The sequence below is a fragment of the Phyllobates terribilis genome, unplaced genomic scaffold, assembly GCF_046119375.1.
Source record: "Phyllobates terribilis strain yellow unplaced genomic scaffold, ASM4611937v1 Scaffold_14__1_contigs__length_39327217, whole genome shotgun sequence".
Classification (NCBI taxonomy): Eukaryota; Metazoa; Chordata; class Amphibia; order Anura; family Dendrobatidae; genus Phyllobates; species Phyllobates terribilis.
The window spans coordinates 7,280,803-7,424,981 of record NW_027362774.1 but is presented as its reverse complement, the minus strand read 5'-3'; the positions used below and the strand labels follow the sequence as shown (position 1 = coordinate 7,424,981).

Here is a 144,179-nt window from a genome sequence, read left to right as displayed (position 1 = left end):
CCCTTTAATTTTTTTTTTTTTTAAGACCGTTATGTATGATAAATAAAACAATAGAGAGAAAACAGAAAGATTTCTCATCAATGTCTTGTGAAAAAAGGCTCCGGATAAATGAGCCTGAGAATCAAAGGAAGATTACATGGCTGACCATGTATCATCCACTATGTATTGAACAAAGATGAAACCGCCATAAAAATGGCATTGTGCGCCGACGACGGCTCCGCGCTCCGTGCATGACTAATCTGCCTTTTTGCATTTATTTTATTCAATCTCCTTTGACTTTCTGCTTGTGACATTTTTGCTACACTCAGTAAATTTGAATGAATAGGCAATTTTAAAGAATTTCTTTCTGGGGGTTTTCGCAGGAGTCGTGAGCGCGGCTGGATCTTTGTTCTGACTTAACAGTTTAACCGTTCGCCATTGTCTGCGGTGTCGTCGGCGCCGGGGCAGAGGACGGGCGCCGCTCACCTGGTATTTCAGCAAACAATGTTTCTGAACTGTTTGCATTTTCAAAACTGCGGGAAAAGACAAAAGGCTCATTGTGGGCTGGTGGCACTCGCCTGCAGCAGCAAATCCTCCCTTGTGTTTGTAGGTGGCGCTAACGTGGTCTGTGGAGATGTACGGAAAGTGCATTCGGCCGACCAGTGGTGCAATGTATGAGAGGCCTGGGACCGGGGGGTTTCTGTAGGGGTGATCAGTCAGACAGTGGGCTCTCTAGTGTGTATGACCGGATCACAATCCCGACCTCTGATCACTTGTGGGCACTTTCTAGTAGGAGCAGCACTCTATCAACAGGACACTTTGGGGACTGACACTGAATATGGGGTTATCCTAGGACTTTATAGACACTGTTTATTAGGCTGGTGGTGCCTCCCGGACTGGACACTGTATATGGGGGCACTCTTTGGGCTCTGGTTATGGGGGCAATCTCTAACTGGGCACTGTATATCGGGGCGCTCTCTGACTAGGCACTGTTTATGGGGGCACTCTAACTGGACACTGTATATGGGGGTGCTCTCTGAGCACTGTATATGGGGGCACTCTCTGACTGGGCACTGTACATAGAGGTGCTCTCTGACTGGGCACTGTATACAGGGGTGATCTCTGACTGGGCACTGTATGTAGAGGTGCTCTCTGACTGGGCACTGTATACAGAGGTGCTCTCTGACTGGGCACTGTATACAGGTGTGCTCTCTGACTGGGCACTGTATACGGGGGCGCTCTCTGACTGGGCACTGTATATAAAGGTGCTGTCTAACTGGGCACTGAATACAGGGGTGCTCTCTGACTGGGCACTGTATATGGGGGTGCTCTATGACTGAGCACTGTTTATGGGGGCACTCCAACTGGGCACTGTATACAGGGGTGCTCTCTGACTGGGCACTGTATATAGGGGCACTCTCTGACTGGGCACTGTATATAGAGGTGCTCTCTGACAGGGCACTGTATACAGAGGTGCTCTCTGACTGGGCACTGTATACGGGGGCGCTCTCTGACTGGGCACTGTATATAGAGGTGCTCTCTAACTGGGCACTGTATACAGGGGTGCTCTCTGACTGGGCACTGTATATGGGGGTGCTCTCTGACTGGGCACTGTATATAGGGGCACTCTCTGACTGGTCACTGTATATGGGGGCACTTTCTTACTGGGCAATGTATATGGGGGCACTCTCCGACTGGGCACTGTATATAGGGGTGCTCTTTGACTGGGCACTATATAGAGGTGCTCTCTGACTGGGCACTGTATATGGGGATACTCTCTGACTGGGCACTGTATACAACGGTGCTCTCTGACTGAGCACTGTTTATGGGGGCACTCTAAGTGGGCACTGTATACAGGTGTGCTCTCTGACTGGGCACTGTATTTGGGGGCACTCTCTGACTGGGCACTGTATATAGGGGCACTCTCTAACTGGGCACTTTCTGACTGGGCAATGTATATGGGGGCACTCTCCGACTGGGCAATGTATATGGGGGTGCTCTTTGACTGGGCACTGTATACAGGGGTGGTCTCAGACTAGATCCTGTAAATAGAAGTGTTCTTTGACTAGGCACTGTATATAGTTGTGCTCTCTCACTAGACACTGTATATAGGGACATTCTGTGACTACACACTGTATATAGGGTGCACTCACTGACTAGGGACTGTATATTGATATTTCGTCTGATTGGGCACCGTATCTGACTAGAGACTGAGATGAGAGCACTTACTGACCGAGTACTGTATATAGGGGTACACTCTGACTAGACACTCTATATGAGTGCACTTTCAGATGGTAATGTATATAGAGGTGCTCTCTGACTGTGCACTGTATATAGTGGTGATCTTTCACTAGACACTGTATATAGGAGCATTCTCTGACAAAGCACTGTATATACGGGAATTCTGTGAATAAGCACTGTATATAGGGGCATTGTGACTAAGCACTGTATATAGGGACATTCTGTGACAACGCATTGTATATAGGGACATTCTGTGACTACGCACTGTATATAGGGTGCTCTCTGGCTGGGCACTGTATCTGACTAGAGCCTATATATGAGAGCACTTTCAGACTGGACACTGTATATAGGGGCACACACTAGCCACTGTATATTGGATTGATCAATGACTGGCCACTGTATATAGGGCCAATCTCTAACTGGGCAATGTATATGGGGGTGACCTATGACTAAGCGCTATATATAGGGGGCTCACAGACAAGGGACCCTATATAAGGGTGATCTATGACCAGCACTATACTAGGTAAACAGTAGGCATTACATGCTATATGTTGGAGTGCTCATTTTCTGCACTGTATATTGGGTTACTTTCTACATGGACACTGTACTTAGTGGCACTCTCTGATTAGACACTGCTTATGAGAGAACTTGGTGACAGGGAACTGTATATAGGTGTAATCCCTGACTGCACATCATTTAGGGGCACTCTGACTAGGCACAGTATATAGCAGTTCTCTCTGACTAGGCACAGTATATAAGGGCCGCCTCTGACTAGACACTGTATATAAGAGCACTCTCTGACTTGGCACTGTATATGCATTTTCTGAATAGAACAATTTATGAGAGCTCTTGCTGACTGTGCACTCTTTATAGGTGCGCTCTGACTGGGCACTATATATTGGAGTGCTAAATGGTTGGGCACTGTATATAGGGGCAAATTTTGACTTAGCATGATATAGTATATAACATTATATAGTATATAACGGCACACTTTGATTGGGCACTGTATCTAGGGGCACTCCCTGACAGGGCACAATATATTGGAGCGCTGAATGGTTGGGCACTGTTTATAAGGGCAAATTTTGACTCCGCATGATGTAGTATAACGCATGACGTTATATAATATATCGTATATAATGGCGCACTTTCATTGGGCACTGTATATAGGGGCGCTCCCTGACCTGGCACAATATATTGGAGTGCTGAATGGTTGTGCACTGTATATAGGGGTGAATTTTGACTTGCCATGATATATAGGGGCATACTCTTACTGAGCACTGTATATGGGGGTGCTCTCTGACTGTTCTGTATATAGAAGTGTAGCACCCTGAGGATTCGGCTGCTACAGGGGTATTACACCTCAAGCCAGAGGTGTGGTATTCCACTCCCGGGTAAGGATGGAGTGTGGAACTGAGCTCAGTAGGCTGCATGCACTACATACATCCCATTTCCGGGGGACAGAACTACGGTACTCCCACCAAGTATATGTGCAGGTACGACAGCGTCTGTCCCTGGCTGGAGTGGGAGGGGGGTGGAACATCCCAGTAGTGTAGGGGCAGATAGGGGGAGTACTCTGGGTAAAGCTAGGAGCTCATTGGGTGCTAGTCACCTGGGCTCACACATAGAGGGAGTATATATGGTGGGCACCATCTTAGGACAGGGTCTTTAGTCAGTCTGAGGAGGAGCAGAGCAGAGGAGCTCAGCCAGGAGGGCTGACTGGGAGCTGTGGCTCCGGCTGGGCCCAGCTCCAGAGCAAGGCCTGCAGAGAGAGGAGAAAGAAAGGCCCAGAGTGGAAGACCAGAGGGAACCCTAAGAACCCAGAATCAGACCAAAAAGGGTGAAGGGTTGGCGGACACGGGTACCGGAACCCGAACTGGTGGAGGCCACTTATCCTCAGCCAGGAACCGGAGGTCGTGGTCAAGATTTGCCACGACCCTCACCAAATCCACCAGAAAGGCACACCAAGCATAGGGTCAGGGAACCCAGAGGAGGTTTGACCACTAAGAGACCCGAGGGAGCCAGCCAAAGGTGGATCCCTGGTGGGAATGGCCAGAGACAGAGAGGGAGAAGGGAGCTCAGGACCACGCTCCAGAACTGCCTGGGGGTTAGCCGAGTCCAGGACCTGGTGGACGCAGCACGGCTCGGGTGGTCACTCAAGGCCAGAGTGACTGAGAGAACACCCGTGAGTAAAAACCCTGAAACTGCATCTCCTGACTCTGACTCTTCTTACTGCACCGTCACAACCCCCATCATCTTCACCTGCTGCCCTGAGGCCATACCCCTCCCGTTGGGGGTTATACCATCATCGCTGCACCCATACCACCGGCCTCAGCGGACTGTTCTGCAGCGGCGGTTGCAAAGCCGCACTCAACGGGTGGCGTAGTCGACATCCAAGTTAACATCTACTGCCATAGACTGCCACTTAGTTTGACACCCTGGGCACGGACCGGGTCACCGCCACAAGGACTACTACCCCTATCCAGATCCGGCTCCGGGTATCCCCTGAACATGGCCCAGGGGGTGCGTCAACTTTGGCGTAGTCGGCAGGATTACGTGCCCGCAACCACCGGGTACTGCGTGCCTGAAGAAAAGTTCGCATTTACCTCAAAAAGAAGTCTCCCGCCGGTTCCGGAGGGTCCCCGCCATCGGACGCCATCTCGGATCGGTTCCCGCCATTTGCCCGTCATCTGCAGTCTTTTCCCGCCATCTGCAGTGTTTCCCGCCACTGGGAAGCGATTCCCGCCATCTAAGAAGATTTCCCGCCCTGGCAGAGCGGACGCCATTATGGGCGTGCCAGAGGGTGGCAAGAGGCCACCTCCCATTGTGGGCCAGGACCAAGAATGGCGCCAAAAACGAAGACCGCCCCCACCAGCAGAGACTGCAATGATTGAGATGTCCATCAGCGTGGGGGGTCTGCCCCTGGAACTGACAATCACCAAGTTGCCCCAGGACCGCCCTCAATGGGGGCGGATACAGAACAAAACAGAGAAGATGGGTGCAGCCTGGAGGAGTCTAGAGAGAACACACCCGGAGATGGAGGGAGAGTCAGGCAGCACCGACCCTGTGGTCAGGAGCCTGTTGCAGGCCGCCACTCCAGAAGGCCTGCTGGAGATTCTGGCGCAGCTCCCCGGAGATCGGGAGCGTGCACAGACCGCGCTGGAGGGCCTCGCACGGAAGATGGCCCGGGTACAGCAGGAAGCACTGGCGGAGTGGAGCAAGGAGATGGCCCAGCAGGCTGGAACCCGCCAGCGAAGCACGCCACCCACGACAAGGAGCATGTCCGCCTCTGAGGAAGGTGCAGGAGGGACGACGGCCGGAGACGACGCCGCGGAGGGAGTTGAAGGAAAGGGAGCAGGTAATGGGGACGACAACACCCCGTGCCCGAGGGTCGCAAGCCTGCCCCAGCTCCCCGTCGCAGAGCCCGAGACCCCACTCACCACTCACGTTGCTGCATCGTCACCGCTCCGAGCTAGGCCTCAAGCGGCAGGAGCCGCGGCCACGCCCCCTGCTACGTCATGCGCCTTGACTCAGAGCACGGCCAAGCAAGAAGCGCCCCTGGCCTGGTCGCAAGGCCAAGTACCCCCGGGCGCCGCCGTCTTCACAGCGCCCTCTACCTCCATCATGCCACCGGTCTGGTCGCAAGGCCTGGTAGACCCGGGCGCCGCAGCCTTTAAAGCGCCCTTTGTATTCAGACTACCTTCGGCCTGGACGCAAGGCCAGGAGCCCCTGGGCGCCGCAAACACCACAGCGCCCTCTGCCTCCACAGCACCCCGTCTGGGCGAAGACCGCTCCGCACAAAACACCACCCAGGACGGGCTGCTCTTCGTGTGGCCACCTGAATATATTCATCCTCGATTCCGGAGGGAACGGCCTCTGGATGAGCCTCTAATTCCGGCTCCTGCGCCCGCCAAACTCGATCCGCTTCCGTTGGAGGACGCCCAATTTGAGTGGGACCCTACCGGTGAGGACCTGATGGGATTCACCGAGGAGACCCGGGCAGCCGCAGCCCAGCGTACGGAGTGCTGCCGGCAACAATTGGAGGTTTTTGCTAAGGAGCGACGAGAGAGGCGGGTCCGCGAGGAGCGGCTCCAAGTCCAGAGCGCCGAGCAAAAGCACCGGGCCCGCAGAAACCCCCGTACTGCCCACGGTCCCCGTGCCAGCGGGACTGTAATAAAATTCCAAATGGAGCACGGGTGGGGTTTTATACGGGACCACAGAACCCCCGGCGACGTCTTTGTCACCCGCAGAGACGTAGAAAGCCATCTGCCGGAGGGACACAGAGGTCGTGACCTTTACCTGGGAGATGAGGTCACCTTCACCCGGCACCAGTGTGCCAAAGGACCCTATGCCCTTCATGTACATCGCCTGACTGAGGAGGAGCTGCGGTGTGAGGAGGAACAAGAGGACCCGGACGGGTCTGAAGATTACCCTCAGGCAGGAGCAGGAGGACGTCGCCACTGATGTACAGTAGGAGCACTGTAAATAGTTACCCGTGAAGGTACAATAACTGTTGCCAGTAAGATATAGTCCCCGTTGGGACCAGTGAACTGTTCCAGTGTGTCCCATCTCCCCACAGGCTGAGGACTGTGAGCAGCCATCCCTTTTCCCCACTGGCCGAGGACTGAGAGCGGCCATATCCCTTGTAAATAGTTGCGCTTCTTAAAGCGCCCCCTACTGGTTTTATAGGAAACTGTTTTTTCTACCAGAGACTGTGGCACTTACCTGGTCACAATTTGCACAAGTGGCCAGAGGTCAAAAATGTTTTATATGAAAAGTTTTATTATGATGAAAGAGTTAATATTATTTTATGATGTGTCCGTAACATTTTAAAAGAGAAGTACCTCCCATAAAGGGATGATTGAAGGTTACTGTTTATATATTTTATATGTAGTGCACTTTAAAAAGCTTGTATGTTTTGTGTTTTTGCTCTTTTACAGCCCGAGGACGTGCTGTGATTTACCAGGGGGGAATGTAGCACCCTGAGGATTCGGCTGCTACAGGGGTATTACACCTCAAGCCAGAGGTGTGGTATTCCACTCCCGGGTAAGGATGGAGTGTGGAACTGAGCTCAGTAGGCTGCATGCACTACATACATCCCATTTCCGGGGGACAGAACTACGGTACTCCCACCAAGTATATGTGCAGGTACGACAGCGTCTGTCCCTGGCTGGAGTGGGAGGGGGGTGGAACATCCCAGTAGTGTAGGGGCAGATAGGGGGAGTACTCTGGGTAAAGCTAGGAGCTCATTGGGTGCTAGTCACCTGGGCTCACACATAGAGGGAGTATATATGGTGGGCACCATCTTAGGACAGGGTCTTTAGTCAGTCTGAGGAGGAGCAGAGCAGAGGAGCTCAGCCAGGAGGGCTGACTGGAAGCTGTGGCTCCGGCTGGGCCCAGCTCCAGAGCAAGGCCTGCAGAGAGAGGAGAAAGAAAGGCCCAGAGTGGAAGACCAGAGGGAACCCTAAGAACCCAGAATCAGACCAAAAAGGGTGAAGGGTTGGCGGACACGGGTACCGGAACCCGAACTGGTGGAGGCCACTTATCCTCAGCCAGGAACCGGAGGTCGTGGTCAAGATTTGCCACGACCCTCACCAAATCCACCAGAAAGGCACACCAAGCATAGGGTCAGGGAACCCAGAGGAGGTTTGACCACTAAGAGACCCGAGGGAGCCAGCCAAAGGTGGATCCCTGGTGGGAATGGCCAGAGACAGAGAGGGAGAAGGGAGCTCAGGACCACGCTCCAGAACTGCCTGGGGGTTAGCCGAGTCCAGGACCTGGTGGACGCAGCACGGCTCGGGTGGTCACTCAAGGCCAGAGTGACTGAGAGAACACCCGTAAGTAAAAACCCTGAAACTGCATCTCCTGACTCTGACTCTTCTTACTGCACCGTCACAACCCCCATCATCTTCACCTGCTGCCCTGAGGCCATACCCCTCCCGTTGGGGGTTATACCATCATCGCTGCACCCATACCACCGGCCTCAGCGGACTGTTCTGCAGCGGCGGCTGCAAAGCCGCACTCAACGGGTGGCGTAGTCGACATCCAAGTTAACATCTACTGCCATAGACTGCCACTTAGTTTGACACCCTGGGCACGGACCGGGTCACCGCCACAAGCACTACTACCCCTATCCAGATCCGGCTCCGGGTATCCCCTGAACATGGCCCAGGGGGTGCGTCAGAAGCACTCAGTAACTAAACACAGTATATGCGGATGCTCCCTATCTTGACACTATATATGAGCGCACTCTATTATATACTGTATATAGTGGCATTCTCTGTCTGGCACTGTATATGTGGGCTTTCTCTAACCGGGGCAATCTCTGGCAGCACGTGTGGGGTATATATAAAGCACTGATCATTTTGAAATGCTCATACTTAATGTAGTATAGTGTATATGTCGGAGAAGTTCTGTTATTCAGCTCTGCTTGCACTGATGAGGACTAACAAGTCAGAAACATGTGTTTGTATCAAAGCTTCCATTCTTCAAGCATGGCTTCTCTTCTTGATCTTGACCTCATTTTCTTCTTGTGGTAGGGTCGAGGAAGTTATAGAAGCCATTTTTTCACAACTGTGGAGCCATCATTTAGTCACAGTCTCCCAGGCTTCATAAACCCGCATAGCCTCTGCTTTCTCCTCCCTTTTCCTCTGCTTTTAATGACACATTTCTTAACATGCCTAATGTATGGAAAACTGAATGTGGAAAGCTAAAGAATCAGTAAAGACATTTATTTTGCTTCCAAAGAGATGAAACCAAATCTCCTGTGTGACATTCATCTTTTTAGCTTTTTAGCAGAGGCCTGAAGAATTTGTTGCAAAATTGACTAATATTTGGAGTGTTCAGAATTCCTTCCACCTTGACTAAAGATCCAGTTCCACCTGCGGTAAACAGCCATAAAGCACAATGCTGCCTCCACCATGCCTCACTGTGGGGATGGTGATTTTCCAATGATGCATAGTGCACCTTTTGAAATTATTGACAAAAAGTTCCACCTTGGTCTCATCAGTCATAACAAGTACCCTACATGCTTTTGGCAGACTTGATGTAAGTTTTGGGAAAACAGATCTTAGATGTTTTTCTTTGTGAGAAAAGGCTTCCGTCTTGCCACCCTACCCCAATTGCAAAGATTGAAAGAGTCCAGCGTGGCTCCAGCGAGGAAGGACAGGAAGGCTGAGGGGTTTTTTTAGCTCACCCTATCCTAGGAGGGGGTCGGTCTGAGGGACCTTTTGCCACCTGATGATCTTGGCACACCGTGCCGCAGGTACGGGGATTCCATCTTTCTACGTAGCATCACTTGAAAACCTCCCAAACTGCAGAGAAGTTTCCTTAATAACAGATTTCTTGTCAATGTTGTCACTGCTTCACCCGGGGCTGAAGTAGAAAGTAACCTTCATTACTGCCCGTAATCCTTTCGGTGGATGGAGGGGCGTTGTAGATGCCTCCGGATGTAAGGAGAACGAATTACTATTCTAAATTATAACAATACAATTAATCTACGGATTAAAAAACAAAGGCCAGGCGGGGGAGCAAAGAGTCTGAGAAAAGAGTCCTGGCAGAGGGGGTAATTATGGCCTCGGAATCCACTTGAGGTAGAAATATGAGTGTGCTACAACCTAAGCACACGTACGGCCAGCCGCTACGACATGAGCGCTTTCATTCATCCATTGCTTTATTACTACTGCAATTTTAATACTGAATTTTCCCGTTATTACTGGACTGAGTTTTTGGAAATTTTAGTGTTTTTTTTTTTTATCATTCAGACCCCCGGATTTGTGAACGGGCGGGAAAAAAATACAATGCTAGAAAAATAATAATGTGTCTCAGAATAAAATCGTCACTGTCCTTGCTACAGAAGTAGTATAATAGTATAAATCATTAGTACATGTGAAGATCAGAAACTGTGTAATGTATCATAGCAAAGACATCTGCTTCTTTCTCCACTTATGAGCCACTTCTTCTCTTCTCTCTGCCTCTTGAATTCATCATCACTCTGAAAAATGCCTGAAATCTGTCCTGATCAAAGAAATACAAACTGTTATCTCACTGAGGGATCTGATTACAGCTGCCTACTTGAATCCATAGAAGGAGGAAAGTGAGAGTCACAAACAGAAAGTACTGATTTGTAAGTGTTTTCTCTCATTTTAGAGCTGGATTTGCAGCCACACAGCTCAGTACAGCTGTGTAACATCCTCCATGGTGTTTCAGCTTGTGGAAATGTGCGGCATAGAGACAGGAAAGCAGGAATCTTTCTCGTATGTGTGTGATGTATATGGAAGACTTAATAGATGCTTGTCTCCATCCACTAGCTCAGAGATGACTGCATATTAAAGATACAGGATTAGCATTGCAATCTATGCACACAATTACTCCACTGGCAGAATAGTGAGTGCAGCTCTGGAGGATAATACAGGATGTTACTCAGGATCAGTACAGGATCAGTAATGTAATGTATGTACACAGGGGCTGCACCAGCAGAATAGTGAGTGCAGCTCTGGAGTATAATACAGGATGTAACTCAGGACCAGTTATGTAATGTATGTACACAGTGACTGCACCAGCAGAATAGTGAGTGCAGCTCTGGAGTATAATACAGGATGTAACTCAGTATCAGTAATGTAATGTATGTACACAGTGACTGCACCAGCAGAATAGTGAGTGCAGCTCTGGAGTATAATACAGGATGTAACTCAGGATCAGTAATGTAATGTATGTACACAGTGACTGCACCAGCAGAATAGTGAGTGCAGCTCTGGAGTATAATACAGGATGTAACTCAGGATCAGTAATGTAATGTATGTATACAGTGACTGCACCAGCAGAATAGTGAGTGCAGCTCTGGAGTATAATACAGGATGTAACTCAGGATCAGTAATGTAATGTATGTACACAGTGACTGCACCAGCAGAATAGTGAGTGCAGCTCTGGAGTATAATACAGGATGTAACTCAGGATCAGTAATGTAATGTATGTACACAGTGACTGCACCAGCAGAATAGTGAGTGCAGCTCTGGAGTATAATACAGGATGTAACTCAGGATCAGTAATGTAATGTATGTACACAGTGACTGCACCAGCAGAATAGTGAGTGCAGCTCTGGAGTATAATACAGGATGTAACTCAGGATCAGTAATGTAATGTATGTACACAGTGACTGCACCAGCAGAATAGTGAGTGCAGCTCTGGAGTATAATACAGGATGTAACTCAGGATCAGTAATGTATGTACACAGTGACTGCACCAGCAGAATAGTGAGTGCAGCCCTGGAGTATAATACAGGATCTAACTCAGGATCAGTAATGTAATGTATGTACACAGTGACTGCACCAGCAGAATAGTGAGTGCAGCTCTGGAGTATAATACAGGAGGTAACTCAGGATCAGTAATGTAATGTATGTACACAGTGACTGCACCAGCAGAATAGTGAGTGCAGCTCTGGAGTATAATACAGGATCTAACTCAGGATCAGTAATGTAATGTATGTACACAGTGACTGCACCAGCAGAATAGTGAGTGCAGCTCTGGGGTATAATACAGGATGTAACTCAGGATCAGTAATGTAATGCATGTACTCAGTGACTGCACCAGCAGAATAGTGAGTGCAGCTCTGGAGTATAATACAGGATGTAACTCAGGATCAGTAATGTAATGTATGTACACAGTGACTGCACCAGCAGAATAGCGAGTGCAGCTCTGGAGTATAATACAGGAGGTAACTCAGGATCAGTATTGTAATGTATGTACACAGTGACTGCACCAGCAGAATAGTGAGTGCAGCTCTGGAGTATAATACAGGATGTAACTCAGGATCAGTAATGTAATGTATGTACACAGTGACTGCACCAGCAGAATAGCGAGTGCAGCTCTGGAGTATAATGCATGAGGTAACTCAGGATCAGTATTGTAATGTATGTACACAGTGACTGCACCAGCGGAATACTGAGTGCAGCTCTGGAGTATAATACAGGATGTAACTCAGGATCAGTAATGTAATGTATGTACACAGTGACTGCACCAGCAGAATAGTGAGTGCAGCTCTGGAGTATAATACAGGATGTAACTCAGGATCAGTAATGTAATGTATGTACACAGTGACTACACCAGCAGAATAGTGATTGCAGCTCTGGAGTATAATACAGGATGTAACTCAGGATCAGTAATGTAATGTATGTACACAGTGACTGCACCAGCAGAATAGTGAGTGCAGCTCTGGAGTATAATACAGGGTGTAACTCAGGATCACTAATGTAATGTATGTACACAGTGACTGCACCAGCAGAATAGTGAGTGCTGCTCTGGAGTATAATACAGGATGTAACTCAGGATCAGTAATGTAATGTATGTACACAGTGACTGCACCAGCAGAATAGCGAGTGCAGCTCTGGAGTATAATACAGGAGGTAACTCAGGATCAGTATTGTAATGTATGTACACAGTGACTGCACCAGCAGAATAGTGAGTGCAGCTCTGGAGTATAATACAGGATGCAACTCAGGATCAGTAATGTAATGCATGTACACAGTGACTGCACCAGCAGAATAGCGAGTGCAGCTCTGGAGTATAATACAGGAGGTAACTCAGGATCAGTATTGTAATGTATGTACACAGTGACTGCACCAGCAGAATAGTGAGTGCAGCTCTGGAGTATAATACAGGATGTAACTCAGGATCAGTAATGTAATGTATGTACACAGTGACTGCACCAGCAGAATAGTGAGTGCAGCTCTGGAGTATAATACAGGGTGTAACTCAGGATCACTAATGTAATGTATGTACACAGTGACTGCACCAGCAGAATAGTGAGTGCTGCTCTGGAGTATAATACAGGATGTAACTCAGGATCAGTAATGTAATGTATGTACACAGTGACTGCACCAGCAGAATAGTGAGTGCAGCTCTGGAGTATAATACAGGAGGTAACTCAGGATCAGTATTGTAATGTATGTACACAGTGACTGCACCAGCAGAATAGTGAGTGCAGCTCTGGAGTATAATACAGGATGTAACTCAGGATCAGTAATGTAATGTATGTACACAGTGACTGCACCAGCAGAATAGCGAGTGCAGCTCTGGAGTATAATGCATGAGGTAACTCAGGATCAGTATTGTAATGTATGTACACAGTGACTGCACCAGCGGAATACTGAGTGCAGCTCTGGAGTATAATACAGGATGTAACTCAGGATCAGTAATGTAATGTATGTACACAGTGACTGCACCAGCAGAATAGTGAGTGCAGCTCTGGAGTATAATACAGGATGTAACTCAGGATCAGTAATGTAATGTATGTACACAGTGACTACACCAGCAGAATAGTGATTGCAGCTCTGGAGTATAATACAGGATGTAACTCAGGATCAGTAATGTAATGTATGTACAGAGTGACTGCACCAGCAGAATAGTGAGTGCAGCTCTGGAGTATAATACAGGGTGTAACTCAGGATCACTAATGTAATGTATGTACACAGTGACTGCACCAGCAGAATAGTGAGTGCTGCTCTGGAGTATAATACAGGATGTAACTCAGGATCAGTAATGTAATGTATGTACACAGTGACTGCACCAGCAGAATAGCGAGTGCAGCTCTGGAGTATAATACAGGAGGTAACTCAGGATCAGTATTGTAATGTATGTACACAGTGACTGCACCAGCAGAATAGTGAGTGCAGCTCTGGAGTATAATACAGGATGCAACTCAGGATCAGTAATGTAATGCATGTACACAGTGACTGCACCAGCAGAATAGCGAGTGCAGCTCTGGAGTATAATACAGGAGGTAACTCAGGATCAGTATTGTAATGTATGTACACAGTGACTGCACCAGCAGAATAGTGAGTGCAGCTCTGGAGTATAATACAGGATGTAACTCAGGATCAGTAATGTAATGTATGTACACAGTGACTGCACCAGCAGAATAGTGAGTGCAGCTCTGGAGTATAATACAGGGTGTAACTCAGGATCACTAATGTAATGTATGTACACAGTGACTGCACCAGCAGAATAGTGAGTGCTGCTCTGGAGTATAATACAGGATGTAACTCAGGATCAGTAATGTAATGTATGTACACAGTGACTGCACCAGCAGAATAGCGAGTGCAGCTCTGGAGTATAATACAGGAGGTAACTCAGGATCAGTATTGTAATGTACGTACACAGTGACTGCACCAGCAGAATAGTGAGTGCTGCTCTGGAGTATAATACAGGATGTAACTCAGGATCAGTAATGTAATGTATGTACACAGTGACTGCACCAGCAGAATAGTGAGTGCAGCTCTGGAGTATAATACAGGATGTAACTCAGGATCAGTAATGTAATGTATGTACACAGTGACTGCACCAGCAGAATAGTGAGTGCAGCTCTGGAGTATAATACAGGATGTAACTCAGGATCAGTAATGTAATGTATGTACACAGTGACTGCACCAGCAGAATAGCGAGTGCAGCTCTGGAGTATAATGCATGAGGTAACTCAGGATCAGTATTGTAATGTATGTACACAGTGACTGCACCAGCAGAAAAGTGAGTGCAGCTCTGGAGTATAATACAGGATGTAACTCAGGATCAGTAATGTAATGCATGTACACAGTGACTGCACCAGCAGAATAGCGAGTGCAGCTCTGGAGTATAATACAGGATGTAACTCAGGATCAGTAATGTAATGCATGTACACAGTGACTGCACCAGCAGAATAGCGAGTGCAGCTCTGGAGTATAATACAGGAGGTAACTCAGGATCAGTAATGTAATGTATGTACACAGTGACTGCACCAGCAGAATAGTGAGTGCAGCTCTGGAGTATAATGCATGAGGTAACTCAGGATCAGTATTGTAATGTATGTACACAGTGACTGCACCAGCAGAATAGTGAGTGCAGCTCTGGAGTATAATACAGGATGTAACTCAGGATCAGTAATGTAATGTATGTACACAGTGACTGCACCAGCAGAATAGTGAGTGCAGCTCTGGAGTATAATACAGGATGTAACTCAGGATCAGTAATGTAATGTATGTACACAGTGACTGCACCAGCAGAATAGCGAGTGCAGCTCTGGAGTATAATGCATGAGGTAACTCAGGATCAGTATTGTAATGTATGTACACAGTGACTGCACCAGCAGAATAGCGAGTGCAGCTCTGGAGTATAATACAGGAGGTAACTCAGGATCAGTAATGTAATGCATGTACACAGTGACTGCACCAGCAGAATAGCGAGTGCAGCTCTGGAGTATAATACAGGAGGTAACTCAGGATCAGTAATGTAATGCATGTACACAGTGACTGCACCAGTAGAATAGCGAGTGCAGCTCTGGAGTATAATACAGGAGGTAACTCAGGATCAGTGCAGGATGAGTATGTATATTGTAGATTAATTCTATATGTAATTATTGACTGTCTATTCGCCTTCAGCATGTCTCCATCATACAGTGGATAAAAAAAGTCTACAGACTCCTAATAAAATACCAGGTTATTGTCATGTAAAAAAAATCATAATTTAAGAACTTTTTCCAGCTTTAATGTCACATATAATCTGTACAAATCTATTGAGAAACAAACTGAAATAATTTTGAGGGGAAAAATAAAAATAACAAAATTAAAATAATGTAGTTCCATCAGAGTGAACACCCTCTTATAATTGGGGATGTGGTTGTGTTCAGAATTAGCCAGTTATATTTAGTCTCATGTTATATAGTAGTCAGTGCACAGCCGCCATCATTTACAGGGATTCTGATTAACCCCATAGAAAGTTTCTCTGTTCTTGGGTGTAAGGGGTAACGTTTCTCCTTGTGGAGAGTGACATACCGGCTCTGGCATGCCAAGGTAAGGAGACTTATTCGCCGTGCAATGCTTCTTTGGGAAGGATTTTCCTCATATTTTCGTAGTTGTATTTTACAGCAAAAACCATGGTCTGTAAACAGCTGACAACACAGCAAAGGGATTTTGTTGTTGAAAGTTATCAGTCAGGAGAAAGGTAAAAAAAAAAAAATGTCGAAGGCATTAGATCTACCACAGAGCACTTGGAAGACGTTATCAAGAAATGGTTTCAATTTGGCACAATAGTGACATTGCCTAGAACTAAACATCCCTCAAACATTGATGAAAAATTGATCAGAGAGGCTGTCAAAAAGCTTATAGCTACATTAAAGGAGCTGCAGGAATTTCTGGCAAGTCCTGGTTGTGTACTGCATGTGACAACAACCTCCTGTATTTTTCATACGTCTAGCTTTTTTGGGGTAGGGTGGCAAGACTGAAGCCTTTTTTCACAAAGTTTACCAAAACTTACACCAAGTCTGCCAAAATCATGTAGGACCCGTATTATGACTGATGAGACCAAGGTGGAACTTTTTGTCCATAATTTTAAAAGGTGCAAATCCAACACTGCTCATCACCAAATAAACAACATACCCACCGTGAGGCACAGTGGAGACAGCATTGTGCTTTAGGGCTGTTTTCAGCAGCTGGAACTGGGGCTTTAGTCAAGGTGGAATGAATTATCAACAGTCCAAATATTAATCAATTTTGCAACAAAACCTTCAGGTTTCTGCTAAAAAGCTGAAGATGAATTTCACACAGGAAATGCCCTGAAAATCTGACAAATGGGGAGCTTCTGCAAGGAAGATCGGGCAAAGATCGCCAATTCTAGATGTGCCCCGCTGATGAGACTCGGACCCAAAAATACTGAATGCTACCATAAATTCAAAGGGAATTTTAAAAAGTATTAGTATAAGGGTGTGCAGATTTACGCAACCACATTTTTTTTTTTTACTTCTGAAAAGATTTCAGCTTGTTTCTCAATGGTATTAAAGGAGGAAAAACTTTCAAACAAAAATCATCCCAAAGATGAATCATTTCAATGACCAAAACATGGCATTTTAGCAGGGGTGTGTAGACTTTTTTTTTATATCCACTGTAGGTAAATTTGTAAAACTGATCCCGGAGACGGTCAGATTTCCTCTTTTCTTTCCTATTTGGAGAATTCGGAGTGATAATGTGCCATTAAATAAGGGATTAACCCGATGCTGTAAATGCAATTATAATAGTTCTTCCACCGCAGAGTTTAACAAGGGGCCCTGGAACGAGAGCTGCGTTCAGAGACGATAAGGGTTTAGATCCCCAGTTGGATGTTTTTGACTTCAGGCAGGTAGTCCTATTAACGCGCACGCTGAATTTACGGCAGATTAACAGACAATCGAGCGGCATTACGCCACATGTCACCTCCGCCTCGGCACCTCGGCACTGTAATGGCCCCAAATACGGCATCTCTCAGGGAGATTATATCACTGGCATAGTAATAGCCCGGCCCCATCATGGATCATGGAAAACCACAGGCGGCTTCAAAGGGGAATTAGCCGAATATTCTCTCGAAGGGGAAGATGGTGCTGCAGGTAAATTCGTTCACCCTCCACCATGTTCATACAAAGGGGACGTTTTTATAAAAATGTCATAAAAGAACCATGATGCCTTTGCAGCAGATTGGGGAGGGGTGGTCTGCAAACATTTCACCCCATTTATGACCCAGGAGTATAGTTTGCTACAACTGTATTCAATCTGTAGACAGGTGCACAAATTTCTCTCTTGTAGTTTGCAACAACGTAGCAGTGCAGATTACTCCACATAGTTTTTTTTTTACCAAAAAAGAAAAGGCATGAGGGATTCCTGCTCTCCTATCTCCATTTAGTACATATTCAGATGTAGCAGTAACACGGAGGGCATAAAAAGAGCAGTGTAGCTGAGAATCCAGCTCTAAAATGAGACAAAACACTTACTAGAAAGCAGCAGCACATTCTGTGCGTCTCTTTGACTGTTTTGCTCCTTACTTCTCCCCTCTCTATAAAGTTTACTTAGGCAACTGTAATCTGATTCCTTAGTAACTGAGAAGGATGGATTTTAGCAGTTTTTTCAGAGTCAATGATGTGTTTAGCAAGCAAGGGGCGGAGAAGAAGTGGCTCATAAGTGGAGAAGAAGCAGATTTTTCCGATAGCAGCAGCACATTCTGTGCGTCTCTTTGACCGTGTTGTTCTGTTCCTCACTTATCCCTTCTCTATGAACTTCCTTAGGCAACTGTAATCTGATCCCTCAGTAACTGAGAAGGATGGATTTTAGCATTTTTTCAGAGTGAATGAGTTGTTTAGGAAGCAGGAGGAGAAGTGGCTCATAAGTGGAGAAGCAGATTTCTCTCATACGACATATTCCAAGTCTCATATTGTTTTGTAAAATTGATTTTCGCAAAGTTCGTCTTAACAATAGTGACCATTTAAGACAAAATTATTGGATTGGGGTCCTGGCTGCCCCAGGTGTATTGCTATAACTTAAAAATGTGCCATTCATCATCACTTTCTGATCGGACAGCTCCTTAAAAACTCTTTCCCTGCACCACTGGACCTACCAAACCATCAGTGCCATTCCTTCTTTCTCTGGATCTGAGGGGATTCCTGCAGTAGGACCCCAACTGATGAGTCTTTCCAGCATTCTGTCATCAGTTTCTGGCTCACAGAGGATTCACTAAATTGGATACAATTGTAACAAACCCTCAGCCGTTAGAAGAATTGGGGCACTAAAAGTTTTAAGATTCTGGATGTAAACTAGAATGCATGTGTGGCGCCCTGCTGCGCACTGGTGCCACAGATCCCAGAGGGGTGCATGATTGGAATTCTCCCCAGTGGCCTCAATACATGCAGACACCTCCACCCAAGTCCACTAGATGGAGCCCTGTCAGGTATATAAATACTGGAGGGTGGAGTTCAGGAAGTCAGTCAGTGGGAAGCAGACAGTGTGACACCATGCTGCAGCTCCAGACAAGCTGAAGTCTGTGTGGCTGAAGGCCAGGCTAGGCCCAAGCTGCGGGCTAGTCTGGCCAGTGAGAGCCTGGAGCGGGCTAGAAGGCAAGTGAGAGTTCCTGTCAGGCACAGACAGGGACAGAACTCAGAGAGTCAGCTCAGGGAGTCTGCATGAGAGAGTCTGCAGACTGAGGAGAGAAGGAGAAACGCATAGGGGGCAGAGGAGCATAACAGGCTCACCCCGAACCATATACCGGACACCGGGTCCGCGCCTACAGGGATCTTTATGACCAGTAGGAACAACCGGAATCCCTGGAGAACTACAAGTCCCAGGTTAACCAACCGCTGACCACAGCAACAGGGTTAGGTACCACTAAGGCTCCAACGACCAGGAATAGTGGGAACCAGGAGAAAACCCTACCGCCAGGTCAGTAGGTACAAGAAGGAAGCAGTAAGCAAGCCAGGCCTAGCTCCAGACAGGCCCAAAGCTTAGAGAGTAAAAGACACAGATCAGGAGGCCTTACACCCCCTCACTGGGGAGAGTCCAGAAATGTACCCTTCGCCCTGAGTGCCCTGGACCATACCTGCATCACCACCAGTAAAGGTATTGAGTGCCCTGGACCGTCCTGCCATCTCCCTCCTGCTTCCACCATCTTTCTACACCTCTACACTGCCCTGAGGCCCGCTCCACCTGTGGGGAGCTGTCCCATCATAGCTGCCCCTAACATCAGCCTTAGTGGACTGTCGCAGCGCTGGTAACCTCTTACCAGAATCCACAGGTGGCGTCACGAATTATTCTAAAACCCCTATAAATATAATTCTCCCCCATTTCACTGACCGCCCTGGGTCACGGACCGGGCCAGCCACCGTGATATCCCCCGGCAACCAGAGGCCCGGCTGCCGAGTACTCCCACGGCCCAGGGGGCGCGTCACATACATTCTCCAAAAGCAAATGGCAATCTTGAAAATGGAGACGAATGGACGAAAAGTCTATAAGAAAGTTGCAGAACTTCATTGATCATTAGAGTTGAGCAATTGTGACAAGTTTCCCCAAAATATTGGACTCGAATCCGAAATTTTCAGGACTTGATTCACGCAAATTCTTCAAAACGGTGATGTCACAATGCAGTTAATTGTGTAAGACATAGTCTACATCTGAAGACTGGAGGGAGTGAGTGGAGGACCGGGCGGGGGCTACGGTAGACGCACAGGGATGAGCAAAATGTATTTAGTATTTTTAACTCCTTCCCTTCCGTTTATTATGCTTTGAGGTCTGGATATAAAGAAGTCCACATTTCTTGCTACCAGTGGGATACAAACCCCACAACCACCACTTCAGGTGTCGGACATAGTTGTCTTAGTCGCATCTTCCGCTTCATCAGTGAACGAGCAAAAAGATATAATTTATTGCCTGGGATGCTCATAAATAAATCACATTGTGTCTCTAAATCGGTGACCTCTGCAAGTGTTTTTCTGACTCCCTGGGACAATATATCTCCTCTGTCTTCTGCTGACTGAATTTTATATCAGGGCAGAAAGAAAAATACTCCAATTACACAAGGGGGTTAACCTGCAACACCCAGGGGGGTTTCAGAGGGTGCTGAAGGCTGTCTAATGTGTATGGAGCCTGAGACAGCGCCACAATGTGAATACTCTGCAAACAGCTCCTCACATCTCATCATCCTGGAACCCCGGTGAATGTGACAAAGTTACAAGTTTATTACTAATATATTTAGTTTTTTGGGGTCAAAGTCAAAAACTTCAATCAATGATGGCAAAAAGTTATGTTCATGCACCTGGGTAAGGGGACTACACTTATATTGTGGACATACATTGGCAGCGCCAGATGTAAGGCATCCTCGGTGGTCATAGACCATTCAGTTTGGTGGTCCTATCGTGGTGATATATATTGGTATGGGTCCATACTATGCAATGTCTGAGCAGAGTGCCAGGTTTGCTCCATTTGCCGCATGCATCATAGTATGGTGAAAAGGAAACAAACCTGTAAGTAACTTTGGGTGGGGGGAAGTAATGGGGAGAAATATGTATGTCAGGATGAAGCAAAGGGCCAAATCAGACCTGCAAGTCTGGGCGGAAGAAGGAGACTTAAGTATTGCCAAGCATAAAAGAATGGGTGGAGAAGGGCAAGAGGAGATAATTTAAGCATGGGTGGAGACAGGGTTGGGAAAAGACATTTAATTTTGGGTGGAGACAGAAGTGGGAGAAGGAGGTTGGGGGAGAAAAGTGGGAAACCTGTAAGTGTGAGTAAAGGTACAGACAGGAGGCAATCTGTTAATGTGGGTAGAGGAAATGGGAGATTTGTACACGTGGGTGGAGTAAGGGCTAGAAGGAGATTTGCAAGGGTGGGTGGAGTAAGGATTGGGCGGAGATTTGAATGTTTGAGCAAAGGTAAAGACCGTGAAACTTGTAAGATTGGGCGGAAGGAGGAATGGGAGGAGACAAAAGCCCGGGCAGAGGGAGGAATGGGAGGAGGCACAGGAGGGAGGAATAGGAGGAGGCACAGGAAGGAGGAATGGGAGGGAACACAAGCCTGGGCAGAGGGAGGAATGGGAGGGAACACAAGCCCAGGCAGAGGGAGGAATGGGAGGGAACACAAGCCCGGGCAGAGGGAGGAATGGGAGGGAACACAAGCCCGGGCAGAGGGAGGAATGGGAGGGAACACAAGCCCGGGCAGAGGGAGGAATGGGAGGGAACACAAACCCAGGCAGAGGGAGGAATGGGAGGGAACACAAGCCCGGGCAGAGGGAGGAATGGGAGGGAACACAAGCCCGGGCAGAGGGAGGAATGGGAGGGAACACAAGCCCAGGCAGAGGGAGGAATGGGAGGGAACACAAACCCAGGCAGAGGGAGGAATGGGAGGGAACACAAGCCCGGGCAGAGGGAGGAATGGGAGGGAACACAAGCCCGGGCAGAGGGAGGAATGGGAGGGAACACAAGCCCGGGCAGAGGGAGGAGTGGGAGGGAACACAAGCCCAGGCAGAGGGAGGAATGGGAGGGAACACAAGCCCAGGCAGAGGGTGGAATGGGAGGGAACACAAGCCCAGGCAGAGGGAGGAATGGGAGGGAACACAAGCCCAGGCAGAGGGAGGAATGGGAGGGAACACAAGCCTGGGAGGGGGGGATAAAGGGAGGAGACAGAAGCCTGGTAGGGGGGATAAAGGGAGGAGACAGAAGCCTGGTAGGGGGGGATAAAGGGAGGAGACAGAAGCCTGGGAGGGGGGATAAAGGGAGGAGACAAGTCTGGGAAGAGGAAGAAGTGGGAGGAGACACAAGCCTGGGTGGAATGGGAGGAGACACAAGCCCGGGTGGAGGAATGCAGTTGAGGAAACAAGTCCCGGCGGAGGGAGAAGGCACAAGCCCGGGAGCAGGGAGGAACGGGAGGAGACACGAGCCCGTGAGGAGGGAGGAACGGGAGGAGACACGAGCCTGGGTGGAGGAATTAAGTTGAGGAGACACAAGCCCGGGCGGCGGGAGGAATAAGAGGAGACACAAGCCCATGGCGGAGGGAGGAATGGGAAGAAATCCAAGCACGGGTGCAGGGAGGAATGGGAGGAAACACAAGTCTGGGAGGAGGGAGGAATGGGAGGAGACATAAGCCTGCGAGGAATGGAAGGAGATACAAGCCCAAGTGGAGGAATGCAGTTGAAGAGACAAGTCCAGGCGGAGGGAGGAATGGGAGGAGAAACAAGCCCAGCAGAAGGGAGGAATGGGAGGAAACACAAGCCTGGGAGGAATGGAAGGAGGCACAAGCCTGGGTGGAGGAATCTAGTCCAGGAGACAAGGGTAGGCGGAGGGAAGAATGAGATGAAACATAAGCCCGAGAGGAGGGAGGAATCGGAGGAGACAGAAGGCCAGTCACAGGGAGGAAAGGGAGGAATGGGAGACACAAGCCTGGGAGGGAAGAATGGGAGGAGACACAAGTATGGGCGGAGGGAGGAATGGGAGGAGACACGAGCCCGGGCGGAGGGAGGAATGGGAGGAGACACGAGCCCGGGCGGAGGGAGGAATGGGAGGAGACACGAGCCCGGGCGGAGGGAGGAATGGGAGGAGACACTAGCCTGGGCGGAGGGAGGAATGGGAAGAGACACGAGCTCGGGCGCAGGGAGGAATGGGAAGAGACACGAGCCCGGGAGCAGGGAGGAATGGGAAGAGACACGAGCTCGGGCGCAGGGAGGAATGGGAAGAGACACGAGCCCGGGAGCAGGGAGGAATGGGAAGAGACACGAGCCTGGGAGCAGGGAGGAATGGGAGGAGACACGAGCCCGGGAGCAGGGAGGAATGGGAGGAGACACGAGCCCGGGAGCAGGGAGGAATGGGAGGAGACACGAGCCCGGGAGCAGGGAGGAATGGGAGGAGACACGAGCCCGGGCGCAGGGAGGAATGGGAGGAGACACGAGCCTGGGCAGAGGGAGGAATGGGAGGAGACACGAGCCTGGGAGGAATGGAAGGAGACAGAAGCCCAAGTAGAGGAATGCAGTTGAGGAGACAAGTCTGGGCGGAGACACAAGCCCGGACGGAATGGGAGGAGACAGAAGTCCGGGTGCAGGGAGGAATGGGAGGAGAAACAAGCCCAGCAGAAGGGAGGAATGGGAGGAAACACAAGCCTGGGAGGAATGGAAGGAGGCACAAGCCTGGGTGGAGGAATCTAGTTCAGGAGACAAGGGTAGGCGGAGGGAAGAATGAGATGAAACATAAGCCCGAGAGGAGGGAGGAATGGGAGGAGACAGAAGGCCAGTCACAGGGAGGAAAGGGAGGAATGGGAGACACAAGCCTGGGAGGGAAGAATGGGAGGAGACACAAGTATGGGCGGAGGGAGGAATGGGAGGAGACACGAGCCCGGGCGGAGGGAGGAATGGGAGGAGACACGAGCCCGGGCGGAGGGAGGAATGGGAGGAGACACGAGCCCGGGCGGAGGGAGGAATGGGAGGAGACACGAGCCCGGGCGCAGGGAGGAATGGGAAGAGACACGAGCTCGGGCGCAGGGAGGAATGGGAAGAGACACGAGCCCGGGAGCAGGGAGGAATGGGAAGAGACACGAGCCCGGGCGCAGGGAGGAATGGGAAGAGACACGAGCCCGGGAGCAGGGAGGAATGGGAGGAGACACGAGCCCGGGAGCAGGGAGGAATGGGAGGAGACACGAGCCCGGGCGCAGGGAGGAATGGGAGGAGACAAGAGCCCGGGCGCAGGGAGGAATGGGAGGAGACACGAGCCCGGGAGCAGGGAGGAATGGGAGGAGACACGAGCCCGGGCGCAGGGAGGAATGGGAGGAGACACGAGCCCGGGAGCAGGGAGGAATGGGAGGAGACACGAGCCCGGGCGCAGGGAGGAATGGGAGGAGACACGAGCCCGGGCGCAGGGAGGAATGGGAGGAGACACGAGCCCGGGCGGAGGGAGGAATGGGAGGAGACACGAGCCTGGGCAGAGGGAGGAATGGGAGGAGACACGAGCCTGGGAGGAATGGAAGGAGACAGAAGCCCAAGTAGAGGAATGCAGTTGAGGAGACAAGTCTGGGCGGAGACACAAGCCCGGACGGAATGGGAGGAGACAGAAGTCCGGGTGCAGGGAGGAATGGGAGGAAACACAAGCCTGGGTGGAGGAATGCAGTTGAGGAGACATGTGCAGGCAGAGGGAAGAATGGGATGAAACACAAGCCCAGGAGGAGGGAAGAATGGGAGGAGACACAAGCCTGGTCTGAGGGAGGAATGGGAGGAGACACAAGCCTGGTCTGAGGGAGGAATGGGAGGAGACACAAGCCTGGGAGGGAAGAATGGGAAGAGACCTAAGCCCGGGAGGAATGGGAGGAGACAGAAGCCCGGATGCAAGGAGGAATGGGAGGAAACACAAGCCTGGGAGGAGGGAAGAATGGGAGGAGAAACAAGTCGGGGCGGAGGGAGAAATGGGAGGAGACACAAGCCTGGGTGGAGGAATGCAGTTGAGACAAGTCCGGGTGGAGAAATGCAGTTGAGATGTATGCACATGGTTGATAACTTCTTTGTGAGTGTATATGATTTACTGATCACAGATTACTTTCTGCACTGAATCATTCCCTCAAGTAACTTTGTGTAGACGATGCTAAGACAGTTGACACTTGTAAGGTCGCTCGCTGTATAATTTCCTCCACTGCAGTTAAGGGCTTATTTAAATAATGTTATCACCGGAATATTATAACTAATTGGGATCTGACTACACAGCTCATAATATTATACAAAAAATAGATAAATACACTTTAAAAAGTTTTCGGGGGCCATTTAAATAATCACATCACCTGGCTGTCTGCTGAGCGCTCAAACTTCCAAGGAGCAGCTTTAAAAATATGTATATTTCATGTAAGTGCGGGAGGATCAATTAAAGAATTAAAGTTAATGCGCTTCATTTTCATCTCACATAATGAATATATTATCCAAACGAACCAATCTGTTTTCCAGAGAAAGGCATTCATTATATTAGCAATCAAAGTGTATACACACAAAATTCAAATTTATGAGTTTTAACATCCAAGCAATAACCGAAGAACTGGATTTGGAGGGCATTACCCGTCTCCCAAATGATTCACCGCTCAAATGGAGGAAGGAGGGTGTTTTTTTTAATTTTTTTTCAGGACTATCATAGCCACCAGAAAAAAAAAATAGTTAATATCAATAGTATGTTAAAAAGAGTCGGGAAAAATATAATTATTAGTGGAGGCGTATGGATGGAGTCTATCAATACATAGATGTGTAACAGGCTGATCTTTGTTACTTTTTCTGTTTTTTTTATAATATATATATTTAGTTTTAGAACTTTTTCTTTAGCAATTCATTTTGTGTTGCTTTTATAGTTTGGAATAAGTCTTGTAGCCAATCCTTGCTTGTCTTTTAGTTTTCAGGCATCTTCAAAACTTCTCTGGTTGTCCCCATCCGTCGCGTCGTTTCATTCGTGCCATATACTATGAATGCAGAGCTCCATTCAGTTTCTCCTAGCAGAGGGTCTTGTGGCTGGGGGGGGGGGGGGGGAGATGAGGATTTAGGACCGGTGTTGTCTCCTAGGACCCCCACATGACAGCCATAGTCTGTTGATCACTGCTGTATCCACATATTCATGGTACTTTGACTGGGTCTCCTGACCCAAACTAACAGCCGGATAGCTGTACATGAAGCTGGGAGTTTGGGTGGGTAATGGGGCATGAAACATGGGTGTGAATGCAGCCTAAGGGATGAGTGGCTGCAACCTTATATATGGGGTTGAGCAAAATGATTCAGAAGGCCGAACAAAGGTGAACAGTCCATGGGCACCAGACTGAAGCCCTGCGAACCACCTGCGGTAGCCCCGATGCTTCTTCTCATTCGTAGGCCCTACGCGATGTCGTGGGTGCACTTACTTATCAGAAGAGACGCAGGTTGTTTGCAGTTTTTCTTTGCTGTGAATGAAGAATGGCTTAAATGTCCATCTTGTGTGCTGATCAATTCCATTATGTATCTTTCTACCGGCGGAGCCTCAGTTTTTCTTCTTCTCCCCCTGCAGCCACCACTAGGGGGAGCTCACCAGTTAAGGTTCAGCTTCTCTGACACCACTAGGGGGAGGTCACTAATGGAGGCCCAGCTTTTCTTCCACCACTAGGGGGAGCTCACCAGTTAAGGTTCAGCTTCTCTGCCACCACTAGGGGGAGCTCATTAGTGCAGGCTCAGCTTCTCTGCCACCACTAGGGGGAGCTCACCAGTGCAGGCTCAACTTCTCTGCCACCACTAGGGGGAGCTCACCAGTTAAGGTTCAGCTTCTCTGACACCACTAGGGGGAGGTCACCAATGGAGGCCCAGCTTTTCTACCACCACTAGGGGGAGCTCACCAGTGGAGGCTCATATTCTGTGACACCACTAGGGGGAGCTCAGCTTCTCTTACACCACTAGGGGGAGCTCACCAGTGGAGGCTCATTTTCTCTGACACCACTAGGGGGAGCTCAGCTTCTCTGCCACCACTAGGGGGAGCTCACCAGTGCAGGCTCAGCTTCTCTGCCACCACTAGGGGGAGCTCATTAGCGCAGGCTCAGCTTCTCTGCCACCACTAGGGGGAGCTCACCAGTGCAGGCTCAGCTTCTCTGCCGCCACTAGGGGGAGCTCTCTTCAGACAGGTTACACATTGAGCTCAATGATAAATCTGTATACAATAAACTTTCTCCCCGATGGCGGCAACTAGAGAAATCATTTTAAGCTTTATATTTTAAGAGACAAAATACAGGTAGATTAAAAAAAAAATGAGTAATATTCTGATTATCTGTAACTGCTGATCATTGGTGCTGGACTACCAGGTAACTTTCTATGAATCCAGTCTGAGAGAAAAGAAAGTTTCAGATTTACTCAGGTGAAAAGTAATCTTGTAAGTTCTGGAACTTTCTTTGTGTTTTATTTTATTTATTTTTTTTCAAACTATTTTAAAAGATCTCTGCTTACCGTCAGTGAATTCGACCCAGAAGGCTTCAGCCCTGCCGCTTCGGTACAGCTGAGGGTTTGCAACAATTGCCTCCAGTTCAATCATTGGGTTTTCATTCACTGACTGTATGCAGAGATATTGAAAATGTACAAAAGCGATCTCTCCGCTTGCTGTCAGTGAATGGAAAGTATTAGAAAGCGGCTGAACTTCTCATTGTACAATCAGCGTGACTGTGAAGAAGAGAATAAAACAACGGAAAAGTTTTTTTAGTTTTGTTTTTAAAACTTTTCCAGGCAGTCGTCTGGGACATACGTGCAACATAAAACCCTTTATTGCTTCTTAGTAAACCCGGACTAATATTTTGGGTTCTATTTAAAAAAAAAAAAAAAAAAAAAATCGCTCCATAAAATGTTTTATTCCTCGTCGTGATCGCACTTGGTGGCGCCGTCCGGGAAGTAGATTTTGTATCTTTATAACCAGGTTTTGGTGGCAGGGAAAGCCCCGCGTCGGAGCTCGCTGGGTCCTTTAATCGCAGTCGGGGCTTTTTTTATGCCTGATAGCACCTTATGATGCTGTAACTAACCTCAAACCCCGAGCAGCGGGAGGCGAGCAGACCTCCAAATCCAGCAATGTCATGCTTTACAGGCTCACACTCTGCAACAGCATGAATGAAGCAAAAAAAAAAAAAGAAAGTGGTTGCCTTGGAAACACTGGAATCTTGGTAATTATTACTGTAACTGTGTCTGCACACCCCACCTATAAGAGAAATGAATAATAAATTCTAATCACTGAATGGCAGCGTTCCGCTCTCTCACTGTGCTCGCTGCTGCACCCTACTGGCCACAGCCCGGAACTGCAGCCTAGAAGTCACTCAAGGTGTGAAGGGCTGCTATCCAAGCTGTGGGTCACTACAAGTCCCAAGCGTGCCCTGCAGGGATTGGAGATGACTAATACAGAATCTACATTCTCTTGCCATGTGAGAAGTTTTCAGAACTTGATGTGACCGGACTCTCTTTTTGCAATTGGGTTCCATTAAAAAGTTTTGCATACTCTTGTTTTGTTGGATATTTTTGGCTGCAGAATGAGTTAACTGAGAATCTGTCAGTGAGCTCTTTTTTTTTTTTTTTTTTTTTTCTCCTCTGAGCTCCTCTCCGCTCATTTATGACTGTCTTCGTTTTTTCATGGCTAGAGTAAGTGCCCATTGCAGTCTATGGAGCTGTTCACATGTCAGTGTTTTTTTTTTTATGGTAAAAGCAGACACAGAGCAAAGATTGATGAAAATCTGATCCTTCTGATTCAGCAACGTGTGAATGACGCCTTGAAGTTCATTCTTCTTTTTGCTGCCAAAACTATGAGTGGATTGAACAGAGAGAAGCAGAATCCTATCGCCGTCCCCCCTTTCCTTTTCCTTCCTGACGCCGCCGTGACTGCGCCTCTTAGATAATCTGCCTGGTTAAAAATGAAACAGGAACTCGTTTGCACTAATTGCAGCTCACCTTGATGGCGAGTCGCCGGTGACGGGTGCGAGAGATCCCCGGTGCACCCCTCACCGGCTGCTAGATTGATGCAGCCTCCTATTAATGTGCTGGCGGAGAGTGAACAATTAGCCCCGGCGGGCGCTCCATCCATCTCCCCGCGGACGCGCGCTCACATCCCGCGCAGTTTATTTAGAAACTTCGGACAGTCGCAATGATTTAGCGTCTGCGACAGAGACTGCTCTGCAGGAACGGCCATCGCTCACGCATCAAGGGTTAATGCGGGGTGACCGGGCAGCCATTTGTAAGGCACAAAAAAAATGGCTTCACACCTCATCAGTTACACAGCAGAGCGTCCCCATTAATTACCCAGGCGCCTGCGCACCGACACTGCGCTCCTGTAAGTGCATCGGTCTCCTGTCTCCCTAGTGCGTAAAATAAAAAAGTTCTGCAACTTTTGCGTTTCAGTTTCACCATGATCTTTGCTTGCTCCGGACTGCATACTTCCCACAGCTGAGGGTTTGCTGCAGTTGTGTCCAGCTCACAGAGGGCTGGCCATGGATGCACACTCGGTGGCATGCTGGGGGTTGTGTAGTTTATTGCTGTAAGGACATTGCATGCAGGTGGATTACTGTTTTCCGTCCCTTTGGCAAAAGTCCGGTAGGGAAGGAGTTAACTCGGGAACACAATTATTATAACAGAAACCCCCCCAAAAAATTATCGATCATCAATCATCCATACATCACCCGCCGTCCGTCCGTCCCGCCTGGCATTTTGTTTCTCGCTCAATTTCTCCAAAATATTCAAAATGTACCTGCACGTAAAATCCGCTAAGTGCTGGAGCCGAGATTATCGAAGTGTTAAAGGTCGTCGTTTCCTCCAAGAAGGAGTCAGCGCTCGGCCACGAGAATCCTGACGAGGGCTAATTGGTCTCATTGTATCCAAAGCAAAAAACGCTCTCTGCAGCCGCCCGGGTCCGAGTGACGGGAGGTGACAAGCAGGCACCCCGCGGCTTGTTTACTGCCGGCACCCACCACCGTGCACCGATTATTTAACCCCATAAGACACTTTTACAATCTGTGGTTCATAAAACTTCTATTTTTGAGGGTTTTTGGACACTATTCCTCTTCTTGCCTTTTCTTTTTTACAATTCGGACTTAAAGGCAGGATGGAAACGCGTCGGTCGAAGCTCAGGTCATGGCGGCAATATTAATTACATAATGCTCCAATCCAGGTCTCAAAGGGAAATTAAGAAGTTTTACAGTTCCTCCCCCACCCCCCAAGATCACGGCTTGCGGTCATCTAATAGGAACCTACATTGAGCAGCTCGACACAAGATCATTGCACTGGAAAGAGCCCCCCCGTACCTTTGTGTCGTCGTTTGTCTTTCTCAAAGATCTCTGCTTGCTGTCAATGAACGGGTACATTCTTGATTATATCCAGCGGCTGAAAACTCTCACAGCTGAGGATTTGCTACAATTATATCCAGTGAACTAAACCAACAGCCATTTTGCCTGCACTGATACATTGTAACAAACTGTCATGAGCAAAGCGAGGATTCTGCTGCATTTAGCTCCCATTCACTGACAACAACCGTATTCAATCTAAACAGCCGGGACTCCGTATTCTGATACATTGTAACAAACCATCAGTGTTTAAGGCAGGTTTCATGGTCTGAATATGGACGGACGAGACTGATACCTTTCACAGCTGAAAGTTTGTGACAGTTGTATCAGGTTCTGTCTGGGGTTCTGTGAAACGTATCAGTTTCTGGCCAGAGTTTTGTGCGTCTACCTGTAAATAATGATTACTATTTCAGCTCTGAAAGATATCCAGTTCTGTCTGGGGTTTTGGGTCTCTGGTGGTGAAAGGTATCCGGTTCTGTCTGGGGTTCTGTGCCTAGGGCGGTGAAGGGTATACGGTTCTGTCTGGGGTTTTGTGCCTCTAGCTGTGAAAGGTATCAGGTTCTGGCCAGAGATTTGTGCCTCTACCTGCAAATATTGATTACTACTTCAGCTGTGAAAGGTATCAGGTTCTGGCCAGAGTTTTGTGCCTCTAGCTGTGAAAGGTATCCGGTTCTGTCTGGGGTTTTGTGCCTCTAGCTGTGAAAGGTATCAGGTTCTGGCCAGAGATTTGTGCCTCTACCTGCAAATATCGATTACTACTTCAGCTGTTGAAAGGTATCCAGTTCTGTCTGGGGTTTTGTGCCTCTAGCTGTTGAAAGGTATCCGGTTCTGTCTGGGGTTTTGTGCCTCTAGCTGTGAAAGGTATCCGGTTCTGTCTGCGGTTTTGTGCCTCTAGTTGTGAAAGGTATCCGGTTCTGTCTGCGGTTTTGTGCCTCTAGCTGTGAAAGGTATCCGGTTCTGTCTGCGGTTTTGTGCCTCTAGCTGTGAAAGGTATCCGGTTCTGTCTGCGGTTTTGTGCCTCTAGCTGTGAAAGGTATCCGGTTCTGTCTGCGGTTTTGTGCCTCTAGCTGTGAAAGGTATCCGGTTCTGTCTGCGGTTTTGTGCCTCTAGCTGTGAAAGGTATCCGGTTCTGTCTGCGGTTTTGTGCCTCTAGCTGTGAAAGGTATCCGGTTCTGTCTGGGGTTTTGTGCCTCTAGCTGTGAAAGGTATCCGGTTCTGTCTGGGGTTTTGTGCCTCTAGCTGTGAAAGGTATCAGGTTCTGGCCAGAGTTTTGTGCCTCTAGCTGTGAAAGGCATCAGGTTCTGTCTGGGGTTTTGTGCCTCTACCTGCAAATATTGATTACTACTTCAGCTGTGAAAGGTATCAGGTTCTGTCTGGGGTTTTGTGCCTCTGGCTGTGAAAGATATCAGGTTCTGTCAGGGGTTTTGTGCCTCTGGCTGTGAAAGATATCAAGTTCTGTCAGGGGTTTTGTGCCTCTGGCTGTGAAAGGCATCAGGTTCTGTCAGGGGTTTTGTGCCTCTGGCTGTGAAAGGCATCAGGTTCTGTCAGGGGTTTTGTGCCTCTGGCTGTGAAAGGCATCAGGTTCTGTCTGGAATTTTGTGCCTCGGGCTGTGAAAGGTATCAGGTTCTGTCTGGGGTTTTGTGCCTCTACCTGCAAATATTGATTACTACTTCAGCTGTGAAAGGTATCAGGTTCTGTCTGGGGTTTTGTGCCTCTGGCTGTGAAAGGTATAGTAACATCCCTGGCGGCGTGCTGGCATGGCTTACCACCTCCCACCATGCAAGACCGCCATCTTACTTATCAGTCCAGGCTGCGCACTTTGCTCCAGTGCCTGCTGTGTCTCTTGTCTGATTGCTTAGGGCGGCAGCGCGGTTACTGCCTGATTCTTATAGTTACTGTGTGTGCACTCCTAATGCCTCCTTAGCCTATTGCTGTGAGTCACTGGATACTTAAACCCCCTCCACCCAGTAGGGGGTGCCTGAGCAACACTTTTCTTCAGTGTGTTCCTTGCAACTGAGTTGCCAGGTCCTGTCCTGTATCTTGTCTGTTCTGCCCCTGGGGGCTGTATACCCAGGCCTGTTACCTGTATCTGTGACTTCTAGTCTGTCTCCGCCACCCAGGGGGCTAAGTTCCCAGGCTTGTTCCTGTATCTTGTTCCTCGTTCAGTTCCTGTCTGAACTGTGTCCTAGCCCGTTATCTGTTTGTCTCTATGTCCGAACCTTCCCTTTTCCTGCAGTGTCTGAACCTGCACCTAACTCCAACTTGTCTCTTAACTTCTGTTTGTGAGTTTTGTGTACACTCGCTACTTCATTGTAAGTACTTTGTGTGTATCTGGTTCTGCTTGTTTACCGCACTTGCGGTTTCTCTCTGCTCTGCTTGCTCACCGCACTTGCGGTTTCGCTCTGCTCGTTCGCCGCACCTGCGGGTTTTGCTCTGCTCTGCTTGTCTGCCGCACCTTCGGGTTTTGCTCTGCTCTGCTTGTCTGCCGCACCTGCGGGTTTTGCTCTGCTCGTCTACCGCAACTGCGGGTTTTGCTCTGCTTGTCTACCGCAACTGCGGGTCTGTTCCTGTATTCCAGTCTGTACTGGTCCCTGTCCTGCCTGCGTTCCTACCTGCCAGTACCCACCTGTCTGCATACCAGCCGTATCTGCCAGTACCCACCTGTCTGCATAGCAGCCGTGCCTGCCAATACCCACCTGTCTGCATACCAGCCTAACCTGCCTATTCCTGCATTCCCCGGTGTGGGTCAACAGCTGTGACTGGGGTCTGACCTGGAGTAGCACCTGGTCCCTCTGCTCGGTTCCTCCCTGGTTCACGGAGTCGACTGAGCCGCCGTTTGACTTTGTCGGACCGAGTTGATACTTAGTCACGCCCCTCCAGGCACTCCTCGGTTCATGGTCCAGTGGGATCACTAACCATGCTCACACCAGTCTGTCCGGGCGTGTGCTTAACAGTTTGCTCAGGCCATGGTCCCCGTTGAGCCCCACGGCCCTTCGCTCTCGGAAACATTTGAATTCTTGTCTGGCGAATACGTGCACCAAGGAAAAAATTTTTTTCAAGCTGAGGTCCAGGCGATTTACGCACCAGCATAAATGGAGATATCAACACTCGTTCCTGTGGATCCACCATGGTACTATGGGGATCCAAAACAAAGCCGTGCGTTTTTGGAGCAATGTATGCTGCATTTCAAATTCTATGCTCACTATTTTCCCACTAATCAGGTTAAAGTAGCATTCATGATGTCCTACTTAGCGGGTGATGCCTTGAATTGGATCACCCTCCTATGGGAAGCATGGGATCCTATCGTCTCTGACCTGCAGGCCTTCCTGGTGGCCTTTCTAATGGTCTTTGATGACCCTAACTGAGGCTTCTGCTAAAGCTTCCCTTCCCAATATCCTGGAGCAGTCCCGATGGGTGATGCGTGTAGGTAGCCCACTAGCTCTCCAGCCTGAAGAGACGGCTGCCCACACAGAATTCCCACAGGATGACAATGCTCCACAGAATACTTCTCTTCCCAACCTCAAGAGGCAGTCCAGACGTGCAAGGCGTAGAGGGTAAACAGTCACGCCAGGTTCTGTCCTCCCAAAGACCTCCTGTTCCCCAGCCTGTTGAGGCAGCTACCCGAACAGAATCCATGAAGGATGACCATGTTCGTCAAGCAAAGCAGAGGCCGGAACTCAGTCACAAAATCGAATTGCGGTCCCGCTGCGGTTGTTGAGGACACCCTGACAGTCTGTCCAGCGAAGGTTGGAAAATCCCAAGACATTAGGCCTGTAGGAGAGGCTGCCCTTGGTGTTAGTGTTTCCTCTCCACAGATGACCGTGACTGTCTCCGTGGCAAGTGAAGGCCTCGGATTAACCGGAAGTTTCGGGCGTAAAGCCTTGAAGAGTCAGTGTCTGATTCCCGTCCGACAACTCCAGAATCCGGTTTGGGCATTGTCAGCGGAAGGACGAGCCCTACTCAGAAACAGTCAAAATATGTCTGTACAAATTAAGCTCCAGATTGGAGCATTACACATGAAGAAGTTCACATTCCAGGTGCTGTCTGGTTTACCCACAGGTCGTCCAGAGCCGAGAGATCTAGTGTCCGCTCAGGTCTGGAGATCCTGCATGGTGTATCCTGGGGGACTGCTGAGGTACAAGGGGTATCCAGTCCCCACATCTTCAGGACAGTCAGTAGTTTCTTCTTCTTCACCAGATTTGCTAGTCGCTGACTCGCTGTGCGCTGAAGTCTCCGAAGGAAGAGAAGGGGAGGCGATGTCCCCACACAGTCTCGACAATTGTACCAATGGTCTGGCTTTAGGCCCCGCCCCGCCTCACAGACGTGTCATCTCAGAAACCAGACTGAGGTTGGTCCCTAAGCAAGGATCCTCCATCTCTAACAAATCTGGCAATAAGTCCATCAAGGCGGTGGCTACCTCCAAGTCTCTGCACCGCTCCAACCAAGCGGAGGACCTCCAGTTGCCTCCTGAATCCTCCGGGGTGCTATCTGACAACAAATGGAGAGAGCCTTTTCTGCACCCTGCACCTGGTACTTCGCCCACTTCATCCAGTAAGCTTGGCAAAGTGTACGTCAAGGCGGTGGTTACCCCCGAGTCTCTGCACCCCTCCAACCCGGTGGAGAATCTCCAGTTGTCCCGTGAATCTTTTGGGGTGCTACCCGATATTAACAAATGGAGAGAGACTTTCCTGTGTGTTGTTCCTGGTACTTCACTCACTTCATCTGTTGCTGAGGATGGCTCGATGGGAGGAAGCATCCTAGTCACCAAGATGGTGAGACCAGTTTCGTTCCCTCTAGTGGATAGAAGAGGTAATCTTCTTGAAGAGAAGGATCGGCCTCCAAATTCTCTGCAGAAAATCCTTGCAGGCTTGGAGAAGAGGTGGCGTAAAAGGGGGGGGGGTACTGTAACATCCCTGGCGGCGTGCTGGCATGGCTTACCACCTCCCACCATGCAAGACCGCCATCTTACTTATCAGTCCAGGCTGCACACTTTGCTCCAGTGCCTGCTGTGTCTCTTGTCTGATTGCTTAGGGCGGCGGCGCAGTTACTGCCTGATTCTTATAGTTACTGTGTGTGCACGCATAATGCCTCCCCAGCCAATTGCTGTGAGTCACTGGATAATTAAACCCCCTCCACCCAGTAGGAGGTGCCTGAGCAACACTTTTCTTCAGTGTGTTCCTTGCAACTGAGTTGCCAGGTCCTGTCCTGTATCTTGTCTGTTCCGCCTCTGGGGGCTGTATACCCAGGCCTGTTACCTGTATCTGTGACTTCTAGTCTGTCTCTGCCACCCTGGGGGCTGAGTTCCCAAGCTCGTTCCTGTATCTTGTTCCTGGTTCAGTTCCTGTCTGAACTGTGTCCTAGCCCATTATCTGTTTGTCTCTATGTCCGAACCTTCCCTTTTCCTGCAGTGTCTGAACCTGCACCTAACTCCAACTCGTTGTCTCTGAACTTCTGTTTATGAGTTTTGTGTACACTCGCTACTTCATTGTAAGTACTTTGTGTGTATCTGGTTCTGCTTATTTACCGCACTTGCGGTTTCGCTCTGCTCGTCTACCGCACCTGCGGATTTCGCTCTGCTCGTCTACCGCACCTGCGGGTTTCGCTCTGCTCTGCTTGTCTACCGCACCTGCGGGTTTCGCTCTGCTTGTCTACCGTCCCTGCGGGTTTCGCTCTGCTCTGCTGGTCTACTGCACCTGCGGGTTTCGCTCTGCTCTGCTGGTCTACCGCACCTGCGGGTTTCGCTCTGCTCTGCTGGTCTACCGCACCTGCGGGTTTCGCTCTGCTCTGCTGGTCTACCGCACCTGCGGGTTTCGCTCTGCTCTGCTGGTCTACCGCACCTGCGGGTTTCGCTCTGCTCTGCTGGTCTACCGCACCTGCGGGTTTCGCTCTGCTCTGCTTGTCTACCGCACCTGTGGGTTTTGCTCTGCTCTGCTTGTCTACCGCACCTGTGGGTTTTGCTCTGCTCTGCTTGTCTACCGCACCTGTGGGTTTTGCTCTGCTCTGCTTGTCTGCCGCACCTGCGGGTTTTGCTCTGCTCTGCTTGTCTGCCGCACCTGCGGGTTTTGCTCTGCTCGTCTACCGCACCTGCGGGTTTTGCTCTGCTCTGCTTGTTTACCGCACCTGCGGGTTTTGCTCTGCTCTGCTTGTCTACCGCACCTGTGGGTTTTGCTCTGCTCGTCTACCGCACCTGCGGGTTTCGCTCTGCTCTGCTTGTCTACTGCACCTGCGACTCTGTTCCTGTATTCCAGTCTGTACTAGTCCCTGTCCGGTCTGCGCTCCTACCTGCCAGTAAGCACCTGTCTGCATACCAGCCGTGCCTGCCAGTACCCACCTGTCTGCATACCAGCCGTGCCTGCCAGTACCCACCTGTCTGCATACCAGCCGTGCCTGCCAGTACCCACCTGTCTGCATACCAGCCGTGCCTGCCAGTACCCACCTGTCTGCATACCAGCCGTGCCTGCCAGTACCCACCTGTCTGCATACCAGCCGTGCCTGCCAGTACCCACCTGTCTGCATACCAGCCGTGCCTGCCAGTACCCACCTGTCTGCATACCAGCCTAACCTGCCTGTTCCTGCATTCCCTGGTGTGGGTTAACAGCTGTGACTGGGGACTGACCTGGAGTAGCACCTGGTCCCTCTGCTCGGTTCCTCCCTGGTTCACGGAGTCGACTGAGCCGCCGTGTGACTTTGGTCGGACCGAGTTGATACTTAGTCACACCCCTCCAGGCACTCCTCGGTTCATGGTCCAGTGGGATCACTAACCATGCTCACGCCAGTCTGTCCGGGCGTGTGCTTAACAGGTATCAGGTTCTGTCTGGGGTTTTGTGCCTCTAGCTGTGAAAAGTATCAGGTTCTGTCTGGGGTTTTGTGCCTCTAGCTGTGAAAGGTATCAGGTTCTGTCTGGGGTTTTGCACCTCTGGCTGTGAAAGGTATCAGGTTCTGTCTGAGATTTTGTGCCTCTGGCTGTCAAAGGTATCAGGTTCTGTCTGGGGTTTTGTGCCTCTGGCTGTGAAAGGTATCAGGTTCTGTCTGGGGTTTTGTGCCTCTGGCTGTGAAAGGTATCAGGTTCTGTCTGGGGTTTTGTGCCTCTAGCTGTGAAAGGTATCAGGTTTTGTGCCTCTACCCATGGCCGTAGAGTCGGTAATCCAAACCTCTGACTCCTCAATTTCCATGACACCGACTCCCTCATACATGGCTCATGTTTAAGTGATAAATTTACTGTAGCACAGATTCATCTCAGCTAAAAGTCTAGACCCTTAGGTCAGGAATAGGACAGACATTTAGAGGACATTTCATAACTTTCCCAAATTCTTATGAAAAAATATTCCCCACAAACTGCATTGAATTACTGTATATGGAAGAGTTCACCAGCCAGCTCACCTGAGCAAAGGCGTCCTGAAGCACGGAAACAGGGAACTACTCTCAATGCGTACACAAAAAATGAAGAGAGGGGATTCCTGCTTCTTTAAATAGTCCAAAAAATTATTTTATTATAGACAGATTCCACAGTCATATTCTATGGCCAGGGCAACGAGTTTCGAAAGCGGGACTTGCGTTCTTTGTCAAGACAGTCTTGACAAAGAAGCTGGAATCCCCTCTCTTCATTTTTTATTGAACTACTGTACCCAATGTATTATATATTTTAGGAGTTGGAGTCGGTCCATTTTATACCGACTCCACCAAAGTGGACACCGACTCCACAGCCCTGCCTCTACCTATAAATATTGGATTACTCCCATTTACTGAAAGCAAGCAGAAGTCTTGAAAAAAAGATGAAAAATTAAAATTATTTTTTTTCCCCATAATGGAAAACCTGTAGGTGTGAATGTACCTGAAAAGCTGTAAATGTGGCGTCTACCTTCATATCCGTATGCTGGGAAGAACTCCATGGGACTCGCAGAAAAGTTCCAGTCACAGTAGAAACTTTTATTTCTTTACCTTTCGACATTGTGTGAAAATAGAGAAGAAACGATTCACAGGAAAAAAAAAAAAAACGCTTAGAAAATACGAACAAATGTCGTAGAGCGTTAAAGAAAGCTCCGGTAATGAGGTGTGGTACTACAAGACCCAGCATAGCAGCTTGTAGACCCTCCCCTCTGGCCTATGAAATAATGCGAGAAAGAACTCCTATAAGGGGGTCTCCCACCACCGGACGGCGCTTATTGCTTTTTATTTTTTTAAAGTTTTTTAAAGTTTAGTTGCCCTTGAATATGACACGAACTGCTCCATCCAGGCCGATCTTGGCTGTACTCGAGGGCAAAAACACTGAATATGTTAAAGGGATGGCCATTAAAGGGGCTGTCCAGCACTGGTCACTAGTCAACAGGTGCTGGTGACTTAAAGGGACAGTATCCGACTCAGAGGACTTGCTGGAATGACGATTACAGGCGTTAAGATTGTTCTCGACACTTCCTGATCCCATGATCGCCCTAGATTAAGGCACTATTGAGGGGCAGCATTTACTAAACTCATTCCTTTTTTGGGGAGGGGGTGGGGGGGTGTCATTCTTCTTAAAGGGAAGCGGCACGCAAAATTTTAAAGAGACCCTCAGATTATCCACAAAAATGTAACACGACATGGGAAATGTATAGTGTACGGGGGCTACATTCTGCAGTCTCTCTGTGCGACGTGCACACTGTCAGGATTCTGCTCCAGCAAGCGGTCACGTGCCCGCTCATGTGCGATTTGCATTGGGCGGAGGGAGGGGGGGGGGACGGACGCAGGAAAAGTGGCCAGTCATCTCAGGACCGCTGCGATGCAATTTCAACCCGAGCTGGAAATAGAGCCGGATCCTGACAGTGTGCACAATGTCAGGATTCAGCAATCTACAGAGTGACTGCAGAAATTTAGCAGAAAACCCCAATAAAGTAACTTTTTACTTTTAGATCCACCAATGCATTCATCTTCGATGGACGCCAACCTCATAGATGCCGCTTCCGTCAGAGGCAGTCACTGCAGAGGACACCGGGTTTCAGACTCCAGGTGCAGTAATTCTGTATTCCCCATGTGACGTTACATTTTATGGATCACTTCAAAGTTTAGGATCTATGAGAACCTGATTCCTTTCGGCTGGGTTCTCCCCGACAACAGAGTGGGGAGAGGGGGCAGCTGCAGTCACTTTGAAGAATAAAGCACATTCTGGGTTTAAGTAGTTAAAAAAATGCACGACTCCTCGCCTGCAGGGTCGAGCAGAGTGTCTGCGCTGCTTCTCTCCGTTATGACCGCTCCGCTGCTGGCGCAAAACTTTAAAGTGACGGCACCTTATATGATTCTCTTAACCTACGACCCATTGTAACCCCCATCAGATTTAGCACGTGGGTAGTGATGGGGGTTCTTCTCGCTTGTCCTAAGAGCGGACATCTCCGAATAAACTGTGAAAATTGCATATTTATTACAAGAGAGGACAACGATCAAAGTGATTGTGACTTCACCTGGACGATGACGTTAACGGTGAGAACAACAACTCTGGCACAGAGCGAACGAGTAAACATGATCCAGACCTGACGGCGGCGGTGGCCGGGGGGGGGTAAAGGGTTATTGGTTCTGCTGTATTCTGGCCGCTTTGAACTTAGAGACTCTTTTTGGCGCCTCCTCGGCCACCTCCGTTGCGACCTCTTCGGATTTCCATTCCTGGATGGTGGGCAAACCGGGGTGGGCGATGCCCGTAACTGGCACCGAGATGGAGAAAGGCTCTTTTTCTATTACTGTTCCTGAAAACGGCTGGAAAAATAAGAAAGGTATCAAGATCAGGAGGCAAAAATAATGGAAATGTGAGAATCAGCTTAAAGGGGGGGTTCACATTAAAGTAGGGGAGATAACCTACAGTAACGGCGGTCTGCATCTGCCTGTTCATGCAATGGCTTTCCTTCTTATTGGAATGTGCAATGTAGATTCAGGCTGAAGGCAGCAAAACCATGAAGGAGGAACACGGAGTAAAGAAAAACAAACCCAAAATGTCTGTTCCACCTTAGGTTCCTCACATTTTCCCGTCACTTTGATGACAGCTAGTCATTCTCTCCGCAGCTTCATCAGGTCGTCCTTCGCGGTTTTGCTGCCTTCAGTCTGATTCTACAAGTGCACATTTCCAATAAGAACAAGGAAAACCGTTACATGAACAAACCTTTGACCATTACTGAATCTAGAGAAGCGCAGACTCACCTGTAATGGTCCAGACACAGGAGACGCCTTCTTCTGGTCGTCCTCCTCGCTGTGGTCACTGAAGGTGTTGTCCTCTAGGCTGAGGTTTCTTATGTAACCTCTCCTCTCCTCGAATTCGTGGGAGCTGTGATCGCTGGTGTCGCTGCACACGCTGTTCTCGCGGCTTCGAGATTTCATGATGGATTTCCGGGGGACGTATTCTCCATTTACAACATCGACAAAGACTCTGCAAAGCAACGTACCCACCAAGGTGGGACCCCAGACACTAAGATTATTGTTTAATGGACATTCTGGATCTAAAGGGCCCCAAATTCTTTCCTTTATAGTGGCCAAAACGCCATAGATTTAAAGAAAAAATATTCTGAATACCTGACCCACCACTAGGGGCAGCTCACTACGTACAGATTTATACAGCTACCACTAGGGGCAGCTCACTACGTACAGATTTATACAGCCACCACTAGAGGGAGCTCACTACGTACAGATTTATACAGCCACCACTAGAGGGAGCTCACTACGTACAGATTTATACAGCCACCACTAGGGGAAGCTCACTACATACAGATTTATACAGCCACCACTAGAGGGAGCTCACTACATACAGATTTATACAGCCACCACTAGAGAGAGCTCACTACATACAGATTTATACAGCCACCACTAGGGGGAGCTCACTATATACAGATTTATACAGCCACCACTAGAGAGAGCTCACTACATACAGATTTATACAGCCACCACTAGAGGGAGCTCACTATATACAGATTTATACAGCCACCACTAGAGAGAGCTCACTACATACAGATTTATACAGCCACCACTAGAGGGAGCTCACTAGATACAGATTTATACAGCCACCACTAGAGGGAGCTCACTACATACAGATTTATACAGCCACCACTAGAGGGAGCTCACTACATACAGATTTATACAGCCACCACTAGAGGGAGCTCACTATATACAGATTTATACAGCCACCACTAGAGAGAGCTCACTACATACAGATTTATACAGCCACCACTAGAGGGAGCTCACTACATACAGATTTATACAGCCACCACTAGAGGGAGCTCACTACATACAGATTTATACAGTCACCACTAGAGAGCTCACTACATACAGATTTATACAGCCACCACTAGAGAGAGCTCACTACATACGGATTTATACAGCCACCACTAGGGGGAGCTAATTACATACAGATTTATACAGCCACCACTAGGGAGAGCTCGCTACATACAGATTTATAGCTCCAACACTAGAGGGAGCTCACTACATACAGATTTATACAGCCACCACTAGAGGGAGCTCACTACGTACAGATTTATACAGCCACCACTAGAGGGAGCTCACTACATACAGATTTATACAGCCACCACTAGGGGGAGCTCACTATATACAGATTTATACAGCCACCACTAGAGGGAGCTCACTACATACAGATTTATACAGCCACCACTAGAGGGAGCTCACTACATACAGATTTATACAGCCACCACTAGAGGGAGCACACTACATACAGATTTATACAGCCACCACTAGGGGGAGCTCACTACATACAGATTTATACAGCCACCACTAGGGGGAGCTCACTATATACAGATTTATACAGCCACCACTAGAGGGAGCTCACTACATACAGATTTATACAGCCACCACTAGGGGGAGCTCACTACATACAGATTTATACAGTCACCACTAGAGGGAGCGCACTACATACAGATTTATACAGCCACCACTAGGGGGTGCTCACTACATACAGATTTATACAGCCACCACTAGAGGGAGCACACTACATACAGATTTATACAGCCACCACTAGGGGGAGCTCACTACATACAGATTTATACAGCCACCACCAGGGAGAGCTCACTAAATACAGATTTATACAGCCACCACTAGAGGGAGCACACTACATACAGATTTATACAGCCACCACTAGAGGGAGCACACTACATACAGATTTATACAGCCACCACTAGGGGGAGCTCACTACATACAGATTTATACAGCCACCACTAGGGAGAGCTCACTACATACAGATTTATACAGCCACCACTAGAGGGAGCTCACTACATACAGATTTATACAGCCACCACTAGAGGGAGCACACTACATACAGATTTATACAGCCACCACTAGGGAGAGCTCACTGCATACAGATTTATACAGCCACCACTAGAGGGAGCTCACTACATACAGATTTATACAGTCACCACTAGGGGGAGCTCACTACATACAGATTTATACAGTCACCACTAGAGGGAGCTCACTACATACAGATTTATACAGCCACCACTAGAGGGAGCTCACTACATACAGATTTATACAGCCACCACTAGGGGGAGCTCACTACATACAGATTTATACAGCCACCACTAGAGGGAGCTCACTACATACAGATTTATACAGCCACCACTAGGGGGAGCTCACTACATACAGATTTATACAGCCACCACTAGAGGGAGCTCACTACATACAGATTTATACAGCCACCACTAGGAGGAGCTCACTACATACAGATTTATACAACCACCACTAGGGGGAGCTCACTACATACAGATTTATACAGCCACCACTAGGGAGATCTCGCTACATACAGATTTATACAGCCACCACTAGGGGGAGCTCACTACATACAGATTTATACAGCCACCACTAGGGGGAGATCACTACATACGGATTTATACAGTCACCTCTAGAGGGAGCTCACTACATACAGATTTATACAGCCACCACTAGGGGGAGATCACTACGTACAGATTTATACAGCCACCACTAGAGGGAGCTCACTACATACAGATTTATACAGCCACCACTAGGGGGAGATCACTACATACAGATTTATACAGTCACCTCTAGAGGGAGCTCACTACATACAGATTTATACAGCCACCACTAGGGGGAGCTCACTACATACACATTTATACAGCCACCACTAGGGGGAGCTCACTACATACAGATTTATACAGCCACCACTAGGGGGAGCTCACTACATACAGATTTATACAGCCACCACTAGGGGGAGATCACTACATACAGATTTATACAGTCACCTCTAGAGGGAGCTCACTACATACAGATTTATACAGCCTCCACTAGGGGGAGCTTACTACATACAGATTTATACAGCCACCACTAGGGGGAGCTCACTATATACAGATTTATACAGCCTCCACTAGGGGGAGCTCACTACATACAGATTTATACAGCCACCACTAGGGGGAGCTCACTATATACAGATTTATACAGCCACCACTAGGGGGAGCTCACTATATACAGATTTATACAGCCACCACTAGAGGGAGCTCACTACATACAGATTTATACAGCCTCCACTAGGGGAAGCTCACTACATACAGATTTATACAGCCTCCACTAGGGGGAGCTCACTACATACAGATTTATACAGCCACCACTAGGGGGAGCTCACTATATACAAATTTATACAGCCACCACTAGAGGGAGCTCACTACACACAGATTTATACAGCCACCACTAGGGGGAGCTCACTACGTACAGATTTATACAGCCACCACTAGAGGGAGCTCACTACACACAGATTTATACAGTCACCACTAGGGGGAGCTCACTACACACAGATTTATACAGTCACCACTAGAGGGAGCTCACTACATACAGATTTATACAGCCACCACTAGGGGGAGCTCACAGCAGACAGATTTTTATAGCCACCACTAGAGGGAGCTCACTACATACAGATTTATACAGCCTCCACTAGAGGGAGCTCACTACATACAGATTTATACAGCCACCACTAGAGGGAGCTCACTACGTACAGATTTATACAGCCTCCACTAGGGGGAGCTCACTACATACAGATTTATACAGCCACCACTAGAGGGAGCTCACTACATACAGATTTATACAGCCACCACTAGAGGGAGCTCACTACATACGGATTTATACAGCCACCACTAGGGGGAGCTCACTACATACAGATTTATACAGCCACCACTAGAGGGAGCTCACTACATACAGATTTATACAGCCACCACTAGAGGGAGCTCACTACATACAGATTTATACAGCCACCACTAGAGAAGCTCACTACATACAGATTTATACAGCCACCACTAGGGGGAGCTCACTACATACAGATTTATACAGCTACCACTAGAGGGAGCTCACTACGTACAGATTTATACAGCCTCCACCAGGGGGAGCTTAATACATACAGATTTATACAGCCACCACTAGGGGGAGATCACTACATACAGATTTATACAGCCACCACTAGAGGGAGCTCACTACGTACAGATTTATACAGCCTCCACTAGGGGGAGCTCACTATATACAGATTTATACAGCCTCCACTAGGGGGAGCTCACTACATACAGATTTATACAGCCACCACTAGAGGGAGCTCACTACGTACAGATTTATACAGCCTCCACTAGGGGGAGCTCACTACATACAGATTTATACAGCCACCACTAGGGGGAGCTCACTACATACAGATTTATACAGCCACCACTAGGGGGAGCTCACTACATACAGATTTATACAGCCACCACTAGGGGGAGCTCACTACATACAGATTTATACAGCCACCACTAGGGGGAGCTCACTACATACAGATTTATACAGCCACCACTAGGCGGAGCGCACTACATACAGATTTATACAGCCACCACTAGAGGGAGCTCACTACATACAGATTTATACTGCCACCACTAGAGGGAGCTCACTACATACAGATTTATACAGTCACCACTAGGGGGAGCGCACTACATACAGATTTATACAGCCACCACTAGGGGGAGCTCACTACATACAGATTTAAACAGTCACCACTAGAGGGAGCTCACTACATACAGATTTATACAGCCACCGCTAGAGGGAGCTCACTACATACAGATTTATACAGTCACCACTAGAGGGAGCTCACTACATACAGATTTATACAGCCACCACTAGGCGGAGCTCACTACATACAGATTTATACAGCCACCGCTAGAGGGAGCTCACTACATACAGATTTATACAGCCTCCACTAGAGGGAGCTCACTACATACAGATTTATACAGTCACCACTAGGGGGAGCGCACTACATACAGATTTATACAGCCACCACTAGGGGGAGCTCACTATATACAGATTTATACAGCCACTACTAGAGGGAGCTCACTACATACAGATTTATACAGCCTCCACTAGGGGGAGCTCACTACATACAGATTTATACAGCCACCAATAGGGGGAGCTCACTACATACAGATTTATACAGCCACCACTAGAGGGAGCTCACTACAAACAGATTTATACAGCCACCACTAGAGGGAGCTCACTACATACAGATTTATACAGCCACCACTAGGGGGAGCTCACTACACACAGATTTATACAGCCACCACTAGAGGGAGCGCACTACATACAGATTTATACAGCCACCACTAGAGAAGCTCACTACATACAGATTTATACAGCCACCACTAGAGGGAGCTCACTACATACATATTTATACAGCCACCACTAGAGGGAGCTCACTACATACAGATTTATACAGCCACCACTAGAGGGAGCTCACTACATACAGATTTATACAGCCACCACTAGAGGGAGCTCACTACATACAGATTTATACAGCCACCACTAGGGGGAGCTCACTACATACAGATTTATACAGCCACCACTAGGGGGAGCTCACTACACACAGATTTATACAGTCACCACTAGGGGGAGCGCACTACATACAGATTTATACTGCCACCACTAGGGGGAGCTCACTACATACAGATTTATACAGCCATCACTAGGGGGAGCTCACTACATACAGATTTATACAGCCATCACTAGGGGGAGCTCACTACATACAGATTTATACAGCCACCACTAGGGGGAGCTCACTACATACAGATTTATACAGCCTCCACTAGGGGGAGCTCACTACATACAGATTTATACAGTCACCACTAGAGAGAGCTCACTACATACAGATTTATACAGTCACCACTAGAGGGAGCTCACTACATACAGATTTATACAGCCAACACTAGGGGGAGCTCACTACATACAGATTTATACAGTCACCACTAGAGAGAGCTCACTACATACAGATCTATACAGTCACCACTAGAGGGAGCTCACTACATACAGATTTATACAGCCACCGCTAGAGGGAGCTCACTACATACAGATTTATACAGCCACCACTAGGGGGAGCTCACTACATACAGATTTATACAGCCACCACTAGGGGGAGCTCACTACATACAGATTTATACAGCCACCACTAGGGGGAGCTCACTACATACAGATTTATACAGCCTCCACTAGGGGGAGCTCACTACAAACAGATTTATACAGCCACCACTAGGGGCAGCTCACTACATACAGATTTATACAGCCACCACTAGGGGGAGCTCACTACACACAGATTTATACAGCCACCACTAGAGGGAGCTCACTACATACAGATTTATACAGCCACCACTAGAGGGAGCTCACTACATACAGATTTATACAGCCACCACTAGAGGGAGCTCACTACATACAGATTTATACAGCCACCACTAGAGGGAGCTCACTACATACAGATTTATACAGCCACCACTAGAGGGAGCTCACTACATACAGATTTATACAGCCACCACTAGGGGGAGCTCACTACATACAGATTTATACAGCCTCCACTAGGGGGAGCTCACTACATACAGATTTATACAGCCTCCACTAGGGGGAGCTCACTACATACAAATTTATACAGCCACCACTAGGGGGAGCTCACTACACACAGATTTATACAGCCACCACTAGGGGGAGCTCACTACATACAGATTTATACAGCCACCACTAGGGGGAGCTCACTACATACAGATTTATACAGCCACCACTAGGGGGAGCTCACCACATACAGATTTATACAGTCACCACTAGAGGGAGCTCACTACATACAGATTTATACAGCCACCACTAGAGGGAGCTCACTACATACAGATTTATACAGCCTCCACTAGGGGGAGCTCACTACATACAGATTTATACAGTCACCACTAGGGGGAGCTCACAACATACAGATTTATACAGCCACCATTAGGGGGAGCTCACTACATACAGATTTATACAGTCACCACTAGAGGGAGCTCACTACATACAGATTTATACAGCCAACACTAGGGGGAGCTCACTACATACAGATTTATACAGCCACCACTAGGGGGAACACACTACATACAGATTTATACAGTCACCACTAGAGGGAGCTCACTACATACAGATCTATACAGTCACCACTAGAGGGAGCTCACTACATACAGATTTATACAGCCAACACTAGGGGGAGCTCTCTACATACAGATTTATACAGTCACCACTAGGGGGAGCTCACTACATACAGATTTATACAGCCACCACTAGGGGGAACACACTACATACAGATTTATACAGTCACCACTAGAGGGAGCTCACTACATACAGATTTATACAGCCACCAATAGGGGGAGCTCACTACATATAGATTTATACATCCACCACTAGGGGAAACACACTACATACAGATCTATACAGTCACCACTAGAGGGAGCTCACTACATACAGATCTATACAGTCACCACTAGAGGGAGCTCACTACATACAGATTTATACAGCCACCACTAGGGGGAGCTCACTACATACAGATGTATACATCCACCACTAGAGGGAGCTCACTACATACAGATTTATACAGTCACCACTAGAGGGAGCTCACTACATACAGATTTATACAGCCACCACTAGGGGGAGCTCACTACATATAGATTTATACATCCACCACTAGAGGGAGCTCACTACATACAAATTTATACAGTCACCACTAGAGGGAGCTCACTACATACAGATTTATACAGCCACCACTAGGGGGAGCTCACTACATACAGATTTATACAGCCACCATTAGGGGGAGCTCACTACATACAGATTTATACAGCCACCACTAGGGGGAGCTCACTATATACAGATTTATACAGTCACCACTAGAGGGAGCTCACTACATACAGATTTATACACCCACCACTAGGGGGAGCTCACTACATACAAATTTATAGTCACCACTAGGGGGAGCTCACTACATACAGATCTATACAGTCACCTCTAGAGGGAGCTCACTACATACAGATTTATACAGCCACCACTAGAGGGAGCTCACTACATACAGATTTATACAGCCACCACTAGAGGGAGCTCACTACATACAGATTTATACAGTCACCTCTAGAGGGAGCTCACTACATACAGATTTATACAGCCACCACTAGGGGGAGCTCACTACATACAGATTTATACAACCACCACTAGGGGGAGCTCACTACATACAGATTTATACAGCCACCACTAGGGGGAGCTCACTACATACAGATTTATACAGCCACCACTAGGGGGAGCTCACTACATACAGATTTATACAGCCACCACTAGGGGGAGCTCACTACATACAGATTTATACAGCCACCACTAGGGGGAGCTCACTACATACAGATTTATACAGCCACCACTAGGGGGAGCTCACTACATACAGATCTATACAGCCACCACTAGGGTGAGCTCACTACGTACAGATTTATACAGCCACCACTAGGGGGAGCTCACTACATACAGATTTATACAGCCACCACTAGGGGGAGCTCACTACATAAAGATTTATACAGCCACCACTAGGGGGAGCTCACTACATACAGATCTATACAGCCACCACTAGGGTGAGCTCACTACGTACAGATTTATACAGCCACCACTAGGGGGAGCTCACTACGTACAGATTTATGCAGCCACCAGCAGGGGGAGCTCACTACATACAGATTTATACAGACACCACTAGGGGGAGCTCACTACATACAGATTTATACAGCCACCAGCAGGGGGAGCTCACTACGTACAGATTTATACAGCCACCACTAGGGGGAGCGCACTACACACAGATTTATACAGCCACCACTAGGGGGAGCTCACTACATACATATTTATACAGTCACCACTAGGGGGAGCTCACTACATACATATTTATACAGTCACCACTAGAGGGAGCTCACTACATACAGATTTATACAGCCACCACTAGGGGGAGCTCACTACATACAGATTTATACAGCCACCACTAGGGGGAGCTCACTACATACAGATTTATACAACCACCACTAGGGAGAGCACACTACATACAGATTTATACAGCCACCACTAGAGGGAGCTCACTACATACAGATTTATACAACCACCACTAGGGAGAGCACACTACATACAGATTTATACAGTCACCACTAGAGGGAGCTCACTACGTACAGATTTATACAGCCACCACTAGGAGGAGCTCACTACATACAGATTTATACAGCCACCACTAGAGGGAGCTCACTACATACAGATTTATACAGCCACCACTAGGGGGAGCTCACTACATACAGATTTATACAGCCACCACTAGGGGGAGCTCACTACATACAGATTTATAGTCACCACTAGGGGGAGCTCACTACATACAGATCTATACAGCCACCACTAGGGTGAGCTCACTACGTACAGATTTATACAGCCACCACTAGGGGGAGCTCACTACATACAGATTTATACAGCCACCACTAGGAGGAGCTCACTACATACAGATTTATACTGCGACCACTAGAGGGAGCTCACTACATTCAGATATATACATCCACCACTAGAGGGAGCTCACTACATACAGATTTATACAGCCACCACTAGAGGGAGCGCACTACATACAGATTTATACAGCCATCACTAGAGGGAGCTCACTACATACAGATTTATACAGCCACCACTAGGGGGAGCTCACTACATACAGCTTTATACAGCCACCACTAGGGGGAGCTCACTACGTACAGATTTATGCAGCCACCAGCAGGGGGAGCTCACTACATACAGATTTATACAGCCACCACTAGGGGGAGCTCACTACATACAGATTTATACAGCCACCAGCAGGGGGAGCTCACTACGTACAGATTTATACAGCCACCACTAGAGGGAGATCACTACATACAGATTTATACAGCCACCACTAGGAGCTCACTACATACAGATTTATACAGCCACCAGCAGGGGGAGCTCACTACGTACAGATTTATACAGCCACCACTAGGGGGAGCGCACTACATACAGATTTATACAGCCACCACTAGGGGGAGCGCACTACATACAGATTTATACAGCCACCACTAGGGGGAGCTCACTACATACAGATTTATACAGCCACCACTAGAGGGAGCTCACTACATACAGATTTATATAGCCACCACTAAGGGGGAGCTCACTACATACAGATTTACACAGTCACCACTAGAGGGAGCTCACTACGTACATATTTATACAGCCACAACTAGGGGGAGCTCAGTACATACAGATTTATACAGCCACCACTAGGGGGAGCGCACTACATACAGATTTATACAGTCACCACTAGAGGGAGCTCACTACATACAGATTTATACAGCCACCACTAGGGGGAGCTCACTACGTACATATTTATACAGTCACCACTAGAGGGAGCTCACTACGTACAGATTTATAGTCACCACTAGGGGGAGCTCACTACATACAGATTTATACAGCCACCACTAGAGGGAGCTCACTACATACAGATTTATACAGCCACCACTAGGAGGAGCACACTACATACAGATTTATACAGTCACCACTAGGGGGAGCTCATTAAATACAGATTTATACAGCCACCACTAGGGGAGCTCACTACATACAGATTTATACAGCCACCACTAGGGGGAGCTCACTACATACAGATTTATACAGCCACCACTAGAGGGAGCTCACTACATACAGATTTATACAGCCACCACTAGGGGGAGCTCACTACATACAGATTTATACAGCCACCACTAGAGGGAGCTCACTACATACAGATTTATACAGCCACCACTAGAGAGAGCTCACTACATACAGATTTATACAGCCACCACTAGAGGGAGCTCACTACGTACAGATTTATACAGCCACCACTAGAGGGAGCTCACTACATACAGATTTATACAGTCACCAGTAGGTGGAGCTCAGTACATACAGATCTATACAGTCACCACTAGGTGGAGCTCACTACATACAGATTTATACAGTCACCACTAGAGGGAGCTCAGTACATACAGATCTATACAGTCACCACTTGGAGGAGCTCAGTACATACAGATCTATACAGTCACCACTAGGTGGAGCTCACTACATACAGATTTAAGCAGAGTGCAATGAACGCTAAACCTCAGTCTTCAGTGAGCTCCCTCTAGTGGTAATTACAGCAACTGCAGGGGAAATATAGCACTATATGGCAGCCATTCAATGTACTCTCTTGGGCTGTGACTGTTGTGTGTCGCCCCCGTTATGGATCGGTACCTGTAGATATCTGCCGGGGTCTTGATCACCGGCAGCTCCGGTGCAGAATGGCCATTTCCGTTGCTGTTTTTCCTTTTCCGTTTGGCTTCTTCTTTCTTTTCGCTATATTTCAGAGTTGTATTTTTTCCAGTGTTTATTCTCACCTGAATCAAAAAAAATGTAATTATGAAAAAGAAATTAACTAAATTCCGGCAGGAAATCATTGCTGTTGTCATTTTCGCTGACTGCAAGCAGAATTCTTAAAATGGCGAACATTGGAAGTCCTCACCCTTTTTAGTTCAACCGTATGAGAAAATCTGATTGTGGCCACGGCGTTTTTCCGGCTGCCCGGCTCGTCCTCCTCGTCGCTGTGATGGGATAACATGGAGCCGTTGATCTGAGCCGTCTCAGACCTTGTGCGATTGCCCTGAGCTCGACAGTCGGGGTCCACATTCAGATGGGGCTTCAGGTTCTCCTTGTCTTCTTCACTACAGAATGGAGACACAACGAAGATTAGACGCCCCCTCCTGTAATGTATGAAGTTATACTTCACTACAAAGTTGCAAAACTTTTTGTCCCAAATGATCAGGCCTCATGGACACCTACTCCTCCAGCTCTCCCCGCATCTCCTCCTGCTTCTCCAGCTCCTCCAGCCTCGCCCAGAGATCCGCGTGGTCCAGGAAACCATCTCTACTCTCTCCTTCCCGGAAATCCACCTGGGAGCTGTCTGCTGCCTTTGGTTTAGAGTGAGGTTTGTGAGCCGTACGTAGTTTACCTGTGAAGAAGCGTCCCTCGTCAGTAAAGAATCTATTATACTAAAAAGCATTCCCTCCACCTGGAACATACATTACTTATCCAGTATTGTACTCCAGAGCTGCACTCACTATTCTGCTGGTGCAGTCACTGTGTACATACATTACATTACTGATCCTGAGTTACATCCTGTATTATACTCCAGAGCTGCACTCACTATTCTGCTGGTGCAGTCACTGGGTACATACATTACATTACTGATCCTGAGTTACATCCTGTATTATACTCCAGAGCTGCGCTCACTATTCTGCTGGTGGAGTCACTGTGTACATACATTACTGATCCTGAGTTACCTCCTGTATTATACTCCAGAGCTGCACTCACTATTCTGTTGGTGCAGTCACTGTGTACATACATTACATTACTGATCCTGAGTTACCTCCTGTATTATACTCCAGAGCTGCACTCACTATTCTGCTGGTGCAGTCACTGTGTACATACATTACATTACTGATCCTGAGATACCTCCTGTATTATACTCCAGAGCTGCACTCACTATTCTGTTGGTGCAGTCACTGTGTACATACATTACATTACTGATCCTGAGTTACCTCCTGTATTATACTCCAGAGCTGCACTCACTATTCTGCTGGTGCAGTCACTGTGTACATACATTACATTACTGATCCTGAGTTACCTCCTGTATTATACTCCAGAGCTGCACTCACTATTCTGTTGGTGCAGTCACTGTGTACATACATTACATTACTGATCCTGAGTTACCTCCTGTCTTATACTCCAGAGCTGCACTCACTATTCTGCTGGTGCAGTCACTGTGTACATACATTACATTACTGATCCTGAGTTACATCCTGTATTATACCCCAGAGCTGCACTCACTATTCTGCTGGTGCAGTCACTGTGTACATACATTACATTACTGATCCTGAGTTACATCCTCTATTATACTCCAGAGCTGCACTCACTATTCTGCTGGTGCAGTCACTGTGTACATACATTACATTACTGATCCCGAGTTACATCCTGTATTATACCCCAGAGCTGCACTCACTATTCTGCTGGTGCAGTCACTGTGTACATACATTACATTACTGATCCTGAGTTACATCCTGTATTATACTCCAGAGCTGCACTCACTATTCTGCTGGTGCAGTCACTGTGTACATACATTACATTACTGATCCTGACTTACATCCTGTATTATACTCCAGAGCTGCACTCACTATTCTGCTGGTGCAGTCACTGTGTACATACATTACATTACTGATCCTGTACTGATCCTGAGTTACATCCTGTATTATACTCCAGAGCTGCACTCACTATTCTGCTGGTGCAGTCACTGTGTACATACATTACATTACTGATCCTGAGTTACATCCTGTATTATACTCCAGAGCTGCACTCACTATTCTGCTGGTGCAGTCACTGTGTACATACATTACATTACTGATCCTGACTTACATCCTGTATTATACTCCAGAGCTGCACTCACTATTCTGTTGGTGCAGTCACTGTGTACATACATTACATTACTGATCCTGAGTTACCTCCTGTATTATACTCCAGAGCTGCACTCACTATTCTGCTGGTGCAGTCACTGTGTACATACATTACATTACTGATCCTGAGTTACATCCTGTATTATACCCCAGAGCTGCACTCACTATTCTGCTGGTGCAGTCACTGTGTACATACATTACATTACTGATCCTGAGTTACATCCAGTATTATACTCCAGAGCTGCACTCACTATTCTGCTGGTGCAGTCACTGTGTAAATACATTACATTACTGATCCTGAGTTACATCCTGTATTATACTCCAGAGCTGCACTCACTATTCTGCTGGTGCAGTCACTGTGTACATACATTACATTACTGATACCGAGTTACCTCCTGTATTATACTCCAGAGCTGCACTCACTATTCTGTTGGTGCAGTCACTGTGTACATACATTACATTACTGATCCTGAGTTACATCCTGTATTATACTCCAGAGCTGCACTCACTATTCTGCTGGTGCAGTCACTGTGTACATACATTACATTACTGATCCTGAGTTACATCCTGTATTATACCCCAGAGCTGCACTCACTATTCTGCTGGTGCAGTCACTGTGTACATACATTACATTACTGATCCTGAGTTACCTCCTGTATTATACTCCAGAGCTGCACTCACTATTCTGCTGGTGCAGTCACTGTGTACATACATTACATTACTGATCCTGACTTACATCCTGTATTATACTCCAGAGCTGCACTCACTATTCTGTTGGTGCAGTCACTGTGTACATACATTACATTACTGATCCTGAGTTACCTCCTGTATTATACTCCAGAGCTGCACTCACTATTCTGCTGGTGCAGTCACTGTGTACATACATTACATTACTGATCCTGAGTTACATCCTGTATTATACCCCAGAGCTGCACTCACTATTCTGCTGGTGCAGTCACTGTGTACATACATTACATTACTGATCCTGAGTTACATCCTGTATTATACTCCAGAGCTGCACTCACTATTCTGCTGGTGCAATCACTGTGTACATACATTACTGATCCTGAGTTACCTCCTGTATTATACTCCAGAGCTGCACTTACTATTCTGCTGGTGCAGTCACTGTGTACATACATTACATTACTGATCCTGTACTGATCCTGAGTTACATCCTGTATTATACTCCAGAGCTGCACTCACTATTCTGCTGGTGCAGTCACTGTGTACATACATTACATTACTGATACCGAGTTACCTCCTGTATTATACTCCAGAGCTGCACTCACTATTCTGTTGGTGCAGTCACTGTGTACATACATTACATTACTGATCCTGAGTTACATCCTGTATTATACTCCAGAGCTGCACTCACTATTCTGCTGGTGCAGTCACTGTGTACATACATTACATTACTGATCCTGAGTTACATCCTGTATTATACCCCAGAGCTGCACTCACTATTCTGCTGGTGCAGTCACTGTGTACATACATTACATTACTGATCCTGAGTTACCTCCTGTATTATACTCCAGAGCTGCACTCACTATTCTGCTGGTGCAGTCACTGTGTACATACATTACATTACTGATCCTGAGTTACATCCTGTATTATACCCCAGAGCTGCACTCACTATTCTGCTGGTGCAGTCACTGTGTACATACATTACATTACTGATCCTGAGTTACATCCTGTATTATACTCCAGAGCTGCACTCACTATTCTGCTGGTGCAATCACTGTGTACATACATTACATTACTGATCCTGAGTTACCTCCTGTATTATACTCCAGAGCTGCACTTACTATTCTGCTGGTGCAGTCACTGTGTACATACATTACATTACTGATCCTGAGTTACCTCCTGTATTATACTCCAGAGCTGCACTTACTATTCTGCTGGTGCAGTCACTGTGTACATACATTACATTACTGATCCTGAGTTACATCCTGTATTATACTCCAGAGCTGCACTCACTATTCTGCTGGTGCAGTCACTGTGTACATACATTACATTACTGATCCTGAGTTACATCCTGTATTATACTCCAGAGCTGCACTCACTATTCTGCTGGTGCAGTCACTGTGTACATACATTACATTACTGATCCTGAGTTACATCCTGTATTATACTCCAGAGCTGCACTCACTATTCTGCTGGTGCAGTCACTGTGTACATACATTACTGATCCTGAGTTACATCCAGTATTATACTCCAGAGCTGCACTCACTATTCTGCTGGTGCAGTCACTGTGTACATACATTACATTACTGATCCTGAGTTACATCCAGTATTATACTCCAGAGCTGCGCTCACTATTCTGCTGGTGCAGTCACTGTGTACATACATTACATTACTGATCCTGAGTTACCTCCTGTATTATACTCCAGAGCTGCACTCACTATTCTGCTGGTGCAGTGACTGTGTACATACATTACATTACTGATCCTGTACTGATCCTGAGTTACATCCTGTATTATACTCCAGAGCTGCACTCACTATTCTGCTGGTGCAGTCACTGTGTACATACATTACATTACTGATCCTGAGTTACCTCCTGTATTATACTCCAGAGCTGCACTCACTATTCTGCTGGTGCAGTCACTGTGTACAAACATTACATTACTGATCCTGTACTGATCCGGAGTTACATCCTGTATTATACTCCAGAGCTGCACTCACTATTCTGCTGGTGCAGTCACTGTGTACATACATTACATTACTGATCCTGAGTTACCTCCTGTATTATCCTCCAGAGCTGCACTCACTATTCTGCTGGTGCAGTCACTGTGTACATACATTACATTACTGATCCTGAGTTACATCCTGTATTATACTCCAGAGCTGCGCTCACTATTCTGCTGGTGGAGTCACTGTGTACATACATTACTGATCCTGAGTTACCTCCTGTATTATACTCCAGAGCTGCACTCACTATTCTGTTGGTGCAGTCACTGTGTACATACATTACATTACTGATCCTGAGTTACCTCCTGTATTATACTCCAGAGCTGCACTCACTATTCTGCTGGTGCAGTCACTGTGTACATACATTACATTACTGATCCTGAGATACCTCCTGTATTATACTCCAGAGCTGCACTCACTATTCTGTTGGTGCAGTCACTGTGTACATACATTACATTACTGATCCTGAGTTACCTCCTGTATTATACTCCAGAGCTGCACTCACTATTCTGCTGGTGCAGTCACTGTGTACATACATTACATTACTGATCCTGAGTTACCTCCTGTATTATACTCCAGAGCTGCACTCACTATTCTGTTGGTGCAGTCACTGTGTACATACATTACATTACTGATCCTGAGTTACCTCCTGTCTTATACTCCAGAGCTGCACTCACTATTCTGCTGGTGCAGTCACTGTGTACATACATTACATTACTGATCCTGAGTTACATCCTGTATTATACCCCAGAGCTGCACTCACTATTCTGCTGGTGCAGTCACTGTGTACATACATTACATTACTGATCCTGAGTTACATCCTCTATTATACTCCAGAGCTGCACTCACTATTCTGCTGGTGCAGTCACTGTGTACATACATTACATTACTGATCCCGAGTTACATCCTGTATTATACCCCAGAGCTGCACTCACTATTCTGCTGGTGCAGTCACTGTGTACATACATTACATTACTGATCCTGAGTTACATCCTGTATTATACTCCAGAGCTGCACTCACTATTCTGCTGGTGCAGTCACTGTGTACATACATTACATTACTGATCCTGACTTACATCCTGTATTATACTCCAGAGCTGCACTCACTATTCTGCTGGTGCAGTCACTGTGTACATACATTACATTACTGATCCTGTACTGATCCTGAGTTACATCCTGTATTATACTCCAGAGCTGCACTCACTATTCTGCTGGTGCAGTCACTGTGTACATACATTACATTACTGATCCTGAGTTACATCCTGTATTATACTCCAGAGCTGCACTCACTATTCTGCTGGTGCAGTCACTGTGTACATACATTACATTACTGATCCTGACTTACATCCTGTATTATACTCCAGAGCTGCACTCACTATTCTGTTGGTGCAGTCACTGTGTACATACATTACATTACTGATCCTGAGTTACCTCCTGTATTATACTCCAGAGCTGCACTCACTATTCTGCTGGTGCAGTCACTGTGTACATACATTACATTACTGATCCTGAGTTACATCCTGTATTATACCCCAGAGCTGCACTCACTATTCTGCTGGTGCAGTCACTGTGTACATACATTACTGATCCTGAGTTACATCCAGTATTATACTCCAGAGCTGCACTCACTATTCTGCTGGTGCAGTCACTGTGTACATACATTACATTACTGATCCTGAGTTACATCCTGTATTATACTCCAGAGCTGCACTCACTATTCTGCTGGTGCAGTCACTGTGTACATACATTACATTACTGATACCGAGTTACCTCCTGTATTATACTCCAGAGCTGCACTCACTATTCTGTTGGTGCAGTCACTGTGTACATACATTACATTACTGATCCTGAGTTACATCCTGTATTATACTCCAGAGCTGCACTCACTATTCTGCTGGTGCAGTCACTGTGTACATACATTACATTACTGATCCTGAGTTACATCCTGTATTATACCCCAGAGCTGCACTCACTATTCTGCTGGTGCAGTCACTGTGTACATACATTACATTACTGATCCTGAGTTACCTCCTGTATTATACTCCAGAGCTGCACTCACTATTCTGCTGGTGCAGTCACTGTGTACATACATTACATTACTGATCCTGACTTACATCCTGTATTATACTCCAGAGCTGCACTCACTATTCTGTTGGTGCAGTCACTGTGTACATACATTACATTACTGATCCTGAGTTACCTCCTGTATTATACTCCAGAGCTGCACTCACTATTCTGCTGGTGCAGTCACTGTGTACATACATTACATTACTGATCCTGAGTTACATCCTGTATTATACCCCAGAGCTGCACTCACTATTCTGCTGGTGCAGTCACTGTGTACATACATTACATTACTGATCCTGAGTTACATCCTGTATTATACTCCAGAGCTGCACTCACTATTCTGCTGGTGCAATCACTGTGTACATACATTACATTACTGATCCTGAGTTACCTCCTGTATTATACTCCAGAGCTGCACTTACTATTCTGCTGGTGCAGTCACTGTGTACATACATTACATTACTGATCCTGTACTGATCCTGAGTTACATCCTGTATTATACTCCAGAGCTGCACTCACTATTCTGCTGGTGCAGTCACTGTGTACATACATTACATTACTGATACCGAGTTACCTCCTGTATTATACTCCAGAGCTGCACTCACTATTCTGTTGGTGCAGTCACTGTGTACATACATTACATTACTGATCCTGAGTTACATCCTGTATTATACTCCAGAGCTGCACTCACTATTCTGCTGGTGCAGTCACTGTGTACATACATTACATTACTGATCCTGAGTTACATCCTGTATTATACCCCAGAGCTGCACTCACTATTCTGCTGGTGCAGTCACTGTGTACATACATTACATTACTGATCCTGAGTTACCTCCTGTATTATACTCCAGAGCTGCACTCACTATTCTGCTGGTGCAGTCACTGTGTACATACATTACATTACTGATCCTGAGTTACATCCTGTATTATACCCCAGAGCTGCACTCACTATTCTGCTGGTGCAGTCACTGTGTACATACATTACATTACTGATCCTGAGTTACATCCTGTATTATACTCCAGAGCTGCACTCACTATTCTGCTGGTGCAATCACTGTGTACATACATTACATTACTGATCCTGAGTTACCTCCTGTATTATACTCCAGAGCTGCACTTACTATTCTGCTGGTGCAGTCACTGTGTACATACATTACATTACTGATCCTGAGTTACCTCCTGTATTATACTCCAGAGCTGCACTTACTATTCTGCTGGTGCAGTCACTGTGTACATACATTACATTACTGATCCTGAGTTACATCCTGTATTATACTCCAGAGCTGCACTCACTATTCTGCTGGTGCAGTCACTGTGTACATACATTACATTACTGATCCTGAGTTACATCCTGTATTATACTCCAGAGCTGCACTCACTATTCTGCTGGTGCAGTCACTGTGTACATACATTACATTACTGATCCTGAGTTACATCCTGTATTATACTCCAGAGCTGCACTCACTATTCTGCTGGTGCAGTCACTGTGTACATACATTACTGATCCTGAGTTACATCCAGTATTATACTCCAGAGCTGCACTCACTATTCTGCTGGTGCAGTCACTGTGTACATACATTACATTACTGATCCTGAGTTACATCCAGTATTATACTCCAGAGCTGCGCTCACTATTCTGCTGGTGCAGTCACTGTGTACATACATTACATTACTGATCCTGAGTTACCTCCTGTATTATACTCCAGAGCTGCACTCACTATTCTGCTGGTGCAGTGACTGTGTACATACATTACATTACTGATCCTGTACTGATCCTGAGTTACATCCTGTATTATACTCCAGAGCTGCACTCACTATTCTGCTGGTGCAGTCACTGTGTACATACATTACATTACTGATCCTGAGTTACCTCCTGTATTATACTCCAGAGCTGCACTCACTATTCTGCTGGTGCAGTCACTGTGTACAAACATTACATTACTGATCCTGTACTGATCCGGAGTTACATCCTGTATTATACTCCAGAGCTGCACTCACTATTCTGCTGGTGCAGTCACTGTGTACATACATTACATTACTGATCCTGAGTTACCTCCTGTATTATCCTCCAGAGCTGCACTCACTATTCTGCTGGTGCAGTCACTGTGTACATACATTACATTACTGATCCTGAGTTACATCCTGTATTATACTCCAGAGCTGCACTCACTATTCTGCTGGGGCAGTCACTGTGTACATACATTACATTACTGATCCTGAGTTATATCCTGTATTATACTCCAGAGCTGCACTCACTATTCTACTTGTGCAGTCACTGTGTATATACATTACATTACTGATCCTGAGTTACATCCTGTATTATACTCCAGAGCTGCACTCACTATTCTGCTGGGGCAGTCACTGTGTACATACATTACATTACTGATCCTGAGTTACATCCTGTATTATACTCCAGAGCTGCACTCACTATTCTGCTGGTGCAGTCACTGTGTACATACATTACATTACTGATCCTGAGTTACATCCTGTATTATACTCCAGAGCTGCACTCACTATTCTGCTGGTGCAGTCACTGTGTACATACATTACATTACTGATCCTGAGTTACATCCTGTATTATACCCCAGAGCTGCACTCACTATTCTGCTGGTGCAGTCACTGTGTACATACATTACATTACTGATCCTGAGTTACATCCTGTATTATACTCCAGAGCTGCACTCACTATTCTGCTGGGGCAGACACTGTGTACATACATTACATTACTGATCCTGAGTTACATCCTGTATTATACTCCAGAGCTGCACTCACTATTCTGCTGGTGGAGTCACTGTGTACATACATTACATTACTGATCCTGAGTTACATCCTGTATTATACTCCAGAGCTGCACTCACTATTCTGCTGGTGCAGTCATTGTGTACATACATTACATTACTGATCAGGAGTTATATCCTGTATTATACTCCAGAGCTGCACTCACTATTCTGCTGGTGCAGTCACTGTGTACATACATTACTGATCCTGAGTTACATCCTGTATTATACTCCAGAGCTCCACTCACTATTCTGCTGGTGCAGTCACTGTGTACATACATTACTGATCCTGAATTACATCCTGTATTATACTCCAGAGCTGCACTCACTATTCTGCTGGGGCAGTCACTGTGTACATACATTACATTGCTGATCCTGAGTTATATCCTGTATTATACTCCAGAGCTGCACTCACTATTCTGCTGGTGCAGACACTGCGTACATACATTACATTACTGATCCTGAGTTGCATCCTGTATTATCCTCCAGAGCTGCACTCACTATTCTGCTGGTGTAGTCACTGTGTACATACATTACATTACTGATCCTGAGTTACATCCTGTATTGTACTCCAGAGCTGCACTCACTATTCTGCTGGTGCAGTCACTGTGTACATACATTACATTGCTGATCCTGAGTTATATCCTGTATTATACTCCAGAGCTGCACTCACTATTCTGCTGGTGCAGACACTGCGTACATACATTACATTACTGATCCTGAGTTGCATCCTGTATTATCCTCCAGAGCTGCACTCACTATTCTGCTGGTGTAGTCACTGTGTACATACATTACATTACTGATCCTGAGTTACATCCTGTATTATACTCCAGAGCTGCACTCACTATTCTGCTGGTGCTGTCACTGTGTACATACATTACATTACTGATCCTTAGTTACATCCTGTATTATACTCCAGAGCTGCACTCACTATTCTGCTGGTGCAGTCACTGTGTACATACATTACATTACTGATCCCGAGTTACCTCATGTATTATCCCCCAGAGCTGCACTCACTATTCTGCTGGTGCAGTCACGGTGTGCATACATTACATTACTGATCCTGAGTTACATCCTGTATTATATTCCAGAGCTGCACTCACTATTCTGCTGGTGCAGTCACTCTGTACATACATTACATTACTGATCCTGAGTTACATCCTGTATTATACTCCAGAGCTGCACTCACTATTCTGCTGGTGCAGTCACTGTGTACATACATTACATTACTGATCCTGACTTACATCCTGTATTATACTCCAGAGCTGCGCTCAATATTCTGCTGGTGCAGTCACTGTGTACATACATTACATTACTGATCCTGAGTTACCTCCTGTATTATACTCCAGAGCTGCACTCACTATTCTGCTGGCGCAGTCCCTGTGTACATACATTACATTACTGATCCTGACTTACATCCTGTATTATACTCCAGAGCTGCGCTCAATATTCTGCTGGTGCAGTCACTGTGTACATACATTACATTACTGATCCTGAGTTACCTCCTGTATTATACTCCAGAGCTGCACTCACTATTCTGCTGGTGCAGTCACTGTGTACATACATTACATTACTGATCCTGAGTTACATCCTGTATTATACTCCAGAGCTTCACTCACTATTCTGCTGGTGCAGTCACTGTGTACATACATTACATTACTGATCCTGAGTTACATCCTGTATTATACTCCAGAGCTGCACTCACTATTCTGCTGGTGCAGTCACTGTGTACATACATTACATTACTGATCCTGAGTTACATCCTGTATTATACTCCAGAGCTGCACTCACTATTCTGCTGGTGCAGTCACTGTGTACATACATTACATTACTGATCCTGAGTTACATCCTGTATTATACTCCAGAGCTGCACTCACTATTCTGCTGGTGCAGTCACTGTGTACATACATTACTGATCCTGAGTTACATCCAGTATTATACTCCAGAGCTGCACTCACTATTCTGCTGGTGCAGTCACTGTGTACATACATTACATTACTGATCCTGAGTTACATCCAGTATTATACTCCAGAGCTGCGCTCACTATTCTGCTGGTGCAGTCACTGTGTACATACATTACATTACTGATCCTGAGTTACCTCCTGTATTATACTCCAGAGCTGCACTCACTATTCTGCTGGTGCAGTGACTGTGTACATACATTACATTACTGATCCTGTACTGATCCTGAGTTAACTCCTGTATTATACCCCAGAGCTGCACTCACTATTCTGCTGGTGCAGTCACTGTGTACATACATTACATTACTGATCCTGTGTTACATCCTGTATTATACTCCAGAGCTGCATTCACTATTCTGCTGGTGAAGTCACTGTGTACATACATTACATTACTGATCCTGAGTTACCTCCTGTATTATACTCCAGAGCTGCACTCACTATTCTGCTGGTGCAGTCACTGTGTACATACATTACATTACTGATCCTGAGTTACCTCATGTATTATCCCCCAGAGCTGCACTCACTATTCTGCTGGTGCAGTCACTGTGTACATACATTACATTACTGATTCTGAGTTACATCCTGTATTATACTCCAGAGCTGCACTCACTATTCTGCTGGTGGAGTCACTGTGTACATACATTACATAACTGGTCCTGAGTTACATCCTGTATTATACTCCAGAGCTGCACTCACTATTCTGCTGGTGCAGTCACTGTGTACATACATTACATTACTGATCCTGAGTTACATCCAGTATTATACTCCAGAGCTGCGCTCACTATTCTGCTGGTGCATTCACTGTGTACATACATTACATTACTAATCCTGAGTTACCTCCTGTATTATACTCCAGAGCTGCACTCACTATTCTGCTGGTGCAGTCACTGTGTACATACATTACATTACTGATCCTGTGTTACATCCTGTATTATACTCCAGAGCTGCACTCACTATTCTGCTGGTGAAGTCACTGTGTACATACATTACATTACTGATCCTGAGTTACCTCCTGTATTATACTCCAGAGCTGCACTCACTATTCTGCTGGTGCAGTCACTGTGTACATACATTACATTACTGATCCTGAGTTACATCCTGTATTATACTCCAGAGCTGCACTCACTATTCTGCTGGTGCAGTCACTGTGTACATACATTACATTACTGATCCTGAGTTACATCCTGTATTATACTCCAGAGCTGCACTCACTATTCTGCTGGTGCAGTCACTGTGTACATACATTACTGATCCTGAGTTACATCCAGTATTATACTCCAGAGCTGCACTCACTATTCTGCTGGTGCAGTCACTGTGTACATACATTACATTACTGATCCTGAGTTACATCCAGTATTATACTCCAGAGCTGCGCTCACTATTCTGCTGGTGCATTCACTGTGTACATACATTACATTACTGATCCTGAGTTACCTCCTGTATTATACTCCAGAGCTGCACTCACTATTCTGCTGGTGCAGTGACTGTGTACATACATTACATTACTGATCCTGTACTGATCCTGAGTTACCTCCTGTATTATACCCCAGAGCTGCACTCACTATTCTGCTGGTGCAGTCACTGTGTACATACATTACATTACTGATCCTGACTTACATCCTGTATTATACTCCAGAGCTGCATTCACTATTCTGCTGGTGAAGTCACTGTGTACATACATTACATTACTGATCCTGAGTTACCTCCTGTATTATACTCCAGAGCTGCACTCACTATTCTGCTGGTGCAGTCACTGTGTACATACATTACATTACTGATCCTGAGTTACCTCATGTATTATCCCCCAGAGCTGCACTCACTATTCTGCTGGTGCAGTCACTGTGTACATACATTACATTACTGATTCTGAGTTACATCCTGTATTATACTCCAGAGCTGCACTCACTATTCTGCTGGTGGAGTCACTGTGTACATACATTACATAACTGGTCCTGAGTTACATCCTGTATTATACTCCAGAGCTGCACTCACTATTCTGCTGGTGCAGTCACTGTGTACATACATTACATTACTGATCCTGAGTTACATCCAGTATTATACTCCAGAGCTGCGCTCACTATTCTGCTGGTGCATTCACTGTGTACATACATTACATTACTGATCCTGAGTTACCTCCTGTATTATACTCCAGAGCTGCACTCACTATTCTGCTGGTGCAGTCACTGTGTACATACATTACATTACTGATCCTGTGTTACATCCTGTATTATACTCCAGAGCTGCACTCACTATTCTGCTGGTGAAGTCACTGTGTACATACATTACATTACTGATCCTGAGTTACCTCCTGTATTATACTCCAGAGCTGCACTCACTATTCTGCTGGTGCAGTCACTGTGTACATACATTACATTACTGATCCTGAGTTACCTCATGTATTATCCCACAGAGCTGCACTCACTATTCTGCTGGTGCAGTCACTGTGTACATACATTACATTACTGATTCTGAGTTACATCCTGTATTATACTCCAGAGCTGCACTCACTATTCTGCTGGTGGAGTCACTGTGTACATACATTACATTACTGATCCTGAGTTATCTCATGTATTATCCCCCAGAGCTGCACTCACTATTCTGCTGGTGCAGTCACGGTGTGCATACATTACATTACTGATCCTGAGTTACATCCTGTATTATACTCCAGAGCTGCACTCACTATTCTGCTGGTGCAGTCACTCTGTACATACATTACATTACTGATCCTGAGTTACATCCTGTATTATACTCCAGCGCTGCACTCACTATTCTGCTGGTGGAGTCACTATGTACATACATTACATTACTGATCCTGGGTTACCTCATGTATTATCCCCCAGAGCTGCACTCACTATTCTGCTGGTGCAGTCACGGTGTGCATACATTACATTACTGATCCTGAGTTACATCCTGTATTATACTCCAGCGCTGCACTCACTATTCTGCTGGTGCAGTCACTGTGTACATACATTACATTACTGATCCTGAGTTACCTCATGTATTATCCCCCAGAGCTGCACTCACTATTCTGCTGGTGCAGTCACGGTGTGCATACATTACATTACTGATCCTGAGTTACATCCTGTATTATACTCCAGAGCTGCACTCACTATTCTGCTGGTGCAGTCACGGTGTGCATACATTACATTACTGATCCTGAGTTACATCCTGTATTATACTCCAGAGCTGCACTCACTATTCTGCTGGTGCAGTCACTCTGTACATACATTACATTACTGATCCTGAGTTACATCCTGTATTATACCCCAGAGCTGCACTCACTATTCTGCTGGTGCAGTCACTGTGTACATACATTACATTACTGATCCTGAGTTACATCCTGTATTATACTCCAGAGCTGCACTCACTATTCTGCTGGTGCAGTCACTGTGTACATACATTACATTACTGATCCTGAGTTACATCCTGTATTATACTCCAGAGCTGCGCTCACTATTCTGCTGGTGCAGTCACTGTGTACATACATTACATTACTGATCCTGAGTTATATCCTGTATTATACTCCAGAGCTGCACTCACTATTCTGCTGGTGCAGTCACTGTGTACATACATTACATTACTGATCCGGAGTTACATCCTGTATTATACCCCAGAGCTGCACTCACTATTCTGCTGGTGCAGTCACTGTGTACATACATTACATTACTGATCCTGAGTTACATCCTGTATTATACTCCAGAGCTGCACTCACTATTCTGCTGGTGGAGTCACTGTGTACATACATTACATTACTGATCCTGAGTTACCTCCTGTATTATACTCCAGAGCTGCACTCACTATTCTGCTGGTGCTGTCACTGTGTACATACATTGCATTACTGATCCTGAGTTACATCCTGTTTTATACTCCAGAGCTGCGCTCACTATTCTGCTGGTGCAGTCACTGTGTACATACATTACTGATCCTGAGTTACATCCTGTATTATACTCCAGAGCTGCACTCACTATTCTGCTGGTGCAGTCACTGTGTACATACATTACATTACTGATCCTGAGTTACATCCTGTATTATACTCCAGAGCTGTGCTCACTATTCTGCTGGTGCATTCACTGTGTACATACATTACATTACTGATCCTGAGTTACCTCCTGTATTATACTCCAGAGCTGCACTCACTATTCTGCTGGTGCAGTGACTGTGTACATACATTACATTACTGATCCTGTACTGATCCTGAGTTACCTCCTGTATTATACCCCAGAGCTGCACTCACTATTCTGCTGGTGCAGTCACTGTGTACATACATTACATTACTGATCCTGTGTTACATCCTGTATTATACTCCAGAGCTGCATTCACTATTCTGCTGGTGAAGTCACTGTGTACATACATTACTGATCCTGAGTTACCTCCTGTATTATACTCCAGAGCTGCACTCACTATTCTGCTGGTGCAGTCACTGTGTACATACATTACATTACTGATCCTGAGTTACCTCATGTATTATCCCCCAGAGCTGCACTCACTATTCTGCTGGTGCAGTCACTGTGTACATACATTACATTACTGATTCTGAGTTACATCCTGTATTATACTCCAGAGCTGCACTCACTATTCTGCTGGTGGAGTCACTGTGTACATACATTACATAACTGGTCCTGAGTTACATCCTGTATTATACTCCAGAGCTGCACTCACTATTCTGCTGGTGCAGTCACTGTGTACATACATTACATTACTGATCCTGAGTTACATCCAGTATTATACTCCAGAGCTGCGCTCACTATTCTGCTGGTGCATTCACTGTGTACATACATTACATTACTGATCCTGAGTTACCTCCTGTATTATACTCCAGAGCTGCACTCACTATTCTGCTGGTGCAGTCACTGTGTACATACATTACATTACTGATCCTGTGTTACATCCTGTATTATACTCCAGAGCTGCACTCACTATTCTGCTGGTGAAGTCACTGTGTACATACATTACATTACTGATCCTGAGTTACCTCCTGTATTATACTCCAGAGCTGCACTCACTATTCTGCTGGTGCAGTCACTGTGTACATACATTACATTACTGATCCTGAGTTACCTCATGTATTATCCCACAGAGCTGCACTCACTATTCTGCTGGTGCAGTCACTGTGTACATACATTACATTACTGATTCTGAGTTACATCCTGTATTATACTCCAGAGCTGCACTCACTATTCTGCTGGTGGAGTCACTGTGTACATACATTACATTACTGATCCTGAGTTACCTCATGTATTATCCCCCAGAGCTGCACTCACTATTCTGCTGGTGCAGTCACGGTGTGCATACATTACATTACTGATCCTGAGTTACATCCTGTATTATACTCCAGAGCTGCACTCACTATTCTGCTGGTGCAGTCACTCTGTACATACATTACATTACTGATCCTGAGTTACATCCTGTATTATACTCCAGCGCTGCACTCACTATTCTGCTGGTGGAGTCACTGTGTACATACATTACATTACTGATCCTGGGTTACCTCATGTATTATCCCCCAGAGCTGCACTCACTATTCTGCTGGTGCAGTCACGGTGTGCATACATTACATTACTGATCCTGAGTTACATCCTGTATTATACTCCAGCGCTGCACTCACTATTCTGCTGGTGCAGTCACTGTGTACATACATTACATTACTGATCCTGAGTTACCTCATGTATTATCCCCCAGAGCTGCACTCACTATTCTGCTGGTGCAGTCACGGTGTGCATACATTACATTACTGATCCTGAGTTACATCCTGTATTATACTCCAGAGCTGCACTCACTATTCTGCTGGTGCAGTCACGGTGTGCATACATTACATTACTGATCCTGAGTTACATCCTGTATTATACTCCAGAGCTGCACTCACTATTCTGCTGGTGCAGTCACTCTGTACATACATTACATTACTGATCCTGAGTTACATCCTGTATTATACTCCAGAGCTGCACTCACTATTCTGCTGGTGCAATCACTGTGTACATACATTACATTACTGATCCTGTACCGATCCTGAGTTACATCCTGTATTATACCCCAGAGCTGCACTCACTATTCTGCTGGTGCAGTCACGGTGTGCATACATTACATTACTGATCCTGAGTTACATCCTGTATTATACTCCAGAGCTGCACTCACTATTCTGCTGGTGCAGTCACTCTGTACATACATTACATTACTGATCCTGAGTTACATCCTGTATTATACCCCAGAGCTGCACTCACTATTCTGCTGGTGCAGTCACTGTGTACATACATTACATTACTGATCCTGAGTTACATCCTGTATTATACTCCAGAGCTGCACTCACTATTCTGCTGGTGCAGTCACTGTGTACATACATTACATTACTGATCCTGAGTTACATCCTGTATTATACCCCAGAGCTGCACTCACTATTCTGCTGGTGCAGTCACTGTGTACATACATTACATTACTGATCCTGAGTTACATCCTGTATTATACTCCAGAGCTGCACTCACTATTCTGCTGGTGCAGTCACTGTGTACATACATTACATTACTGATCCTGAGTTACATCCTGTATTATACTCCAGAGCTGCACTCACTATTCTGCTGGTGCAGTCACTGTGTACATACATTACATTACTGATCCGGAGTTACAACCTGTATTATACCCCAGAGCTGCACTCACTATTCTGCTGGTGCAGTCACTGTGTACATACATTACATTACTGATCCTGAGTTACATCCTGTATTATACTCCAGAGCTGCACTCACTATTCTGCTGGTGGAGTCACTGTGTACATACATTACATTACTGATCCTGAGTTACCTCCTGTATTATACTCCAGAGCTGCACTCACTATTCTGCTGGTGCTGTCACTGTGTACATACATTGCATTACTGATCCTGAGTTACATCCTGTTTTATACTCCAGAGCTGCGCTCACTATTCTGCTGGTGCAGTCACTGTGTACATACATTACTGATCCTGAGTTACATCCTGTATTATACTCCAGAGCTGCACTCACTATTCTGCTGGTGCAGTCACTGTGTACATACATTACATTACTGATCCTGTACTAATCCTGAGTTACATCCTGTATTATCCTCCAGAGCTGCACTCACTATTCTGCTGGTGCAGTCACTGTGTACATACATTACATTACTGATCCTGTGTTACATCCTGTATTATACTCCAGAGCTGCACTCACTATTCTGCTGGTGCAGTCACTGTGTACATACATTACATTACTGATCCTGAGTTACATCCTGTATTATACTCCAGAGCTGCACTCACTATTCTGCTGGTGCAGTCACTGTGTACATACATTACATTACTGATCCCGAGTTACATCCTGTATTATACTCCAGAGCAGCACTCACTATTCTGCTGGTGCAGTCACTGTGTATATACATTACATTACTGATCCTGAGTTACATCCTGTATTATACTCCAGAGCTGCACTCACTATTCTGCTGGTGCAATCACTGTGTACATACATTACATTACTGATCCTGTACCGATCCTGAGTTACATCCTGTATTATACCCCAGAGCTGCACTCACTATTCTGCTGGTGCAGTCACGGTGTGCATACATTACATTACTGATCCTGAGTTACATCCTGTATTATACTCCAGAGCTGCACTCACTATTCTGCTGGTGCAGTCACTCTGTACATACATTACATTACTGATCCTGAGTTACATCCTGTATTATACCCCAGAGCTGCACTCACTATTCTGCTGGTGCAGTCACTGTGTACATACATTACATTACTGATCCTGAGTTACATCCTGTATTATACTCTAGAGCTGCACTCACTATTCTGCTGGTGCAGTCACTGTGTACATACATTACATTACTGATCCTGAGTTACATCCTGTATTATACTCCAGAGCTGCACTCACTATTCTGCTGGTGCAGTCACTGTGTACATACATTACATTACTGATCCTGAGTTACATCCTGTATTATACTCCAGAGCTGCACTCACTATTCTGCTGGTGCAGTAACTGTGTACATACATTACATTACTGATCCTGAGTTACATCCTGTATTATACTCCAGAGCTGCCCTCACTATTCTGCTGGTGCAGTAACTGTGTACATACATTACATTACTGATCCTGAGTTACATCCTGTATTATACTCCAGAGCTGCCCTCACTATTCTGCTGGTGCAGTCACTGTGTACATACATTACATTACTGATCCTGAGTTACCTCCTGTATTATACTCCAGAGCTGCACTCACTATTCTGCTGGTGCAGTCACTGTGTACATACTTTACATTACTGATCCTGAGTTACATCCTGTATTATACTCCAGAGCTGCACTCACTATTCTGCTGGTGCAGTCACTGTGTACATACATTACATTACTGATCCTGAGTTACATCCTGTATTATACTCCAGAGCTGACCTCACTATTCTGCTGGTGCAGTCACTGTGTACATACATTACATTACTGATCCTGTGTTACATCCTGTATTATACTCCAGAGCTGCACTCACTATTCTGCTGGTGAAGTCACTGTGTACATACATTACATTACTGATCCTGAGTTACCTCCTGTATTATACTCCAGAGCTGCACTCACTATTCTGCTGGTGCAGTCACTGTGTACATACATTACATTACTGATCCTGAGTTACCTCATGTATTATCCCACAGAGCTGCACTCACTATTCTGCTGGTGCAGTCACTGTGTACATACATTACATTACTGATTCTGAGTTACATCCTGTATTATACTCCAGAGCTGCACTCACTATTCTGCTGGTGGAGTCACTGTGTACATACATTACATTACTGATCCTGAGTTATCTCATGTATTATCCCCCAGAGCTGCACTCACTATTCTGCTGGTGCAGTCACGGTGTGCATACATTACATTACTGATCCTGAGTTACATCCTGTATTATACTCCAGAGCTGCACTCACTATTCTGCTGGTGCAGTCACTCTGTACATACATTACATTACTGATCCTGAGTTACATCCTGTATTATACTCCAGCGCTGCACTCACTATTCTGCTGGTGGAGTCACTATGTACATACATTACATTACTGATCCTGGGTTACCTCATGTATTATCCCCCAGAGCTGCACTCACTATTCTGCTGGTGCAGTCACGGTGTGCATACATTACATTACTGATCCTGAGTTACATCCTGTATTATACTCCAGCGCTGCACTCACTATTCTGCTGGTGCAGTCACTGTGTACATACATTACATTACTGATCCTGAGTTACCTCATGTATTATCCCCCAGAGCTGCACTCACTATTCTGCTGGTGCAGTCACGGTGTGCATACATTACATTACTGATCCTGAGTTACATCCTGTATTATACTCCAGAGCTGCACTCACTATTCTGCTGGTGCAGTCACGGTGTGCATACATTACATTACTGATCCTGAGTTACATCCTGTATTATACTCCAGAGCTGCACTCACTATTCTGCTGGTGCAGTCACTCTGTACATACATTACATTACTGATCCTGAGTTACATCCTGTATTATACCCCAGAGCTGCACTCACTATTCTGCTGGTGCAGTCACTGTGTACATACATTACATTACTGATCCTGAGTTACATCCTGTATTATACTCCAGAGCTGCACTCACTATTCTGCTGGTGCAGTCACTGTGTACATACATTACATTACTGATCCTGAGTTACATCCTGTATTATACTCCAGAGCTGCGCTCACTATTCTGCTGGTGCAGTCACTGTGTACATACATTACATTACTGATCCTGAGTTATATCCTGTATTATACTCCAGAGCTGCACTCACTATTCTGCTGGTGCAGTCACTGTGTACATACATTACATTACTGATCCGGAGTTACATCCTGTATTATACCCCAGAGCTGCACTCACTATTCTGCTGGTGCAGTCACTGTGTACATACATTACATTACTGATCCTGAGTTACATCCTGTATTATACTCCAGAGCTGCACTCACTATTCTGCTGGTGGAGTCACTGTGTACATACATTACATTACTGATCCTGAGTTACCTCCTGTATTATACTCCAGAGCTGCACTCACTATTCTGCTGGTGCTGTCACTGTGTACATACATTGCATTACTGATCCTGAGTTACATCCTGTTTTATACTCCAGAGCTGCGCTCACTATTCTGCTGGTGCAGTCACTGTGTACATACATTACTGATCCTGAGTTACATCCTGTATTATACTCCAGAGCTGCACTCACTATTCTGCTGGTGCAGTCACTGTGTACATACATTACATTACTGATCCTGAGTTACATCCTGTATTATACTCCAGAGCTGTGCTCACTATTCTGCTGGTGCATTCACTGTGTACATACATTACATTACTGATCCTGAGTTACCTCCTGTATTATACTCCAGAGCTGCACTCACTATTCTGCTGGTGCAGTGACTGTGTACATACATTACATTACTGATCCTGTACTGATCCTGAGTTACCTCCTGTATTATACCCCAGAGCTGCACTCACTATTCTGCTGGTGCAGTCACTGTGTACATACATTACATTACTGATCCTGTGTTACATCCTGTATTATACTCCAGAGCTGCATTCACTATTCTGCTGGTGAAGTCACTGTGTACATACATTACTGATCCTGAGTTACCTCCTGTATTATACTCCAGAGCTGCACTCACTATTCTGCTGGTGCAGTCACTGTGTACATACATTACATTACTGATCCTGAGTTACCTCATGTATTATCCCCCAGAGCTGCACTCACTATTCTGCTGGTGCAGTCACTGTGTACATACATTACATTACTGATTCTGAGTTACATCCTGTATTATACTCCAGAGCTGCACTCACTATTCTGCTGGTGGAGTCACTGTGTACATACATTACATAACTGGTCCTGAGTTACATCCTGTATTATACTCCAGAGCTGCACTCACTATTCTGCTGGTGCAGTCACTGTGTACATACATTACATTACTGATCCTGAGTTACATCCAGTATTATACTCCAGAGCTGCGCTCACTATTCTGCTGGTGCATTCACTGTGTACATACATTACATTACTGATCCTGAGTTACCTCCTGTATTATACTCCAGAGCTGCACTCACTATTCTGCTGGTGCAGTCACTGTGTACATACATTACATTACTGATCCTGTGTTACATCCTGTATTATACTCCAGAGCTGCACTCACTATTCTGCTGGTGAAGTCACTGTGTACATACATTACATTACTGATCCTGAGTTACCTCCTGTATTATACTCCAGAGCTGCACTCACTATTCTGCTGGTGCAGTCACTGTGTACATACATTACATTACTGATCCTGAGTTACCTCATGTATTATCCCACAGAGCTGCACTCACTATTCTGCTGGTGCAGTCACTGTGTACATACATTACATTACTGATTCTGAGTTACATCCTGTATTATACTCCAGAGCTGCACTCACTATTCTGCTGGTGGAGTCACTGTGTACATACATTACATTACTGATCCTGAGTTACCTCATGTATTATCCCCCAGAGCTGCACTCACTATTCTGCTGGTGCAGTCACGGTGTGCATACATTACATTACTGATCCTGAGTTACATCCTGTATTATACTCCAGAGCTGCACTCACTATTCTGCTGGTGCAGTCACTCTGTACATACATTACATTACTGATCCTGAGTTACATCCTGTATTATACTCCAGCGCTGCACTCACTATTCTGCTGGTGGAGTCACTGTGTACATACATTACATTACTGATCCTGGGTTACCTCATGTATTATCCCCCAGAGCTGCACTCACTATTCTGCTGGTGCAGTCACGGTGTGCATACATTACATTACTGATCCTGAGTTACATCCTGTATTATACTCCAGCGCTGCACTCACTATTCTGCTGGTGCAGTCACTGTGTACATACATTACATTACTGATCCTGAGTTACCTCATGTATTATCCCCCAGAGCTGCACTCACTATTCTGCTGGTGCAGTCACGGTGTGCATACATTACATTACTGATCCTGAGTTACATCCTGTATTATACTCCAGAGCTGCACTCACTATTCTGCTGGTGCAGTCACGGTGTGCATACATTACATTACTGATCCTGAGTTACATCCTGTATTATACTCCAGAGCTGCACTCACTATTCTGCTGGTGCAGTCACTCTGTACATACATTACATTACTGATCCTGAGTTACATCCTGTATTATACTCCAGAGCTGCACTCACTATTCTGCTGGTGCAATCACTGTGTACATACATTACATTACTGATCCTGTACCGATCCTGAGTTACATCCTGTATTATACCCCAGAGCTGCACTCACTATTCTGCTGGTGCAGTCACGGTGTGCATACATTACATTACTGATCCTGAGTTACATCCTGTATTATACTCCAGAGCTGCACTCACTATTCTGCTGGTGCAGTCACTCTGTACATACATTACATTACTGATCCTGAGTTACATCCTGTATTATACCCCAGAGCTGCACTCACTATTCTGCTGGTGCAGTCACTGTGTACATACATTACATTACTGATCCTGAGTTACATCCTGTATTATACTCCAGAGCTGCACTCACTATTCTGCTGGTGCAGTCACTGTGTACATACATTACATTACTGATCCTGAGTTACATCCTGTATTATACTCCAGAGCTGCGCTCACTATTCTGCTGGTGCAGTCACTGTGTACATACATTACATTACTGATCCTGAGTTATATCCTGTATTATACTCCAGAGCTGCACTCACTATTCTGCTGGTGCAGTCACTGTGTACATACATTACATTACTGATCCGGAGTTACAACCTGTATTATACCCCAGAGCTGCACTCACTATTCTGCTGGTGCAGTCACTGTGTACATACATTACATTACTGATCCTGAGTTACATCCTGTATTATACTCCAGAGCTGCACTCACTATTCTGCTGGTGGAGTCACTGTGTACATACATTACATTACTGATCCTGAGTTACCTCCTGTATTATACTCCAGAGCTGCACTCACTATTCTGCTGGTGCTGTCACTGTGTACATACATTGCATTACTGATCCTGAGTTACATCCTGTTTTATACTCCAGAGCTGCGCTCACTATTCTGCTGGTGCAGTCACTGTGTACATACATTACTGATCCTGAGTTACATCCTGTATTATACTCCAGAGCTGCACTCACTATTCTGCTGGTGCAGTCACTGTGTACATACATTACATTACTGATCCTGTACTAATCCTGAGTTACATCCTGTATTATCCTCCAGAGCTGCACTCACTATTCTGCTGGTGCAGTCACTGTGTACATACATTACATTACTGATCCTGTGTTACATCCTGTATTATACTCCAGAGCTGCACTCACTATTCTGCTGGTGCAGTCACTGTGTACATACATTACATTACTGATCCTGAGTTACATCCTGTATTATACTCCAGAGCTGCACTCACTATTCTGCTGGTGCAGTCACTGTGTACATACATTACATTACTGATCCCGAGTTACATCCTGTATTATACTCCAGAGCAGCACTCACTATTCTGCTGGTGCAGTCACTGTGTATATACATTACATTACTGATCCTGAGTTACATCCTGTATTATACTCCAGAGCTGCACTCACTATTCTGCTGGTGCAATCACTGTGTACATACATTACATTACTGATCCTGTACCGATCCTGAGTTACATCCTGTATTATACCCCAGAGCTGCACTCACTATTCTGCTGGTGCAGTCACGGTGTGCATACATTACATTACTGATCCTGAGTTACATCCTGTATTATACTCCAGAGCTGCACTCACTATTCTGCTGGTGCAGTCACTCTGTACATACATTACATTACTGATCCTGAGTTACATCCTGTATTATACCCCAGAGCTGCACTCACTATTCTGCTGGTGCAGTCACTGTGTACATACATTACATTACTGATCCTGAGTTACATCCTGTATTATACTCTAGAGCTGCACTCACTATTCTGCTGGTGCAGTCACTGTGTACATACATTACATTACTGATCCTGAGTTACATCCTGTATTATACTCCAGAGCTGCACTCACTATTCTGCTGGTGCAGTCACTGTGTACATACATTACATTACTGATCCTGAGTTACATCCTGTATTATACTCCAGAGCTGCACTCACTATTCTGCTGGTGCAGTAACTGTGTACATACATTACATTACTGATCCTGAGTTACATCCTGTATTATACTCCAGAGCTGCCCTCACTATTCTGCTGGTGCAGTAACTGTGTACATACATTACATTACTGATCCTGAGTTACATCCTGTATTATACTCCAGAGCTGCCCTCACTATTCTGCTGGTGCAGTCACTGTGTACATACATTACATTACTGATCCTGAGTTACCTCCTGTATTATACTCCAGAGCTGCACTCACTATTCTGCTGGTGCAGTCACTGTGTACATACTTTACATTACTGATCCTGAGTTACATCCTGTATTATACTCCAGAGCTGCACTCACTATTCTGCTGGTGCAGTCACTGTGTACATACATTACATTACTGATCCTGAGTTACATCCTGTATTATACTCCAGAGCTGACCTCACTATTCTGCTGGTGCAGTCACTGTGTACATACATTACATTACTGATCCTGAGTTACCTCCTGTATTATACTCCAGAGCTGCGCTCACTATTCTGCTGGTGCAGTCACTGTGTACATACATTACATTACTGATCCTGAGTTACCTCCTGTATTATACTCCAGAGCTGCACTCACTATTCTGCTGGTGCAGTCACTGTGTACATACTTTACATTACTGATCCTGAGTTACATCCTGTATTATACTCCAGAGCTGCACTCACTATTCTGCTGGTGCAGTAACTGTGTACATACATTACATTACTGATCCTGAGTTACATCCTGTATTATACTCCAGAGCTGACCTCACTATTCTGCTGGTGCAGTCACTGTGTACATACATTACATTACTGATCCTGAGTTACCTCCTGTATTATACTCCAGAGCTGCGCTCACTATTCTGCTGGTGCAGTCACTGTGTACATACATTACATTACTGATCCTGAGTTACCTCCTGTATTATACTCCAGAGCTGCACTCACTATTCTGCTGGTGCAGTCACTGTGTACATACATTACATTACTGATCCTGAGTTACCTCCTGTATTATACTCCAGAGCTGTACTCACTATTCTGCTGGTGCAGTCACTGTGTACATTCATTACATTACTGATCCTGAGTTACCTCCTGTATTATACTCCAGAGCTGCACTCACTATTCTGCTGGTGCAGTCACTGTGTACATACATTACATTACTGATCCTGAGTTACCTCCTGTATTATACTCCAGAGCTGCACTCACTATTCTGCTGGTGCAGTCACTGTGTACATACATTACATTACTGATCCTGAGTTACCTCCTGTATTATACTCCAGAGCTGCACTCACTATTCTGCTGTTGGAGGTCGGCATTAGGGCAGTGTGTGCAGCACTGTAGGCTGTCAGTCTGGCGGAGCAGTGCGGTGCTGATTCTGCTCCTCGCTGATCCCTATTGCTGTGGAGTCTCCGCTCCGGTAACATTAGACTCTTCTCTCCGCTCCGCTATGAATTTTAATTCCTCTTAAAACAATCGGCGTTGATGGCAGAGAGCAAAGGATCAATGCGGTAAACAGCGGCGGCGGCTGACATCAGAGCAGGCGATGAGGAGAGGCGCCCCCCGCTGGTCATGTGTGATACGTGCAGGAGACCCTGCACTGTGCTGGTGCGTTAGAACACAATTTTAAGGGTGTCAATTTTGCAACAATGTACTCCTCTGCCCTCCTTAATTGCCTCAACCTACAGTTTTGTGTATACAGCTCCTGTGCAGCCCTATGCGTCTCCATGGATACAGACTACAGACAAACCCTGTGTAGTCAGATCCCGCAGAGTCAGGGGAAGAGGTGGAAGGACAGAAAACAGAATCAAAATGCCCCATCTGGCTGCTCTCTATGTGTGTCACTTGTATCCATGGAGACACATAGGTCTGCTTAGGAGCTGCATACAAAATACAACGCGTCTCCTTGGATACAGACTACAAACGTACCATGTAGTCAGACCATTCGCAACGTTTTTCTAGGAGAAAGTGGTAGAATAAGTGGACATGGCATGGGGAGCCGCTGTCTAAAAGGAAGAAAACCGCCTTTAGTGCCACCTACAGCCAAAAGGGGGTATTTATTGGGACTGGAATTTAGTATCCCAGTTTTAAAGGGTATTGATCAGGATGAGAAAGACAAAAACAGCGCCACCCCTGCACTAGGGTCGTGCGTGGTATTGCAGCTCTGCACTATTGAGTTTAATGACACCAGGCTGCAATACCAGACACAACCTGTAGACAGGAGTGGCGCTGTTTCTCGAGATAAAATAGTATAGCATTGCTCACATCGGCTGGGTCTCCACATTGGGAGCCATAGCCAAGCCTGCACTGATTGCGGGGCCGATAGTTAGGGGCCATTCACACGTCTGGATCGCGGCCACAGGGTCAGGTGACTGTGGTAGGGCTGGGAATTGCTGTAACCAAGATCAGAAAATACGCCATCAATGCGGTGGTGTGAATGAGCCCCGACAGCAATGATCGCAGCATATTGCCCAATGTTATTTCTGTTGGCTGCAGGTTTGGAGCAAACAACTGAACTGGGAAAAAGCAAAGAAAATACCGTCATACGGTGCAACGCAAGAACGTCATTGGAACAGAGGGGAAGACGCCGACTAATCCCCCCACAGGCGTCATTACACTATATGGCGGATTACCTTTGGTGCACACGGTGTCCACATTCACGTCTTCCCTGATGTCAAAGAAGTCGCCGGATTCCTGTAGTGAAAGCAAGAGATCAGTGACAGCAGATCTGTGTCGTGAGCAGATCACCCCTCGCCAGCGCTGCCTGCGCCCCCTTACACTGGCCCCCACTAGCAAGGCCTGCGCCCCCTTACACTGCCCAACAGCACCGCCTGTGCCCCCTTACACTGCCCCCCCAACAGCACCGCCTGCACCCACTTACACTGCCCAACAGCACTGCCTGCGACCCCTTACACTGCCCCCCCACCAGCACCGCCTGCGCCCCCTTACACTGCCCCCCAACCAGCACCGCCTGCGCCCCCTTACACTGCCCCCCAACCAGCACCGCCTGCGCCCCCTTACACTGCCCAACAGCACCGCCTGCGCCCCCTTACACTGCCACCAACCAGCACCGCCTGTGCCCCCTTACACTGCCCCCCCTCCAGCAGAGCCTGCGCCCCCTTGCACTGCCCCCCACCAGCACCGACTGCACCCCCTTGCACTGCCCCCCACAAGCACCGCCTGTGCCCCCTTGCACTGCCCCCCACAAGCACCGCCTGCCCCCCTTACACTGCCCCCCACCAGCACCGCCTGCGCCCCCTTACACTGCCCCCACCAGCCTTGCCTGCCCCCCTTACACTAGCCCCTACCAGCACATCCTGCCCCCCCTTACGCTGCCCCCCACCAGCACCGCCTGCGCCCCATTACACTGCCCCCCACCAGCACCGCCTCGCCCCCTTACACTGCCCCCCCACCAGCACCGCCTGCGCCCCCTTACACTGCTCCCAACCAGCACCGCCTGCGCTCCCTTACACTGCCCCCCAACAGCACCGCCTGCACCCACTTACACTGCCCAATAGCACCACCTGCGCCCCCTTACACTGCCCCCCCACCAGCACCGCCTGCGCCCCCTTACACTGCCCAACAGCACCGCCTGCGCCCCCTTACACTGCCACCAACCAGCACCGCCTGTGCCCCCTTACACTGCCCCCCCTCCAGCAGAGCCTGCGCCCCCTTGCACTGCCCCCCACCAGCACCGCCTGCGCCCCCCCTTGCACTGCCCCCCACAAGCACCGCCTGTTCCCCCTTACACTGCCCCCAACAGCACCGCCTGCGCCCCCCAACACTGCCCCCCACCAGTACCGCCTGCGCCCCCATACACAGCCCCCCACCAGCACCGCCTGCGCTCCCTTACACTGCCCCAACCAGCACTGCCTGCGCCCCCTTACACTGCCCCAACCAGCACTGCCTGCGCCCCCTTACACTGCCCCCCCAACAGAACCGCCTTACACTGTCCCCACCAGCACTACCTGCGCCCCCTTACACTGCTCCCCCCACCAGCACCATCTGCACCCCCTTACACAGCCCCCAACAGCACCGCCTGCGCCCCCAAGCACTTCCCCCCAACAGCACCGTCTGTGCCCCCTTACACTGCCCCCAACTAGCACCCCCTTACGCTGCCCCCAACCAGCACCGCCTGCGCCACATTACACTGCCCCCCGCCAAACCGCCTGCACCCCCTTACCCTGACCCCCCCACCAGCACCGCCTGCGCCCCCTTACACTGCCACCAACCAGCAAAGCCTGCGCCCCCTTACACTGCCCCCCCACCAGCACCGCCTGCGCCCCCTTGCACTGCTCCCCAACAGCACCGCCTACGCCCCCTTGCACTGCCCCCCACCAGCACCGCCCATGCCCCCTTACCCAGCCCCCCCACTAGCACCGCCTGCTCCCCCTTACACTGCTCCCAACCAGCACCGCCTGCGCCCCCTTACACTGCCAACAGCACCGCCTGCGCCCCCTTACCCAGCCCCCCCCACTAGCACCGCCTGCGCCCCCTTACACTGCTCCCAACCAGCACCGCCTGCGCCCCCTTACACTGCCCCCAACAGCACCGCCTGCGCCCCCTTACACTGCTCCCAACAGCACCGCCTGCGCCCCCTTACACTGCTCCCAACAGCACCGCCTGCGCCCCCTTACACTGCTCCCAACAGCACCGCCTGCGCCCCCTTACACTGCTCCCAACAGCACCGCCTGCGCCCCCTTACACTGCTCCCAACAGCACCGCCTGCGCCCCCTTACACTGCTCCCAACAGCACCGCCTGCGCCCCCTTACACTGCTCCCACCAGCACCGCCTGCGCCCCCTTGCACTGCCCCCCACCAGCGCCCCCTTACCCCGCCCCCCCACTAGCACCGCCTGCTCCCCCTTACACTGCTCCCAACCAGCACCGCCTGCGCCCCCTTACACTGCGCCCAACAGCACCGCCTGCGCCCCCTTACTCTGCCCCCCCAACAGCACCGCCTTACACTGCCCCCCTCACTAGCACCGCCTGCGCCCCCTTACCCTGCCCCCCCACTAGCACCGCCTGCACCCCCTTACACTGCTCCCCCACCAGCACCGCCTGTGCCCCCTTACAATGCCCTCCCACCAGCACCGCCTGCGCCCCCTTACCCTGCCCCCCCACTAGCACCACCTGCTCCCCCTTACACTGCTCCCAACAGCACCGCATGCGCCCCCTTACCCTGCCCCCCCACTAGCACCACCTGCTCCCCCTTACACTGCCCCCAACAGCACCGCCTGCGCCCCCTTGCACTGCCCCCCCACTAGCACCGCCTGCGCCCCCTTACACTGCCCCCCCACTAGCACCACCTGCTCCCCCTTACACTGCTCCCAACAGCACCGCCTGCGCCCCCTTACCCTGCCCCCCCACTAGCACCACCTGCTCCCCCTTACACTGCCCCCAACAGCACCGCCTGCGCCCCCTTGCACTGCCCCCCCACTAGCACCGCCTGCGCCCCCTTACACTGCCCCCAACAGCACCGCATGCGCCCCCTTACACTGCCCCCAACAGCACCGCCTGCGCCCCCTTGCACTGCCCCCCCACTAGCACCGCCTGCGCCCCCTTACACTGCTCCCAACCAGCACCGCCTGCGCCCCCTTACACTGCCCCCAACAGCACCGCCTGCGCCCCCTCACAGTGGCCCCCACCAGCACCGCCTGCGCCCCCTCACACTGCTCATTCTCTGCAGGTCCTTGGTCAGCTCCACCCTGGACTCGAAGTTCTTCATCACCTGCTGATATTCCTCCATGGCTTCCCTGACGTCTGCAAGAAAAATGTCACAAGTGTCAAGGTGCTTCCACAGAAGATCTGGAGTGACGGGTGCAAATCAAAGAGCTACCCCTTTAAGCGAGTATAACAATGGCGCCCGCTGCACGGCGCTGCCGATCTATATCAGTAGCAAAAGCCCAAGAAAATGTCCATATATACCTGATCAGCAGCCGCCGCCATCGGATGGATGTTAGGAGTTTTCCCCGGACGGATGATAATGTCGCACTTTACAAACACATTTCCATCGAATATTTGCAGATTTAGTGAGAACTCCGCACTTCTCTCACAATCTCGCAGCTAATCTCCTTAGTCAGCAGCACGCAGCGCTCCGTCACGCAGAGCAGGCAGAGCTCCGCCGCGTTTCGGGACCTTCAATTGGATTTTGTTGTTTTTTTCCCTGGTGTCACCGCGGCTCGGAACGGAAAGTATCCTAACACAGATCTGGTAACTTTCTATGTGATGTTTGGGGCCCCAGATGGTGCGTGAGGGGGCGGCACAGGGGCCGGTGCGCGAGGGGGCGGCACAGGGGCCGGTGCGCGAGGGGGCGGCACAGGGGCCGGTGCGCGAGGGGGCGGCACAGGGGCCGGTGCGCGAGGGGGCGGCACAGGGGCCGGTGCGCGAGGGGGCGGCACAGGGGCCGGTGCGCGAGGGGGCGGCACAGGGGCCGGTGCGCGAGGGGGCGGCACAGGGGCCGGTGCGCGAGGGGGCGGCACAGGGGCCGGTGCGCGAGGGGGCGGTACCCCACTCAGATCCTAGACCAGACCCCTAAAAGCATTGAGACCCCAGACGCATAAATCGAATCAGATGCCACACCAGACCACTAACTCTATTCACACCCCTTAAATCCATTCAGACCCCACCTTGTTGACAGGGAAGAAACTTGCACAAAAGGTGCAAAGCAGAAGCCTTGTGGGGTCCTAAAGAAAAGAGATCTGAGCCCCCCAAAGAGTTACCAGCTTCTTGCAAGTTAAGGCAAGTGCACATATGCTGGGACAATGGACGCCCGCGATCAGTAACATACACGGAAAGTGCAGACTGGGGCATGGGAACCACCAAACCCACTCAGACCCTAAGTGAACGGAAATCCATTCAGACCCCAGACCAAACCGCTTAAATCCATTCAGACCCCAGACTTTAAATAATTTCAGACCAGAGCTCTAAATCCATTCAGACCCCAGACCAGACCCCTAAATCCATTCAGACCCCAGACCCCTAAATCCATTCAGATCCCAGACCACAAAATCCATTCAGACCCCAGACCAGACCTCTAAATCCATTCAGACCCCAGACAAGATCCCTAAATCCATTCAGACCCCACACTAGTCCCCAGACCAGACCTCTAAATCCATTCAGACCCCAGACAAGATCCCTAAATCCATTCAGACCCCACACTAGTCCCCAGACCAGACCCCTAAATCCATTCAGCCCCAGACCACTAAATCCATTTAGACCCCTGACCACTAAATTCATTCAGACCACAGACCAGACCCCATAAATCCATTCAGTCCTCAGACCAGACCCCTAAAACCATTGATACACCAGACACCTAAAAACATTCAGACTCAAGAACAGAACCCTAAATCCATTCAGACGCCAGACCACTAAATCCATTCAGACCCCACATCAGACCCCTAAATCCATTCAGACCCCAGACCAGACCCCCTAAATCCATTCAGACCCCAGACCAGACCCCCTAAATCCATTCAGACCCCAGACCAGACCCCCTAAATCCATTCAGACCCCAGACCTCTAAATCTATTCAGACCCCAGACCCCTTAATCCATTCAGACCCCACACTAGTCCCCTAAATCCATTCAGACCCCAGACCTCAAAATCCATTCAAACCCCAGAACAGACCCCTAAATCCATTCAGACCCCACATCAGACCCCTAAATCCATCCAGACCCCAGACCACAAAATTCATTGAGACCCCAGACCAGACCCCCAAATCCATTGAGACCCCAGACCAGACCCGTAAATCCATCCAGACCCCAGACCACAAAATCCATTGAGACCCCAGACCAGACCCCCAAATCCATTCAGACCCCGGACCAGACCCGTAAATTCATTCAGACCCCGGACCAGACCCGTAAATCCATTCAGACCCCAGACCCCTAAATCCATTCAGATCCCAGACCACAAAATCCATTCAGACCCCAGACCAGACCTCTAAATCCATTCAGACCCCAGACAAGATCCCTAAATCCATTCAGACCCCACACTAGTCCCCAGACCAGACCTCTAAATCCATTCAGACCCCAGACAAGATCCCTAAATCCATTCAGACCCCACACTAGTCCCCAGACCAGACCCCTAAATCCATTCAGCCCCAGACCACTAAATCCATTTAGACCCCTGACCACTAAATTCATTCAGACCACAGACCAGACCCCATAAATCCATTCAGTCCTCAGACCAGACCCCTAAAACCATTGATACACCAGACACCTAAAAACATTCAGACTCAAGAACAGAACCCTAAATCCATTCAGACGCCAGACCACTAAATCCATTCAGACCCCACATCAGACCCCTAAATCCATTCAGACCCCAGACCAGACCCCCTAAATCCATTCAGACCCCAGACCAGACCCCCTAAATCCATTCAGACCCCAGACCAGACCCCCTAAATCCATTCAGACCCCAGACCTCTAAATCTATTCAGACCCCAGACCCCTTAATCCATTCAGACCCCACACTAGTCCCCTAAATCCATTCAGACCCCAGACCTCAAAATCCATTCAAACCCCAGAACAGACCCCTAAATCCATTCAGACCCCACATCAGACCCCTAAATCCATCCAGACCCCAGACCACAAAATTCATTGAGACCCCAGACCAGACCCCCAAATCCATTGAGACCCCAGACCAGACCCGTAAATCCATCCAGACCCCAGACCACAAAATCCATTGAGACCCCAGACCAGACCCCCAAATCCATTCAGACCCCGGACCAGACCCGTAAATTCATTCAGACCCCGGACCAGACCCGTAAATCCATTCAGACCCCAGAACAGAACCCTAAATCCATTCAGACCACTAAATCCATTCAGACCCCAGACCAGACCCGTAAATCCATCCAGACCCCAGACCACAAAATCCATTGAGACCCCAGACCAGACCCCCAAATCCATTGAGACCCCAGACCAGACCTCTAAATCCATTCAGATCCCAGACCAGACCCCTAAATCCATTCAGATCCCAGACCAGATCCCTAAATCCATTCAGACCCCTAAATTTATTCACATACCACACCAGATCCCTAAATCCATTCAGACCCCTAAATCTATTCACACACCACACCCCTAAATACATTCAGACCCGACCTCTAAATCCATTTAGACCCCAGACCAGACCCCTAAATCCATTTAGACCCCACACTAGTGCCCTAAATCTTTTCAGACCCCAGACCAGACCCCTTAAATCCATTCAGACCCCTAAATCCATTCAGACACCACACCAGACCCATAAATCCATCCAGACCAGACCCATAAATCCATCCAGACCAGACCCATAAATCCATCCAGACCAGACTCATAAATCCATCCACACCCCAGACCCTTAAATCCATCCACACCCCAGATCCTTAAATCCATCCACACCCCAGACCAGACCCCTAAACCCATTCAGGCCCCAGACCAGACCTCTAAATCCATTCAGACCCCAGACTAGACCTCTTAAATCCATTCAGACAACAGACCAGGCCCCTAAATCCATTGAGACCCCAGACCAGACCCCTAAATCAATTTAGACACCACACTAGTCCCCTAAATCCTTTCAGACCCCAGAACAAACACCTTAAATTCATTCAGAACCCAGATCACTAAATCCATTCACACCCCACTCCAGATCCTGAAATCCCTTCAGACCCCAGACCAGACCCCTAATACCATTCAGACCCCAGACCAGACCACTAAATCCATTCATACCCCAGACCAGACCCCTAAATCCATTCAGACCCCAGACCAGACCCCCAAATCCATTCAGACCCCAGACCAGACCCATTAAATCCATTCAGACCCTAGACCTATAAATCCAATTCAGACCCCACATCAAAACCCTAAATCCATTCAGATCCCAGACCAGATCCCTAAATCCATTCAGACCCCAGACCAGACCCCTAAATCCATTCAGACCCCAGACCAGACCCTTAAATCCATTCAGACCCCACACTAGTCCCCTAAATCCATTCAGACCCCAGACCTCGAAATCCATTGAGACCCCAGAACAGAACACTAAATCCATTCAGACCCTACATCAGGACCCTAAATCCATTCAGACCCCAGACCACTAAATCCATTGAGACCACAGACCAGACCCACAAATCCATTGAGGCCCCAGACCAGACCCCTAAGACCATTGATACTCCAGACCCCTAAATCCATTCAGACCCGAGACCAGACCCCTAAAACCATTCAGACCCGAGACCAGACCTCTAAATCCATTCAGACCGCAAGACCAGAACCCTAAATCCACTCAGACCCCAGACCAGACCCCTAAATCCATTCAGACCCCACACTAGTCACCTAAATCCATTCAGACCCCAGACCTCGAAACCCATTCAGACCCCAGACCAGGCCCCGAAACAGAACCCGGAATCCATTCAGACCCCAGACCCATAAATCCATTCAGACCCCAGAACAGACCCCTAAATCCATTCAGACCCCAGACCAGACCCTTAAATCCATTCAGACCCTAGACCTATAAATCCAATTCAGACCCCTAAATCCATTCAGACCCCAAACCTGACCCCTAAATCCATTCAGACCCCAGACCAGACCCCTAAATCCATTAAGACCCCAGACCAGACCCTTAAATCCATTCAGACCCCAGACAAGACCCCTAAATTCATTCAGACCCCAGACAAGACCCCTAAATCCATTCGGACCCCAGAACAGACGCCTTAAATCCATTCAGACCCTAGACCTATAAACCCAATTCAGACCCCACATCAGAACACAATCTATTCAGACCCCACACCAGACCCCTAAATTTACTCAGACCCCAGGCCAGACCCCTTAAATCCATTCAGACCCCACACCACTAGATCCATTCAGACCCCAGACCAGACCCCTAAATCCATTCAGGCCCCAGACCAGGACCCCTAAATCCATTCAGGCCCCAGACCAGGACCCCTAAATCCATTCAGGCCCCAGACCAGGACCCCTAAATCCATTCAGGCCCTAGACCTATAAACCCAATTCAAACCCCACACCAGACCCCTAAATTTACTCAGACCCCAGGCCAGACCCATTAAATCCATTCAGGCCCCAGACCAGGACCCCTAAATCCATTCAGGCCCCAGAACAGACGCCTTAAATCCATTCAGACCCTAGACCTATAAACCCAATTCAGACCCCACATCAGAACACAATCTATTCAGACCCCACACCAGACCCCTAAATTTACTCAGACCCCAGGCCAGACCCCTTAAATCCATTCAGACCCCACACCACTAGATCCATTCAGACCCCAGACCAGACCCCTAAATCCATTCAGGCCCCAGACCAGGACCCCTAAATCCATTCAGGCCCCAGACCAGGACCCCTAAATCCATTCAGGCCCCAGACCAGGACCCCTAAATCCGTTCAGGCCCCAGACCAGGACCCCTAAATCCGTTCAGGCCCCAGACCAGGACCCCTAAATCCATTCAGGCCCTAGACCTATAAACCCAATTCAGACCCCACACCAGACCCCTAAATTTACTCAGACCCCAGACCAGGACCCCCTAAATCCATTCAGGCCCCAGACCAGGACCCCCTAAATCCATTCAGGCCCCAGACCAGGACCCCCTAAATCCATTCAGGCCCCAGACCAGGACCCCCTAAATCCATTCAGGCCCCAGACCAGGACCCCCTAAATCCATTCAGGCCCCAGACCACGACCCCTAAATCCATTCAGGCCCTAGACCTATAAACCCAATTCAGACCCCACACCAGACCCCTAAATTTACTCAGACCGCACACCAGACCCCTAAATTTACTCAGGCCCCAGACCAGGACCCCTAAATCCATTCAGGCCCCAGACCAGGACCCCTAAATCCATTCAGGCCCTAGACCTATAAACCCAATTCAGACCCCACACCAGAACCCCTAAATCCATTCAGGCCCCAGACCAGAACCCCTAAATCCATTCAGGCCCCAGACCAGAACCCCTAAATCCATTCAGGCCCCAGACCAGAACCCCTAAATCCATTCAGGCCCCAGACCAGAACCCCTAAATCCATTCAGGCCCCAGACCAGAACCCCTAAATCCATTCAGGCCCCAGACCAGAACCCCTAAATCCATTCAGGCCCCAGACCAGAACCCCTAAATCCATTCAGGCCCCAGACCAGAACCCCTAAATCCATTCAGGCCCCAGACCAGAACCCCTAAATCCATTCAGGCCCCAGACCAGAACCCCTAAATCCATTCAGGCCCCAGACCAGAACCCCTAAATCCATTCAGGCCCCAGACCAGAACCCCTAAATCCATTCAGGCCCCAGACCAGAACCCCTAAATCCATTCAGGCCCCAGACCAGAACCCCTAAATCCATTCAGGCCCCAGACCAGAACCCCTAAATCCATTCAGACCCCTAAATCCATCCAGACCCCAGACCAGACCCCTAAATCCATTCAGACCCCAGACCTGACCCCTAAATCCATTCAGATCTAACACCAGACCCCTAAATCAATTCACACACCTGACCACTAAATCCATTCAGACCCCACATCAGAACCCTAAATCTATTCAGATCCCAGACCAGACCCCTAAATCCATTCATACTCCACACTAGTCCATTCAGACGCCAGAACAGATCCCTTAAATCCATTCAGATCCCAGAACAGATCCCTTAAATCCATTCAGATCCCAGAACAGAACCCTAAATCCATTCAGACCCCACACCAGGCCCCTAAATCCATTCAGACCCCAGACCACTAAATCCATTGAGACCCCAGACCAGACCCCTAAATCCATTCAGACCTCACATCAGAACCCTAAATCCATTCATACCCCACACGAGACCACTAAATATATTCAAACCCCTTAATTCTATTCAGACCTCAGACCAGACCTATAAATCCATTTAGACCCCAGACCTCTAAATCAATTCAGACCCCAGACCAGACACCTAAGTCCATTGAGACCCTAGACCTATAAATCCAATTCAGACCCCACACCAGACCCCTAAATCCATTCAGACCCAACACCAGACCCCTAAATCCATTCAGACCCAACACCAGACCCCTAAATCCATTCAGACCCAACACCAGACCCCTAAATCCATTCAGACGCCAGACCAGACCCCTAAATCCATTCAGACGCCAGACCAGACCCCTAAATCCATTCAGACCACAGACCCCTAAATCCATTCAGACCACAGACCCCTAAATCCATTCAGACCCCACCTCTAAATCCATTCAGACCCCACCTCTAAATCCATTCAGACCCCACCTCTAAATCCATTCAGACCCCACCTCTAAATCCATTCAGACCCCACCTCTAAATCCATTCAGACCCCACCTCTAAATCCATTCAGACCCCACCTCTAAATCCATTCAGACCCGACCTCTAAATCCATTCAGATCCGACCTCTAAATCCATTCAGACCCGACCTCTAAATCCATTCAGACCCGACCTCTAAATCCATTCAGACCCGACCTCTAAATCCATTCAGACCCCAAACCACTAAATCCATTTAGATCACAAAATCCATTTAGACCCCAGACCACTAAATCCATTCAGGCCCCAGACCAGACCCCTAAATCCATTCAGTCCAGACCCCTAAATCCATTTAAACCCCACACTAGTCCCCCAAATCCATTCAGGCCCCAGACCAGAACCCCTAAATCCATTCAGGCCCCAGACCAGAACCCCTAAATCCATTCAGGCCCCAGACCAGAACCCCTAAATCCATTCAGGCCTCAGACCAGAACCCCTAAATCCATTCAGGCCCCAGACCAGAACCCCTACCCTAAATCCATTCAGGCCCCAGACCAGAACCCCTAAATCCATTCAGGCCCCAGACCAGAACCCCTAAATCCATTCAGGCCCCAGACCAGAACCCCTAAATCCATTCAGGCCCCAGACCAGAACCCCTAAATCCATTCAGGCCCCAGACCAGAACCCCTAAATCCATTCAGACCTCACATCAGAACCCTAAATCCATTCATACCCCACACGAGACCACTAAATATATTCAAACCCCTTAATTCTATTCAGACCTCAGACCAGACCTATAAATCCATTTAGACCCCAGACCTCTAAATCAATTCAGACCCCAGACCAGACACCTAAGTCCATTGAGACCCTAGACCTATAAATCCAATTCAGACCCCACACCAGACCCCTAAATCCATTCAGACCCAACACCAGACCCCTAAATCCATTCAGACCCAACACCAGACCCCTAAATCCATTCAGACGCCAGACCAGACCCCTAAATCCATTCAGACGCCAGACCAGACCCCTAAATCCATTCAGACGCCAGACCAGACCCCTAAATCCATTCAGACCACAGACCCCTAAATCCATTCAGACCACAGACCCCTAAATCCATTCAGACCACAGACCCCTAAATCCATTCAGACCACAGACCCCTAAATCCATTCAGACCACAGACCCCTAAATCCATTCAGACCCGACCCCTAAATCCATTCAGACCCGACCTCTAAATCCATTCAGACCCGACCTCTAAATCCATTCAGACCCGACCTCTAAATCCATTCAGACCCCAAACCACTAAATCCATTTAGATCACAAAATCCATTTAGACCCCAGACCACTAAATCCATTCAGGCTCCAGACCAGACCCCTAAATCCATTCAGTCCAGACCCCTAAATCCATTTAAACCCCACACTAGTCCCCCAAATCCATTCAGGCCCCAGACCAGAACCCCTAAATCCATTCAGGCCCCAGACCAGAACCCGTAAATCCATTCAGGCCTCAGACCAGAACCCCTAAATCCATTCAGGCCCCAGACCAGAACCCCTAAATCCATTCAGGCCCCAGACCAGAACCCCTACCCTAAATCCATTCAGGCCCCAGACCAGAACCCCTAAATCCATTCAGGCCCCAGACCAGAACCCCTAAATCCATTCAGGCCCCAGACCAGAACCCCTAAATCCATTCAGGCCCCAGACCAGAACCCCTAAATCCATTCAGGCCCCAGACCAGAACCCCTAAATCCATTCAGGCCCCAGACCAGAACCCCTAAATCCATTCAGGCCCCAGACCAGAACCCTTAAATCCATTCGGGCCCCAGACCAGAACCCCTAAATCCATTCGGGCCCCAGACCAGAACCCCTAAATCCATTCAGGCCCCAGACCAGAACCCCTAAATCCATTCAGGCCCCAGACCAGAACCCCTAAATCCATTCAGACCCCTAAATCCATCCAGACCCCAGACCAGACCCCTAAATCCATTCAGACCCCAGACCTGACCCCTAAATCCATTCAGATCTGACACCAGACCCCTAAATCAATTCAGACACCTGACCACTAAATCCATTCAGACCCCACATCAGAACCCTAAATCTATTCAGATCCCAGACCAGACCCCTAAATCCATTCATACTCCACACTAGTCCATTCAGACGCCAGAACAGATCCCTTAAATCCATTCAGATCCCAGAACAGAACCCTAAATCCATTCAGACCCCACACCAGGCCCCTAAATCCATTCAGACCCCAGACCACTAAATCCATTGAGACCCCAGACCAGACCCCTAAATCCATTCAGACCTCACATCAGAACCCTAAATCCATTCATACCCCACACGAGACCACTAAATATATTCAAACCCCTTAATTCTATTCAGACCTCAGACCAGACCTATAAATCCATTTAGACCCCAGACCTCTAAATCAATTCAGACCCCAGACCAGACACCTAAGTCCATTGAGACCCTAGACCTATAAATCCAATTCAGACGCCAGACCAGACCCCTAAATCCATTCAGACGCCAGACCAGACCCCTAAATCCATTCAGACGCCAGACCAGACCCCTAAATCCATTCAGACCACAGACCCCTAAATCCATTCAGACCCGACCTCTAAATCCATTCAGACCCGACCTCTAAATCCATTCAGACCCGACCTCTAAATCCATTCAGACCCGACCTCTAAATCCATTCAGACCCGACCTCTAAATCCATTCAGACCCGACCTCTAAATCCATTCAGACCCGACCTCTAAATCCATTCAGACCCGACCTCTAAATCCATTCAGACCCGACCTCTAAATCCATTCAGACCCGACCTCTAAATCCATTCAGACCCGACCTCTAAATCCATTCAGACCCGACCTCTAAATCCATTCAGACCCGACCTCTAAATCCATTCAGACCCGACCTCTAAATCCATTCAGACCCGACCTCTAAATCCATTCAGACCCCAAACCACTAAATCCATTTAGATCACAAAATCCATTTAGACCCCAGACCACTAAATCCATTCAGGCCCCAGACCAGACCCCTAAATCCATTCAGTCCAGACCCCTAAATCCATTTAAACCCCACACTAGTCCCCCAAATCCATTCAGACCCCACACCAGACCCCTAAATCCATTCAGACAACAGACCAGAACCCCAAATCCATTCAGACCCCACACCAGACTCCTAAATCCATTCAGACCCTAGACCAGACCCCTAAATCCATTCAGACCCCAGACCAGAACCCTAAATCCATTCAGACCCCAGACCAGAGCCCTAAATCCATTCAGACCCTAGACCAGACCCCTAAATCCATTCAGACCCCAGACCAGACCCCTAAATCCATTCAGACCCCAGACCAGACCCCTAAATCTATTCAGACCCCAGAACAGACCCCTAAATCCATTCAGACCCCACACCAGACCCCTAAATTTATTCAGACCCCACACCAGACCCCTAAATGAATTCAAACCCCAGACCAGACCCCTTAAATCCATTCAGACCCCAGACCCCTAAATCCATTCAGGCCCCACATCAGAACCCTAAATCGATTCAGACACCAGACCTCTAAATCCATTCAGATCTCACACCAGAACCATAAATCCATTCAGACCCCAAGACCAGACCTCTACATCCATTCAAACCCCACACCAGACCCCTAAATCCATTCAAACCCCACACCAGACCCCTAAATCCATTCAGACCCCACACCAGACCCCTAAATCCATTGAGACCCCACACCAGACCCCTACATTTATTCAGACCCCACACCAGACCCCTAAATCCATTCAGACCCCACACCAGGCCCCTAAATCCATTCAGACCCCAGACCAGGCCCCTAAATCCATTCAGACCCCAGATCAGAACCCTAAATCCATTCAGACCCCAGACCAGAACCCTAAATCCATTCAGACCCCTGACCAGACCCCTTAAATCCATTCAGACCACAGACCTCTAAATCCATTCAGACCCCTAAATCCATTCCGACCCTAGGCAATTAAATCCATTTAGATCCCAGACCAGACCCCTAAATCCAATGAGACCCCAGACCCATAAATCTATTCAGACCCCAAAATCCATTCAGACCCAAGACCAGACCAGACCCCTAAATCCTTTCAGACCCCAGACCAGACCCTTAAATCCATTCAGACCCCAGACCAGACCCCTTAAATCCATTCAGACCCAAGACCAGACCCCTTAAATCCATTCAGAGCCAAGACCAGACCAGACCCCTAAATCTTTTCAGACCCCAGACCAGACCCTTAAATCCATTCAGACCCCAGACCAGACCTCTAAATCCATTCAGACCCCAGACCAGACCCCTTAAATCCATTCAGACCCAAGACCAGACCCCTTAAATCCATTCAGAGCCAAGACCAGACCAGACCCCTAAATCTATTCAGACCCCAGACCAGACCCTTAAATCCATTCAGACCCCAGACCAGACCTCTAAATCCATCCAGACCCCACACCACTAGATCCATTCAGGCCCCATACTAGACCCCTAAATGCATTCAGACCCCAGACCAGACCCCTAAATCTATTCAGACCCCAGACCAGACCCCTAAATCCATTCAGACCCCAGACCAGACCCCTAAATCCATTCAGACCCCAGACCAGACCCCTAAATCCATTCAGACCCTAGACCAGACCCCTAAATCCATTCAGACCCCAGACCAGACCCCTAAATCCATTCAGACCCCAGACCAGACCCCTAAATCCATTCAGACCCCAGACCAGACCCCTAAATCCATTCAGACCCCAGACCAGCAGCCCTAAATCTATTCAGACCCCAGACCAGACCCTTTAAATCCATTCACACCCCAGACCAGACCACTAAATCCATTCAGACCCTAGACCTCTAAATCCATTCAGACCCCAGAACAGAACCCTAAATCCATTCAGACCCCAGACCAGACCCCTAAATCCATTCAGACCCCAGACCAGACCTCTTAAATCCATTCAGACCCCAAGACCAGACCTCTACATCCATTCAGACCCCAGACCAGACCCCTAAATCCATCCAGACCCCAGAACAGATCCCTTAAATCCATTCAGACCCCAGAACAGACCCCTAAATCCATTCATACCGCACACCAGACCCCTAAATCCATTCATACCGCACACCAGACCCCTAAATCCATTCATACCGCACACCAGACCCCTAAATCCATTCGGACCCCAGACACCTAAATCCATTCAGACCCCAGACCAGACCCCTAAATCCATTCAGACCCCAGACCAGACCCCTAAATCCATTCAGACCCCAGACCAGACCCCTAAATCCATTCAGACCCCAGACCAGACCCCTAAATCCATTCAGACCCCAGACCAGACCCCTAAATCCATTCAGACCCCAGACAAGACCCCTAAATCCATTCAGACCCCAGACAAGACCCCTAAATCCATTCAGACCCCAGACAAGACCCCTAAATCCATTCAGACCCCAGACAAGACCCCTAAATCCATTCAGACCCCAGACAAGACCCCTAAATCCATTCAGACCGCACACCAGACCCCTAAATCCATTCAGACCCCACACCAGACCCCTAAATCCATTCAGACCCCAGACCCCTAAATCCATTCAGACCCCAGACCCCTAAATCCATTCAGACCCCACACCAGACCCCTGAATCCATTCAGACCCCACACCAGACCCCTAAATCCATTCAGACCCCACACCAGAACCCTAAATCCATTCAGACCCCACACCAGAACCCTAAATCCATTCAGACCCCAGACCAGACCCCTAAATCCATTCAGACCCTAGACCAGAACCCTAAATCCATTCCGACCCCAGGCAACTAAATCCATTGAGACCCCAGACCCATAAATCCATTCAGACCCAAGACCAGACCCTTAAATCCATTCAGACCCCAGACCAGACCCCTTAAATCCATTCAGACCCCAGACCAGACCCCTGAAATCCATTCAGACCCCAGACCAGACCCCTGAAATCCATTCAGACCTCTAAATCCATTTAGACCCCAGAACAGAACCCTAAATCCATTCAGACCTCTAAATCCATTTAGACCCCAGAACAGAACCCTAAACCCATTCAGACCCCAGACCAGACCCCTGAAATCCATTCAGACCCCTGAAATCCATTCAGACCCCAGACCTCTAAATCCATCCAGACCCCACACCACTAGATCCATTCAGGCCCCAGAACAGAACCCTGAATCCATTCAGACCTCTAAATCCATTTAGACCCCAGAACAGAACCCTAAATCCATTCAGACCCCAGACCAGACCTCTTAAATCAATTCAGACCCCAGAACAGACCCCTAAATCCATTCAGACCCCACACTAGTCCCCTAAGTCCATTCCGACCCCAGAACAGATCCCTTAAATCCATTCCGACCCCAGAACAGAACCCTAAATCCATTCAGACCGCACACCAGACCCCTAAATCCATTCAGACCCCACACCAGACCCCTAAATCCATTCAGACCCCAGACCAGACCCCTAAATCCATTCAGACCCCAGACCAGACCCCTAAATCCATTCAGACCCCAGACCAGACCCCTAAATCCATTCAGACCCCAGACCAGACCCCTAAATCCATTCAGACCCCAGACCAGACCCCTAAATCCATTCAGACCCCAGACCAGACCCCTAAATCCATTGAGACCTCAGACCAGACCCCTAAATCCATTGAGACCTCAGACCAGACCCCTAAATCCATTCAGACCCCAGACCAGACCCCTAAATCCATTCAGACCTTAGACCAGACCCCTAAATCCATTCAGACTCCACATCAGAACCCTAAATCCATTCAGACCGCACACCAGACTCCTAAATCCATTCAGACCCCAGACCAGACCCCTAAATCCATTCAGACCCCTAAATCCATTCAGACCCCAGACCAGACCCCTTAAATCCATTCAGACCCCTGAAATCCATCCAGACCCCACACCACTAGATCCATTCAGGCCCCAGAACAGAACCCTAAATCCATTCAGACCCCAGACCTCTAAATCCATTCAGACCCCACACTAGTCCCTTAGATCCATTCCGACCCCAGAACAGATTCCTTAAATCCATTCCGACCCCAGAACAGAACCCTAAATCCATTCAGACCCCACACCAGACCCCTAAATCCAATCAGACCCCACACCAGACCCCTAAATCCATTCAGACCCCACACCAGACCCCTAAATCCATTCAGACCCCCCACCAGACCCCTAAATCCATTCAGACCCCCCACCAGACCCCTAAATCCAATCAGACCCCACACCAGACCCCTAAATCCAATCAGACCCCACACCAGAAGCCCTAAATCCATTCAGACCCCAGACCAGACCCCTAAATCCATTCAGACCCCAGACCAGACCCTTAAATCCATTCAGACCCCACACCAGACCCCTAAATTTATTTAGACCCCACACCAGACCCCTAAATCCATTCAAACGCCAGACCAGAACCCTAAATCGATTCAGACACCAGACCAGACCCCTAAATCCATTCAGACCCCAGAACAGACCCCTAAATCCATTCAGACCCCAAGTCCAGACCTCTACATCCATTCAGACCCCAAGTCCAGACCCCTAAATCCATTCAGACCCCAGACCAGAAGCCCTGAATCCATTCAGACCCCAGACCAGACCCCTAAATCCATTCAGACCCCTCACCAGACCCCTAAATTTATTCAGACCCCACACCAGACCCCTAAATCCATTCAGACCCCACACCAGACCCCTAAATCCATTCAGACCCCACACCAGACCCCTAAATCCATTCAGACCCCAGAACAGACCCCTAAATCCATTCAGACCCCAGACCACAGTCAGACTTCGCCATCTTTCTTTCTGTCGCACAAACTTACAGTGGGGCCCGTAGAATTCTATGGCACTGTGCAATTTGTTCTGCGCAATAATCTTGTGCACCAGCCCCCGGCTGTACGATTACACTAGACACGAGACCCCACAACTCGTGCGAGAGTCATCTGAGCTCCCACAATGCACTGCACACTGTGAAGATCGGTGAAAGCAGCCAAGACCGAAGGAGGGAAACATCATGGACAGAATCACTGACACTTATCGCTTGCATAAAACATTACATATAGCAATAGTACAAGCGAATATAAGAAACACCATAATCTATCACATCAGAGAAATCTGATGAGTAACCTCTCTAATTTCTGAACGCAACACTGCTAAGATGTGTTCAAGACAAGATGGACAGCCGCTCACTGAGGGATCAGATTACAGCTGCCTATTTAAGTCTATGGACAGGGGTGAGGAAGGAGAAGCAGAGGAAGAGAAAGATAAAAGAGAGATGGGGGATGCTGCTTTCTATTAAAAATCCAACTCCAGAGCTGGATTCACAGCTACACTGCATGGTGCTTCTGTATAATGTTATCCATGCTGCTGCTCCTAAAAAACTTGCTAAATAGAGACAGGAAAGCAGGAATCATTCATTTCTGTATGTCCTGTATCTCCACTCACCAGCTCAGAGACAACTAGAAATTAGAGGCAGAGGCTACAGAGGGGAAAGCCTGATGAAAATAAAGGATACAAGTCATGATCATGTTTGGAATTAATGGCGCTATATAAGTGAGTAAAATAAATAAATAGAATGACCAGAAATAAGAGAAAAGGTGGCACTCACCGTCCCTTTAAAAGTCCTTTATTCAGTGATGTTTAAAACATGATGGACAGAGAATGATGTGAACACTTGTTGGAAATAAGTGTTAGTCCTTACAAACAAGAGTTGGAATAAGAGGCAGAGAGAGACAAAGATGGGGGATGCCGCTTTCTATTAAATTTCACTCCGGAGCTGGATTCACAGCTACACTGCTCAGTGCTTCTGTATAATCCATGGAATGGGCATGAAAATTACTTCCAAATATTGTTCTTGATGGACCCAAATCCAAGATCAACCACGGACAGTTAGTGGTGGAGTTCACATACTTATGGAGCGTGAGCTTTCTCCTCCTCGCTTATGTTCTGCATCACAGCCATCCCCATCCTATGCCATGCCTGTCCACCAAACCCAGATTGATAATGCTCAAAGGGGGGGGGGGGTATCATGAAAAATCAGACAACTCCTTAAAGTTCCTTAAAGGGGATTGTTATTTCTTTAAGTGCACTTTTATTGTGTCTGTGGGCAACCCCCTTCCTTCGCTCAGTCCGCAGTCGTTCACGTGCACTAAACTGACTGAAAGAGTGGATCTCTCCTGGGGCGCAGGACGGCGATCGGCGGCATTCACGGAGAGAGAGACCTTCTCATGGGCTGTGTTTTCTTTCCCGTCTGGTGCACTAATTCCAGCCATTGTTCTACCCTATTAAGGACACCGCGAGACTGGCATGTCAGCGCCGATAACCTGCTAAAAACGCCACCAGGCGCTTCCTATCTGACGCCCCCCCCCCCCCCATTCCCACTTATCCATTAAAATTTCTAATTAAGGGACATTAATGCAAAAATAATCCCAAACTGGTCAGAAGGCAACTCTTATTTTTGGATTTTTTTTTTTCCAAGTTAAAAGCACTCGGGGCTTTTCAGTATCGCCTCTCCTTAATTAACATTGCAAAAAAAAAAAAAACCTAAGCGTTAATAATATCTGGCAGCGGAAAGCGCTCCCAAAAATACACCCGACACTGCAATCATCTCCATAAAGACACAGCTGATTTTTTTTTTTTTTTTTTTTTTTTTAAACCCCCCCTTTGTTTTTTTTTTCCTTTTTTTAAACCCCCCCTTTTTGTTTCCCAGCTGTTGCTGAACGGGTTACAAAAAAAAGAAGATGGCATTAACAAAATGAAAATTACGGTGTAAACAGTTCATAAAATCTCACAGCCCTGATGTCGCTCTAGATCATTAAATTTCTGCAACAATTAGACCTTTTCTCACGGCGGCAAATTGGACCGGTTGCCATGGCAAATCTGAGCCCTTAAGTCATATATCTTTGATTGCAGAAAGGTCAGACTCAGACAGCCTAATAACTCAAGAAGCTGTTTGACAGATTTCATCGGTGCATGGTCACATAACAGCACAAAACTGTGTCGGCAGTTGTTAAAAGCGGAGGGTCAGGGAAAAGGTTGAGGTTGTGGAATGTTTTTGCTTCACTGAACCCGGCGAGATAATGTGTCTAACCAGCTTTAGATCTAAAGAACATTATTTTAGGTAGGAGGTCAAATCAATAACTTTTTTTTTTTTTTCTTTTTTCCTCCTTTACTCCCCCCCCCCCCCCCCATCCCGTCTTCCTCCTCCTTTACTCAAGACAACTGCACAATATTAAAGCAGGGAAAGAAAAAAAGGCCAGCGGCTTATTCATCAGCATTTATTATTATATATTCGGTTTATTTTACAAGCCCAATTTCAACCCCCCAAAACAATATCCTTCATTTTTAATTTCTTATTTTTGTAACAGTTTCCTCGGGGGACTGACCATTTATAGAGAAGAGGCGGGGCATTTTATTCATGCCCCTCCCAAGTTTTCATTTGTTTATTTATGGGAATGTGTCAAAAGGAAAATAACCTGTTGCTTAAATTAGGTTTTGAGGTACATGTAGTTTTAAAACCTTTTTTGGCAATTTTATTGCAGGAATACAATGACTGATAACATAGGATCCACCATTCACAATAGGTGATGTCACAGCTCACCTCCTCCTCCTCCTGTACAATGACTGATAACACCTCTATATACAGTAGATAAAGGATCCACCATTCACAATAGGTGATATCACAGCTCACCTCCTCCTCTTGTGCAATGACTGATAACACCTCTATATACAGTAAATAACACAGGATTCACCATTTACAATAGATGATGTCACAGCGCACCTCCTCCTCCCGTATACAATGACTGATAACACGTCTATATACAGTAGATACCGCAGGATCCACCACTCACAATAGGTGATGTCACAGCTCACCTCCTCCTCCTCCTCCTGTACCATGACTGATAACACCTCTATATACAGTACATAACACAGGATCCACCATTCACAATATATGATGTCACAGCTCACCTCCTCCTCCTCCTGTACAATGACTGATAACACCTCTATATACAGTAGATAACACAGGATCCACCATTCACAATATATGATGTTACAGCTCACCTCCTCCTCCTCCTGTACAATGACTGATATCTCTATATACAGTAGATAACAGGATCCACCATTCACAATAGGTGATGTCACAGCTCACCTCCTCCTCCTCCTGTACAATGACTGATATCTCTATATACAGTAGATAACAGGATCCACCATTCACAATAGGTGATGTCACAGCTCACCTCCTCCTCCTGTACAATGACTGATATCTCTATATACAGTAGATAACAGGATCCACCATTCACAATAGGTGATGTCACAGCTCACCTCCTCCTCCTGTGCAATGACTGATAACACCTCTATATACAGTAGATACCGCAGGATCCACCACTCACAATAGGTGATGTCACAGCTCACCTCCTCCTCCTCCTGTACAATGACTGATAACACCTCTATATACAGCAGCTAACACAGGATCCACCATTCACAATATATGATGTCACAGCTCACCTCCTCCTCCTCCTGTACAATGACTGATATCTATATACAGTAGATAACAGGATCCACCATTCACAATAGGTGATATCACAGCTCACCTCCTCCTCCTGTACAATGACTGATAACACCTCTATATACAGTAGATAACACAGGATCCACCATTCACAATATATGATGTCACAGCTCACCTCCTCCTCCTCCTGTACAATGACTGATATCTCTATATACAGTAGATAACAGGATCCACCATTCACAATAGGTGATATCACAGCTCACCTCCTCCTCCTGTACAATGAATGATAACACCTCTATATATAGTAGATAGCACAGGATCTACCATTCACAATAGGTGATGTCACAGCTCACCTCCTCCTCCTGTACAATGACTGATAACACCTCTATATACAGTAGATACCACAGGATCCACCATTCACATTAGGTGATGTCACAGCTCACCTCCTCCTCCTGTACAATGACGGATAACACCTCTATATACAGTAGATAACACAGGATCCACCACTCACAATAAGTGATGTCACAGCTCACCTCCTCCTCCTGTACAATAATAATAATTTAATAATAATTTTTATTTATATAGCGCCAACATATTCCGCAGCACTTTACAATTAAGCGGGGACATGTACAAACAATAAATTCAATACAAGGTGAGACAGTTTAACAGTTACATCAGGAGTGAGGTCCCTGCTCGCAAGCTTACAATCTACATGGAAATGGGGGGACACAATAGGTGGAAAGTGCTTGTTATTTCAGGTCTGGCAATCATAATAAGTCGGGATTATCATATAAAGCTGTATGATCCGGTCATCAGCCTGTATGTTAAAGTGCAATACTCAATTACCGAGTGCAGTTATCGAGTGCATGGAGGGTGTAGAAACAGATGAACAGTAGGGTGCAGATTCTGAATAGTATTTAGGAGGGAACAGGGGAAAGTTAGTTCACTGGGTATTTGAGATGGCAGGCTTGTTTAAAGAGATGGGTTTTTAAAGCGCGCTTGAAGACATCGGGGCTAGGCATCAATCGGATCGTCTGGGGTAGAGCATTCCAGAGAACTGGTGCAGCACGAGAGAAGTCTTGGAGACGGAGGTGTGAGGTTCGGATTATGGGGGATGTTAGCCTTAGGTCATTTGTGGAACGGAGGGCACGTGTAGGACGATAGACTGAGATGAGAGAGGAGATATAAGGTGGTGCAGAACTGTAGAGAGCTTTGTGGGTGAGAGCAATGAGTTTATATTGGACCCTGTAGTGAATGGGTAACCAGTGTAATGACTGGCACAAGGTGGAGGCATCGGTGAAGCGGCTGGACATAAATACGACCCTGGCTGCCGCATTCAGGACAGATTGGAGAGGGGAAATTTTGGTAAGAGGGAGACCGATCAGAAGAGAGTTGCAGTAGTCCAGACGAGAGTGAATAAGAGCGACAGTAAGAGTTTTAGCAGTTTCCAAAGTGAGAAAAGGTCGGATTCTGGAGATGTTTTTAAGATGCAGGTGACAGGAGCGAGTGAGTGATCGGATATAGGGAGTAAAGGAAAGGTTAGTGTCGAATATGACCCCAAGGCAGCGGGCGTGCTGCTTGGGAGTTATGGTTGACCCCTCCAAGGTAATTTCGATATTAGGTAGAGTTAGGTTACTAGAGGGGGGAAACACAAGAAGTTCAGTTTTGGAGAGATTCAATTTGAGATAGAGGGAGGACATGATGCTAGACACAGCAGATAAACAATCCTTGGTGTTTTGTATTAGGGTAGGGGTGATGTCAGGGGAAGAAGTGTATAGTTGGGTGTCGTCAGCATAGAGATGATACTGAAACCCAAATCTGCTGATTGTTTGTCCAATAGGGGCAGTGTATAGAGAGAAGAGGAGGGGGCCTAGGACTGAGCCCTGCGGAACCCCGATAGTAAGGGGATGAGGAGGGGAAGAGGAGCCGGCAAAAGATACAGTGAAGGAGCGGTCAGAGAGGTAGGAGGAGAACCAGGAGAGAACGGTTTCCTTGAGGCCTATAGAGCGGAGCATAGTGAGGAGGAGCTGGTGATCCACAGTGTCGAATGCTGCAGAGAGATCCAGCAGATCAGCAGGGAGCAGTGACCTTTGGATTTAGCTGTTAGTAGATCGTTAGAGACTTTAGTGAGGGCAGTTTCAGTGGAGTGTAAGGAGCGGAAACCAGATTGTAGAGGGTCGAGGAGAGAGTTATCTGAGAGATAGCGGATTAGACGGGAGTGGACCAAGCGTTCCAGGAGTTTAGAGATGAAAGGAAGATTAGAGACAGGTCTGTAGTTAGCAGTGCAGCTCTGGTCCAGGGATGGCTTTTTAAGTAAAGGGGTTATGATGGCGTGTTTAAATGAGGAGGGAAAGATACCTGAAGAAAGAGAGAGGTTAAATATTTTAGTCAGGTGAGTGGTGACCACCGGTGAGAGGGACTGCAGGAGATGTGAAGGAATGAGGTCACTGTTGCAGGTTGTAGGCCGAGAAGAAGCGAGGAGCTGGGTAACCTCTTCTTCTGTGACAGGCTCAAAGATGGCTAGTGAGCTTGAAGTGCGGTAGGGAAGGGGATCCAGGCACTGAGGAGATTGGGCTGAGATGTCCTGATGGATGTGGTTGATTTTTTCCAAGAAATAAGTGGCCAGATCCTCACTGCTGAGGTTGGTGGTGGGGGCCTGTGCTTTAGGTTTCAGGAGGGAGTTTAAGGTTTCGAAAAGTCGTTTTGGGTTGTTGGACATTGAAGTGATGAGGGTGGTGAAGTAGGATTGTTTGGCCAGATGAAGGGCAGAGTTATAGGTTTTGAGCATGAATTTATAGTGGATGAAGTCTTCTGCTAAAAGAGATTTTCTCCACTGACGCTCAGCACACCTCGAGCAACGTTGAAGAAAGCGTGTTTGCATTGTATGCCAGGGCTGCCGTTGTCTGTGTCGGATCTTTCTGCGAGTAGAAGGAGCTGCTTCATCTAGGACGCTCTTCAGTGTATTGTTGTAGTGTGACAATGCCAAGTCTGGACAGGAGAAGGAGGAGATGGAGGCTAAAGATGTGTGGAGATTGTCCATAAGCTGCTGGGTATTAATGGTACGTGTATTCCTATAAGTGTGGTAAGTGGGGGTGTCCCGGGTGAGGAGACAGTTCTTAACAGAGAAGGAGAGAAGGTTGTGGTCAGAGAGCGGGAGAGGGAAGTTGGTAAAGTCATCCAGCAAGCAGAGACTGGAAAAAAACAGGTCCAGAGTGTTCCCGTCTTCATGGGTAGGAGAATTCGTAAACTGTGAGAGACGGAATGAAGAAGTTAGAGAAAGTAGATGAGAGGCAGATTGGGAGAGGGGGTCATCGATGGGGATGTTAAAGTCGCCCATGATGAGGGTGGGGATGTCACAGGATAGAAAGTGAGGAAGCCAGGTGGCAAAGTGATCCAAGAACTGGCGGGCGGAGCCTGGAGGGCGATACACAACTGCCACTCGCAGGGAGAAGGGTTTAAAGAGTCTGATGGTGTGGACTTCAAAGGAAGGAAACATAAGTGAGGGAACCGAGGGGATGACCTGGAAAGCACATTGTGAGGAAAGGAGCAGACCAACACCTCCACCCTGTCTGTTGCCATGTCTGGCGGTATGTGAAAATTTCAGCCCACCAAACGAGAGAGCAGCAGCAGCGGTGGTGTCTAGCTGCTGAATCCAGGTTTCTGTGATAGCCAGAAGGTTAAGAGAATTAGAGAGGAAAAAATCATGGATGTAAGTTAGTTTGTTACACACAGACCGTGCGTGCCAGAGAGCGCAATGGAAATCAATAGGAGAGGGCATGCACAATGACTGATAACACCTCTATATACAGTAGATACCACAGGATCCACCACTCACAATAGGTGATGTCACAGCTCACCTCCTCCTCCTCCTGTACAATGAGTGATAGTACAGAATCCACCATTCACAATAGGTGATATCACAAAAATAAATGGCCTTGGGAGACGTCTTTAAAATTCACATCTGGTTGGACTGGGGATGTGGCGGGGACGGAGGATCGCGGTGGACGGTGAGATTAAATCACCGCTCGGAGGCTTTTGGATCATGTAGCGTGTGATGGGTGTAGTGGTACATTATCACAAGGTAAGGGGGCTGTCACTTCCCTTCCGCCATGGCGCGGCGATGTCCTTGGACTTTTGATGAACTGTTAAGTCCCCATACACACTAACATTTTTTACATCCAACATCTACAGATGCAGGATTATCAGATATTCTGGATTACTGGACGGCCAATAACCCAATTATTACAGAACCCTCTAAACTCTCATTTTCTTCTTTTCTCCTCTGCTTGCTCTGTGATTGCAGCAAGTGCCGGATTATCAGATTTTTCTGGATTAAGGAGCTTTACCGATTTTTTGTTTGCGATTAATTTTTCCTTTTTTTTTTTTTTTTTTTTTCTTCCTAAATCAATAAAAATTAGAATCTCCGGCAATTTCCATAGTTGCTGCGCTCCCGTCCCCCTCCCGCCTCGCCGTGAGGATCGATACTGGAGCAGCGGAGGCCTCGGCCTGCGCTAAACTGGGAGGTTGTTATCCGGCGGTCTGGTGGCCGCGCGCTGCAGCTGACAGATGTTTAGCATTACCATTTAACCCCATCCCTGCTGGAGCGGCTCGCCGGCGGAAGGGGGGGAGGGCAGTGTATATTCATGCATAAGGGTTAGACGGCCGGGAAGGGGTCTGCACTGATCCCCAGGGTAATATTGTCACGTCCCCGTATTTTGGTCTCCAATTAGCAGAACGCGGTGGAACGGTGCAAGGTCGTCTCGTTACGCGTCCTCCGCCATCCGGAAGCCGCTGAAGAGTCATCTGCGATTCTCGAGATCAAACCACAAGTGTCTGGCAGCAGCTGGGAATTCTCGTGAGCGTCGAGTGTGGATATTAGTGCGGCGAGGCTTTAGTGAGACGTTGAAAAGAGCGCTCGACGAGGGAGAATATCGCTATGAGCTCTCGAAAAAAAAACGCGCGGGACGAGATGGGGGTTAACCGCACAAATACCGTGATTATCGGGGCTATCCGTAGTAATGAAGCAGCGTGCATCGAAAAGCAACATGGCAATTTTCGGATGCAGAAATCCACATCAGATGCTCCGTGGAAAAAACAACGCAGGACTTGGGCACGGAACGCTATTGTTTCTTGAAGATTCTGTGCGCAAAATCCAGCAGATCTGTGCAGATTAACATAGCAAATCTGTAACACACGTCTTGAGATTGAAGGTGCATAAGTATAAGCGCCCGGTCTGCATGCTCTCCGAGTTTGGAGCGCAGTAAATGCCGGACAGACACAAGGGTTTTGGCTGCTCAAGAAAGACAAGTTGCGCGGCGGAGGTTTACTGGCGCATTCTACTTCTTCTGCAGTGACATTGCTGGTGGGGGGGCTGTCCTGACTCATACTGTGCACATGGATCAAAACATTATTATCCAATTAGAAGGAGCGTTATTTGTAAATGGTGTCATCAGCGCCGCCTATAGGCAAGGAGGAGACACTGCGCCCCCAGCTGTGGAAACTTTCCACATTTAGAAAGTAACTTTTGAGGTCGCTGATAGTTGTGCTGCACAGTCGAATGTTGAGGAAAGAGTTTGTTCTTTGGCACATGGTGTGGAGATATGATTGCCGTTCAGGAACCTTGGAAAGCTGGAACAGACAGAACTAAGCAAAGGCCAAGTAGGATTTATTATCTTCCTGGGTGACAACCACCATATCCACCACCCAACCGTCCCGACAGCTCTGAATGGCAAAGCTGCCCGAAACTGCATCCTCCAAATAGTCCCAAGATAACAGCGACCATACTGGTGGTCACTCTGCTTTTTTCATTTTCACCAGTTTTCCCATCTGCAGGTTCTGTCTCTAATTCTCAGTTGTCTCTGAGCTAGTGGGTGGAGACGAGCTGCTGTGATGTCTCCCATACACAGCACACAAAGACATTAGGGATTCACACTTACTTTTCTCTACATAGCACATGTTCAGAAGTAACATGAGGGTACCATTATACAATAGTACTGAGCAGTGTAGCTGTAAATCCTTCAATTGGGCTGAGAAACACTTGTAATAAAGCAGCAACATGGAGAACATTATACAGCAGTATTAAGAAGTGTAGCTGTGAATTCAGCATTGGGGGTGAGAAAAGACACTTACTACAAAGCAGCAGCATGGAGGACATATTATACAACAGTATTAAGCAGTGTAGCTGTGAATTCAGCATTGGGGGTGAGAAAAGACACTACAATGCAGCAGCATGGGGGACATATTATACAACAGTATTAAGCAGTGTAGCTGTGAATTCAGCATTGGGGGTGAAAAACACACTTGCAACAAAGCAACATGGAGCACATTATATAGTGATACTAAGCAGTGTAGCTGTGAATCCAGCACTGGAGGGACAGAAACACCAGCAATAAAGCAGCAGCATCGAACACATTATACAGCAATACTGAGCATTACAGTTGTGAATATAGCATTGGGGTGAGAAAAGACATGCTACAAAGCAGTAGCAGGGAGGATATTATACAGTAATTCTGAGCAGTGTAGCTGTGAATTCTGCATTGGGGGTGAGAAATGGAACGTGCTACAAAGCAGCAGCATGAAGGACACATTATACAGCAGTACTGACCAGTGTAGCTGTGAATCCAGCACTTGGCTGATTAACACTTACAATAAAGCAGCAACATGGAGCACATTATATAGTGTTACTAAGCAGTGTAGCTGTGAATCCAGCACTGGGGGTGAGAAACACCTGCAAATAAAGCACATTATACAGCAGTACTGAGCAGTATAGCTGTGAATTTAGCATTGGGCTGAGAAAAGACATGCTACAAAGCAGTAGAAGGGAAGACATTATACTGTAGTTCTAAGCAGTATAGCTGTGAATCCAGCAATGGGGTGAGAAACTTTTGCTTTAAATTAGCAGCATGAAAGACATACAGCAGTTCTACGCAGTGTAGCTTTAAATCCAGTACTGGGGTGAGAAACACTTGCAATAAAGCATCAGCAAAGAGGATATTATACAGCAGTACTGAGCAGTGTAGCTACGAATTCAGCATCAGTGTGAGACAAAAACACTTAGTAGAAAGCATAAGCATGGAGGATATTATGTAGCAGTAGTGACCAATTTAGCTGTGAATCCAGCACTGGAGGTGAGAAAACACCTGCAATAAAGCAGCTGCATGGAGCACATTATACAAAAGTACTGAGCAGTAAAGCTGTGAATCCAGCATTGGCGTGAGAAAAAAAAAGATGCTACAAAAGCAGTAGCAGGGAGGACATTATACAGTACTTCCAGCAGTGAAGCTGTGAATCCAGCAACGGGGGGTGAGAAACACTTCCATAAAAGCAGCAGCATGGAGGACATTATACAGCAGTGTAGCTTGGAATACAGCACCAAAGTGGGACAAAAACACTTACTAGAAAGCATGAGAAATGAGGACATTATATAGCAGTAGTGAGCAATGTAGCTGTGAATTCAGCATTGTGAGGAGAAAAGCCACTTGCTAAAAAGCAGCAGCAGGGAGGACATTACACAGTACTACTGTGCAGTGTAGTTGGGAATCCAGCAACACAAAGGACATTATACAAAAGTACTGAGTACTGTGCTGTAAATTCAGCATTGGGGTGAGATAAGACACTTGCTATACAGCAGCAGCATGGAGAACATAATACAGCAGTACCGAGCAGTGTAGTAGTGAATCCAGCAGAGGGGGTGAGAAACAGTTGCTATACAGCAGCAGCATGGAGGACATTACACAGCAGTACCGAGCAGTGTAGTAGTGAATCCAGCAGTGGGGGTGAGAAACAGTTGCTATACAGCAGCAGCATGGAGGACATTATACAGCAGTGCTGAGCAGTGTAGTAGTGAATCCAGCAGTGGGGGTGAGAAACACTTGCTTTAAATCAGCAACACAAAAGACATTATACAGGGTGGGCCATTTATATGGGTACAACTTAATAAAATTAGACTTATCTTTGGGGTCATCTGAAGGCAATTGTCTATGCTGTGAAGATACGAGATGTGCAGCATCTGAAACAACGGATCCTGGAAGCCGGTGCTAGCATTTCTTCTGCGGTGTTGCTATCAGTGTGTCAAGAGTGGGAGAAGAGGGCGGCATTGACAACCCAACACAATGGGCAGCTCTTTGAACACATTTTATAAGTGGTCATAAACTTGTAAAAAACTCATGAAAGAACAAAGTTATGTTAAAACCAAGCACACCATTGTTTTTCTTATGAAATTCTCAATAAGTTTGATGTGTCACATGACCCTATTCCCATTGAAAAAACATAAAGTTGGATCCAAAATGGCCACCATGGTCACCACCAATCTGGAAAAGTTTTCAAATTAGTTGTGAAACTTTATCTTAAGTCGTTGAAAACACGTTTCGGTCGCTGCCTAAACACACAACTGAAAAGTTTCCCAATGTCCCATTCCCGCATCAGGGGGATTATTTCTATTCTATTGGATTATGATGAATTACAGAATAATTCGCCCTTGACTCTGTAAAGAGCCGGTAGAAGCTGATTTCAAAGAGGACCTGAAACGCGCCAGTCCCCGATTTCCCTTCCAAATGACTCTGGTTTGTGTCTTGTATCAATCACTGACGCGCGCAGCCCTTACTTCAATAATCCTGATCATTTGCTCTCGTTCGCCCCCTCCCCCATCCCTTCTTGCAATGATTTCTTTTCTTATGCTAAGCAGCCCTGAACACTTTTTTTTTTTCCTCGTTGCGTCGGGATATTTCTGCCGCATTATTGCTATTTTTGGGCGAGTAAAAAATCAAAGTCTTTATACTTTAATGGCTTTAATACGTGCAACGCGTTTTGGAAAGCAGCACAATGGAAAGGAGGTAATTAGGACCCCCCCCCCCCCTTCTCATCACCCCCCATAAGTTTATTATTGCCAGGCAAGAAAAAAAAAAAAAGTCAGACAATGCCGAGATATTCGCACTTGTCTTCCAGATAGACCTTAAGGTGCCAGGACGCCTGAAGTTGGAGCTTCAAGGCGGAAACGCTGCAAATAACCCCGATATGACATCCTGACACTGCCAGCGGAGGGCGCCGGCTTGGCTCTGCAAGGAAATATCACCTCTGCAAGACAGAACCTCCATGCTGATGGTTTCCAAGTCATGGAAGCTCAATATTCAGCATCCGTTTGGCCTCATCCGGTCACCGAACCCTCCGACTTTAGGAGAGCTGGGTGACCGCGAAGCTGCTCCGCTCCAGGATAGTTAAGAGTGGATGCAATTGTACCAAAGCCTCAGCTGAGAGAAGTGTCAGATCTTGAGGTTTCCTCCCCTAGGTATAATCCAAAATGTTCCATTCGCTGACAGCAAGCAGCGGTACGTTTGGGGTCGAGTGATATCTGACAGCAGGATGAGAAGTGGCGCCAAGGAGACATTTCCACCCCAGGAGGATTCTGAGCCGTGAGTCGTTCATCGCAGCGGAGAAGCCGCGTGAATGGCGGAGGGAGGCGCCGGGGGGACTACGCTGCAGAACGGCTCCGATCGCTCTAACCTGAGGGTCCCCCGAGGCAACTGCAGCAAATCCCTCCGGAAACGCAGCTAAGTATCATATTCTATTATAAAGTAACGCAGCTCTAATCAATTGTGCTGTGAAAATGTCAGAAGCGCTGAGAGTGGCGGCGGCGGGGGTGCTGAGCGCGCACGTCCTCCTCACTCTGCGGGAGCGCCACGTCCTCAGTGCCGGTATTAGAATGTGCGATCGGCCCGGACCAGAGAAAGAAGGAGCTGCGGCCATGATGCAACACTGCATCCTCTGCGCGGTGGCGCCCCGGCCTCAGTACTGTGCAGGGTGCTGCCGCCGACCACGTCCAGATGACTGGGACTGCGCGCTCGGCTTCGGTGGTCTCACTGCAAGAGAAGGCGACTCCAGGTCGTATTGCAAAGTCAAGACCTTAAAAAAAGCAGTAGAACCCACACGAGTCCCTGCGTCCCATCAGCAGGGCCCCCTGGGCTTTGTGCTCCCCGCTGCCGGCTCCCCTCAGCACTAATTGGGCTCCTGATTAGCGTCTCCGTTCATCAAGACGGTAAAGTTAAAGGGGTATTCGTATCTCAATATGTAGCAGGTGTAATAATAATAATAATAATAATAATATTAGCAAAGACCTCCAATTAGAAATGTAGTATAGTTCTTTTGATTAGCCATGTCGCTTACCCCATGTGCAGGGCATTGGAGTAGCTTAGGTATCCATGGTTATCACCACTCATATAGTGACAGTTAATTGTTAGTGGTCGTAACCATGGATACCAAAGCAACTGCAATGCCCTGCACGAAACTAATCAGAAGAACTAGACAACATTTCTAATTGGAGGTATTTGCTATTAATACACCTTCTACCTATTGGGATAGGATCTTGATAGGAGATGGAAATACCCCTTTAACAGCAGACTTCACTCTGTGCTGTCTGTGGTTACTCTTTATTTAAAGGGTGTCAATACTTTTGCAATTTTTATTTCCACCTCTTAAATGCATCTTTATATATTTTGAACCAATCACAAATCTTCTGTTACTGTGGGTATACAGCTCCCATGTAGAACTATGCATTTTCCAGGTTACAGACGACTATTCCTGCAGTCAGGGGGGATAAGCAGCTCCCAGACATTTCTGGCGTCCATTTATCTCCTGTGATCAAGAGGGATAGAAAATCCGACATGCCCAATCTTTCTGGTTCCTGACATCTTGACATCTGCCTTCAAAATCCGACTACATGGACTTGGCTTGTTGTCTGTAACCATGGAGACACATAAGTCTGCATAGGAGCTGCCAACACTATTGAGATGCGTCTGATTAAAAAAAAAAAAAAAGTTGCAAAACTTTAAGCACCCTTTACAGCAATCTTTGTAGATTAGATTTCTTCCTAAAACAGCGCCATCTTTGTCAAAATGGCCTTATAGATCCAAGCTGCAATACCAGACCCAACCTGTGGACAGGGGTGGTGCTATATAAATTAGCGTCGCCTTATTTTTTTTTTGGCACTCACGTTTTTTCCTGTGATCCACTAGACTCATCGCCTGTCTGTTGGAACATTTGGCGAACCAGTTGTCCCCGAGGAGGACGGTAACTTCATTGGTGTGGACGAGGCGCCCGGGCATAAAAGCCAAAGGGCCGAAAGGTACCTGGGAGAAACAAAAGGGGCGGAAATAGAAAAAGTAAAAAAAAAAATAAAAAAAAAGTTGCAATATCACATTACCCAATAATGGAAACCATCAGCAGGCGGCGAAAAAAAAAAAAAAACATTTTAAATTGGATATTCTGGATAAGGGGCAATGTGGTTGGGGTATTGATGGGTTAATGATCCTAAACACACTCAAAATCCTATAATAGGATCTTCCTGCTTGCTGATGGTTTCCACGCTTTTCCATAGTGCTCACCATTATCTCATAGGACAGCTTGTCGGGGAGGGTTCCCAGCCGTTCCTGAAGTGCGTCGTAGTCCTCTTCTACCTTCTTCCTAGATGATAACAGTTCAGCACATGACACACGAGCAGCTTCTGCCTCCCCAAAATCCTTGACCCCATTGCTGCGGAGAAGACGCCGCCGCCATCGATGGGAAGTCTGGATCCGCCATCAGAATGGGATAATTTGATCATTTCCATTATTATTATCACCGTTTTTGCTATTATGATGATGAGAATTTATGATAAACTTCTCCCTTTTTTGTTATTATTGTTGCTATTTTTATTAGGCGATTGCTCTTTTTACGGCGGTTTTTGTGGTTATTGGCGCCGCCGCTGTGTTATCATTATTGGCGCCGTCCTCTATGGGGATTATTACGCACTTTGTTATTTCCTCATCGTTAGCGCTGCGGTCGTTATCGGAATCCTCCTCTTGTTTTTCTTCTTATTGTTGCTATTTTTATTCGGATTATTTTAGGATTGTTCTTAGCCTTATTTTACGCTGTTATTGTGGGAATTGCTGCGGTTCGATCATTGTTACTCATTTCTTCTATAGGTGTAATGTGGATATTTTAATAAAAAAACATCATCGCCTGTAATTATCTTATTAGGTTTTATATTTTACTATTGTTGTTACTATCTTTATTCGCATTCTTCCAAGTTGCCCCGACTGTGACGCAACAATCTGCAGAAACTCCGCCATTGGGGAAGGACCCAGCCCCTCCGACAAGGGCCCCTGACTGCCTCAAACCTCTCTGGACAAGACCACCCAGCCCAGCCCCCTCAACAACCACCCCCAACCTACCCCCTCTGCCCAAGCCCTTTTCCTTCCCCAGCCAGGCCCCTTCAGGTCAAGGCCCTCTTCCCCAGCCCCGCCACCTCTGCCTTCTGGACAAGCCCCCTTCCATCCCCAGCCTGGCCCCTTCAGGTCAAAGCCCACCTCTGCCTTCTGAACGAGCCCCCTTCCTTCCCCAGCCTGGCCCCTTCAGGGCAAGGCCCTCCTCCCCAGCCCGGCCGCCTCTGCCTTCTGCACAAGCCCCCTTCCTTCCCCAGCCCGACCCCTTCAGGTCAAGGCCCTGCTCCCGAGCCCGGCCGCCTCTGCCTTCTGGACAAGCCCCCTTCCTTCCCCAGCCTGGCCCCTTCAGGTCAAGGCCCTCCTCCCCAGCCCGGCCACCTCTGCCTTCTGGACAAGCCCCCTTCCTGGCCCCTTCAGGTCAAATCCCTCCTCCCCAGCCTGGCCACCTCTGCCTTCTGGACAAGCCCCCTTCCTTCCCCAGCCTGGCCCCTTCAGGTCAAGGCCCTCCTCCTCAGTCCGGCCACCTCTGCCTTTTGGACAAGCCCCTTCCTTCCCCAGCCTGGCCCCTTCAGGGCAAGGCCCTCCTCCCCAGCCCGGCCACCTCTCCTTTCTGGACAAGCCCCCTTCCTACTCCAGCCCGGCCACCTCTCCATTCTGGACAAGCCCCCTTCCTTCCCCAGCCCGACCCCTTCGGGTCAAGGCCCTCCTCCCGAGCCCGGCCGCCTCTGCCTTCTGGACAAGCCCCCTTCCTTCCCCAGCCTGGCCCCTTCAGGTCAAGGTCCTCCTCCTCAGTCTGGCCACCTCTGCCTTTTGGACAAGCCCCTTTCCTTCCCCAGCCCGGCCCCTTCAGGGCCAGGCCCTCCTCCCCAGCCCGGCCACCTCTCCTTTCTGGACAAGCCCCCTTACTTCCCCAGCCTGGCCCCTTCAGGTCAAGGCCCTCCTCCTCAGTCCGGCCACCTCTGCCTTTTGGACAAGCCTCTTTCCTTCCCCAGCCCGGCCCCTTCAGGGCCAGGCCTTCCTCCCCAGCCCAGCCACCTCTCCTTTCAGGACAAGCCCCCTTCCTTCCCCAGCCCGGCCACCTCTCCTTTCTGGACAAGCCCCCTTCCTTCCCTAGCCAGGCCACCTCTCCTTTCTGGACAAGCCCCCTTCCTTCCCCAGCCAGGCCACCTCTCCTTTCTGGAAAAGACCCCTTCCTTCTCCAGCCCCGCCACCTCTGCCTTCTGAACGAGCCCCCTTTCTTCCCCAGCCTGGCCCCCTCTGCCTTCTGGACAAGCCCCCTTCCTTCCCCAGCCTGGCCCCTTCAGGTCAAGGCCCTCCTCCTCAGTCTGGCCACCTCTGCCTTTTGGACAAGCCCCTTCCTTCCCCAGCCCGGCCCCTTCAGGGCCAGGCCCTCCTCCCCAGCCCAGACACCTCTCCTTTCTGGACAAGCCCCCTTCCTTCCCCAGCCCGGCCACCTCTCCTTTCTGGACAAGACCCCTTCCTTCCCCAGCCCGGCCACCTCAGCTTTCTGGACAAGCCCCCTCTAGCCGAGGCACCCCTCCCAGTCAGGCTCACTCTGGACAAGGCCCTACTATCCCCCCCCCCTCCCGAGCGGCCCCCTCCGGACAAGCCCCTCTGCCCCAGTCGGCCCCCTCTGGATCTGGAAAAGGCCCACTCTTCTCTAGAAAAGGCCCCCCCAGCCAACTGTCTCTGGAAAAGGCCACCCCAGCTGGCCCCCTCTGAAGAATGATCCCCTCAAGTAGGCCCCCACCCAATCGGCCCCTTGGAACCAGGCCTTCCTCAACCAGCCTATCTGGACAAGAAACACCCCAGCTGCCTCCCTCCCAGACAGACCCACTTTGGACAAGGTCCTCCCCTACAACCAGCCCCTGCCGGACAAGGATGCCCCCCCCACAGTCAGCCGCCTTTGAAGAATGCTCCCCTTAAGTCGGCCCTCACCAACCAGCCCCCTCTAGACAAGGATCCCCCAGCCGGCCCTATTTGCATTTTGTGGAAATTTTTCTGCATGTCACTTACCAGTGCTGGATTTTCTCCTGGCAGCCGCTGATCACCTGCGAAAAAAACATAAACCGGAACATAAATCAGAGGCAGCGACGGCAGAAGACGGAAATACAGATTCACCAGCACCGGCAAATATATACCAGGCTCAACCACAACACTACAAAGCGGTCTAACGCCAGGAGACGAGAACGGCAGCAGAATTATTAGTAACGTTATAATTATTTTTTTACTTTTTCTTTAAAAATATATATATTATGGAGGAAACTAAACAACAAGCTACTGAATAAAATGCCAAAATATCTATTATTTTTTTCCTTTTATTTACCATTATGGATAGCAGACAACATGGTTTTTGGGAACGACCCTTTAAGTCCGCAGCATGTGAATTGATGCTGCAGATTTTCACCCTTTGCAATGTATAAGGTGACGTTCTCGCCAAATTTGTAAGAAAATCCTTGACAAATCGGCATTGAACTCACTTCCAACTGATTTGTGCCAAATTATGCTGCAGATTTTTAACCTACTTATAAAATGTAGGTATGACCAAGAATGGTACACAAAGAGGGGAAGGGGGGCATTAATTTTGCAACTTAAAGGGGTTATTTACATCTTTATAGATGGATATTATTGGATAGAGTTCGTAAAAACAAGCACTTTTGCAATTTACTGTTTATTAAAATTTGCAGCCGTTCTTGAGTTATCAACATTTTTCTTTTGATTACCGTTCGTTGCCTTGGAGACCGACCGCCGCTGCTGTAAAGTTATTAACAAAAAAAGTGTTAATAACTCAAGAACGGCTGACAATTTTAACAAGCAGTAAATTGCAAAAGTGCTTGTTTTTACAAGGGCTATCCGACGATATGCATCTTTAAAAATGGGAATAGCCCCTTTAAGAGGGAAAAAAATGGTGATTTTGGAGCACATTTGTTGTGCGTAAAGATTTTTGACTTTAGTCTTTACATATATATTTTTATTTTTTTACATATGGGCGGGGTCTCTTGCAAGATGATAAATTTACAACAATTTTACACTATAAATTAGAAAGCAAATCTGCGTCTACCAGGTAAATAAAAAATATATATATTTGTCGCATTTTACTCAGATTCATCGTGACTTTCGTTTATGACAAAAGCGGTTATGGACGGACACCAGCGGCGCCAGACAGCCCCCTACTTACTAACAGTGGGGTCCGTCAGGTTCCACAGGGGTGAAATTTGTTTTGATGGTAAAAATAGCGCAGCCTCGCGGTCTCTGACGCAACCGGAATAATAATAATAATAGATTTTTTAATGATCTTGTAAATAAAATTGGGAGAAGTAAAATATCATAAAAGGTTAAGTCGGTTATTAAAATATAAAATAAAGGGATCCTATAAATTCGGAGCGGCGCAGAACTATTAGAGTGACGTATGGCCTAATTACATCTTTATAGAGGAGATCGCGGATAAACACTTCCAAACAAATGAACGGAATATCTGCCGCCGAGGAAACAAGGCTGCGACTCGAGGATGCGGGATGGAGGGTAAGGAGGGGGACGTTCGACTCCAAATGTTACAGGAACCGATATGATCTTTGCACTCCCTTAAAAAGGGGGAAAAAAATTGCTGCTTTCTCGCAGAAATTGCGCCACACCTGTGTACAGGTCAAATGTGGTATTGCAGCTCAGCTACTCTGAAATGAGTAGGGCGGCACACAACCTGAGATGGGGGGTCCAACATCTTCGAAATGAAGGTGTCACGGTGCTCCGTCCACTCACTGTGAAGGGAACTATGTACTTGTATGGGAGAGAGCTTGCAGTACCACTCATGGCCACTACACAATGAATGGAGCTGTGACGCTATCAGTCGCCACAGTAGACTCAATCATCCGATCAGTGGGGTTCCCGGGAGTCGGACTTCCACCAAAACCTACTGATATGTCATCAATATTAAATTTAGGGGAAAAGGGCGTGATGAGAGTGATAGTTTTGCAACAGATGGAGTGCTCCCAATTAGAGAACTCAGCATTATTGAGTCTTTCTGACCCAATAGGGCTTCGGTACCAACTATTAATGAGCGGAGGTGACCACACTGGATCCATATACTTCTATGGGTCACTTCCTACATCACAGAAGGGCTGGTAACCGTATTGCCCCACCCTGCCATTCCCACCCACGCTTAGTGCAGGAGTACATGGCCTCTGGTCCCCCCCCCCACCGGGCCTCTGGTCTCACCCCCCACCGGGCCTCTGGCCTCCCCCCACCACACCGGGCCTCTGGTCCCCCCCCCCCCCCCCACGAGCCTCTGGTCCCCCCCCACCGGGTCTTTGGTCCCCCAACCTTCCCTTGTCCCCAAAGTTTTTGGCTCTAAAAGTCTGAACAGATCGGAAACTTTCCGGTTTCTCCTTTGCCGGGTGGAGGAGGGGATCCGCCGTTCTTCAGGGGAATGATCCATATGTGACAGTGGCGTGCCATGCCCCCCTCATGCCATAAATCTGCATTGATCTTTGAAGCTGCCATTTTCCTCCAGCGCAGAACGACGCTCCGGTGCCCATTTCACGTCACGGAGCAGAGATTTATGGGCGGCTGGCGCAACATCTGCCGGCACATTTGTACTTGCAACAGAGAAGGTACACAACGCTTCCGCAGCTAAACAAACACTTTCCCGTTTCCCCGAATAATGCGAGGTGGTGGCGGAGGGGGCGATAGGGCGTCACTCTCTATCAGCCTGATTAGAAGTCGCCCCGTGGTGAAATATAGCGCACTCCTCTCTGATGAGGGGATATGGTAATACAACCTTGGAGGGAGCTGGTGGTCACCTGTGTGCCGCCGTGTAGTCATCTATCATACGATGGCGGCCGGCGGAGATCAATGCGTCCTGCCACGTATCGATCAGCTGCTTATTCCAATGTGTACATGACAGCTAGACAAGAAATATAATAATCATAATGGCAGCAGGTCATCTCCCAGGAAAACAAAGGATCAGGCAGATTACAATCCAACATGTCCAATCCCTGCTTCCCGTGATGGCTGGTGTCAGGGAGTAGTGATGGTGATGATGCCACTCATAACCAGGGAGGAGAGGGCGACAAAGGGAAGGAGGAGGGATGAGGAGAGGGCGACAAAGGGAAGGAGGAGGGATGAGGAGAGGGCGACAAAGGGAAGGAGGAGGGATGAGGAGAGGGCGACAAAGGGAAGGAGGAGGGATGAGGAGAGGGCGACAAAGGGAAGGAGGAGGGATGAGGAGAGGGCGACAAAGGGAAGGAGGAGGGATGAGGAGAGGGCGACAAAGGGAAGGAGGGGGGATGAGGAGAGGGCGACAAAGGGAAGGAGGAGGGATGAGGAGAGGGCGACAAAGGGAAGGAGGAGGGATGAGGAGAGGGCGACAAAGGGAAGGAGGAGGGATGAGGAGAGGGCGACAAAGGGAAGGAGGAGGGAGGAGGAGAGACTGCGCAAGAGGCTGGGCCTGTGAGGAGAGACGCCGCAAGAGGTTGGGTGGGCGTGCGAGGAGAGACGGCGCAAGAGGCTGGGCCTGTGAGGAGAGACGCCGCAAGAGGTTGGGTGGGCGTGCGAGGAGAGACGGCGCAAGAGGCTGGGCCGGCGTGCGAGGAGAGACGGCGCAAGAGGCTGGGCCTGCGAGGAGAGACGGCGCAAGAGGCTGGGCCTGCGAGGAGAGACGGCGCAAGAGGCTGGGCCTGCGAGGAGAGACGGCGCAAGAGGCTGGGCCTGCGAGGAGAGACGGCGCAAGAGGCTGGGCCTGCGAGGAGAGACGGCGCAAGAGGCTGGGCCTGCGAGGAGAGACGGCGCAAGAGGCTGGGCCTGCGAGGAGAGACGGCGCAAGAGGCTGGGCCTGCGAGGAGAGACGGCGCAAGAGGCTGGGCCTGCGAGGAGAGACGGCGCAAGAGGCTGGGCCTGCGAGGAGAGACGGCGCAAGAGGCTGGGCCTGCGAGGAGAGACGGCGCAAGAGGCTGGGCCTGCGAGGAGAGACGGCGCAAGAGGCTGGGCCTGCGAGGAGAGACAGCGCAATAGGTTGGGCCTGTGAGGAGAGACGGCGCAAGAGGTTGGGCGTGTGAGGAGAGAATGTGCAGGGGGTTGGCGCCAGACAGGGGGTAGAAGGTGGTGAGAGATCACAGGTAGAGGTAGAGGGGAGCAACAAAAAGAAAGAAGAGTGATAGGAGAGTGAGTGAGATGGAGAGGGGGCTGGGGCCAGTCGTGTTTGGCCCTGGGGGTAAATAGAGAATTCCTCAATAATCCGCTATCTCCCTCACTTCACGGCCGGTCGTGAGCAGGGTGAGATCATGGCGACTCCAGGCCGTCCCGTCACAGATCTAGCGGCGGGTCTGAGCCTCATTTCCAGGCGTTTCTTCGCTCTCGCCCGCGTTAAGTCCATACGTTGCACCCGGGCGGTAATGAGCGTCTGTCGGCTCAGGCATGAAGCCGCCGCCGCTCGCTCGCTCCAGTCTGGCATCCTCTAAGAGCAGCACATTCATTAACCCCGACATGATAATCCTTTCACGGCTGCATATTAACTAGTTACATATTCATAATCATTTACATTATTTAAAGGGCCGTCGATGAGATTTGCTCGACTATATCCATTAACTGCGGTGATAAAGGTTACAGAAGATATTTTACTTAATGTTTCCAAGAAGCTACTTTAATTAGCAAATATGCAAATGAAGCGTATTTTTTGACAGATAGGGCCAATGCCACCGGTTCATATGTTCCTTCTAAAAGCCAGAGGCGCACAAATAACTCTCCGGATGGGGCTCCGCTCGTCGCTGAGGGAGGAGGAGGACGCTGCCCGCTGCCCCTTATTCTCATTTACAATTCTATGGGATTCTATGACGGTAATGCTGGGAGTAGTAGTCCCACAACAGGTTGCTACACTAATGGAACACTCTACCTATAGCCTCATCTCACGGTAGTATAATACAGTCTATTACTCCCTGTTATCAGCCATAGTACGACACGGAGGATAGACGGTAAACTTATCATCACGTCAGGGGTTAATGCAATCCTGCGGCCCGAATCTGGTCCCGACTTTTTTTTTTTTTTTCAGGACGAATCTTACTCCAGAGCAGTAAGTGCTGCAAAAGATAATTGATTGCCTGTTAATTAGAAGAATTAGGAAGCGTTGGCAGGTCAGCGGCCCCCCCGAGAATGAAGTTGGACAAGGCTGGCGGAAAAACAAAACAAAAAAAAAGGGCTTTAAACCGCGGCAGTCTATAGTGCGATCATTCATCTTCCCGGCCCTCGCAGTCCACGACTATAAAGCCACAATTATCAACCCTTTCCTGGGTCTGAGTGTGAAAAATCTCCCAGATCCTGCCAGATGTATTACCGCAGGTGGCCACCAGGGGGAAGAGGCGATCTCTGCACCGGTGTATAGGAGGCCAATGTTAAATCCACATATAATCAGCCACCTCTGGCTACAAACATCAGACTGATCCCCCATTGACAATAAGAATTGTCATAGCCCGCTGCCGTCCCTTTAAGTGGAGCTATATTAAGTGTCGCCGGCACTGATCATGAGGACAGCTGCGATCTCCGTATTCGTGAATCCGCGTGCTCATAAATAAACCTGATACAGAGTGCAGAGCTATCAGAATAGACCGTGCCCTTATGACAACACCTACTGCCCCTATGACCTGGCTGCTCAGAGAAACGAATCCAAGACATATTGTCATCACAGAACTGAACTGCCAAGTCACAGTGGCAGTAAGTGTTGTCATAGGGGCACAGGAGGTGTTTCTAGAGGAAGCTTGTTGGTGCAGTAAGCCCCGGAGGAGGAAGTGCAACCAGTAAGAGGAGATGACTGGGAATAACCCCAGTACCAATGCTTCACCTCCTCACCAAGATCCCTGCATGAGAAGCTGCACAGAGCCCATACTGCTCACAGCTGAGGGTTTGTTTCATCCTGCACTGACCCATTGTAGCAAAACATTAGGACAGGAGAGATTTGTGATGTGTCCTAAAAATGTAACAAGGCGATGAATCACATTGGACACTGGGGTGACGGTGACACGTTACCTCTGCGGGACACTGGGGTGACGGTGACACGTTACCTCTGCGGGACACTGGGGTGACGGTGACACGTTACCTCTGCGGGACACTGGGGTGACGGTGACACGTTACCTCTGCGGGACACTGGGGTGACGGTGACACGTTACCTCTGCGGGACACTGGGGTGACGGTGACACGTTACCTCTGCGGGACACTGGGGTGACGGTGACACGTTACCTCTGCGGGACACTGGGGTGACGGTGACACGTTACCTCTGCGGGACACTGGGGTGACGGTGACACGTTACCTCTGCAGGACACTGGGGTGACGGTGACACGTTACCTCTGCAGGACACTGGGGTGACGGTGACACGTTACCTCTGCAGGACACTGGGGTGACGGTGACACGTTACCTCTGCAGGACACTGGGGTGACGGTGACACGTTACCTCTGCAGGATACTGGGGTGACGGTGACACGTTACCTCTGCAGGACACTGGGGTGACGGTGACACGTTACCTCTGCAGGATACTGGGGTGACGGTGACACGTTACCTCTGCAGGATACTGGGGTGACGGTGACACGTTACCTCTGCAGGATACTGGGGTGACGGTGATATGTTACCTCTGCAGGATACTGGGGTGACGGTGACACGTTACCTCTGCAGGATACTGGGGTGACGGTGACACGTTACTGTGACGACACAGTTTATAATCTTAATCAGCCACATGTTTAGATTTGTTAACCAAGAGAAATACACTTCTCTTTCTGTTGACAAAATGTATGCGTATTTCTGTGGCTGGGGAAGAAGGTCAGACCAGTAATTGTATAACCCTGATTGTTGTCTCCTCTTTCATTCTGAAATAATGATGTTGATTTAAAGAGTCCCCTACTACACCAACTATGTAAATTGATTAGCTGAAATAATCACACCTTAGCCCTGTGAGTAATGCCCTCCCTAACCTCTTACCTGTGGATGTGTACTTAAAAAGGACATGTGCTTCTGTAGCAGTCAGACTTGTAACAGAGATTGGAAATAGACTTTACAAGGAGAATCAAACATCAGACTCCCTTCACACCATCATCTTGGTAGCATGGGCAGCACGGTGGCTCAGTGGTTAGCACAATTGCTTTGCAGCGCTGGGGTCCCGGTTTCAAATCCCACCAAGGACAACATCTGCAAGGAGTTTGTATGTTCTCCCCGTGTTCGCGTGGGTTTCCTCTGGGTTCTCCGGTTTCCTCCCACACTCCAAAGACATACTGATAGGGAATGTAGATTGTGAGCCCCAATGGGGACCGTGGCGATAAGGTCTGTAAATTGTCTGAATTGTAAAGCGCTGCGGAATATGTTGGCGCTACACAAATAAAAAGATTATTATTATTATTATGGCTTTACCCAAAGAGACACAGATTTGGATTTTACATGATTCCGGCTTAAGGGTATATAGCTCTGACTGGAAGGATATGGATCTGCTTCATTGACCATCTGAGAGCCGATGGATACATTTGGGTAGACCAGGTTGGGACGATGAAGTCACCTGGTCCCATGGATATGTTTGGGGTTGCCAGGTGAGACCCTCCGGTTGCCTGGAACTCATGGAGACATTCAGAGAAGCCAGATTGGGAACAGCCGGTCATCTGGCCCCATGGAAACTCTCGGAGAGGCCAGGGTGGGACCCTCAGGTCTCCTGGCCTTGTGCCTCGATGGACTGCTAGATTCCTAAGCTTACTGCTACATCCTCTCTCTGGGGGCCCGCCAAAAGCGGGGGGCCACTGGTTTAGGTAGTTGCCGTGGAAGTCCCAAAGTTGCAGCTGTTTTAGCCCAGGTGGGCCGGCGGAAGGGTGAGACTGTGTAATTTTGCACCATCCTGGGTATTTGCTGGGACTGTTCTATATTTGTATTGTCTGTTTGGTGGTTCAATAAAGTATTGCCACACAGTGTTACCCTCACCCTGTGTTGTCTGAGTAGCATTACGTCCACGGAAGACCCCGTGTCTTCACAGTCACCTCAGCAGGATACTGGGGGGACAGTGACTTGTTACCTCTGCAGGACATTGGGGTGCCGGGGATATGTTGCCTCAGCTGGATATTGGGGTGACGGTGACGCCCGTCATCACTGGTTCAACCGTATCGGTGTCCTGAATGCCGATACAGTTGAAAGCAAGGATGGAGGAGGGAGCGTCTGCAGAGCGCTCACTGCCGAGACCGGAGCAGCGGAGCACGAGGAGGAGAGGTGAGTATTGTATTTTATAATTTTTTTTAATCAATGAGTGAATTATAGTGGCCATAATACTGCAGGGAGGACTACGGGGAGCGCAGCGTGCCGCACGGAGGGCCACGGGGAGCGCAGCGTGCCGCACGGAGGGCCACGGGGAGCGCAGCGTGCCGCACGGAGGGCCACGGGGAGCGCAGCGTGCCGCACGGAGGGCCACGGGGAGCGCAGCGTGCCGCACGGAGGGCCACGGGGAGCGCAGCGTGCCGCACGGAGGGCCACGGGGAGCGCAGCGTGCCGCACGGAGGACCACGGGGAGCGCAGCGTGCCGCACGGAGGACCACGGGGAGCGCAGCGTGCCGCACGGAGGACCACGGGGAGCGCAGCGTGCCGCACGGAGGACCACGGGGAGCGTAGCATACCGCACGGAGGACCACGGGGAGCGCAGTATGCCGCACGGAGGACCACGGGGAGCGCAGTATGCTGCATGGAGAACTATGGGGAGCGCAGTATACTGTTGGGTGTCACAGTTGGGGGATCATACTCTGCAAAGGCTGCAAACTTGTGAGATCTGCTCTCCCATGACCTTGCCGAATATTATTTTTTTAAAAATTTTTGGTTGGGGGTGGGGGGGGGGCAAATTGGAACTTCTGCTATGGGGACCCATGATTTCTACGCCTCTGGGGGACAGAGACATGTGACCTCTGCAGGACACTAGGGGGACGGTGACATGTGACCTCTGCAGGACACTAGGGGGACGGTGACATGTGACCTCTGCAGGACACTAGGGGGACGGTGACATGTGACCTCTGCAGGACACTAGGGGGACGGTGACATGTGACCTCTGCAGGACACTAGGGGGACGGTGACATGTGACCTCTGCAGGACACTAGGGGGACGGTGACATGTGACCTCTGCAGGACACTAGGGGGACGGTGACATGTGACCTCTGCAGGACACTAGGGGGACGGTGACATGTGACCTCTGCAGGACACTAGGGGGACGGTGACATGTGACTTCTGCAGGACACTAGGGGGACGGTGACATGTGACCTCTGCAGGACACTAGGGGGACGGTGACATGTGACCTCTGCAGGACACTAGGGGGACGGTGACATGTGACCTCTGCAGGACACTAGGGGGACGGTGACATGTGACCTCTGCAGGACACTAGGGGGGACGGTGACATGTGACCTCTGCAGGACACTAGGGGGGACGGTGACATGTGACCTCTGCAGGACACTAGGGGGGACGGTGACATGTGACCTCTGCAGGACACTAGGGGGACGGTGATGTGTTACCTCGGCTGGATATTGGGGTGACGGTGACGCCCGTCATCACTGGTTCAACCGTATCGGTATCCTGAATGCCGATACAGTTGACAGCAAGGATGGAGGAGGGAGCGTCTGCAGAGCGCTCACTGCCGAGACCGGAGCAGCGGAGAACGAGGAGGAGAGGTGAGTATTGTATTTAATAAAAAAAAAATGTAATCAATGAGTGAATTATAGTGGCCATAATACTGCAGGGAGGACCATGGGGGAGCGCAGTATGCCGCCGGGAGGACCATGGGGGAGCGCAGTATGCCGCCGGGAGGACCATGGGGGAGCGCAGTATGCCGCCGGGAGGACCATGGGGGAGCGCAGTATGCCGCCGGGAGGACCATGGGGGAGCGCAGTATGCCGCCGGGAGGACCATGGGGGAGCGCAGTATGCCGCCGGGAGGACCATGGGGGAGGGCAGTATGCCGCCGGGAGGACCATGGGGGAGGGCAGTATGCCGCCGGGAGGACCATGGGGGAGGGCAGTATGCCGCCGGGAGGACCATGGGGGAGGGCAGTATGCCGCCGGGAGGACCATGGGGGAGGGCAGTATGCCGCCGGGAGGACCATGGGGGAGGGCAGTATGCCGCCGGGAGGACCATGGGGGAGGGCAGTATGCCGCCGGGAGGACCATGGGGGAGCGCAGTATGCCGCCGGGAGGACCATGGGGAGCGCAGTATGCCGCAGGGAGGACCATGGGGAGCGCAGTATGCCGCAGGGAGGACCATGGGGAGCGCAGTATGCCGCAGGGAGGACCATGGGGAGCGCAGTATGCCGCAGGGAGGACCATGGGGAGCGCAGTATGCCGCAGGGAGGACCATGGGGAGCGCAGTATGCCGCAGGGAGGACCATGGGGAGCGCAGTATGCCGCAGGGAGGACCATGGGGAGCGCAGTATGCCGCAGGGAGGACCATGGGGAGCGCAGTATGCCGCAGGGAGGACCATGGGGAGCGCAGTATGCCGCAGGGAGGACCATGGGGAGCGCAGTATGCCGCAGGGAGGACCATGGGGAGCGCAGTATGCCGCAGGGAGGACCATGGGGAGCGCAGTATGCCGCAGGGAGGACCATGGGGAGCGCAGTATGCCGCAGGGAGGACCATGGGGAGCGCAGTATGCCGCAGGGAGGACCATGGGGAGCGCAGTATGCCGCAGAGAGGACCATGGGGAGCGCAGTAAGCCGCAGGGAGGACCATGGGGAGCGCAGTAAGCCGCAGGGAGGACCATGGGGAGCGCAGTATGCCGCAGGGAGGACCATGGGGAGCGCAGTATGCCGCAGGGAGGACCATGGGGAGCGCAGTATGCCGCAGGGAGGACCATGGGGAGCGCAGTATGCCGCAGGGAGGACCATGGGGAGCGCAGTATGCCGCAGGGAGGACCATGGGGAGCGCAGTATGCCGCAGGGAGGACCATGGGGAGCACAGTATACTGTATGGAGGGCTATGTGGGGGCCATTATACTGTATGGAGGGCTGTGTGGGCGTCACAGTTGGGGGATCATATTCTGCAAAGGCTGCAAACTTGTGAGATCTGCTCTCCCATGACCTTGCCGAATATTATTTTTTAAAAAAATTTTGGTTGGGGGGGGGGGGGGTGGCAAATTGGAACTTCTGCTATGGGGACCCATGATTTCTACGCCTCTGGGTGACGGTGACATGTTACCTCTGCAGGATATTGGGGTGACGGTGATATGTTACCTCTGCAGGATATTGGGGTGACGGTGATATGTTACCTCTGCAGGATATTGGGGTGACGGTGATATGTTACCTCTGCAGGACATGGGGGTGACGGTGATATGTTACCTCTGCAGGATATTGGGGTGACGGTGATATGTTACCTCTGCAGGATATTGGGGTGACGGTGATATGTTACCTCTGCAGGATATTGGGGTGACGGTGATATGTTACCTCTGCAGGATATTGGGGTGACGGTGATGTAACCTCTGCAGGATATTGGGGTGACGGTGATGTAACCTCTGCAGGATATTGGGGTGACGGTGATGTAACCTCTGCAGGATATTGGGGTGACGGTGATGTAACCTCTGCAGGATATTGGGGTGACGGTGATGTAACCTCTGCAGGATATTGGGGTGACGGTGATGTAACCTCTGCAGGATATTGGGGTGACGGTGATGTAACCTCTGCAGGACACTGGGGTGACGGTGATGTAACCTCTGCAGGACACTGGGGTGACGGTGATGTAACCTCTGCAGGACACTGGGGTGACGGTGATGTAACCTCTGCAGGACACTGGGGTGACGGTGATGTAACCTCTGAAGGACACTGGGGTGACGGTGATGTAACCTCTGAAGGACACTGGGGTGACGGTGATGTAACCTCTGCAGGATATTGGGGTGACGGTGATGTAACCTCTGCAAGATATTGGGGTGACGGTGATGTAACCTCTGCAGGACACTGGGGTGACGGTGATGTAACCTCTGCAGGATATTGGGGTGACGGTGATGTAACCTCTGCAGGATATTGGGGTGACGGTGATGTAACCTCTGCAGGATATTGGGGTGACGGTGATGTAACCTCTGCAGGATATTGGGGTGACGGTGATGTAACCTCTGCAGGATACTGGGGTGACGGTGACACGTTACCTCTGCAGGATACTGGGGTGACGGTGATGTAACCTCTGCAGGATATTGGGGTGACGGTGATGTAACCTCTGCAGGATATTGGGGTGACGGTGATGTAACCTCTGCAGGATATTGGGGTGACGGTGATGTAACCTCTGCAGGACACTGGGGTGACGGTGATGTAACCTCTGCAGGATACTGGGGTGACAGTGATGTAACCTCTGCAGGATATTGGGGTGACAGTGATGTAACCTCTGCAGGATATTGGGGTGACAGTGATGTAACCTCTGCAGGATACTGGGGTGACGGTGACACGTTACCTCTGCAGGACACTGGGGTGACGGTGATGTAACCTCTGCAGGATATTGGGGTGACGGTGATGTAACCTCTGCAGGACACTGGGGTGACGGTGATGTAACCTCTGCAGGACACTGGGGTGACGGTGATGTAACCTCTGCAGGATATTGGGGTGACGGTGATGTAACCTCTGCAGGATATTGGGGTGACGGTGATGTAACCTCTGCAGGACACTGGGGTGACGGTGATGTAACCTCTGCAGGATACTGGGGTGACAGTGATGTAACCTCTGCAGGATATTGGGGTGACGGTGATGTAACCTCTGCAGGACACTGGGGGGACACATGTGTTTATAGGAGGGAGCGCACGTGACATGTGACATACGGGGAGGTCGTTTCCCGGGTCTGTCCCCGTTGCACGCTCCCCTCCTCGCTGACGTCACCACTCTCTCTCGCGTGGTTACCTCGCTCTGCTCCGCCTGTAGTCGGGTCACCTCCCGGGTGCTGAGCCGCTGCCGCCCCCCATCCTTCTGCCCGTCCATGCTCTGCTCCGGAACTCTGACCACGCCCCTTCTCCTCTCATTGGTCTGCGGAGAGCGACAGCTGACGTCACGATCTCGGCGAAGGCCTGAACTCTCACTCGGAAGAAGAGGGGGTGTGTCCGCATCGCCATGACAACACCAATCACACCACGTGATTCCTCGCACTGTGCGGCTGTCACGTGACTTCCAGGAGTCTCAGCTACAGGAAGTGGAGCAGCAGCCGTTGCCCATAGCAACTAAATGATATAAAATTACTGGTTGCTACGGGCAACTGATTTAAAAATAATCCAGCAGCGACTGCAGCTCATCCACCTATGCGAGACACCCGCAATCCTCCTTCCCATAGACATCCCCTTTTATCGTCTATGTTACGGCTTATAATGCGCACTCTCGGACCCCGTGTCCGCCACGTGTGTGCACCAATCAGGAGATCGGGCGTTTTGCAATATTGCAGGGTTAAGTCCCTGCAAGAACTAATAAAATATTTTAAAAAAATGAATAAAATACCACTTTTGTTATTAAAAATCAGAGTATTTATCACATATGATGAACACTGAATCCAAAAAACAATTAAAATGGCAGAATAGCTGTTTTCAGGTCATTTCCCCTGCAAGAAACTGGAAGGAAAAGACATCAGAAAGTCATAAAGACCCCAAAATGGAGAAGATAAAAACTGCAGCCCGTACCATAAAAAACAAGCCCTGATACGACGCCATTAACCCCCCCAAAAAAAGTTATAGGTCTTAGGAAGTGAGGGGAAAAAGTATAAAGCAAAGAGCGGCCCCCAGGGAGTGTGTCACACGGGGCCACGGATACCTGGGGCCGTCCCTGCTCTGCCCCGTGGTCTCCATGGCCGGCACAGCCCGCCGTGTGGTTGCCCGCTGCACAGGGATCACACTTCTGTTTTCTTTGCAGATTTCATGCCACTTTGAGCCTCACATCCACTAGTAACGGTGATTGTACCCAAAGGCATCCTCACCACCAGTCGTGTCAGGACAATCGTGGTTTGGGCCAAATAAAAGTGGCCAGGCTTATGCTGATCACGCCATGCAGATTCAGGGCATTCATGGGTGTTGTAGGTGCCTCCGGGGTGGGCTACGTGGAAAATGGTGCCTCCTCGCGTCTTGAGAAAGTGAGGCTTATGGTAGGCACGCCCTAAGAGATGTTCTTTAGAACCAGGGTTTGACCGCCGCCTGAGCTGAGCACCATGACGGAAGTGGAGATCACCACCCTACAACTAAGGAAGTATTGTGCCTCTCCGCAAGTACCAAATAGTGTGTGTGCCTCTCCTTGTACCGTAAAGCGTATGTGACGCGCCCCCTGGGCCGTGTGTAGGGGAAATACCCGGAGCCGGGTCTCTGTGTAATATCAGGGGTTGTAATCTCCGTGGCGGCGACCCGGTCCCGTGGCTCAGGGTGGTCAAACCAGTGGCGGATCTGTTTACTTGGTTTTTAATGTTTAAATGTCCGACTACGCCACCCGTGGATTGTGGTCACTGAGAACCGCCGCTGCGGGGCAGACCGCTGAGGCTGATGTTGTGTGCACAGCAGAGGGTAGTATAACTCCCCACAGGAGGAGTATAGCCTCAGGGCAGTGAGTGCAGATGGTGGGGGTGATGGTGCGCGGGAACAACAGTAATGACTCAGAGTCCAGTGATGCAGTCCAGGGTCTTTACTCACAGTTTTACACTCCAAGCCACTTCTGCAGGTAATGGCTGCCCACGTCGTACTGTGCTCACCAGGTGAGGGGCTCGGCCAACTCCCAGGTACCTTTGGAATGCTTTTCAGGACCCCCTTCGTGTGTCCTTTCTCTGGCCCGTCGTACTCCATAATTGACCACATTTCTGTCCAGCTGCCTCGGGCCTTGGCGGGCAAACGTTTGTTCCGTTTCCCTGGGTCCTATATGGTGCCTTCCTAACGGGTGTAGTGAGGGGCCGTAACACGTGCAATGCCTCCGGTTACTAGCTGAGGGTAGTTACTCTCCTCCACTAGATGAGGGATCCGGTTCCCTTTCTCGGCCTGACCCCCCTACTCTGGTAGCGGCGGGCGTACTGTGGCGACTGGCTGGTCCGCACCCCTGGGGTCCCTTCACTCCACTCCTGGAGCCTCCTCCGTTCCTCTCCTCTCCTTTTCCTCTCCTCCAGGCCCAGGCCTTGTGACTTGGCCTGCCCGCGGAGCAGAGCTCGTACAGAGCCCCTGCTCCCAGTCTCCTTCTCTCTCTGCTCTCTTTCTCCTTCTCCCTGACTCCAAGATGGTGCCCACCTTATATACTCCTACTTTTCAGTGCACCCAAAATCTACTCTCCCCACCCACACACTACCGGGTTCCCCCTTTCTAGGTGTTCCCTTCCCCCACTCCAGCCAGGGACAGGGGCAGTTGTGCTCACTCTTGGGAGCATTGTCGCCCTGCCCCCCTGAAATGTGGTGTAGTGCATGTGGGTGTTAGGGTCCTGGGCCACACTCCATCTGACGCGCCCCCTGGGCCATGTTCAGGGGATACCCGGAGCCGGATCTGGATAGGGGTAGTAGTCCTTGTGGCGGTGACCCGGTCCGTGCCCAGGGTGTCAAACTAAGTGGCAGTCTATAGCAGTGGATGTTAACTTGATTGTCGACTACGCCACCCGTTGAGTGCGGCTTTGACGCCGCCGCTGCAGAGCAGTCCGCTGAGGCCGGTGGTATATGTGCAGCAGTGATGGTATAACCCCCAACGGGAGGGGTATGGCCTCAGGGCAGCAGGTGTGGATGATGGGGGTTGTGATGATGCAGAAAGAAGACTCAGAGTCAGGAGATGCAGTTCAGGGTTTTTACTTACTGGTGTTCTTTTGGTCACTCTGGCCTTGAGTGACCACCCGAGCCGTGCTGCGTCCACCAGGTCCTGGACTCGGCTAACCCCCAGGCGATTCCGGAGCGTGGTCCTGAGCTCCCTTCTGACTCTCTCTCTCTCTCTGGCCGTTCCCACCAGGGATCCACCTGTGTCCGGCTCCCTCGGGTCTCTTGTTGGTTGAACCTTCCCTGGCTTCCCTGACCCTATGCTCGGTGTGCCATTCTGGTGGATTTGGTGAGGGTCGTGGCAGATCCTGCCCACGACCTCCGGTTCCTGGCTAAGGTTTGTTTTGGCCTCTGCCAGCTTGGGATCCGGTACCCTTGTCCGCCAACCCTTCACCCTTTTGTCTTTATTCTGGGGTCTTGGGGTTCCCTTGTTGTCTTTCTCTCTGGGTCCTTCTTTTCTCCTCTCTCCCTCTGCAGGCTTGGCTCTGGAGCTGGGCCCAGCCGGAGCCACAGCTCCCTGTCAGCCCTCCTGGCTGAGCTCCTCTGCTCTGCTCCTCAGGCTTAAAAGACCCTGTCCTAAGATGGTGCCCACCATATATACTCCCTCTATGTGTGAGCCCAGGTGACTAGCACCCGATGAGCTCCTAGCTTTACCCAGACTACTCCCCCTATCTGCCCCTACACTACTGGGATGTTCCACCCCCCTCCCACTCCAGCCAGGGACAGACGCTGTCGTACCTGCACATATACTTGGTGGGAGTACCGTAGTTCTGTCCCCCGGAAATGGGATGTATGTAGTGCATGCAGCCTACTGAGCTCAGTTCCACACTCCATCCTTACCCGGGAGTGGAATACCACACCTCTGGGTCGAGGTGCAATACCCCTGTAGCAGCCGAATCCTCAGGGTGCTACATTCCCCCCTGGTAAATCACAGCACGTCCTCGGGCTGTAAAAGAATAAAATATCCAAAAACATACAATTTTTTTCAAAACATCATAAACATATAAAACACTATATATATATCAGCAGCATAATACTCTTCATATAAAACTTTTCATTATAAACATTCTTGTCCTCTGGCCACTTGTGCAAATTGTGACCAGGTAAGTGCCACAGTCTCTGGTAGAAAAAAAAACAGTTTCCTATAAAACCGGTAGGGGGCACTTTAGGAAGCGCAACTATTTACAAGGGATATGGCCGCTCTCAGTCCTCGGCCAGTGGGGAAAAGGGGATGGCTGCTCACAGTCCTCAGCCTGTGGGGAGATGGGACACACTGGAACAGTTCACTGGTCCCAACGGGGACTATAATGGTAACAGTTATTGTACCTTCACGGGTAACTATTTACAGTGCTCCTACTGTACTTTAGTAGCGGCGTCCTCCTGCTCCTTCCTCCGTGTACCCTTCAGACCCGTCCGGGTCCTCTTGCTCCTCCTGACACCTCAGCTCTTTCTCTGTCAGTCGGTGTACATGAAGGGCATAGGGTCCTTTGGCACATTGGTGCCGGGTGAAGGTGACCTCATCACCCAGGTAAAGGTCACGACCTCTGTGTCCCTCCGGTAGGTGGGACTCGACATCTCTTCTGGTCACGAAGACGTCGCCGGGGGTGTGATGATCTCTGATGAAGCCCCAACCGTGCTGCAGTTGGAATTTGATTACAGTCCCGGTGGCACGGGGACCGTGGGCTGCACGGGGGTTCCTTCGGGTCCGGCTCTTTTGTTCTGCACTCTTTACTTGCAGCCGCTCCTCGCGGACCCGTCTCTCTCTCCGTTCTCGGTCAAAAACCTCTAACTGCTGCCGGCAGCACTCTGCACGCTCCGCTGCAGCCGCCCGGGTCTCTTGAGTGAACCCGATGAGGTCTCCTCCAGTGGGGTCCCACGCAAACTGCGCCTCCTCTAACGAGAGCGGGGTCATCTTGACGGGCGCCGGAACCGGGATTAGGGGCTCATCCAGGGGTCTTTCTTTCCGGAGTCGGGGATGGTAGTACTCCGGTGGCCACTCAAAAGGCTGCCCATCCGGGCAAGTGTGCTGGGCAAACAAGTCTTCACCCAGGTGCGGCACAGTGGAAGTTGAGGGCGCGGTGGTGGCAGCGGCGCCCGGGATCACTAGGCCTTGCGACCAGGCTTGGGGTACCCTGAAGGTAAAGGGCACCGTGAAGACGGCGGCGCCCGGGGGCACTCGGCCTTGCGACCAGGCCGGTGGCGTCTCCTGCTTGGCCGCGCTCAGGGTTGAGGCGCGTGACGTCACAGGGGGCGTGGTCGCGGCTCCTGCTTGGGGCCTAGTCTGGAGCGGTAGCGTTGCGGCAACGGGCACGATCAGTGGGACTTCGGGCTCTGCGACGGGGAGCGGGGGTAGGCTTACGGTGGCTGGGCTCGGGGTAGTAACGTCCCCTTTACTTGCCTCCGTCTCTTCAGCTCCCTCTGCGGCGTCGTCTCCAGCCTCCGTCCCTTCTGCATCCTCTTCAGGGGCAGGCGTGCTCCTCGTTGCGGGTGGTGTGCTCCGCTGGCGGGTTCCAGCCTGCTGGGCCATCTCCCTGCTCCACTCCATCAGCGTTTCTTGCTGCACCTGGGCCATCCTCCGTGCGAGGCCCTCCAGCGCGGTCTGTGCACGCTCCCGGTCTCGGGGGAGCTGTGCCAGGATCTCCACCAGGTCTTGTGGAGTGGTAGCTTGCAACAGGCTCCTGACCACAGGGTCGGTGCTGCCTGACTCTCCCTCCATCTCCGGGTACGGCTCCTCCAGACTTCTCCAAGCTGCTCCCATCTTCTCTCTTTTGTTCTGTCTCCGCCCCCATTGAGGGCGGTCCTGGGGCAACTTGGTGATTGACAGCTCCAGGGGCAGTTCTCTCACACTGATGGACATCGCTAGCATCGCAGCCTCTGCTGGTGGGGGCGGTCTTCGTTTTTGGCGCCATTCTTGGTCCTGGCCCACGATGGGAGGTCGTCTCTTACCACCCTCTGGCACGCCCATAATGGCGTCCGCTCTGCCAGGGCGGGAAATCTTCTCAGATGGCGGGAACCGCTTCCCAATGGCGGGAAACTCTGTGGATGGCGGGAAAAGACTGCAGATGGCGGGCAAACGGCGGGAAACGATCCGAGATGGCGTCCGATGGCGGGGACCCTCCGGAATTGGCGGGAGACTTCTTTTTGAGGTAAATGTGAACTTTTCTTCAGGCACGCAGTACCCAGTGGTTGCGGGCACGTTATCCTGCCGACTACGCCAAAGTTGACGCGCCCCCTGGGCCATGTTCAGGGGATACCCGGAGCCGGATCTGGATAGGGGTAGTAGTCCTTGTGGCGGTGACCCGGTCCGTGCCCAGGGTGTCAAACTAAGTGGCAGTCTATGGCAGTAGATGTTAACTTGATTGTCGACTACGCCACCCGTTGAGTGCGGCTTTGACGCCGCCGCTGCAGAGCAGTCCGCTGAGGCCGGTGGTATATGTGCAGCAGTGATGGTATAACCCCCAACGGGAGGGGTATGGCCTCAGGGCAGCAGGTGTGGATGATGGGGGTTGTGATGATGCAGAAAGAAGACTCAGAGTCAGGAGATGCAGTTCAGGGTTTTTACTTACTGGTGTTCTTTTGGTCACTCTGGCCTTGAGTGACCACCCGAGCCGTGCTGCGTCCACCAGGTCCTGGACTCGGCTAACCCCCAGGCGATTCCGGAGCGTGGTCCTGAGCTCCCTTCTGACTCTCTCTCTCTCTCCGGCCGTTCCCACCAGGGATCCACCTGTGTCCGGCTCCCTCGGGTCTCTTGTTGGTTGAACCTTCCCTGGCTTCCCTGACCCTATGCTCGGTGTGCCATTCTGGTGGATTTGGTGAGGGTCGTGGCAGATCCTGCCCACGACCTCCGGTTCCTGGCTAAGGTTTGTTTTGGCCTCTGCCAGCTTGGGATCCGGTACCCTTGTCCGCCAACCCTTCACCCTTTTGTCTTTATTCTGGGGTCTTGGGGTTCCCTTCTTGTCTTTCTCTCTGGGTCCTTCTTTTCTCCTCTCTCCCTCTGCAGGCTTGGCTCTGGAGCTGGGCCCAGCCGGAGCCACAGCTCCCTGTCAGCCCTCCTGGCTGAGCTCCTCTGCTCTGCTCCTCAGGCTAAAAAGACCCTGTCCTAAGATGGTGCCCACCATATATACTCCCTCTATGTGTGAGCCCAGGTGACTAGCACCCAATGAGCTCCTAGCTTTACCCAGACTACTCCCCCTATCTGCCCCTACACTACTGGGATGTTCCACCCCCCTCCCACTCCAGCCAGGGACAGACGCTGTCGTACCTGCACATATACTTGGTGGGAGTACCGTAGTTCTGTCCCCCGGAAATGGGATGTATGTAGTGCATGCAGCCTACTGAGCTCAGTTCCACACTCCATCCTTACCCGGGAGTGGAATACCACACCTCTGGGTCGAGGTGCAATACCCCTGTAGCAGCCGAATCCTCAGGGTGCTACACATCCTTACCTGGAAGTGAGATATCACACCTCTGGGTGAGATGCAATACCTCTGTAGCGACCGAACCCTCGGGGCGCTACATATGCTCCTCTCTGTTAAAACTACAAAGTGTATACTCATCCTCTCTGTGAGAACCATAAAGTGCATTTACCTCTCCAGAGAAGCCAAAGCACCTAAGCCTCTCTGTAAGACCCATAAAGTGTATGCTCCTCTCTGTGAGAAGAATCATAAAGCACACGTGCCTTTCTGTGAGAAGAACCATAAAGCGCATGTGATGCTTCTCCAAGGGAACCATAAAACACATGCCTCTCCAGGGGAACCATAAAGTGCATTTACCTTTCCAGGGGAACCATAAAGCACATGTGCCTCTCTGTGAGAAAAGCCATAAAGCACATGTGCCTCTCTGTGAGAAAAGCCATAAAGCACATGTGCCTCTCTGTGAGAAAAGCCATAAAGCACATGTGCCTCTCTGTGAGAAAAGCTACAAAGTGCATGTGATTCTCTGTAAGAAAAACCATAAAGCACATGTGCCTCTCCAGGGGAACCATAGACACACATGTGCCTCTCCAGGTGAACCATAAAGCACATGTGCCTGTCTGTGAGAAGAACCATAAAGCGCATGTGATGCTTCTCCAGGGGAACCATAAAACACATATGCCTCTCCAGGGGAACCATAAAGTGCATTTACCTTTCCAGGGGAACCATAAAGCACATGTGCCTCTCTGTGAGAAAGCCATAAAGCACATGTGCCTCTCTGTGAGAAGAGCTACAAAGTGCATGTGATTCTCCGTGAGAAAAACCATAAAGCACATGTGCCTCTCCAGGTGAACCATAAAGCACATGTGCGTCTCTGTGAGAACTATAAAGTGCATGTGACTCTTCAGGGCACCAAAATAATACACTTGTGACTATTCATGGGAACAATACATCACATGTGCCTCTGCAGGAGAACAATAAAGTGCATGTAACTCTCCAGGAGAACCATAAAGTGCAATTTCCTCTCCAGTGGAATCATAAAGCACATGTGCCTCTCTGTGAGAACCATAATGAATATGCTCCTCTCTGTGACAACCATAATGCGTATGCTCCTCTACGTGAGAACCATATGCACATGTGCCTTTCCAGGGGAAGCATAAAGAACATGTGCCTCTCCAGGGGAACCATAAAGCGCATTTACCTCTCCAGGGGAACCAGAAAGCACATGTCACTCTCTTTGAGAAGCATAAAGCGCATGTGATTCTTCAGGGCACCATAATAATACACTTGTGACTTTTCATGGGAACCATAAATCACATGTGACTCTCCAGGAGAACCATAAAGTGCATGTAACTCTCTGTGAGAACCATAAATTGTATGTGATTCTTCAAGGGAACCATAGAGCACATGTGCCATTCCAAGAGAACCATAAAGAGCGTGTCACTCTCTGTGAGAGCCATGAAGCGTATATGATTCTTCAAGGGAACCATAAAGCACCTGTGATTTTTCAGGGGAACCATAAAGCACTTGTGACTATCTATGAGGACCATAAAGTGCATGTGACTCATCAGGGGAACCATAAAGCACATATGTGTAATAGTGGGGAAGGACGTAGCCTTCCTTTGGCACTGAAGTAGTTAAAGAAAGTGTTCCCGTAGTTAAACCTCTCTGGACTGTCGGAAGGCCAAGCTAAGGGGTTAGCTTCAGTGGTCCAGTCAGTAGAGTAGAGGGGGAACTTAGTGCCCTAATCAAGCCTTGAGTGTTTATCGAGCTTGTTCCTGGCATAATTCCTTGTGGGCTGCAGTACTTGTAACCAGCCACAAGATGCCACTGTTCTGGGTGCAGATGTCAGGTTGAGTCTGCCAGCAGTGTTACAGACAGTGATGGGGTTAATGTTGTGTGATGACAGCCCACAGAGGGTGGGCACATCAGGAAAATCTCTGCTTAGTTTCCAGAAGCAGGAAGTGATGAGTAGTAAGAGATAGGACAGTGAACCATACGGGCAGCCTGAGTATATGGTGGCTGCTAGGGTAGACGGGAGCTCCATACCCTCAGATAGTGGGATCATCAGTGTAAAGATCTCCCTGCGCAAGAGTCCTGTTAGCCGGCCGGAGAAGCTCAACGGAGGTATTGAGAACCCGAGGCACTTCTAGTCTGCAGGTAGCAGAGGAAGATAAATAGGACTCCAGGCTAAGATGTGGGGGAGATATTGGAACCGGAACACTGCTGATATTGCAGAAGAGTCTCTTGGGCTAGAGATTAGAGTCACAGAGATGCTTCACCTAAAGAGGGAACCAGGGCTGAAGATGTTGCCAGCGCCTGTGAGGGAGATAATAACCTGTCAGGCCTTATCCATTATATCTGCCTGTAAATATTGTACATACTCCTCTTCCCCAAGTAAAGTCCAAGTTATGGTTAAGAACCTCGTGTCCTCTGAATTTATTGCTGCCCTGGTCCCAGAAGAAAAATGACTGGAGACAGCTGCGATCGGATGGTTGGAAGTAAGTGGAGAACACCACATACACAGCCACACATCAGAGAGAGGACACGTATTGTCTGTAGGGTGTCAAAGCGAGCAGGGGCTACAGCTCGCCCACGACTACCTCGCTGAGGCACCTTACATATGCTTCTCTGTGAGAACCATGTAGTTAATGGGCCTCGCCAGGGGAACCAGACTTCGCATATGCCTGTTAGAACCATAAGGTGCAGTTTCCTCTTCAGGGGAACCATAAAGCACATTTACCTCTCCAGGAAAACCATAAAGCTCATGTAACTCTCTGTGAGAACCATAAAGCGCACGTGATTCTTCAGGGCACCATAATAATACACTTGTGACTCTTCATGGGAACCATTAATCACATGTCTCACAGAAAAGGACAAAAATTCAAAAGACATCACAGAGAAGAAACCAGCCTTACCAACACCAGGTAAGATTACTAATGCACAAGCAGGATGCAGCAGACCCCCATGAGAAAGTCGGGGGCAGCGCAGGTGCAAACAGCCACTCACAAACCTAACAACTCATGGAGTGGTTGGGTGTGTAGTATTAAAAATGCACATAAATGAGGCTTGCATAGGACGCCACTCACCCCCGCCTTTATCATGGGGGTCTGTTGCATCCAGCTTGTGTATTGGTAATCTCACCTGGTTCAGGTTGGTTTCTTCTCCATAAATCACATGTGCTTCTCCAGGAGAACCATAAAGCACATGTCACTCTCCGGGAGAACCATAGAGTGCGAGTAACTCTCTGTGAGAGTCATTAAGCATATATGATTCTTCAGGGGAACCATAAAGTGCATGTGACTCTCCAGGAGAACCATAAAGAGAGTATAACTCTCTGAGAGTCATTAAGCATATATGATTCTTCAGGGGAACCATAAAGCGCATGTGACTATACATGGGAACCATAAAGCACATGTGCCTCTCTGTGAGAACCATATAGCTAATGGGCCTCTTCAGGGGAACCAAAGTTAACAAGTGCCTCTCTGTTAGAACCATAAAGTGTAGTTTCCTCTCCAGGGGAATCATAAAGCACATGTGCCTCTCTGTGAGAAAAATAAAGCACATTTACCTCTGCAACCATAAAGCACATGTGCTTCTCTGTGAGAACCATAACGAATATGCTCCTCTCTGTGACAACCATAATGCGTATGCTCCTCTATGTGAGAACCATATGCACATGTGCCTTTCCAGGGGAACCATAAAGCTCTTGTGCCTCTCTATGAGACCCATAACGCACATGTGCCTTTCCGTGACAACTGTAAAGCACATGTGATTCTCCGTGAGAACCATAAAGCATATGTGCCTCTCTATGAAAACCATAAAGCTCATGTGACTCTCTGTAAGAACCATATAACACATGTGACTCTTCAGGGGAACCATAATACTCATGTAACTCTTCATGGGAACCATAAAACACATGTGACTCTTCAGTGGTACCATGAAGTGCATGTGACTCTTCAAGGCAACCATAGTACCCATATGCCTCTCTGTGAGAACTATAAATCACATGTGCCACTCCAGGAGAACCATAAAGCACATATGGCTCTCCAGGAGAACCATAAAGCATATGTGCCTCTCCAGAAGAATCATAAAGCACATATGACTTTCCAGGATAACCATAAAGCACATGTAACTCTCTGTGAGAACAATTAAGCATATGTGATCCTTCAGGGAAACCATAAAGCACATGTGACTCTCCAGGAGAATCATAAAGTGCATGCAATTCTTTGTGAGAACCAATAAGTGTATGCAATTCTTCAGGGGAGCCATAAAGCACATGTGACTCTCAAGGAGAACCATAAACTGCATGTAACACTCTGTGAGAACCATAAAGCGTATATGATGCTTCAAGGGGACCATAAAGCACATGTGACTCTTTGGGGAAACCATAAAGCACATGTGCATCTCTGTGAGGACCATAAAGCACATATGTCTCTTCAGGGTAACCATGAAGCACATGTGCCTCTCTGTGAGAAACACATAGCTAAAGGGCCTCTCCAGGAGAACCATACTTTACATGTGCCTCTCTATGAGAAACATAAAGCGTAGTTTCTTCTCCAGGGAAATTATAAAGCACAAGTGCCTCTCTGTGAGAACCATAAAGCGCATTTACCTCTGCAGGGGAACCATAAAGCACATGTGCCTCTCTGTGAGAACCATAATGAAAATATTCCTCTGTGTGAGAACAATAATGCTTATGCTCCTCTATGTGAGAACCATTATACACATTTGCCTTTCCAGAAGAACCATAAAGCACATGAGACTCTCTGTAAGAACTATAGAGGTGACTCTCTGTCAGAATAATAAAGCGTATGTGACTCTTCAGGAGAACCATAATACAAATATGCCTCTCTGTGAGAACCATAAATCACATGTGTCTCTCCAGAAGAACCATAAAGCACATATGCCTCTCCAGGAGAACCATAAGACTTATGTACCTCTCCAAAAGAATCATAAAGCACATGTACCTCTCTGTGACAACCATAAAGTGTATGCTCCTCTCTGCGAGAACCTTAAAGCACATGTGCCTCTCCAGGAGAACCATAATGTGAGTGTAACTCTCTGTGAGAACCATAAAGCGTATGCGATTCTTCAGGGGAACCATAACGCGAGTGTAACTCTCTATTGGAACCATAAAGCCCATGTTTCTCTTCAGGGGAACCATAAAGCACATGTGCCTCTTCAGGAGTACCAAAACACGTGGGTAACTCTCTATGGGAACCATAAAGCCCATGTGTCTCTTCAGGGGAACCATAAAGCACATGTGCCTCTGACGCGCCTGGGCGGTGGGGTACCCGGTGCCGGGCCAGTGGATGCTGGGGGTTGTAGTCACTATGGCGGTGACCAGGTCCGTGACCCAGGGCGGTCAATCCAAGGGGAAATTGTATATAGAGTTTATGATGTCCGACTACACCACCTGTGGAATGCGGCTAAAGGGGGCCGCCGCTGCGGAACAATCCTCTGAAGCTGGTGGTTTTGCAGCAATGATGGTACAACTCCCCACAGGAAGAGTTAGCTTCAGGGCAGGGTGTGGATGTTGGTGGTTGTGCAGGGTGTCGTAGTGCAGTAATAACCACAGAGTCAGTATAGTGCAGTCCCAGGGTCTTTACTGATGACAATTAGAAAAACCTGGACTGGGGTACTGGCTAGAGGTAAGAGTCCGTCAGCCTGGAAGCAAACATAGAGTCCTCCTTGCCAGGTGAAGTTGTAGGCCTCCCCTTCTCACTATACTCTTTGGTTTTGCTGCTTGTAGCTGTGCTATAGCCCACGTCCCTGAGTGTAACGTTCTGTGCTCACCCTTATGGCTGGCAGCTCAGGCCTTACTCATGCGTTGCTCCCACGTAGCGGTGCTGGTCCCTCTGTGCTGCTGAGCCTCCGGGCGTCTGATGGGGCCAGGAGACCTTCAATCTCCTGCCCTTCGGTATCTGCTGCTGGGCCTTCAGTGCCCCACAGCCTCGGACTCCGGTGTCGGGTTCTCTGTGTAATTCAGCTAGGACGAGCAACCTCAGCTCCAGTCCCTAGCTCCTGTCTCCTCAACGTCCTAAACTCAACTCTCTGACACTGACTGACTAACCCCGCCCCCAGATCCCAGTTGCCAAGGGGAGGAGCTCCCCTTGCTGGTCTGGAGCCAGGAAAGTGTTGCATGTTTAGTATCCCTGACTAGGGGACCCCTGCTTGCTTCCAGGCATGGCATTACCTCTTTTGAGGGAGGCAATGCCACTGTGGCAACCAGACCCCTGGGGTGCCACATTCCCCCCTAGTTAATTTCAGTACTCCCGGACTGAGGATATTTTTCAAAAGTAACAAATAACAATAACAAGGCCCATAGAAAATTATAAACATTACTGTCTTTAACAGGTTACAGCATAATCTGCAACCAGGTGTCCATTCCACTGAGCAAGGTGCAATTTGATGAACATGAGGGACCCGTCCGAAAACCCTCAACGTAGGCCCAGGGCGTGGCTGCAGGGCATCGGTGATCCGGCGTTGGACCACGTCTTCGGCCACGCCAAACGGGTTTTTGTTCAGTGGTCTTTTAATATAGCACCAATAAGGGGCACTTTAACAATTGTAACTATTTACAATGGAAAGTTCTTTGGTTATTCACCGTCCATAACCTACAAGTCTTTGTACCCCTTTCGGGTAACTGGATAAACACATATAGAATTTTTCAAACTGGCAATGTCTCTGGCATACCCTTACGGGTAACTATATACAGCATACATTTTAATACTCTTATACTTTAAACTTTACATTTTAATTTCTCCAACGAGCAGGGAGCTGACCTTTTGTACTCCTGGTCGACCTACGTAGTACACTGGTGGTCACTGCTCTACCCTGGTCCCTTGTGTCTACCCCTGGTGTGGTGGGTTCAGTGTGAACTACACTACAGGTAGTCTGAGGTGGTACTGGTAGGCTGGGTAATCTCCTACGGATTCTTTGGCTCACCATGGGTACGACAGGTTCACTACTAGCAGAGGGTAGATTCTCCTGGTCTGCTGATGATGAAACTTCTGTCTCTGGGGCCGACTGGTCTTCCAGCTGTTCTGGGACTTCTACAGCTTCCGGTGAGGCCGCTTGGAGAAAGGTAATGACCGTTACTACAATTGCATTGTTCACCTGTGTCCACGACCGGGGAAATTCTCCGAGTACTGTTTGGACCACTTCCTCCACTTCTTCTGTGGGTTGAGGGTCATCTTGATCTTCTTTAGTGTGTTTTAACTGCTCAGGACATATCTTCAAGTGGTCTCTTGAGACTGCCGTTGAAGTTTCTCATCCATCTTTGCTGATGAGGCACACTTTGGTGTTATCGTAACTCGAGGGTAGGATGGTGTACAGCTCTACCTCCCACTGGTCATCTAGTTTGTGGAGTCGTCTCTTTCTCTTAAGGACTTGTTCTTCAGGTAACAAGGGGACAGCAGGTGCGTGTTGATTATAAGTTTTCTCTTGCTTTTGTCTTGCCTGGGACAAACTTCTCTCAACACACTCTTGCACCTTGCAGTATTGTTGTTGCCCTCAGTATCCCAATCCGCATCTGGTGAGGTCGTCT

General features: G+C 48.7%; 1 protein-coding gene and 1 pseudogene across 2 annotated transcripts; both read right to left on the bottom strand.

Annotated features, from left to right (window-relative positions):
* Positions 1-39,666: 39,666 nt before the first annotated feature.
* On the bottom strand, positions 39,667-129,519 carry URI1 (URI1 prefoldin like chaperone). Of its 2 annotated transcripts, none has more exons than XM_073659653.1 (11): positions 129,371-129,519; positions 116,541-116,575; positions 113,706-113,784; positions 113,315-113,450; positions 83,308-83,399; positions 80,271-80,331; positions 52,393-52,561; positions 52,076-52,274; positions 51,808-51,950; positions 40,456-40,681; positions 39,667-40,017 (listed from the first exon to the last, which is right to left on the bottom strand). In XM_073659653.1, the coding sequence occupies exons 1-11, from the start codon at positions 129,446-129,448 to the stop codon at positions 39,832-39,834; spliced, it is 1,404 nt and encodes a 467-aa protein (XP_073515754.1). In that variant the 5' UTR covers positions 129,449-129,519; the 3' UTR covers positions 39,667-39,831. The 2 variants fall into 2 exon arrangements, with proteins under 2 accessions (XP_073515754.1, XP_073515755.1); XM_073659654.1 differs by having other exon boundaries at positions 113,706-113,780; positions 129,371-129,469.
* Positions 101,026-110,899, bottom strand: LOC141175733 (uncharacterized; annotated as a pseudogene).
* Positions 129,520-144,179: the final 14,660 nt, after the last annotated feature.

Bases quoted from the DNA above. Each gene is read 5' to 3' on its own strand.
- URI1 (XM_073659653.1), bottom strand. From the start codon at position 129,448: ATGGACGGGCAGAAGGATGGGGGGCGGCAGCGGCTCAGCACCCGGGAG. The intron at 116,576-129,370 runs GTAACCACGCGA...TTTTTTTCGCAG, and splicing joins TACAGGCGGAGCAGAGCGAG to GTGATCAGCGGCTGCCAGGA. The intron at 51,951-52,075 runs GTGAGGACTTCC...TTTTTGATTCAG, and splicing joins ATACGGTTGAACTAAAAAGG to GTGAGAATAAACACTGGAAA.